Source organism: Puntigrus tetrazona, chromosome 25, assembly GCF_018831695.1.
Source record: "Puntigrus tetrazona isolate hp1 chromosome 25, ASM1883169v1, whole genome shotgun sequence".
Taxonomy (NCBI): domain Eukaryota; kingdom Metazoa; phylum Chordata; class Actinopteri; order Cypriniformes; family Cyprinidae; genus Puntigrus; species Puntigrus tetrazona.
In genome coordinates, this window is record NC_056723.1 from 6,260,106 (window position 1) to 6,404,284 (window position 144,179).

Sequence of the window (144,179 nt, forward strand, 5' to 3'; positions counted from 1 at the left end):
CAATGAGCGACCTATTTTTTTTTTTCATTTTTTCCATCTGTCAGTAGGTACGTGACACCGCTGATGGCTTTTATAGGTGCCGATTTGCAACGGCCGCTTTACTTTGAAAACGCTTTTTGAAAGCTCCGGTGTAATTGAGCTTCGGGGATCTTTCCAAAGTAGCGCCATTTAGATTCCAGGGAGTCGTTTTCAACTAGGCCTATCCGAAACTGTTGCTAATCCACTCTTTTTAATTACACATGAAATTAGGCTCTCAGACGACCGTCAGAGACCCCCGGGATGGCTGAATGGAGACTGCATGGTCAATCAACAATAGTAAGCGACTTGTTTGTTCAGAGAGAGAGTCCAATGTTGTATGTGCCACAAATAAGCAAATGTATATTTAGTGTGTATATATATATATATATATATATATATATATATATATATATATATATATATATATGTGTACATTTTCTCAAATTTAAGATACTGACCGTTTTGTAAATAAATAAATACCTTAATTTAATTGTATTAAATAAATTAATGCTTTTAATTGAAGTTTACCATTTTACTGATAATTAACCCTTTAATAAATAGATACATACAAAGATAAATACAAATGTAAATAATTTAAATAATAATAATAATAGTAATGTTTAAATAATTCATTAACCTTTCATAAATAAATTAATACAATTCCTTTAACCTATGTAGATAAAATAAAAAATATAAATATTACATATGTGTGTGTGTGTGAGTGTGTGTGTGTGTGTGTGTGTGTGTGTGTGTGTGTCACACATACACACATACAAACTTATATTTTTTAATCTACAATCAGATAATATATAATCTTCTACCAATATCAAGTTGTCAATATCAATACCTTTGTAAGTCGGCAGTAGCATACTGCACAACATACTTATTAAATATCTGATAAAATAAAGAAATCTGATAGAATAATAAATAAATAAATATTCATATTCTTTCATAGTGAGCATTTTGTTTTTGTTGTTACATATAGAGTTAAGTAAGAGGGATCTGGTATGCTGTTCATATTCAGGCCATGCATTATGACATTCCATTAGCAAAATAAAAGAATAGTGCTGCTAATACAGAAATACCATTATTGAGAGTACAAAAAAAAGACAATTAGTGTAATGGATAGGCTTGATGAAAACAAATGAGCAACACTAAGGGTACTCGATTACTCTGATGCACAACAAAAAGAAGACTACAACGAAGCTGGGGAACGACCGTAGATTGGAAAAGCTGCAAGCATCACAAATTGTACTTTGAGTTATTCTCAATCGAAAATGTGCAAAACTGCAAAAATGGATTGACCTCAACCACTTGTGATGCCAATAAATACTATTTCACATTAGTTATATTATACAGTGGCTCAAAAAAAAAAAAATAAAAAATCACATGGTATCTACTGCAAAGTGTTTTTCTCAAGACCAATTTTTGTGTTAGCTTTTATGGAAAAGTGTGCTTGTTTTATCTTTTAATGCAACTTGATTATATATAATGGGGCGACCTAACATAGACCTAAAGCTACCATCTCCACCCCCTGATCTCTGACCCCACCCACCTCCACCCCCTGGATGTCGATCCAGCCACGCCCCCTGGATCTTTTGTTCTGCAGTTAACATGCTACTGCAATACTTTGGAGGGCCACTGTAAATCTAAACAGCAGTAATATTCTAAACAACGCTTGATGCTTAATTATACACATTCATTTAGACGCTGCTAAATGAAAAAGCTTCTGTAATAATGCTATGATAGCGCAACAAAAGAAATTAACTTCTGTTTAAGCTGTAGTCCCACTATGCAAGGAAACTGTATTGTTTTGCATACTGTATAATTCAATTATTTAAAGGAGTGAAAAAAATCACGGCCGTAATACTACATATAAGCGCCGTTTAATAAAATGACAGTGAAGATATTTACATTGCTGCAGTCTTTTGAAATTTCATCAAAGAATTCTGGAAAAAGTGTATCATAGAATATTAGAATGATTTCTGAAGGATCGACACTGAAGGCGGGAGTAACGCCTACTGGAAAAACAGCATTGCCAACACATTAATAAATTACTATATATAATAAATTATTTAAATTCAAAAAAAAATTCACAATATTACTTATTTTAAATAAATGCAGCCTTGGTGAGCATAAGAAACTTATTTTGAGAAATAAACCATATATCTTACTGACCCCAAACTTTTCGACCCCAAACGATCCATTCATATCACACTACTGTATATGGGGCAAGTTGTCACACCAGGAACCTGCATTTAAATAGCAGAGTATAATGGGCAACTTGGAAATTGGAAAATTGCTTTCAAAACTGACATTGCTCTGACACGACATTTATGTTCAAATGTTTCTGTTGACTGGATGTACCGCTGACCAGAAGACAACTTCCCCATGTGACAACTTGCCCCGCTCTCCTCTAAATGGCCTCCAAGGTTTGGCCTCTAATGGTAACACTGAAGCTAGTTGGCCTGAAGGAGGAGAATCGCCATCGTTTGTAAATTGGTCAAGGTCGAGCGAATACAATAGAAGTGGGTTGATGACTCGTCTGGGAATGCCGACTAAAAATGTAGACCTCTTTTTCAGGAAAACTCTCAATTCTGCTCCTGAAGTACCCCACATCACATACTGGCTGCCTGCCTTTTCATTTATTTCGCAAACTCATTAGCAGAGGCTCCGGGATTGGGTGTCAAATAAGAGAAACACCCAAAACGGGCAACACAGGACAGGGATTGTGCCAAAAACTGGCCGAGTTACAGGAGCTGTCCAGCGTCAGACGGTGCTGAAATCTCCACAACTGCTGCACAGAACGAAATCTTTAAAGCAAACAACTAGTCAAATGCAAATAAGCGAGAAAGGACCTGTACACTTTAGAGACAAGCTTCCTGATCAGCGCACTCTGGATTTTCAGTTTAGGTGCTGGAAAAGGTTACCACTATCCCCTCTAGTGGCCTTAGAAAGTGACTGGAGACAGGGCTGTGAAAATGTCTCCCTGTTGAGCTCATACATCAGTTTGCATGCACTATTATGCAGTTTCCTTGATAGAATGCGATGGGAAAAAGTGAATCCGTCACAAAGCGCTTTAGAGTTGTCATGGCATCCCTTTGTAGGCAATTCCCAACAAAGAATCAATCATGAATTGGGTTTTTGTTCACCAAAACGTACTCTTTTGTTCTCACTGCTGCGGTGGCACTGACATTATTCAACGGGAACACAATCTGCCTCGATTTTTACACATTTGTAGCTTCAATTATTGATATTATGTAATGAAAACAGATCAAGAGTGACGGTGTGTCCAGTGTTGAACCACAAGATGGCCCATATGAGGAAAACTTTGAGAGAGAGAAGGAACTGATGTCTTAATATGTCAAAACTAATAGCTTTTGCAATTCATGTCGTTATTTGGCATCCAAAGCCGGCTGAAGACAACAACGTTAATGTTTCCTTTGCTCCAGGCGTTATTATTTAGTTGCTCAGATCAGCTGAGGGCCATTACGCAGCTCTCGTATTTATCCTAAAACCATCAGAGACCATCAAAAACACCATCATATAGCTATTACAACATTAATGTTTCTGTCTCGTTTTACTTATTCGACTTTAACCTTCTAAGAGAAGCCAAACACTGGAACATCAGCCCATAAATGAGATGTGACTTCAAAATCTCCACGCACTTGTTAATAATATAGGCTGGCATGTGACTTTAAACTCACGCAAAGCTTTTTTCTCCCTCTATCTCTCTCTCGCTCTCTTTAATAGCACAATGCACCTTTGACGAAGCTCACGAATGTGACAAAATTCCTTTTGGGATTCCTGTCTTGAATACAAAGCAGCTTCTATAAAGACTCCTCTCTGTGAAGCCAAAAAATCAGATGCATTTAAACTCAAATGTCGTGATTAACTGTCCCCAATCATGTTTTTTTTTTATACACTGATTAAGTACTTTGTGTATATGGAGTAATCTGCGTCTTTTTATTCTTGATTTGATATGGACATTCAATTGCAATCCAACAGTATGACATTTTCTATCTATTTAAGATCATTTTTAGCTACTGGCCATCATTAAAACCCTTCTAATCATCCCACACACCAACACAAAGCCCGGAGTGAGTGGGAGGCTGAGAGTTGATCTCAATGCACACATGGACTCAACATGTGATGGACACTTGTGCGCTTGACTTACATGGAGGAGATGTTCTCAAACAGGTCCGGGAGGCTGTTAGTGGTATTCCCATCGCTCACGGTGTCCTGTAGTGCCAGGAGGGGAAAGAAATTCCCTTGGTAAGACTCATTGCAAAAGATGCTCGCGGTAGAACAACGGCAGGTCGGTGGGCAGTCCAGCATGGAGCTCATATAATCTTGGAAGATGCTGAGGAGAAACAGGATCCTCCACCAGCAAACGCGGGGTGGGATGGAGAATAAATCCATGTTTTCAGGTGCTTCCCTCAATGTTTTAGCTCCTCACTAATGTTCAACGGCAACGGGTATCCGTACGGAGATGCGAGAGCGCGCGCGGGTGCGTGGATGAGAGTGAAGGTATGTCAGATCAATGAGATCGCAGTAATGTCCCCAAGAAAAGAGGGGTGAAATACTCCGTCAATGTAGAAAGGGCTCAAAAATAAGCGGTCCCAGGCTGTCCTCCTCTCCGGGCTGCATGGTACAAGCTTCACCGTCACCTCGGTGCTGTTTGTCGCGCAGTTCCAGGTTGTTGGAGCTCCGGCTTGAAGACTAGAGCGTCAGAGCGCAGTCTAGTGAGAGAAAGAGAGAGAGAGAGAGAGAGAGAGAGAGAGAGAGAGAGAGAGAGAGAGAGGGAGAGAGAGAGGGAGAGAGGTCCATGCTCCGAGCATCAAGTCCCACCTACTGGGCAGATTAAAAACTGACGCACCTGCAGAACGGCAAACGCGATCAAATCTGCCCTGGAAAATAACGCACTCTGCAACAGGCAAAAACACTGCCTCCAAACTCTAGTTATCTACCAGTGCTCTACTAAGCAGCGAGCACAATGTATAACCATTATGTAACGAATACGGACGTTTAAGATGACAAACAAAAGGTGAGGGGAAAAGTTATTAAGCTCTAGTAATTTTTTAAAACCAAAACTGTTTCTTTAAAATAAATATATATAGGGCGTAAGGACCCTGGACCACAAAACCAATCATAAGTAGCAAGGATGTGAAGAAGAACTACCTTACATGTATCAAAGCGTTTTGATTAGAAGTGTGCGTTGCTAAGAACTTCATGTGGACAGCTTTGATGGCGATTTTCTCAATATTTTTTTCCCACCCTCAGATTCCAGATTTTCAAATAATTTAATCTCAGTTGATTATTATCCTATCCAAATCACACATCAATGGAAAATGCATTTATATAGCTTTAAAGTGACGTATAAATTTTAATAACAAAAAAAAAATCAGGTTTCGTGGTCCAGGGTTAAATATAGCCTACCTAATGACTTTGAATATAACTTTATACACAACATTATGTGCAATGTTCTTTAATAATTTTAACACATTTAAATATTTATTTTAGATATGACAAAACATCTATCCATCCATCCATTTATCCATCTATCTATCTATCTATCTATCTATCTATCTATCTATCTATCTATCTATCTATCTATCTATCTATCTGTTTGCTAACAAAACGTATGACGCTTTACAAAAACAAAAGGAAAAAACATAGTTATATCTGATAACTTGACAGCATGGTTATAAGCACAAACTCCTCAAACTAAATGGGAAAAACAGCCCTTTGGGGTCACAATCATGTCCTCTTGTTCATCTGCTGTGGAATCATGTGTTTACTCAACTGTAAGCTGATCTCTGATGCTCCTGCTCTTTGAACTCTGAGTGGTTCAGAGTCAAAATGTCCTGCCAACCACGGCCTCACACAATTAATGTGTAACCACTTAGCCATTTGCCCATTTGACACTAGCAGCAAGTTCTGCTATTGGTCAAGGAGATTTTGTTGGGAGTCCGAAAGCAAGATTTATGAAGGTATCGGTTTCCTAGGCCACGCTATGTATGTCTACACTTCTATCCGCAATCTGCATGGTGTATTTGAAAATCTACCCAAAAAGGAAAAAACTACAAGCAAGCAACTGCTAGACAGACATCACAAAGTTCTTGCTGACATCCGTAGTTCTTGTCATTAGACTTTATTTGTCCAATGGGTATCTGTGATTAACCGTTTCTATAAAACAGATAAAGCCAGCTGCAAGGATGAAAGAGTTTATGTTACATTGGTCAGAGATAATAGTATGCAGTTCACCTCGGCTGATGGTAAACTCGTATCGTACTCGTAAGTATATAACATAACTTATGGAGTGAAAAAAAAACGTGTATAGATACTGCGAGCCCATAGATGTAGGTCGACATGTGATATTCGTGTGGCTTAACAAAGAAATAAACAGGCTGATCAGGACCTGTTTATGATATGAATGGTATTTATTATATTATAATAAAAGTTTACCATTTTTATTACAGGTATTATAGGCATTTTAGTCACGTGTGATGACTGTCTGTCTGAGCTATTACTGATAATAGCACAGGTTATATACAATAGAAAGAAAGAAGAAAGAAAGAAAGAAAGAAAGAAAGAAAGAAAGAAAGATTAATAAAATAACATTACATGAATAAAAATCTGCATTTATAAGAAAATTACACTTTTCCAGTAAGGGTATAAAAGAATGACATTCACAATAATATACAAGTAATCAATGACTTCAGTCCACCAGTTATTATGAAATCATATTTGGTCAAAAAGCAGCAGTTTCAGCGTTTAATTATGATATTGTTTCTTACAAACACACAGTTTTTCACCTCACAAGATGATAGCTGATGGACTGGTTTACGAGCATATTGCTGTGATGTTTTTATCAGCTATTTAGACTCTCATTCTGACGGCACCCATCCACTGCAGTGGAGAAAGTGACATAACGCTAATCTTCTGATGAAGAAACAAACTAATTTATATATTGTCTGGCCTGAGGGTGAGTACATTTTCAGCTATTTTTGGGGGGTATAACATGTATAACATGTCTTTAAATTAATGCAGAAATGTTATAATCCTTTTAGTTAAAATATTATTTAAAAATATTGGTGCATAATTCTTTTATTTATGCAATTAGTAGAACAAACACACATCCCGTTTCAGTTTTAGTGTGAATGTGTTTTATCTGTTGAGAGCACCGTGGTCTGTAACACCAGAAAGAAAAGAACCCCATCCTTCCCTTTTCACAATCTCATTTCTACAGCTCTCTCTTTCTTTTTTTCTGTGACATATTAGACATTTCTGGGTCTCCATAAACACGACAATAGAACAAATTTCTCATTAAAATTATCATATAATGAGTAATGATGACTGGCACCAGTATCTATTGTTTTTGAGAGTGTCGTAAAAAACAAAACAAAAAACTTTTACTAGACAGGAAATGTTCACACTGCGGAGAACAGAGGAGGGAATGTGTAACGACGAAAAAGGATTTTCTTTTTCACCAAATTGTATTGATTTTATTTTAAGCATTGTTAATCGCTTAATTAAAATGTTGAATATGTCATTAGCGTTAGTATTGACAGGAATTAATAAAGTACTGAACTGGCATGGAGACAAAGATTACATTTCAATTACATATTTTCATTTCAAACTGATTCAATAACACCATAACATTGTAGGGCAAGGGCATTCAGCAAGGCCTGCTATTTGCAGTTATCTCAAACTAACTTTCTCAAACCGAACAGATTCGAATCCTTTATCCATGATATTTCTTTCTTTAGTGAAATATGCTCTGAAATCAAGCAGTCAAAGAAGTTATAATCAACCAGATAGGCGACTTTTGACTTGGCGGATTATCGTGATGCTTTTAATCAGCTATCATTCTGACGGCACCCATTCGTTATAAAAGACCCATTTTAATGCTCAATTTTTCCAAATCTGTTCTGATGAATACCCAAACTCATGTAGATGGCCTGACAGTGTGCAATTTTTATAACTTTTTATGAATAAATGTTTTCTTGTCGGTCCCGTAGTATAATTTTAATAAATAAATAAGTAAATAAATACAAATAAAATGATTTGCAACGCCATATTCTCGATTATAAGCAATACTGTTTGATACAATATGTAACAGAGGTTCCCTATCCACCAAGGGATCCTTAGCCTGAAGTGTTTCAGTGTGTAAGTATTACACAAATATAGTTTAATACAGAAAAATAATGCTATTAAAAATGAAAATGATGCAATATGACCCATTTTAACGTAGCAGGCCGCTAAGACAAATGGAGGAATTGCACTATGAAAAGTACTTCAGCTACAAATAACCACAGCTAAATGCAGGCACATCAAGCCTCACTTTGTTTTCCCCACAATCGTCAGTGTGGTCACACGATAAATATTTGATGCTGAATCACTTAAGCTTCATCCTACACTAGCTTACCCCAATTTGGCCACATTCTAGTAGATGAGCAAACACGTTAAAAGCCCTGGTTAAAACAGCGAGCAATAGCACGCGTACTGGAAGCAATTTATCATTTAATACCAAAGCACTTCCCCTTCCTGCGGAAATCAACCTTGTCTAATTTACAGAGAAACATGAAGAAAATCACTCTTTGGAGATCGAAACATTCGTCTGGTTATTTCTAAACGTCGGGGTATGTAAATCATAAAAGTATTCAGAGAAAAAGCCAAATTGGGTTACCGAAGCAGTTGGTTCGTATCTAAACTTTATTTATGTACTCACTTTTATGCTGTATGGGCTTCTTCATTCGGCTTAATGGTTCTTTGGAGATTAAAAAGGTTCTTGATGTTACATTATAGATTCTTCAGATCAGCACATTGGTTCAAATATCATTCATTAGCAGAGGAAAAGCAGTTATTTGATTCCTTTAAAGCACCAGTACAAAGATGCAATGCAAATTTGACTTAACGAATCAAAATAGATTTACTAACAGGCATTCTTTCTCTTACTGTACAATACAACGAGAAAAAAAACTATTATTATTACTTTTTATTGAGCAATGACTGAAAAAACTGAAAAACAAATGTTACAGTATATTTCAAATACTATCTTCTATTTAATCAATAATGAAAACAATGTTTTTTTTCAGTAATGTGCCATGATTAATCATTAATATATGGCCAGACCACAATTAGAAATTAAATAAAAAAATTGGATTGACATTGACTTTACAAACTACAACATAAACAGTTATTTAAAGCCAGTTCTTTTATGCTAAAAAAAATCAAAAAAAGTTTTTTCTCACTTCCTCACTAACTTTTCCTCCCCGTCATATATACTAGTCTCACCTTTTCCACCCACTTACTCTGTAACTCATACATACGACACAGGCAGGTGTCTGTTTCACGTTGCTCCCCTCTGTCAAAGCACTGACCTGCCCCATCTTTCCTCATCATGAGAGATACAGAGGAACGGAGCCACAGAGCCGTGGGGTTGAAGCCTGCTTGACAGAGCGGAGGAACAGAACCATCTGTCATTCCCACTTCCTACGTGTTTCCAATGCAGGACCCCGTACATGAACCATGTGTGCACATGCAACATTTAACACCGCGAAACGCAACAACAATGGGGTTGCAGCGCGCATAAACGTGCCCTTTGATGTTATTTTAATCCATTTTCCCCTGAGATGCACCTGTGTGCTAAATGTGGGGCTAACGCGATACGCGCACACAGGTGTGAAATATTACTTAACCTTTCTGAAATAAATACGCTATTTCTCATAGGTCCGTTTATGTGGCATTCGATAAATTGCTTCCTTTTGTCAAAGGTCCAACATCAGTTTTTTTGCCCCACGGTGCTTTATATTGACAGAAAAAAGTCATTTACTTACAAGCTCAAGTCTGACAAGATTGTGATAAAAACCTTGACAATATATTTTGCCAGACAGTCTCAAGTATCTACCTTTTGAAACATAAATGTTGGAAAACCACTTGACATCATCTAGCATTAGAGCTGGAAAACGGTTAATCGCATTCAAAAAGTGAAAATGTGATATTTAGTTATATTTGCATTAATTTACTTTTACATACAAATATACACGTGCGCATTTATATAGACATAATAAATATACAAAGTATATAGTAAACATAAAGTTTAATTTTAAATGCGATGAATCATTTTGCCACCCTACTTAGCATGCACTAATTAGGCCATATTTTCTAAAAGTAGCTCTTGTGAACCTAGCACATTATTTTTAAATGTTAATTATAATTTAAATTAAAATAAATGTAAATGTGTGTATATATATATATATATATATATATATATATATAAAGTATTCCTACATTGGACTTAAGTAAGAATGGCAAACAAAAAAGCATCCAAAGAAATTGTGCACATTGAAAAAATATAAAGCCATATGATAGCACTTTGTGAGGAGCCGCAATTAAGTTAGCCAATTATTCACAAATACTCTTGCTCTACAGCTGTCATCACCGATCACTTTAAATATATAAAAATGGGCATATTCTATATCTCCTTTTAAAAAGAATCTGGGTAAATGAGGGTGAGTAAATGATGACAGTTTCGTTTGAACTGTTTCTTTAAGCTTGAAGTCGGTTGTTACCATAGACTCTAGGTTAAATCATCACAAAAAAAGGACCTTTTTAACTCGCAGCATAAATGCTAGTCTAGCTGTCGGTCAGATGTCGAGGTGTTCAACAACCCACTCAGTCACCTACACATCCCTTTTTTTGCAGACGCACCTGCCTCTTCGTGGAGGGCGAAATAATGGCTAGACTCGTATTTGTCAATTCTGCTCCTTCCTTAATTGCCTCTTCTCAATCTGCTTGTCAGGAACGTCGTTTCTCCCTCTCATCACTCACATCTGTTTGAAGTTTTCGAGATAACTGTCATCTCATTTCTGCTGTTGTTAACGTCTCTCTTCACTATAAATTGCATTCAACATCTTCGTTTCCCTCCGAGTTGAGAAAACAATAATACATTTCATATAAAATGATATCTTATTTAGACTCATGAGCGTTTAACTTCAGTCAAAACACAGAAATAGCCATCTTTCAGAACTATCATCGTTTTCTCTCTATTGATGAATATTTTACGAAAATGTACGCACCCTTCAAATCTATATGACGACTACTTTTATGGAGAATCATTCTGATTTGTGTATAGCTACCCAATCTCATAAATGATATCTTCGCGAAAACATTGCATCATATGCACGCCAAACACGTGCGCGTTATATATACGCCAAAGTGCATTTTTGCATATCGCGTTTTCATTTTTATTTGCCGTATTATTTATACGCGTGAGACCGGTCTGAAACGAATTATCCAGATGGATCTTGTGAGCTGAATCAAACGATTCTTTATATAGATTTGACTCCAAACCGTTTACTAATCAATATTTTATTTTTCTCATAAACCTTTTTGAAGGTAGAACCAAGGTAGTCAATAATTCAGTGACTAAAATGATGAGAATAAAAGATAAAAGTTTTTTTATTTATTTATATATATATATATATATATATATATATATATATATATATATATATATATATATATTACATGTTATATTTATCAAAAGTAAAGGCAATGCACTGCTCCAGCAAACTTATATTTGTTTTCCATTAGCACAGTAATTACACAATGATTGTGTAATTGTGCACTTGCAGCAGTATTTAATAGATTTATATCTCTTAAACGGATGTGTAAATAACATCTGACTCTTGGCTGTAATGCATATTGTATACAGTCAGGTCATTTCACTTAGAAGAGGCCCTGTTACCAGAGGTATCTTAGTGTACTTAATTGCTTTCATGCCTGATTGATGAGACAAGCTCTTAGTTCTGAGGTTTTATACCATTAATAATCTTCTGTCTTGAACAGTTCTTCTTTTATTTATCACACAGCGTCTGAATCAAACAGCGCGTTCATATAAGAACCAATGCAATTCACGTAAAGCACGGTGATTGAGAGCCAAAAAGTGTTTAACAGCGTAAATGACAAATGACTTAAATGTCAGTCTGCTCCACAGACAAAGCTATCGTATGGTTTTAGAAGATAGCATGTAACTACTTTTACTGTACTTTTTTTTCTGTCCAGAACGAAATAAAGCAATACAAGTTTATACTTGTATGACATGAGGGTGAGAATGACAGCATGTTTTTAATTTTAGCTCGAACCGCTTCTATTAAAGCCTTTGTGTGAGGCAAGGAACAAACCTAAAAGGGCTCACCAGCCCTAAATAAGTCCTGACAGGAAACAATCGATATCTGCCACTCGCCAACCACCTTAAGACTCATGCAACCTCTGTATCAGAATTAGAAGAGGAAAAGAGGAATATACTGAACGGTCAAACCTAGATGATATAGAATATGAGACCATAAACTAACGATGTGCAGATCGCAAGAAATCTAGTACGAAATGATTTCACAATCTGAAAGAAATTGCCTATATTTTGTAAAATATTACCTTTTTCTTACCAAGAACCTATACCCAGATTGCTCCCAAGTGCACTGAATTGCCGTAAAAGGGACGTTGCTTCTACTCAAGGACAAGCAAATTTCATTGCTGCACTGTCCTACAACCTTATATGTTGGGGCGATTTATTATACCTTGCACTTGCAAAAAAAAAAAGTAGAAAACTAGGATGGTACCTTTTCAAAAAGGTACTAATATGCACCTTTAGGGTTAGATAAGGTACAAAAGTGTGCATTTTGAAAACGTACAACCCTACTGGCAGCTTTTGTTTTATTATTAGTTCACTGAAAAATTAAAAAGTTTTTTTTTTTTTTTGCCATAACATTTTGAAGAACGTGGAAATCAGACTTCCATAGTACAGGGGTAAAATACTCTAAAAAGTCAATATGGACTAGAACATTTGCTTACCAGCATTCTTCATAAGACCTTCTTTTATGTTCAGCAGAAAAGAAAGAATTTAATAATTTTATTTTTGATTGATCTGTCCCTTAAATATAAACGTATTTGCTTGTGGATTTAATAAAACCATCCAATTCTCTTCCGCTTAAAGAAAAACTATGGTTTGGAAACTGTCGACAGTGTAGGTATGCCTTTAAACACTTTGCAATGTCTCCTAAAAACTACTGAACATTAAATCTACTGTTTTCCTCTTAAATCGGCTATAATTAATGTTTTTAATAGCATTTTCATGCTCCACTTTATATGGTCAAACAGTTTTTTTTCCCACTCCATATTAAGACATATGTAAATTACCCTGGTTTTGATTGGCTAACATCTTTGAATGTTAAAACTTACAGCATAATTTACAATGTCATTCATCAGGCTGAGCTAAAAAACCAAATAGATGGTAATAGTTGAATATGGTAGTTTGTTATAACTTGCAAATTTCTCAATGACTCATTACAGTTATGTTATAATAAATCGTCCAGGTGGACAGTAAAGGTAAACACTGTGCCGTGAAAAAGACTATGTCTACATGGCACATTGACTTCTATTTCAAGAGAGCAAGAAAATCCATTAGGTGTCCTTTAAGACACAACAGAAAAATGTTTTTCATGTTCTTTGTCTGTTCCAGACTTTTGTCCTGACATTACACCTGGAGGGCTACAAGAAAATGACCAAAACTCCAAATGATGCTGGACTTTTTGCCACAATGAGAAAGACATGGAAAAAAAGTCTCACATCAGTTCCAGCGTGAGGTCAGATGTGTGAAGGTTAGCTCATTAGTTCATAACACTCCAGTTGTAGCTGATTATGTATTCCAGGGAAGTTTGCGCTTTGCATTATGGGAAACAAACAACAGAGGGCCTCATCAAGCATATTTCTTTCTCTCTTTCAGTTTTGCTCGCGTGCTATATGGCTGTTCTGCACCTTCCGACGACACCACTCACCAACAGACTCGCATGGTTTAAGAGCTCTTATCATGTAATTAGCATTCTAAGCAGTTTATTTATTTATTTATTTATTAATAGACTTTTCATCCATTTTTTGTGAAATGAAAGTCGATGGGGTCCTTTCAGTGACTTACACTGTATACGTAAATAATCAAGGAATCAAACTGGACGGAAGAAAGTTATGACCGGTTTGAACCAACACAAAGGTCAGTAAAGAAGCGTTTTTATTCTTGGTTGAACTTAACGATAACGTCTTTCTAATAAAGCATTCGGTCCAATAGCTGAACACTGCAGTACAGAGATGTAACATTATACAGAGTAAAGCTCTCCAGAGAAGCTCAAACAACTCCGCTAACCCACACTGGCCCATTTCCTAAAGCCTGGATCAAACCACACTCTGATCTAAACTTACATGAGACCCAAAGAGCTCCATCTTGTTGGCACGTCTCTACTTTTGAAGTGAAATACACATTAATGACCTCTGTCTGGCATCACTCGCTTGTCATTCTAAAGCATCATCCACCAGACTCACGGGGGAGCCCCCTCTGCCTGCTAAATGATACATCAAGACAGTTCATCCGTCAGCATTGATTAGAAATTGATTAATCAGGAGTTGATTAGAGACAGAAGAAGGGAGGTCATTCGATTCATCATCCTAGCCTGCTAGAAATTAAGTATAATTAAGTAACAGAGGATTTAGTACTTTAAATCGCAGACAAGATAAAGGGAAACGGTCCCAATTAATGTGATCTAAAGATAACTGACCTTGCTGATTTGTTTAATATTTTGTTCAAACAATATTAATGGTTAAATCATGGACAAAAAGCATATTTTAATAATAGACGTGTGACCCTGTCCATGACACCTTGCGTAATTTAGCAGTGAATGTGAAATTATGGCTGATGTTAGAATCCATGAGAAGTAATTAGAAAGACCTGTTTGTTGTGTGGGAAAGTTTCCTTTAAAAGTAATGCATTACAATATTCGGTGCCACTTTATATTAGGTGGCCATAATTTGGTACAATGCACTTATTATGTACATACATGCTTTTACATGGTACTTATATTTTTAAAAGTACCTGTAGTTACATCTGTAATACATTTTTGTACTTTATAATTGCACTGTTGACCCCTTACACCTTAATCTACCCCTAAACCTAACCATACCACCAAATCTGTTCCTAAACATACCCATATCCAACTCTGTAGCAACAAAAGTAAAATTTTCTTATTTTTTTGGTGTAAGTACATAGTAGTTAAGGCCACATAATATAAACTGTGACCCAGTATTGTTTCACTCTCTAAAAAAATAACTAATTGCATTATTTTTTACGTAATGTTTGACATTACTTTTAAATCTGGGCAGGGCTTTTTTGTTTATTCTTATTTTACAAATGAATACCCCTCAGGCTGAGGGAAATGTAAATTAATGTGAGTAAATGGCATGAAGAATATAACAGCAGAAGAAATTTCAACACTAGTTGACAATAATAAAACTGAAACCCAGATGTGTCATTTTTAGTATGGTTGTACTGGATCATCAAATGTCAGCAGCAAAGACACTATGATATTTGTCTTATTTAACATAGTTGAATATTACATATTGTACAATATTCTCAATTTGCACTTGACTTTTTATTCATCTTTTGAGGAATACTGTTATTATAGGCTAATATTATTAGGCCTATAATTTCATCTTTCAGTTCATCTGAATGAATGTGCAGTGTGACGTACCTTTCTTTAAAATAAAATAATCAACCTGAATGTTGCTCAATACAAACTTTTTTCTGCATTTATACACAGTAAAGTGCGCACAGTAAATAGCATTTTTTTTCTGAAGGTGTTCCTTCCGCCCTGTTGTACCCTACCTCAAATGTATGACTTATAGATACAGTGCATTTAAAAGGTGTCCTCTAAAAACTCGTGACTAGGAATAAAGACTGGAGTCAAAAAAAGTGAAATGCATGCAATCAAATGACTCAGCTCGTCTTATCCGTGTAGCTCATCTCATTTAATTTCATCAAATAAGCAGCCTTGACACATTCCCCAGCTGCAGTTCAGTTGCCAGCTTATATTGTGATCTTCTTGTGCCACGACGCAAGCTATGATGGAGCATTATGTTCTTGTCCTAACGCTTCTGCCAGTGTTCCAAAATGAGCCTGCCAATTCAAGAATACCCCGACTGGTGCTCCAAATACTAATTTCCCAGGGCATTGTGGGCTCAACTCCGAATCTGTTCAACCAACCGAACCCTCCCAGATCCGGCAACCTGGGTAGCTGCTGATGTAATTGATCCATTTGTTTAGCAAAGTAAGAAAAACAATTTAACCCCGCTACTTCTGCCAAGCCAAGAGCTGTCAGTCATTTTCTTTGTTGAGTAGAAGAGGAGACAGTCACTTCAGTTGGCAAGTGAAAGTGAAAGCACAAAAAAGTCCTTCACAGACAAATTGAAAGTGGAACACATAGAGGTTCGATTTAATAGCAGTTTAATTGGACGCAGTAGCTTGCTTCACTGGCTTTTGTTCACAGGGGGTGGGGGGAAGGTGTTCAGGTGGCCTTCTTGAATCACCACTATTACCAACACCAACTCATCCCCCCAACTCACTTGAACAAATGCGTACTACATTGGGAACTCCATTAACTACATCCATTTGACTGCACAGCTAACCACCACAACAACTTTCAGAGGAATAAATGAATGTCTGAAGAACAGATCGATAGAGCAAAGGTTTGGATCCAGCGGGAAAAAGAAAAATGAGACAGGCAAAGACACACGCATACACACCGAAGGTCAACACTCTCTGAAAAACTAGTTCCTTAAAAAAAAACTGCACACAGCTGAAGAGAATTCTGGGAAAAACTTGGTTTGTGACCGACTCCCTGGCCTTCGTAGGACTGACAAAGAACAATCCCACAATGGTCTCTCAGGACATATTGATTGAGTTGGATTCAAGTGGCCTTTTTTTTCCTCACCTTCCCCCGGCTTTGAGTTTGTCTTCTCCTCTGTCCCTTTTGGTTCACCACAACAGAGCTGCCGAGGATAAAATGTAGTTATTGTTGTCCTTTTGTAGGAGTGGTGTAGAGTAGTCAAACAAGTGATCAGGAGTGTCGGTGTAGCCAGAATGAAGACAGGCAGAAATAAGGGTGTTTCTCCCAAGACCTTTTGAAGATCAGGAAAAGCTGATGGCTGAAGTGTCCACCATTAGCTGTAATGCAGACCTCACTGATGTTGGTACAAAGGTTGTGCCTTCCTCTCATTGCCTAGCTGGTGTCACGGCATAAACGTACCTGGGTGCACAAAATAAGTGCAAGAAAAGACAAAAGAAAACACAGAGACAATGACAGATCGAGAGTCAAACAGGAAGTTAAAAGCATGTGGAAAGTGGATAAGCATGCATTTTTGCAAGAAATAGTTCACATAAAAATACCAAATCCATCAACGTTTATACCCTGTTTGTCATTTTAAACTTGTATAACTTGGAAAATAAATACTAGTAAATGCTTTTCACTGTAGTCTCTAAAAGTAAAAGTAAAACTCTCAATTACTTTAAGAATATCATGTGACTTCAAAACAATATTAATATGCTGGGAGATTTGATATTTAACGAATAAAAACACATAAATATGTACCTATATCAAAGTAATAAAAATGTGCCAGGGTTTGCGCATTGAACCTGTGTTTTAGTGCCACTCAGTGGACATTTCTCTTTGAAACGTAAAAATGGTGTTGCAGAAAAAGTGCACAGAGGTATGTATTTTTATGAAACCAGGTTGCTCATTGCACTTTTTCAGAAGGTTGGGTGCTGCAAATGGACTCTGGTCATCTGAGACAGAAAGTTCAAGACAGTAATACTTTGGTGCGAATGCCTTGCTGTCTTGGATACTGAATAGAGTTGACTTTGGTTAGACTTTTATTAACCCTACAAATCAAAGATCACCAGTAAGGTTGAAGGTTTCTGGCACACGAGGTTGCAATCCTGTAAGTCCAAACTTGCACACATGCGAACGGAGTTCAGCCCGTCACAAATCTATTTTCACAACCACACAAGCCAGGATCGATGCACAGCCAGTGGAGGTTTTTGTGGAGGTGTTTTTCTCGTATGTGTGAAAAGCAAAGGGAAAACCAAGGGAGAAAAGACAAAAGGGAACACAGAGACAATGACAGATAGAGAATCAGACAGGAAGTTAAAAGCAAGTGGAAAGAGGATGAGCATGCATTTTTGATTGTGCTCGCACGTTGCAAGAAATACTTCACAGAAAAATACGAAATCCGTCATCATTTACACCCTGTTATGTCATTCCGAGCTTGTATAACTTGCGATGACATGGGGACGCCAAGCAAATGCCAATGATTTTCATTTTGGAGTGACCTGTTGCTTTAAGTGTAGTACACTTTCCAGTCAGCTCCCACCTGAATTCTTTGTTCCATCTCTGGCCACTCCAGAAATAGACTCGTTACAGCTCTCGGATCTCTAGAGAATCACAGTCCCCTCTGGTCTACGGGTCTCCAAATCAAACGCCTGTTCAGATTTGTTCAGTTCTAATGCCACGAGAGACCGAGGCGGGAGGCCGTCACGGTTACAGACGCTCAATTTCCTTCCTGTTTCTTGATCCCTAATTCACTGGTTGCATTCATCAGTTGCTTCTGCCATCAGTTATTCATTACTGGTGCCTCGGACACTATCAAGATAATTGCCCCACTCAGATCAACAGCCAACAGGGGCTCCGTGCAATATACAGAGCCTCATCCTCGAAGAGCCTCAGCTGTGCTGTTTAGCATTAGCCACGCAAGAAGGTGATGTCACCGGTGATGAGAAGTAGATGAAGGCTGTTGCTTGGGGTGTTGAGTGTCGTCCCTCAAATCTGACAACTTGGTGATTCTTTCATACACATACACACAAATTCTAGACACATTGCCGGTCCTCGACCGATAGAATGGATGGGTTCAGATATTGCTTTTTTTTTGCCATCATGGGGGCGCGTGGCAATAAATACATTGGAGTGGAAGTGCTTGACATCCACATGCCATCTGCTCAGCCATGGGCCCTGCCAGAAAGGGAATAGGGTGGCATTTCTCAAGTTGACATGCGTGCCAGTGTTTTGAAGAAGCGGCGAGGGAGCTGGTGGAGGGTATAAAAAGGAAGAAAGAATAAAAGAGAGAGAGACAGAGAGAGGGGGAAAAAATGCACTGCACCTCAGACATCTGTGATTAATTCCATCTTAAAGTGAGCGTGGACTCATGAGGAGTAAATATCATTATTCTTTGTGTGGCTTGTGGCTTTTCTGTCAAGAACTATTTGCAAAGCTGCTAATAAAAAAAAAGTGAGGAAACAAACCAGTTTAAATCAAGAATGTGTTCGGTTCTTAATACGGTAATGCACTTAAGATAACAGTTTACGCAAGACGTATTTTAATGAATGAAACATAAATCTATCAGTTCTCTGAGAACATGAATTTGTTATCAGGCCAGCTGCACAAAACCAAGGTTAATTTGGAATAAGAAGTAGTGTGTGTTGTAAGACAGTTTGCACACACGATCTACACATGGAAAGTTCGTTTCTGGTCTATCACACCAATAATATTTAATTTAAAAGACTGTATACATTTTGACTGAAGTATAATGGAAATATATGGTATGAAACTAGTCTCAAATTTACATTTACATTTAATTTACATTTAGTCATTTTGCAGACGCTTTTATCCAGCGACTTACAATTCAATTATTCATGAGAGTACAATTTACAAACTTCAATTATTCATGAACTTCATAATCATTGCAAATGCATCTTACTATCCACAACCAAATGCATGTCAGCTTGTGCCTGTGAAATTCAGAATAACATGAACATGCAGTGGTTTGTACAAATATAAACTTGTGAATACAGACGTTTTCTTATTAGTACATCACAATTTGCAACAAAGCAGATGTGCATTCGTTTGAGTCTTTGAGTCTTGTTTGATTCATTTGGATTCGGAGACTTTTTTTGTGGAGTTTTTCACACCCCGCACACAAACAACGACCAATGAATAAACCCCAGTGCTATTCATTAATGTATGCACATCTATTCATTGATTAGACACTTTCACAAATACATCTACTATCCACAAACAGCACGAATGTGCAGCATTTTCCCCCCAAATGGAGATACATTACACATTAGAAATGCAAACGTGCACAAATCATGATACTTTAATATTAAATATAACATCTGTATTCACAAATGTGTTGCCATTAAAATGAAAGTTATTCCTTTGTTGGCAAAATTGAATTATCAACAGCCATTACTCCAGTTTTATAATCTTATTATCGATATTGAAAACAGTTGTGCTACACAATATTTTTTGGAAACTAAATTTTATTCAGGATTCTTTGATGAATAGAAAGTTCAAACGGACGCAGAAATCTTTTGTAACAATGTAAATGGCTTTACTGTCACTTTTGATGAATTTCCTCTCTGGAAAAAAAGGTAATTTCTTTTTCTAAAATACAGACCCCAAACTTTTGAATGGAAGTGTACATCGTGTATATAATATATTGAAGTTTCTCATTCAGTTTTGCCTACACCCAGCTGAAAATCTCTAAAAAAAGATAAACAGTTGCTTCAGGAAGATGCAATTTAAACGTCTGTGAATAGAAAAAGGATGATGTTTATTGGCTTCTGAATCGCTGCAGTATTCTTCCTGGAGCTGTGCTTTGCTCAGCATTATGGGGAGTGGATAGGCAGAAAAAAAGCATGAACTTAATTCAGATTGACTGGATATGTTTCATAAAGATTGTGAAAACAGTGCTACCTGTGGGCAAATGCCGTTATGAACACCCAATGTGTGGCCTTTGGACTTAAAACAGCCTCACAAGTAAGAAAAATCCCATCTCGGCTGGAGTAAAACGCTTCACGGTCCGAAAGTCGACAGCTTTGGTTTGGAAATGCCTTGATGACTGTGACAAGTTACGTTTGTGTTGTAATCCGAACATTCCACCACATTAACACCATTATTCAAGGATGCATATTGGCTGCCTATCTATCTTGTGGTTTGCAGCCATGCCACGATGGCATCATACGGAGAATTAAAGAGGAATTGGCTGGTTAATCTCATCCTGTCCTATACAAATGAGTCAAACTTTGGAGAGAGATATCTAAGCCATTTGGGATTCTCCAGAGGGCAATGCCATAAAAGTGATGGCCTTGTTCCATTAAGAACAGATATAAAGACGCTAAGACGTCTTGGCCTGGAGTTGACACCGGAATCAGCCCGGCGCTATAGAGATCTTCGAGTTCTGTCACAAACACAACATGCCACTTTTATCTCTCTTCTTTATTCTGTTTAGAATTTAGCAGGCAATTAATGAACATCCTGATGAATGATTAAGCAAGTTTTTGTTGATGGTGCCAAAGTATGAAAAAACGGCATTTCTAAACAAAATTTGGGCCGGTTGTTGGTTGGTTACCTCTGTGCAACAGAGCATGGTGAATTTAGAGGACTGTGATTATATATACACTTCACAAATGTATTGAATCTTAAAGGAATAGTTCACCCAAAAATGAAAATTCTGTCATCATTCACTAGATCCAAACCTGTATGAATTTCTTTGTTCTGCTGAGCACGAAGGAAGATATTTAGAAGATTTTTTTTTTTAACCAGGCTGTTTTGGGTTACCATTGACTTCCGTAGTAGGAAAAAAATACTATGGAATTCAATTGACCAAAAACAGCCTGTTTAATAAAATTTAGTTTTTTTGGTTTTAGTTATGATTTCCGTATGTTAGCTTTTTAGAATTGGTAAAGCTTTCAATATGGTTCCGTCAAAGTATAATATTTAAGCATAAAAGAATATGCAGCAGAACCTTAAGAGAATTAATTACGGGCGAAATAAATAACTGGAAATTAAGAGCCAGGGCTCTGCTGTATTCCAATGGAGATTTTGTGACATTTACTTTATCCTATTTACTTGTGTTTTCATCACCACATGATGTCACATACTGAAACTCTTCAGCTGCTGTTTACTAGTCAAAACCACTTTCATTTTTAAAGATTAGAAATTGTGGTGGCTTATGATTTATTTGCTTAAACTTGTTGTCATTCTTATCTGACATTTCAAAATGACTTCCACAGCCCATGTTAAACTCCGCATTTGATCCCCGTGTAACACACACTCTGTTGTTTTGTGTCACATTTTTAGTATGGCTGAGAATCGCCAGAGGCCTCTTGACAACGCGATAAAATAAGATATCAATTTTAAACATTTTGCGACAGCATGCAATATGTTGTGCTGTGTTTAGGAAATTACACTTTGGCAAAAATTTCAAATTAATGTTTTCATCTGTTTTCCCGCATTAGTTATATGTGCAGAGCCTTCGGGAATTAGTACTGTCCAAGTCCAATAGCTCTCTAGAAAAATTACTAGGATATATATGTGTATTTATTACTAGGAAGTTACTAGGATATATATATATATATATATATATATATATATATATATATATATATATATATATATATATATATATATATATATATATATATATATATATGTGTGTGTGTGTGTATGTGTGTGTATATATATATATATATATATATATATATATATATATATATATATATATATATACACAGACATTCATAATTTACACACACACACATATTTAAATATTTATATATTTAAATATGCAATCACATGCATTCCTCTTTGAACAGATTGAATTTCACTGATGACCCTGAAGTTAACCACAAACATTTATTTAAATCAAATGAAAATAAAAATCACAATTTACTTCTGTTAGAAAATAAATGAATAAATAAATACAATTAGGTGGCCTCCTCAGGAAAAACTGGCCCAATTCAAAAAGGGCTTAAGATCAGGAAAAAAAAATGTAATTTTAAAATAAATAAATCGACTTGAACAAAAAATATCCCTTTCATGACAACCGATGATGATGACAATGTTAATGCGTTCGGTCTTTGTAGAACAGATCTGCTACGCTTCTGCAGCAGAGACTTTCTACTGCCAAATATCCTCAGGCTGCTGTAAGCGTATGGAAAATATTCTATACTGTATTATATATGAAACAATCCCCATATATAAAATGGAGCTGAGGGAGGTGGAGGGTCCTGAAGCACATTGCAGCTGCTACAGCAAACTCTAGCAGCTTATTTGAATACTGAGCAGAAAGGTCATTGGCTGCTGATGTGAAAAGATACCAATTAGCATAGCATAGCATTAGCATTGACGTTAACTGTGTATACACACAAACACACAACACCCTACATATCCCACTGCTCTAGTTTCCTCCATAGGGATGAAAATAAAGGGTGGATGGTTACACTTATAATCTAAACTAATACCCCTGCGTATGATTTCAAAGCACTTTTAATCAAACAAAACCTTAAACTAAGATTTGAGTAAGGGTGCGCTTTTCGGATAATAAGGTTTAATGGTAGATGTGACATTAATATGCATGCATATTATGCCACCTCAGCAAAAAGAGAGAAAGAAGCTAAATTTGGGAAATGCAAGAGGTGGGTCATTCGAGCTTCACTTTTCTTACAAGTAACCTTTAAAGTCAAATTAGCAGCATGTTCCAGCATAAAATTGCCATGGGTATCAATTTATCGAAATAAAGATTACCTATAAATATTGTTTGAATTATTAGATCTCAAAATGTTTTGAGCCAGTTTCCACCTCGCGTTGCGAACTTGTGATAAGTCTACACAAGGCAGATGTACACGGACTCATCTCTTTCACGTCTCTTTGTATTTCTCGCTAAAGAAAGGAAAGCAACAGTTGGGAGCAACAGATGGCTGAAGGAGCAAAATCTAAAGACCGCTCTGCTGGTGACGCAGTAAGGAAACTTGAGAGAGAAAAACATCCATGTGTACTGTGCAGTCATTCATCCTTATGATGCCTTCTAGTTTACTTTAAGCCCAAGATGTGCGTAGTGATGTTTACACTGGTAACGGCTAACTAGCTCAGGTTTTTGAATATGTCAATTTAATAAACAAACAAAAAAACAAAACGCTCTTAAAAATCAGTTAATCAAAAGAAAAATTCACAGGCTCGACACACTTGCCAAAGTCAATTCAAAAAGGTCATCCGACCCATACGTTTGTGAAATATTAAATACAAGTTAAAATACTTTTTTTTCCCTAGTTGAATGTATTTTAAAATGTAATTTATTCCTGCGATGACAAATATGGATTTTCAGCGTTTTTTCATATATAATAATAATATTTGAGAATGATCTTACAGTGAAGGCTGTTGACACATAAATGCATTGCATTTTAAATTGCATAAAAAAATAAAAGGACATTTTAAATTGCAACAGCATTTTTAATAATTGTAATAACTTTATTTTTAATCAAATAAATAAAGCCTTAGTCTGCATAAGACGCCTTTTAAAAGCATAAAAAAACTGACTTTGAAATAAAACGTTTTCTTTCATTGCTTTAAATATTACAATAATATCTAAAGGTTTGTTGTATTTTATGAGTGTCATTTTTTACATTAGTTTTTATTAAGCATATTTATTAACAGAATTATTTATTTGTTACTTGTTGCTTATGAACGTGAAAGAGAGACTGCGTGCTGCATAAGTATGCTACTGAGTCAGAAAGTTAAGCGATGTGATTCAACCTTTGTAAGATCCATTTCGCTCTGTCTGTTTCTCACCCTCTCCGAGTAACAGCGTGTGTGTGGCCTCGGCGTGGGCGAAAAGGATACACTCCCTCTTTATTACATTTTTCCCTGTTCCTCACGCCCGCCGAACAAAAGAATACACGTTAAAGCTGAAAGCAGTCCCACTGCCACAAACCTGCAGCCGAGTCGCCGTCTGCGAAGTGACTGAAAGAGCAAAGTGTGAATAAATTACACCTTGGAGGGTACGCCATTCTAGATTTTGTGCTTTCGGAGCAAACAGTGAGTGAATTAAATCATAGCAGGGTGGGATCGGAGTGGTGGTCACTTAATGGTCAGACAAACAAGGGCTGTTGGCTTTTTCTCAAGGAACTGGAGAGTTACTGAATTGATTTTTGCTCACTGTTCTGGCTTTGAGTTACGTATGTCCTATAGTCAATGTAGTGTAAATCGCTCTGGTTGAAGAGTGTTCGCTACAAGCCAGTTAACAACAATTAACTACACATTAGTCTGTCCATGAACTGGTTGCCTCGAATTAAGAAGTCTCAAGTATGCTTGGAGTTTGGTGGTAATAAGGTAGACCAAATGTCGAAAAATTGCAAGGTGCCTTTAAAAAAAAAAAAAAGTTAAGCAAATCATTACAAATAATACAATTTCATGGTTACAGTGTTGACATTGTAATATCAAAATAACAAAGTGTAGATTATTCAATTTGAGTAAACAATCAAATATTATCAATATATGAAAATATATTATATATATTGTTTATATTGATAATATTATTCATATCAAGTGCTGTCAAAATCGCTTTCAAAATATGAATGTGTTTACCGTGTATATAATCAAATAAATGCAGCTTTTTTATTTCAATGGGACACATAACTATCCCTAATTATCATCGAAAGAGAAAATAAATCATTGTTAAATGATTCTTATGAGTCCATAATATATGGCCGGTATAAAAAAGCATGGATTCAAAAGAAATGCCATGAGGAATAGTCAGTTTATTTATATACTCTGTGTTTACCAGTGGCATTCAACTATATATGAGGAATTCCACAGGCATCTGATTCAACACACAGTATTTTAATGCTATGTGTCAACCAATGGGGAGCGTCAATTCCCGTGTGGAAACAAAATGACAGAATAAGCCTCATATGATGGCGTGTTTGGGTATTTTTTTGCTTCTGTTTTTGCGCGCCAAAGGGCATTGAGTTGCACTCTGCCTAATGTTAAGGGTGAAATATCATCATGTCTCTCACTCGAGCCAATTCATCAATGTCAAGAATCCATTTTAGGGCACCCATAGGGACAATTTAACAGAGCTCGTGTCTTTTAACCAACCAGACGAACCTTTTTAAAACCCCAATGCCATTCTCGGGAGGGTGATGGGTGTGTCCTGGATGACTCCAACAAGGCTGGTAGAACATCTGCTGGTAATGGAGAAGATGGACCTCCACAAAGTGGGGTCAAAAGATGAAGATTACAAGCCGGGAGACGACAGCTCTCTGCGGGCCATGACGGTGGGCTCTTCGGGTGCTTTTTCCTGTCATACTGCAGATCGAAGAGAATGGTGAAGGTCTTGGCTCTGCTGACCTGCAATCAGTGCACAGACGCACAAATATATACGGCTTGAGTTTCAGTTCACAATGCCAGAAAACCTTCCTTTGTCAACATAGCTCAAAGCAACTATTACACCAGCCGAGTAAAATAGCAGTTGCAAAGAAATACATAAGCAAGAACCACTCTGATTTGCATTCAAAATATATTTTAAGGTCTGACATTATGCTTTATTACATAAATGCATACATGAGTGTTTTTCAGCGCTAAAGTGCATCTGATGCATTTTAAGAATAGCATGAGGGGTGTATAAAATATATAAATACACCCTACTTCATTGAAACAATACAAATAATTCCAAGGCAGTGATCTTATTTTTTTTTCCCCCAAGAAAAGTAAAATTGACCTTTTAAAGGAAACGCAGAAATGGGACTGGGACTGAATGTATTTTCATAAATATACATGAAAATATGAATAAAACAAATGATAAAATGAAGAGTGCCTTTGACGTCTTTGTTTTTGATATTAAAAACAATAATCGCCTTCTACTGAAAAACACTCTTCCAACATTAGGCTCCTTTTTACACTTTTTTTTCTTGTCTATACAGCAACGTTCGTGCTTTTTTTTTTATAGATTTGCCTTTTTCTTTTGCGTGCCAAGCATTTGAAGCTTGCATTTAGATCCGTGAGAGTGGGCGAACAATATTTTCATTAAACTGCTTTCTTTCAAACCTATTTTAAGAAGAAGGAAAAAAAACCTTCTGAAATGGTGCCAGTGTTTCAAAACTCTCCAAGTTATGAATACATTTATAGCATTATTTAACATTATTATTAATGCGTGCGTTCCTTTGTTCATTAAATAAAAGGTTCTAGTTCAGGGAATTACATTAATCAAAATAAGCCAGTTGGAGTCAACGCAAAGTCATAGTCTTTTATACAATAATGTAAAAGATAATTTAAACATGGGAAATTGAAATGCGGTGCCCTGATACTGTAGCTGTTACTGAATCAAATGTGAAAATAGGGGAGATCATATGAGAAAATTGAAATCATAAATATAACTGGCATCTTATTTTTTTTCAATTGCCGTCTCTAAACATAATGTATCTATTTTCATTTCACCCAGATAATAAGTATATGACAAGCTCTCATGCACATGGAAACAGTTGTAAAATAATTTACTTTTTTTATTTAATGACAGAAAAGGTTTTATCATAATAAAATAAATAATGAAATTATAAATCCTAAAGAGCACTTCTTCTGGTAATTGCATGCTGGGGATTGTCTTAAGAGAAGCTTAAAATATGATTAATTTAAAGTGTAACATATAATCCTATTTAAGCCACAAAAACATTAAAAACCAGCAAGTGGGGCCCATTGCTCAGTGGGCTGTGACAAACCTAAACCATGTTAAGCATTAAAAAATGATAAAGAAAACATTAGACATTCAGTGTGTTTCCCAAAGACCACAAGTGAAAATCCCATTCTGCATTTATTTTATACAGTTTATCTAATTATAAATTACATGATCAGAATAACAGACTGTATTTGGTTTTAAAGAGATTCACCTAAAAATTCATATTTGTCAAAAACAAACCCTCGGACGTAGATGAGTTTCGTCATAGCATCACATTTGGAGAAATTTTGCATTACTTGCTGAGTAAAGGATCATAGGTAGTGAATGGGTGCCGTCAGAATGAGGGTCTAAACAGATGATTAAAAAAACTCAAGTAATCCAAGTGACTCATCGATTAACTTCTTGTGAAGTGAAAAACAGCATGATTGCAATAAACAAATCTATCATTAAGACATTTTTAAATTCAAACTGTTGCTTTCGGTTAAAATACAAGTCCTTTGTTATTTATATTCTCACCTGATTAAGGAGAGAAATATGTTTAGATCAAATACCGTTTACAATTGAAAAAATTACAAAGCCGTTTTAAGCAAATATGTTGGTGGATTTTGAGGAAAATGGGGAATTTTTCACTGGGGGAAGCATTATTACCGATTATAAATTAAAGAAACAATGGTTTAAAAATAAAAAGGAAAGAAACGAATGGTGGATTTGTTATTTAGCTTTTCACCTTCACAAGATGGTAATTGATGAACAGGAGTCACTGTACTTCTGCAATGTTTTTATCAGCTGTTTGGACTGGTGAGCAAGTGATACAAATTCTCCAAATCCGTTCTGATGAAGAAACAAAGTCATCTACAACTTGGACGGCCGGCAGGGTGAGTGCATTTTTACTTTTATTTTGGGGTGTGCTATTCCTTTAATAAAATCGGCACTCCAGCTTCACAAGTTGGAGCACAACGTTGAAAACTGGCATATTTGAAACCAAGACAAGCACTTTACCAACGGTACAGTCCCTTTAAAGGAGAAACACACAGCTCTTTTGACCTCTAAGATCACATTCTTTCCTTTAGCCTGAAGCATCACCAACCATAAACCAATGACAACCAGAGACTCCATCCCGGCACAGTGTAGCCTGGCCTTATCTATTGAACATTAAGCATCTGCCTTTGCCCAAACCAAAGCCATTTATCCGTGCCCTATTCAATTATTTCGTTCTATCTTGAATCATAGAGGAGCCCAAAATGGGCAAAGATGTCCATTAAAGGGCTCGCTGGGTCCCACATTTGGCCTCAGAGTTGCTTCGTACTCCCTGCAATGAATAGCAATAAAACAGAAAGGCCCAGCAATTATGGGGCTTTATGACCTAGCCGAAGTGAATCATCTCAGGCCACAACAGAGACCACATCCTCTGCCACGTCCCCCAGCTAAAACATTCCCTCCTGCAACTAATGGCAGCAAATGGAGATGCACTGACAGTTAGTATGTGGTCTGATCTAATAACCGCATCACTCGGGCTGTAATGTTTCTGTTAGAGAAACATTTGCACCAAAATACAAGAAGAAAACATTGTGTTTGAGATAAATATAAAAAAATGCACTCACAATTCGAATAATAATTGTTTTTCAGGGTGACATCTGTGAAGGAACATTTGCAGGGCTCCTCCGTGCATTTGTTTCATATAGGCAACAGTACGTACAGCTAAAAAAAAATAAGAGCATGCAACTTATTTAAAAGAATAGTTCACACAAAAATGAACATTTCTGAGTTACGGAAATTATTTGGTAATATTTTTGTATTTTTGCATCTGATCTCTCACGTAAAACTAATATCCGAATCATGATGATATGCCATAATTGCTTACACCACGCATGCACATTGCCTTCGGCACGCACACACCGCCTTCTAGGAGAGCTAGAACTGCTAGGAATAGTGTGCTGCAGGCATTGTATTAAAAGGTCACACACTCTCACACACACAAACACCAGCATAGGACTCAATTAGTGTAATGCACTGGCTGGAGCAAAGGTGTTCATTCAGGTAAAAATGAGGTGTCTTACTCTCTCTGAAGTATTTACAGGCTCTCAGAGCCGAGAGAATGAAGGATGGACTTTGGATAGAAGAGATGCTGCGCTGGCTATAGTCCAACTCAATTGCGCTCGTTCATTTCCTTCCCCTCCTTCCTCTTAAAGGATTACTTCTCCCAAAAAAAGGAAAAATTTGGCATCATTTACTCACCCTCATGTCATTACAAAACCGTATGACTTTATTTCTTCTGTGGAACAGAAGAGGAGATGTTTAGAGGGAGAAAAATAAGCCTATTATTGGGTCTTTTTTCCATACAATTACAATAAATGGAGGCTCAAGCAAAAAAAAAAAAAAAAAAAAATGCAAGCATATCGTAATAGTCTGAAATAACAATCTCCTGGAGCCCTACAAAAGCTTAGAGTGAGAAATTTCATTATCTATTCCTCCGGTGAGCTGTTCGTTCAAGAGTGATCCCGGTCTTGAGCTAATGATCCGGTCAGTATAATTTTAAAGCAAGAACTAAATCAGAGGAATGAATCATTCACGCCTGTTTTGTGAATCAACTGATTTACTAAAAAGGCAATATTTTCTTTCATTCTGGAAGTTGAATTAACGTATGGGTCTGAAATCATATAACATTATTTTCTTTTTGGCGCAAACTATTTCTTCAAGGTGTGTTTAGCAAACGTCCCACACTCTTTAAGGAATCGCTAACAAGCTTTCAGATTCATCGCGGTCTTTGCTGCGCGAGATGTTGTCACGGTTTTGTTTCGTGTTGTGTTGCATTATCGTTCAGAAGTGGCAAGAGTCCCCAGTGTCTCCCGTGGTTTTTAAGTGTGGCGGTCCTGAGGGAACTGCGATGTCTGATCTGAGATGGGTTGATTTAGCACTAAGCTGATAAAGAACGATAAGGCCTATAGGGAATGATGAGTACTCTTGCTTCTTGTTGACGTAAGACTGAGGTCATTTTTTAATCTGATTTTATTCTATTATCAGTTTTGATAGTGAGAGCTGATATGACAAAGAGAGAAGCAAAACCTGAAAGGCGATTTACGCAGTGTTCATTGCTATTTGACTATTTATTTGACTATTTCCTACAGTTTGTTTGACCAAAGCTTTTTATACAACACATCAATAAGCAACATATTAAAGAAATAGTTCACCCAAAAATTTAAATTACGGCATATTTTACTCACCCTCGAGCCATCCTAGGCGTATATGACTTTCTTTTTTCTGTAGTTTCTTTTTGCCTTTCCAGTTGAAAATAGAATTGATTTAGTGAAATTATTTTGAACAAATCAGTTGAGTGAATGATTTAAAGTTTCACTTATGAAGACAGTCACTTGTTTCGTTCACGAATGAGTTCATTTAATGATTCAGTGAGTCACTTGTCGACCTATACTGGCATAACTACATACACATTAGCGAATCAAATTTGGAATATTTATTTGCAATTATTGATAAACAAAAGTCTTGTCAATTTAACAAAAGCTCCACAACACCTTACAAATCACAGAAATACAAACTAAGAATTAAATCCAAAAGAAAAGTACTTTAAGACTGCCATATTAAATCTCAACTGCCTACTACTAGAATAATAGCCTACACATTTCACATTCTAGGCCAACACACAGTCATGTCATATGGTCCAGCATGACTTGCCCCGCTGGGGTCAGCCATCCACGCCAGATAAACCATTTTTGCAGCAGACAAACATTAAGGAACAAAACACACTCCACGGTGTCCAGTCCTGGGATCTGGACCTCTCCATCCAAACGCAGCAAAAAAAAAAAAAAATCACAGAGCTCATTAAGAGACACTACACCAGCGTGGCTCCCGCTGCTTATATGTTCAGCAAGGAGAGAGATGAGGAGGGCCGCATGGTCAAAAACGCCAGCGTGTTGGCAGTTCGGACACAGCTGACAGGCCGCAGCACTACAGAAAGAAGAGATATGGAGCGTGTCTGCAGGCGTGGGTCAGTCTGATGGAGGAAGCATGGATGATATCTTTCCTCTTTTCATCAGCTGTGTTCACTCCAGCAGAGCACGCTGGACCATGTCCATGTGATAGTTTCGCCTTTCGCACCCACCACACATCGATTGTGCTGATAGAGTGGGTTTTTGAAAGAAATGTCTGCAAAGGGGACTGCAAAAACCATTCTTAAAGGAACAGTACACTCAATTCTTTTATTAAATCAAAGATGAATCATCATTAATCACGACCAAAAAAAAACAGTATAAGTGCGTATACTGTGTATATGTATTATGTATATATAAATATAACATTCTGTATATTAGGTTCATGATAAAACATTTCTATGCAATGTAAAATATAAGAATATAAATGTACATACATGTAAATATTTTCAATAATAGATAGATAGATAAACGGCTTATAAATTTATTGTTAGGCTATGTTATAACAAACATTATACACAACATCGGTTGAATACTTTATTTCTTTAACAACTTTTTTTTAAGAATAAGCCAAGAAAAAAAATAAAAGATGACACATGATCATTTATCAACTGATTGTAGACTGGTTTAATCATTTTAAGCTCGAACAGACAAATTGAGAATATGATGAATAATTTTTTTCTCATTTTAATCATAGGACATTAGCCAAGATTAATGCATTTTTTGAAATAAAGTCTCAAGCTTGCAAGGTTGTTTGGCAGCCCTCACGCTGCCTCCTCTGCATGTTTGGTAATTTGCATAGCAGCGGCAGAGTCCTTTAAACTCATCTCCAGTGAGTCTTGGCAAGGAGGCATTTCCATAATAGCATCATTGACAGGCTTGGATGGGCCACTACAGCTTTGAACTAAGACTAGTCGGCTCTAAGTGATTAACGCCTTTGAGGTATGAGACGCTTATAGGACAAACGAACCTCTTTTGGCTTGGCAAGCTTACTTTTGTGTTTAAGGTCCTGATTTCCGATTTGGGTTTACATTGTGTGGAATGGTTAAATATACAAAAAGTTATGACATTTACATTTTCAAAATGAATAAGTCATGTTGTTTAAGTGAATAAGTGTTTTCGAGCAAATCGGTTGAGTGAATGATTCAGTGTTTAATGTAAGCATTCACTCGTTTAGTTCCTGAATTAATCAGTGGTGTTCAACGAATCACTTGAAGAAATGATTCATGGGATGACTCATTTAGACAGACACACGCTCAGTGGTTAATCAGTGTGTTTTGATATAATCCTATTAATGAATGAATCACTCATTCATGAAGGTGGTCCTTGTCGCTGTCTTCTGGTGTATTTATGCAACCTGAAGAAAGCGCTAATGAAAATCCACAACATTAAGGTGGATTCTTTTACAACAATTCCAGCAAAATGCATTTTCACAGAAAAGTCATAAGCGACATATAATGTTTACTAGTCCCTTCTTTCGCAGTTCAATTACAATGGAACTAAAGCTTCATTCACCATAAAACATAGGCAATATTCGAAGTATTTTGACATATGAGTGAATTTATTTTTTAATTACTGATAATTTTCCCCTTCACTGAGCTATGACCAAATCAGTGCATGAATCGATTCGACTGATTCATGAACAGTTCGTTCAGAACGGTTTCGTAAGATTGATGGTTCTTCGAAAATGAGCTTGTGAGTCAGGCACCTGTCATTTAACCATATAACACTTGTCACGGATCTATAAAATGCTGGCTCATGTCAGAAACCATCTGGGTTCATATGCATTATCGATAATATAAGCACTTATGATAAATGATGTGCTTTTCAGCAAATTATTTTAAAGGTAATCCACTGTCCATTTATCAGCAGGTTCCTCAATAAATGTAAACCCGACATGGCACTTTAAGGTAGTTTAGTGAAGAAAAAAAAAATCTATTATTTTTGCCAGCCATGCAAACTTGGTAGACTTCAGTGAACTTGATACATTATAAATTGAGCTCACTAGTGTTATTTTTGAGTGGGAAGCTCCATTAGAGGCATATGGTTCTTGTTTGTCTGAAGTTAATGCTTGTTGGATTTCCACAGCATATTTTCATTTTCGCTGTAAGTTTCTAAATCCAACTGTGTGAGCAGAGGTGATTAATGAGATGATTATTATGGGATGAAATGAACTCTGTATTGCATTCTGAACATAAATCAAAAACAAATGGCCCAGACTTTATGGAGACACATACACACAAAGACTTGTGCAATTTCATAAAGGACTGGGTAATGGAATCATTTTATCTTGAACTTTTTGGAGGCCTAATGGTTAAAGCTGTAGTTTTGCATCATAGTGTTGTTGGTCTTATAAACATGTTTTTTTAAATCTTTTTTAATCCTGGAAAAACATTCCTGTCAAACAAGTCTACTAATATTCTGCAGCCCCGATGGAAACCATTAAAGCCAACATTAAAACCATTTACAATCTAATTTATTTTCGTAATATGGCATATTTTCAAGTGAAACAGGATGTTTATCAATAATAAAGGAGTACAGGAGTTAATTTTGTATTTCAGAAATAATTTAAATCATGAAAACCGAAGGTCAAACGCCAGAATGGAGCCAGCCAGCTGGAGTCAAGGGGCATTAAAATGTTATGGGACATCAGCCAAACAGGAAAGTTGGATCAAGATATTATATTTTCATAAAATATATTATGATGTATTATGTATTATGCCTGATGCATTTTTATATATTATTTTTAATTTCGAAATGATTTTTTAAGCAGAAATACATAATAAAACAAAAAACAGTCATTAAGTAAGTAAATTAGGTCGATTTTTATTTAATATTAAGCGAGGAAAAAAACTAAGCTTTTTTGTGCCAACTTTTCAAGTTAAGTAAGGACTTTTAAGAAGCACATTTTCAAATGATTACCCAAACAACCCTAACATATCCAGATCAAATGACTGATCCAAACTAAACTCTTGTGAAAATCAAAACTCGAGAAGTGTCCATGTATTAAAACAAATGTGTAGTCTACACGTGTCTTTAACAGATGAAATTAAACATTAGTATTCACACTCTCACCGTTCCCAGTGTCTTGATTACAACTGCAGCATTTATTTCCAACTTTATTAACAGCGTTTGCATAAAACTGAACCAAACTGGCATTACACAACACATTAAAACAGCGCCACGTAAATGCATGAGCTTATCGTTATTAATCCTGCGGCCGTTCTTGTAAACGCTGTTTCTCTTGTCCCACCTATTAGAGTCAATTAGATCCCGCAATGCAGAAGGGCTCCTGTTCATTGCTCATTAATAATGCACACAGCAAAAAAGAGAAAAGAAAGTACCTATCACATCAACGGGCTGCTGTCTGTGTGTTTAATTAATAGAACCTGCTAAGAGCCATTAACTATCCCTGTAATGGGCATTATGAGTTTCCTCTGGCCCCCTGGATAGGTCGCTAAACAGAAAGCACCTTCCATTTAGGAGCGTGTTATGACCCACCGGTGTTCACGCTCGATAAATTGTGCCAGAACTAGTCCCTCGGGTTGTTTAATGTTAAAACCCAAAGTTTACAGGGAGAAAACACACCACATGTCCACAAAGAGCAGCTGTTTGAAGAAAGCAATAACAGGGAGGCCTGAGAGGGAGATATACTTCAGAATCGAGCGATAGATAGAACAACAGATAGGATAGATAGGTTTCTGGTTATTTGAAAATAGTCAGAGTCGTTTGTAAAACCTCTATGAAGTGTAAAATCAGGTGAAAATTCACTCTGTAATCTCCATTTTCCACCCACTTGTCTTTGCCTCCCTCTAAACCAACAGCGTGTGACATAATGCACGGGAGGCGAACAGCAGTTGGGCCTTTTTCTGTACTAAAAACAGGTATTAAACACTCCAACTGCTGTTTTCTGCAAGTGGCTCTATTTACTTTAACTGTTGACTTGACAGCTCGGGGCACTGAGAGCTTTTTCCATCATCTTTTCCTCCCTGTTGAGTGACAGAACAGCATGGTGACTGTAAAGACGGAGAACTCTGGTTGAATACTTTTTTCAGCATGCCTAGGTGCTGGTTGTCAATCTTTTAAGCATTTTAATTCATTTTTTATAGAAGTTTCATTTTGCTGGGAAAGTAGCTACTATACCAACTCTACTAAAAAGACCAGTTCAAAAATACATATTAACGGTGGTTCGAGATGACCAAGATGGGTTTGTGCTGACTATAGTGATGGACCAAAAATGCTTCTCAGGCAAGGGTAGATAGATAGATAGATAGATAGATAGATAGATAGATAGATAGATAGATAGATAGATAGATAGATAGATAGATAGATAGATAGATAGATAGATAGAAAATAATAGGATAAACAAAAGATGGACAGAACAGATAGAATGATAGGCCTATACGTTTTTGAGTATTCAGTAGAGACTCACATTACTTTGCGCAGTGCTGTGGGGATCTTCTTGGAGATCCAGCTCTGGTCAGCAGGCTGCCTGAAGTCCTGCATGGATTCACCTCATGGGCAGCAAAGCCTGCTGACTTACCATTCAGACACATCACAATCACTTTCTTACAGGCCAAGTGCTAGAGACGGTCACCCACTGCTCCTGGTAGGTGGTGCCCAGCAGGGAAATGCTGTTGTTGTTTCAATCTTTGCTAACAAATTCCCTCTATTCTTCAGTCTTTTTATTCAGGCTTTCTCTTTTTCCTTATCGCTGCATAAGGAGCTTTCTGTAAGGCTCTAGGCTTGATAGCATTCACCAAGAAATTCACTGAAATGCCAGAGTAGTTCCCCTGACTGTACTTTTCTCTTGATGTTCTTATCTTCGCAGATACTTTTATCCAAAAAGACTTAAGTTTCATGCAAGGTACACATTTATCAATTCATGTATTTGCTGGGAATCAAACCCATCATGCTCTGCTGTTTGAGCTATAGGATGGCTTACAGCACTGAGGAAGTCTTGGTCTAAACAGTACTGCAAAACCAAAAATATCTGGAAAGGAGACGATGGAAAGTCTAATAAAAATTCAGCGTAAAGATATTCTTTTTTTATTCTTTTTATTTTTTAATTGACTTCCAGTGATTATTTTCATAACATCAGGAAGCATGTGGCAAGAAAAAACACCATACCGTTTAAGTTTCTTCTGAGGTGGCATGCAGTAGCTTGGCTAGGTGGTAAATTCACAAAATTAACAATAATATAAAATATTTGTTTAAAAGTAAAGAGAATATAAGAAAAAGAAATAAAACACATCAAACTAAATACGATAAAAATCAATAAAACTTCTAAAGTTCTTTTTAGTTCTCAAATTTTATCGCAATATTGCAATATCCTGATGACAGAATGCAATGCGATAATATGTTTTCTAAGCGCATTTACGCTTTGTTAAGTTGTGTGTCACGGATTGGGGTTTTGGTTCCTTGCCGCTGTCGCCTTTGGCTTGCTTAGTCAATTTGATTACACAGACCGTCTCTGCATTTAATAAAAAAATTAAGTGTTCAATCTTGTCATTACGCATTACTATCACTCTGTTCTCCGATTTGATACTGTTCAGTCCTTTGACACAATCCGTATTGTTAAAAAGCACTATATAAAAAAAATGTAACTGATTGGTGTGAACAGGGTTTTACGGTTGAACCAATGATGGCAGATGGAGCATTCAGGCACTGTTTTTCATACTTCTCTTAATCTTGACAGTGCAGATTGCTTTGGCAGTCAAGGGGACAGTCGCAAGCCTCCCGGTTTTTATCCGAAATATCTTAAATTCTGTTCTGAAGATGAGCAAAGCTTTTACGGAGAAAAAGTTTGGCGTTGAGTAATCAGCAAATGATATCTATTTAAGCTGTTTTAAGCGTATTTTAAGTGATCTGCTTCTTTAAATTCTCAAGAACGTGATAGCAGGATGGATTCTGATTGGCTGTCGATATTTGTATCGCTCATCAGCTGGAAAAAATTGTTTTGAAATTATTTCAACGATATCGTTTCTCTGTGCCTTTATCGTTATAGTTGCGGTGTGGACACTGAGAGTGATTTTTAGAACTTTATTGTTATTTTTATCATTATCATGTTCGGTAACGGGGCTTAACCTTTTAATATTTTTTGAGGAATCTGTTATTTCAGGATTCTTGGAACAGCATAAAAAGAAATCTTTCCTAAAATGTAACAATTTTAGTTTTTACAATTTAAGGGTTCCTTGCTGAATAAAAGTATTTATTCCTTTCAAAAAAAAATCCTACTGAGCCCAAAATCTGGATTACATATTACATATATATGTATGGTTAAAGTGATTGAATGAAAAGAAAACAACATGCCCTTGAAGCAAAGATGACACTATCTCAGTCGTGCACCTCCAGGGCTAATGTGACAGTCGAAGTGGATGTGAATGCTACCAGACAGCCGTCTCCAGGTATATTAGACATCCTTAGGGTGATTCCTTCCTTCATTGCCCACAGCATACGCCCAACAGTCTGTCCAGCTCACAAGCCACCAAAAGAAAAGAAATAAAACAACAAACTCCAGACAAACGCAGGAATAACGCTGCTGACAACATACTACACCCAGGTTCTCTGACAGCCAAAAAAAACCTGTACATTAGATTTCCCTTAAGAAATCTAAAGTTGGGCTTTAAGATCCCAATAATGGAAGCTGAATAAATAAAACCACTACAACACCCAAAGACAGAGACAGTCTGCACCGAGAACACATCAATTATCGATCACGCGCGCGCTGAAGACTCGCCGCAATAGCCTCTCTGCACTATAGATTTCGCCAAAATGCGATGGGATGGGTAACCTTAGGAGCCAAACAGTATTTTATCTGCTGACCCATCAGTAACACATTTTTAATGGGATTACGCCGCATCCTTCGCTATTAATTCCTACTTGGGCTGAGTTATCCTGCTTGGCTAATGCCTTTCTACCGCTAAATTCCCTGAGCATCAGCACCTTGGGCCTAATCAGCCCATTATCTTGTTCTTCTGATGACTTCACTGGATACTTTCACGGCCCTCGGGCTGCTCTTCCAGGGTGCCGGTGGTTTCAAATGTTCCTGGGCTTAGCATTTGTGGTCGTTTTATGGCTTTTCTCTGAGACGAAGACTTCATGGGAGATGTTTTGGGAGGTGGCTTCGGAGCACTGCTGTCTGGGTGCTAATGTTCCTGTGTGGGCAGTTACAAAATGGTCATGTTTCCCCTGTCACAGAAACAATTAGGGCCGTATTTATGGCGGGTGAATGGGGTGGGTTTGTAATGGACCGCTCCTGCAGAGGAAGCTCTGTATAAATCACCCGCTTGTCCAGAAGCCGCTTTGCGCTCTTCAATAAACCAAGCTCAAAGCCGCTACACCGAATGCTGCAATGCTTATTGTGAATAAGAGTTATGAGCGATTGATATCCATCAAAATTAACAGTAATATGACCGACAGGGTCAAAGAGTATAGTATAGTATTCAGAAGCTTTCTTAACTGCCCTGCGGGTTTGTATTTCATGCACACTGCAATGTTTAATTAGAAAAAAACTATTTACTATTTAAATTAGAGTTGTTAATTTATTAAAAATGGTAATTGAAATAACTGCATGATATTCTGGATAATTAATATTGCATGTATAATTTTTTTTTATTTTCCTGTCATTAAACGTAAGATTATTACATGGCAGTGTCCTCGTAAATATAATCCAAATATTTATTAATAACAGTTTTTTATTATTAATTAGTTTAATTACACTATTTTTTTATGTTTGGGGTCAGTAAGATTTCTTTATGATTTTAATAAAAGGCTCTAAAAGTATTAATCTTTTTTTATTTTTTTATTTTACTTTTTAAGTTATTTTTAAAAAAAATATATATATATTTTCATTATTCACAATTAATAGTGAATAATGAATAAATAAATAAATAAATAAATAGCATCACAAAATACTGACTAAATGTAAAGGATTTTTAATTTAAAAAAATTACTAAAAGACCAAAAACATACACAGATTAACACTGCAGTCCAAGTTCAAATCAAGTTAAAAAAAGATTAAATCTAACCACTAACACTTTACAATATAATCACATGAGTTATTGATACAGTTGTTATTTATCAATACGTTAATAAATATTCAACATTAGCTCAAACTGATTAGGTAGAAACCTAATAACTTCAGTTTCTAAAATGGATAATGTTTATTCCATACTATAGCCATTATCTCACATCTCTGAAAAACTAAAAGCAATACTTAAATGGACGTTATCAAATATATTCTCATCTAAAAAACCTTAAAACAGCATTACATGACACAAAGAGTATATGATTTATAAAATTACAATGGTCTTGGGCATCCGCCATGACACTCCCTGCGGAAGTGACACAAACAAGAGTTTTGTTATCACTAGAACATCACACTCCTATCAGCCAATCAGATTGGTGTGTGTGTGTGCGTTGCCAGGTAACTCAGCTTCCGCAATTAGTTCTGTGAATAGTAAAAGGAAATGCTTATTGGTGGGGAAAAAAAGCAGCAGGCTTTTCTGCAAAGTTGAAGTTTTCGTTTGAAATGTCATGCGATATTATAATTATTTAAATAAATAAATAAAACAAGAATAAATGCCTCGTTTCAAATCGTAATCTACGTACAACAGTTTTTATTTATTTCCCCCGAAACAACACAATGTACTATGGCGAGCGATCGGAAATTAATTTCTTGCTGCAAATTATAATTAGCAGATTGGAATATTTCATGCAAATTACAAACAAAACCGTCAACCAATGTCAAACAAGCATGAGCTGAGCCTGGTTCCCTCGGCACAGCGCCTGTTAAATAATTCACGCAAATATTTAGCTTGTTTATTTGTTAATTCTGCTTCGCCAAATGTTTTTTGTCGTAGTTGTTTTTTTTCAGCTGCAATGGAAATCGTCCTGTTCCAAATTAATAGAGTGAAGAGGAAAGCAGAGAGCGCTCCTTATCTTATGGGGCGACCCTTAAATATAATCACACACACACACACACACACACACTTGTATTTAATCAGCTATGTAATCTACTTTCAATTTCACCAGCGCACTCACTTAAAGTCTGACATGACACACACACACACACACACACACAGTCATGTACTAAAGCCGCAGTATCACCTCCTCAGCAAGCCCGATCTCTCCATCCAGGTGAAAAGGGAAGAAAAAATAAACAGCACATCTCTTCCCCTCTGAATGCGGGTTATTACTGACTGCTTCAGGCCGGTAATGAGATCACATCTGTCTGTGCTGTAGATCAACCGGACCATATTTTAGATGGTTTTCGAGGTTCCCGGGATGCATTTCGCATGCTGGTGTCAGAGCTGCCGTATCTTTTCCGTTCTATCATGCTTGTTTGCGCAGTGTGTCAGAAGCTAAAGAGAAACAGGCCTGCGGTTTGTCAGTCACGACAACCGGAATGACTGTAGTTTTCGGCTAAATGCACATCCGCATCTTTTGGGTAGGTTTTTGGCATAATTTGATTAACATTAGGCATCATTAATACTTTTTCAAAAATCTGCAAGATTGACATTAAAAAGTAATTCAACTGTAAAAATATGATAACAACATAGGTTTTATGGTTTTAAGCTAATTGTACGGTTAGATACCGTAATTTCGTTAACTGATACAATGTTAATAAACCAACCTATTAAAGTGCTGAAATCTGTTTTGTACCTTTGAAATACACTGACAGCCATAAAACGCGGGGGTGATGAGAAAGCCACATGATGAAGCAAAGCTCATCACAAGCAGCTTTAAAATATGAACATATAGAAGGTGCTCAGTGTCATTCACGCAAACATTAAACACCATAATGGTGAGACTCATTCGACTGAAATATGGATCAAACTTTACGTTTACAACATTACATGTAACATACAACCCTAATTAACAAAACTGATAAGAAAAAGACTAAGAAGAAACATAGATATTTCATAGGAATGTCAGTTTAAGTTTTTTCCCCAGTGAAATTTACCATTAGTTTTTTACAATTCTTACATTTTTTAAACATTGTATGAATGATAGTTTTAAAGCAAAAACAAGTTTAGGTTGTTTTGTGTAAAGTAATTTTTTTAAATTTGTGTAAATTTGTATACTTTTATGTTTGGTATTTATAAAAGCATATATATATAAACAAATGTACAATTATTAAAGTATTGTTCATTGTTCATGATATTAAACGATGCAACTGTAAAGTGTTACTTTATAATAAAATATTATATTTACAAAATAATTGCATAAAGTTATATACATACAGTATAACTAAACTGAAATTACAAAAATGGATTCGATTATGCAAAAGATAACAATTAATAAAGGCTGTAAAATTATTATTTATTGTCAGTTTATATTAGGTATGTAATGTATTAAATAAGACTACTGTAAAACGCATCCTAATTGTAAATTCTTTATGTATGATAATTACAATTTATTCATATACACAGTACTTAATAAAAATTATTTAAAAAAAAATCATTACTTATACACACAACCGAATATGCATTTGCACATTATGTTAGCAATAAATTAAAAATTAAACGTATTGTTTATTGTTAGTTCATGATACTAAACGCATTAGATAAAATATAATATACAAGAATGTTTTTTTTAAAGATTCTGCCAGAACAATATCTGGACGGGGGTTTTGTGTGGACCATTTTATCATCCACAATCCGCAACAAACAGAAAACTTTAGGAATACATTTTAAGAATGATTAGTTATATTTTGTGACAGCTCTCGCCAAATCCAAGCTATTGCACGGCGGTAACAATAACTGCATTTTCGCAGGAACTACTTTGGCTGTAAGAAACGCTTCAAAAGCCAGCAGTACAATGACATAAACGATTGTTTGCAGGGGTCGGCCGTTGCAAATAGGAGCGTATCGAGGGTCTGTACAGTGAGGTTTGTTCAAATCTGGTCTTAAGAGGCATACAAAAGCCTGCACACATATATCATGTTGCGTGGGGCTGCAAGAGGTAAATAATTTATCTGGAGATTTATATGGAAAGGTGAAGAAATGTCCCTCTAATGGGTTTAATATAGCCGGCTCCAGGCTTCATCCATCACTATGGGGCTGTGCTGATGCCGCGCTGATTTCTCTTTCTTTCCACTTTCTCCCTCTCTCTCTCCCGTCCTCTTTTACGGCCTCCATGATGGCCACTGTTTAACCCTGATCCAGGCAGTGCGCCGCACATCCTTTGTCTTAATTACTGTCTCCAGGGGCCTATTTTTCTCCTTTCCTACTCTTCCATCCGTAACCCGTTCCATCGCGTGTGTATCTGTTGGTTATTTTCTGAGGTTGTTTTTCTCCTTTTTCGAGCCTAGATCTCATCTTTCGTGGTCTGCATGTGATTAATCTACTGTTGGTGGTGCAGGAGGTCAGGAAGGCTTGTTGCCTCGCTAGTCGACTCGCTATCAGTGTACACAGCTCGGAATTACACAAACAATACTTGCAAATACAGAAAAACACAGAGAGAGAGAGAGAGAGAGAGAGAGAGAGAGAGAGAGAGAGAGAGAGAAATTACAGAAAATAGAACGACAGAAAGACAAATAAGATTGCAATTTCACTTTTATACAATATATACTTTCAATATAAATCACAAAAATGTACCAAAACATATGTATATAATTTGCATTTATGTCTAAATTATTAATAGTATTTTTATTTTATATATATTTTTTATATGAATCACAATAAGGACCAGATAATAATTATATTAAAATTATATAAAAAAATTAAGTAAAAAATTAAATAATTAAATAATGCTGTATAGACTTTTATACAATATACACTTCCAATATAAATCACCAAAAATAATCAAAACATATGCATAGAATTCACATTTATGTCTAATTATTAATAGTAAATGAATAATGAATTGTGAAGGACTGTAACACTGCTGAAAATTCAGCTTTGCAGCACGAGAACAAGTGACATTTTAAAATATATTCAAATATTCTAAATTGCGATAGTATTTCATAATATTACTGTTTTTACTGCATTTTATTTCAAGAAATGAAGCCTTGGTGAGCAAAAATCGTGCCCGTTTTATCAATATAAACAGCTGTTGTTGATTTCATAGTGACTTTAACAGAAAAAAATCAAGCAAGTAGTGACCCATCATGATGGCGTTGTGGAAGAATATTGTGTGTGTGTGTGTGTGTGTGTGGGAAATATGACGGCGTCAAGCTTCACACCACCTTCATAGCAGCGCCTCACTCTCTTGGAGATGAAACTGTCAATGTACCTCTGTGTAATTGCTGTGATTATGCTGTTACTGCCTCATGTAAAATTATACATCTGCGGCACGGTACATCTAGAATTTGCTGACAATTTTCAGGTGACTGAACGACTGAAGTCATTATGCACTCACTCGAGCTGAAGGAATATATTACACACATTTAGTTATTCCTCAACTCCTCTGAATGACACCTGAAATGGATTCGGGGCAATGGATCGTCTAAGCGAAATTGAACATTTGACATTGAACGTCATGCAGTAATTCAGTGTTTTCTTCTTTGTCTCCGAACAGACGACGACGGCAAGCTTGACGGGTCTCAAAAAGCGAAATGTGAAAAGCGCGTCTGCACGTTAGGGTTTATCAAATCAAAAAGACGCTCACGGCGGAGGGCCGGGGAGGGGAGGCGAAATAAAACAGGGGTATGAGGGAAAATGAATCACTGCCCGAGCTCGGTTTACTCACAGCAGATAACGTATCGCCATCTGGGGCATCGACTGTGACTCGCCATCTGCGAAGGTACAACAGGTCATGACCAGGAGTCATGGAGCCAGCAGACGGACGGAAAGACTGCGATGGGAGAGCAGTCTGTCTTTTATTACAGGGCATCGATATTGTCAGGTCTGAGTGAGACTTCACCTCAAGCTGAGATCATTTTACTATAATTATATTGGGAGATTTATGGCATTACTCGTACGTCATTTTCATGGCGCAGTTTCAAGTTCATTTTTTGCAAAAGCATTGATGCACATAACGTACATTTAAGCACAGTGCGTATATTTTTATTATATATATATATATATATATATATATATATATATATATATATATATATATATATATATATATATATATATAATACACACACATGCTTGTGTATATTTCAGAAAAACATGTTGTTTGTATATTTATTAATAATATAAATTGTATGAACATGAATACAGAAGTGTAAATGCATGCAAATGTTTTCCAAATACATGCAGCGTACATGTCTGTTTGCATATAAATAATAAATATATACAAAACGCGCGCACATATTATGCGAACAAAAACTTTTATTTTGTATGGAATTAATCGTGATTAATCATTTGACAGCACTAGATATTCAGTGTGTGTATATCAGAGGTCAATGGCAACAACTAATTATTTTAAATAAAGCAAAAATTAAGAGACAAATATTTATATATTTAGGTACCTGTCATTTTTATTAATTGTTTATATAGATTTTTTTCATTTAGTTTTAGTAATTCCAATTAAACTAAATATAAATGAGAACAATAAAAATGTTTAGATTTTTATTTTTTAAATATTTATTTTAAGGAATTAAAGTGTAGTTTTATTTGACTATAATACTTAGTTATAGTTTTAGTTATTGTAGTACATCAAGTTAAATACAATTTTTGTTGTTGTTTTTTCAGTTAACATTTATTTCAAGCTATGAAAATGTATTTCATTTCAACTAGTTCAACTAAAGTTCAACTAAATAAAAGAAATAAACATTCTGTTAACATTAATTCAAGAAATCATACTGTAGTTTTAGTTAATTATAACAAAGGAAAACCTAAAAGAAAAGTTTGAAATAGTTTGAAAGATGAAAATGTAAAATCTCATCAAACGCTCTTAAGCAATTAAAAAATATATATATGTCTTTATAGCTTGTATTTATTAAACCGAGTTATTTAAGTAAAACTAAATAAATATTTTTTGCTTTTTTTGTGAGATAACATTCATTTCAAGTAATGAAAAGGTAGTTTTAGTTATCTCTAACAACCACAAAATCTAAACAGAAAAAAGAATAATATAATAAAAAGGAAAGATTTAGATTTTGAAAGATGAAAATAGAAAATCTAATCAAAGCCTCTTGATAAATAGTGTAAACAGTTTATTTAGCCATTAATCAGAGGGAGAACAGACCACTGAGCCAAGAAGCAGCAAGATTGGCCCTTTTTTCTGCGTGTATTATTAATTCCGCTTTGCCACCGTCTTCCTAATAATGTCAGCAGGTCTTCAGAAAGTGATTCTGTGATTCAAAATTAAAATGACCGGATTGAAAGGCAGATTTTATAATGCCCCCCAACTGAAAGCCCCTGCCCTCCCGCACGGCCATGCTTCCTTTAAGGGTTCATCAGCCTTCAAAGAAGCCACTGAAATCAAGGATCCATACTTTGCCCCCATAGCTTGAGGAACAGTGTGGCACTATTAAATATTTAGCCATTCATGCAAAGTTGGTGCAGCTTTTCGCCTCATTATATGAAGCGTTATATGACAAAAAGCATACTGCATTTTGCCAATTATATGAAGCCAAGTCAGTCCAATGAGGGTTTTTCCATAAATGCATGTATTATTTCATGAACAGTTGACATAGGTTATACATTTTTGATGGGTGTAAAAACACTGTCAGAATAGATAATCAAGCTTATAAAAACAGCTTTTAATAAATCAGCTATAATATCTCAAAAAGATGACCTGTGGTACCACAACAAATGATCAAAATTATATTTTAATATATCTATAGAATTACCATTACAATAATTTCAATATAAAGTAATATTTTATTAAATAAATCAATTTTTTTTTATATTCCGCTACGGCCACATTTAATGTTTGCAAGTCATTAATTTATTATAATTCTACTTTGTAAAATATTTAAAATAATAATACATTTAAAATTATAATAAACCAACATGTTGTTAATTAAAAATGTGCGCGGTCTAAATTATTAATTGCATACATATGTATATATAAATACACACATATACAGTATATTTTATACTGTATTTACGTGTAATCATATAATTTATATACAGTATTTAGCATATTAAAAACAAAACATATTTATCTTAAATGTATGCATGCATGTGTGTGTATTAAATGCAATTGCAGAAGAAGAGGTTAATGTAATAAAAAAATTATAACTTGGTTAAAACAAAAAATGATATTATAATATTTACATTACTGATTTTAGCATAGTCTTTCAAAACAACTGCACTGTGTTAGATGGTGTAAATAATACGCTTCATAGCATAAATAATTTACTTACTATTTTGATAAAAATTTAAGAGAGATGCTTGCAATCTCTGGTGAGATCCAAAATACAAAGCATAACACTCAACAATTCTGACAATCAGACTAAATTATAGATTAAATAAACACCTGAGCAACACAAAACAGACAATATGCTATACCTTATTCATATAACAGCGCATGCTGGGAAACAGAGCTCTGGCATAGAAATGCAGACATCCTTAACATTAACATGATACTCGCGAATGCGGAGAAAATTAAAGAGAAATATGCGTGTAACAAAATCTCATCGATGCTTACGACGTTCGAAAAAGATCTCAAACGGTTACTGGCGCCTTCTCACCGAACATTTACTATTGATGATGGCAACCGTTCCCTGTAGAACCGAGCAAATACAATCCTCATGAATATTTCAAAACTATATGTGCTACCTTTTGGCCCATTAATCCATGCGGTCAAAAGAGGGGTTTATATTCCTACTGTATATTCACACAGGGGTTTACAATCCAGGAAAATTGCCACTGCTTACACACAACACTGTCGGGAGTCAGGTTTTATCCCAAGTCAATAACGCCATTTATGCAATCATCCACCGGCTGTAAATTGCATCTATTACGACTCGAAACGTATCATTTTTATTTGTACCTGCTGCATTTGTGAACCGTGCGTAAATAGAATTAGCTACAGAGTGCTAGTTAGCGTTGCTTGCCGATTTCCAGTTGCGCAATCGCTCTTATGACAGCTTAGGATTTCGAAACTTTTTTTTATTTCTGGAGCTGTCGTACGGAAATTCGAACAAAAGGGTCCGTAAATGTATAAATGAACAAAACTTAAAATAAGTCGTAATTGCTGTGAGGCTGTAATTGTTTTTTTCTGTCATTATCACGTCAGAGTTGCGTTGACGTAATAATTCAGTTCTGTGAAAAGCATGATGGGTATTCGGCGGCAAACTCTAGCGGGAAGGAGCGCCGCAAAAGAGGCCTCTTCATTTTACACGTCGCAACGCGGTATTATTTTACTAATAGTTGTAATAATGAAGGAATCAGCCAAGAGAAGGTTCTCGGCACAGAAGGCAGCATGCCATGAAATGGAGGAGCTAGCGCACATCATTCACGCCGGTGGGGAACGTATGCTTAAGATCAAAAATATTATTTACTTTGAAGTGTAATGACCCAAGGAAGGTCCACACGCCGAGGAACGAGAGGGCTCTTCTACGTTTAAGCGAGGGGTGGACGAAAGATAAATCACATCTTATTTATCTACGCTCGGCTGGTTTGGTCTTAATGATGTGATGCCTTTATAATGACAACACCTCCAGATGAGAGACTGTATGCGCCGGCTAACAACAAAGTCATTTTTGCAGCTTGTTTTCGACATGATAATATATTAAAACTTCACGAAATCTGACTATATTTCGAGAAAATCAGTATAGAGAAAAAAAATGCATTAGTGGAAAGAAACTCATTATAAAGCTGATCAGTCTGCTTCACGAGTGTTATTTTCTCCAAAACTCATAACCAAACTTTTTTGTTTCTTCTTACTGTGACCAAACAAATTAAAGCTCTATTAACCCTTCATGAAGTAGGTGCATGACAACATAGCATTTTTTAGTAATTCGACAACGACAGTATTTTTAAATATATAGATTTAAGTCAAATAGCATTATGAAATAACCATTTTTGATTGCATCTTTGTTAAGCTGATTAGACGTACAGATTAACTTTGTGAAACGGTTTTACAGAAAATATGAATGTTGTCAAAATATGAAATCCTGTGCCACAATAGAATTGCAATAATGCATTTCCATTGGCCATTTTGATTATAATTACACAGTAGCATTTAAGCATATCCAAGACAGTTATCATTTCTCTTTCTGTCTATGCCATTGAAACGTTTGGGGTTAGTAAAATGTTTTGTAAGAATTTTTTTATGTCAAGGATGCAATAAAACGTCAGTAGACATTTATAATATGAGAACTGCTTTCAAATGAATGCTGTTCTTTTGAAGCTTCTATTCATCAAAGAATCCAGGGAAAAATATTAAGCAACACAACTGTTTTTAACATTAATGATAAAAGGAAATGTTTCTTTAGCACCAAATCAGCATATTAAGGTGTGACACTGAACACTGGAGTAACGATGTTAAAGAAGGATGGAAAAGTAAGAAAAAGAGTTATCATTAGCCAAGTTTCCATCCAAAGTAGAAGCCTATATATATATATATATATATATATATATATATATATATATATATATATATATATATATTTTTTTTTATGACAGACTTTGCTCTTGCTTTTAGATGCTATGATGCTATGGAAAAAGATCGGTCAGCTGGTTAGATTTGTAAGCAAGTTTGTGGTAATTATAACACGAGTTGATATAAAAAGTGGGCAGACATTATTCAAATGTGTTACTTTGTGACGTACAGCTGTAACAGAATGAGATTCGACTCATTTACGCGATTGTGAGCCGACTATTTTATTTTTTGATAGACAATAACTTCACTTATAATACACTGTGAGCTTTGCAGATATTTTATGTTGATATTCGGCTACATGACACAATTCAGTCACTCATTACACATAAGCAGGCTGATGGAGAAACAGCTATTGTCTCAAACGACATGAACATGAACTAATGTCTTAATACCGGCTGTATTCCAAATGTATTTCATAATTTAGACATGTTTCACTTGTGGTACAAACATTTCCCAAGGTGTTTTCCACCTCGTCTCGATCGAAGATCAAAATAACTCTTGTCCAGAAAGTAGTAGAATTTATTCACTTCCATCTAGATCTACTGTACATCGCTGCAGAACAGCAACTGTTGAATACAGCAAGCGATATGTATTTGTATGTATTATGTATATGTATTCATTTAACAGCTCCTCTGCTTTCTCTACATCGAACGTGTGCATAAATAGCACACACAAAACTTGAGATGCTTTGAAGCACCACTTACTGTACAATTTAGCCGCTTGAGATTTGCTAGGTTTTGAACTAATCCGTTGCCTTTTATTTCATGGAGCCCCGAGGCAACAAATCATCGTCACTAGCCTGAAATCCACCGCAGCCCTCAGCGAGCACACATAAGCCCATGTGCTTCTCCTGATCCAGCTGGACTTTGTTTATTTAGCCGCAGGGCCGTTAGCTCGGACGTAGCGCTATTTAGCTACAAGCAAAGAAGTATGTTTCACCTTAAAAGACTTGGGGCTCAATCCGAGGAGTCATTACAGTGAAGGCAACGGTTTGAATTCCACCCGTGGCCCGTCCTGTTACTTATGCATCAAATGTCTGAAGTCAGAGTCTCTCTCTGAAGACTGATGAGGTCAAATGCTGCAGACATCAATATTCAAGTTGACTGCAAATCAAAAAGTGATTCAAAGGGCATTGCTCATTCATCTAAAAGTTCAGATTGAACTTAGAAATTGCAAGTTTCAACTTTGTTATTTATTTAATTCTTCAGATTGTGTGTAACTCCTTAATCCGAATGTGCAACTGCTTCGAACTGCTTGCAACTGATTCAAACTTTTTCAATTAATCATTTATTCAGATCTTCAGGGCTGTCTGGTATCTTCAGGGAGCTTCTCTAAGATAGTAAGCTATGAAGATGTGTTCATGTGCTGTTAACATTGTTCTGCTTAAGAAGCCCGTTTCCCCCATGGAGGGATAGCTATGTGTGATGCAATACGTGTGCCATTGAATGATGCAACTCAGGCTAGGAAATATTAATATGCTTGAGAAACTGACCAGTATTAGGATCTTTAGTAGTTCCATGTGGCGATTTGAAAAATAAAAGAGCTATGAGGGTCACATCCTTAAGGGCAGCGTTGGTAATTTGGTTCAAAAACGTTTTGGTTACGCTGGTTCACATCCCAGTAGCAATCACTTAGTGGTATAAATGTATTAATATCCATATATATCATCCATGGAAGGTGTAGGACCAGTTCCTCGATCCGAACATTAAAACCTGGCTGTCCAACCTGCCTGTCAATGTATGTATTTGTCATCCGAGCACTCGAGCAGGAATAGAAGGAATTATTAATGGAATATTATGTAGCGTAATGAGATATGAGATAATCTGACAGTGTTGCATTCAACAGCATTTCATTGTGTCACTGGTGGAGTGGCTTTGGAGAATGATTTGCAAGGAGAGTAGTATCTTAAGTTAAAATTAAAAGTTTTCAAAAGACAATACAGTAAAATTGTAAAATATTATTAGAATTTAAAATGACAGTTTTTATGTAAATATATTTTAAAAAGGATTTAGTGCAGGAAACTTTTCTTATTACTTTCCATGTTGGTAATAGTATTTTAATGGAAACTGTGATTTTATATCATTCTTTGATGAATAACATTTAAGGTTATTTATTTACAAATCTATATCATGTTATATGCTTTTTACTGTCAGATTTGATTTGATTTAACACATCCTTGCTCAATAAAAGTGTATTTGTCCTTTTCATATTTTGAGCATTATTGTATATATAAATTGTTTGTGTTTGTTGGTGTTTATAACAGATACTTATTTTGTTTTATCTAGGCTGCAAAAACTTGCTTTAAGGTTCTAAGTCGGTGTGAGACAAATCTACTGTAAAATCCTATTTTGACAGTTCTAAGAAAAAATCTAACATTTAGCAGACCTTGCCAGCTAACTTTGTATCTGTATGTGTGTGCTTTAAACCTGAAGGTGTATTAACTGAAAATGCCACGGCTGGTGCCAGTCTCCCGAGTCTTTGTGAATTGTGAATGAGAGTGAAGTGGAGGGTGACCTTGCCCTGACCACACACTGACACCGAGTCAATTAGTAGAGTGAAGTTTGTCTGCAGTCTATGGACACCCACAAACACACACGCGTTTGGCTCCCAGCTCGCCTGACCTGATGCCACATCACACACCACTTCAGACTAAAAGATAATGGGTCACAGAGGAAAACAAACACACCTTGTGTGTTCTCTTTTTATTTGAGAACTAAAATAGAGCACTAGGATGCCCGCGTTGAAGAGTCTTTTGCGCGTTGCAGGTCAGACTCAAACCTGCAAAACCCGCATGAGCACCAAAGCTCATTTATTATTAGAGTTTGTATTTCATGTAAACATGTAGTGTATACACACGGTTTGCTAAATAAAACCAAAACATAAACAATTTATCTCCCAACAAGTGCCTGGTGCTCAAAAACGTAGCACCAGTCGGCGAGCAGTCTTCTAAGTTCAAGAAAGATGACTTGTCAATATCCTCAAGTTTGTGTAACTCCAAAAGAGTCACACGCAACAGCTCGAGTGTTTATTTATTCAAGCAATGAGTCAAAGACAAACATGGCAATCCACAGAGTGCAGTCTCTGACACGTGTGATAACTCATCAAAGTCTGAGACGGAAAGGAAAGAAAAGGAGAGAGAGAAAAGACAGGAAGAATCTCCTCAGAATTCCCCATTCTTGACAAGCAGTCAAGCATTCAGTTGTCAAAGTCAAAGGAAGAGCTTGCTAATCATGTGTGATGCCCCATAATGTGTGTGTTTTCAAAGCGATGCAGCGCTGCCGATTCTGACAAGGGGGAGGGGGTTCTAATTCTGTTGTTCTTTTTATCTGGTCTTCATTGCCCTAAGACTCACATCACTCTGTGACGGCGTCTTTATCTGTCGTTACCGCCGCTTTTTTCTTTCTCTCTCATCTACCCCTCCACCCTGAAGCATATGCTCTGAGCGCTGTCTTCTAATAGAGGGATTTTTGAGCTCTTTCTTTATCATTCTTCACTTTTCCTGTTGCTCTCTCTAACTCGAGAATATACACACGTTCACTTAAGACAGCCACATATACTACATATACACCGCCAAGCTCCAGAAAGAACAAAAACTCAATAGCACAAAAGCAGTCCATATGACGAAAATCCTGTGCATCGCACAGCATTTCAAGCTCCAGTCCAGTAGGTGGCGGAATAGCAGACTAACACAGTTAATAACATGTTATGAGAGAGTGTGAGAGAGATAGCATGTGAATTGCTTCTTTGAGTCTGTGCATCTCTCAAAAGTGTTCTCTGGCATTATTAAAATTGAAAATTTACGTACGTTTTTTTCACAAACAGCACCGTTGTTACCCTGGTTACAGATAAGATCGTCAAAGCAGCGCTAGCATCATTAGCTGTTAAGGGAGAGGGAGCTGGAGAGATAAAGTATGTGCTTTCCGTACATCAATAAAATTACAATTTGTGGCAAAAACATGGAAATGATCTGCCGTTTTATCATATCGATTACTCTTTTTATTTACTTGGCCAGCGTCGTTGTGCGTTTTAGTTATTTTGCTGTAGAAATAATAGAAATCATTTAGGTGATATGGTCATGTGACGTGGTCAAGAGCTGCCTGGAACTAAGTTTGCTGTGTGTTTCCATGAAAATTAACTTTCGTGGCCAATCAGATTCAAGCCTTCAATGGCCCAATAGTAGCAAAAGATGCGTGTTCGTGAGAAACTAATTCATCATCTAGGTGTTTTTAATTTTTTAAGCTGTTGCTTCCAGAGTTCACAATCCATATATAGCTTTCTCCAGAAAAAAAGTAGCTTGACTTAGCAGAGAAAAATGCATAGATCAAGCACTGTTTAAAAGGTAAAACAGAATAACAAATATGTGGGTGGATTTTGATGTGAGGGGACGAGCTATGGGCCTTTTCACTGGAGGAAGCGATATTATTGGATATATTTTCGCCTGAAGCGACTGTTTAAAGCTAAAATGCCTTAATGATGGATTTGCTTACTACAGACCCCCAGTTACAAACCCTCATGGTGTTTCGAACCTGTATGGCTTTCCTGTTTAAATCTCATATTTAAATTCCACAAAAATAAACAGCAAGCAAGATTCGTCAAATGTTAATGCGTTTTACTGATCGCATGAACGTCAGTAAATCACATTACTGTATTCACTCAAAAGCGTTAGATAACCAATTCTGTATAAACACTGCATTACTGTACTGACATATAGATGTATCAAACAGGTCGTAGAGTTTCACATTCTGCCTTCTGGCACTTTCTGTAATCACAGAGGAAGAAGAGAATGGAAGATGACCTGATGGTTTGCTTCGCTTACCAGCACAGAGCGCTAGGCCTCATGGATGTATCTTCAGCACAGCGGGCAGCCCCTCATCTCACTGCAGAGCGGATATCTTAGTGTTGCTTTCCATCAGTGTGTGTGGCCAGTAAGCTCGTTTTAGTGGAGCCGTGGGTTTCTGCTGGGTGGAAGACGGCAGTTACAGAAGAGATATGCAAAGAAAAAGAGGCATAATCTAGGCTTTTCTTTCTCATTCTTTCATTTTGTCTTTCTTCTGTTTTTTTTAGAGGAGTAGTTCACCAAAAAATGAAAATGATGTTAATTACTCATCCTCATGTTGTTTCAAATCTCCAAGACCTTTTGTTCATTATAGATTATCGCCCTTAGTTCTTAATGCCCAACTTTATCCACATACATATAGAGTATACTTAGGGTAATATATTTATACTATAGACTATAACGTATCTCAGCTGTGTGAATTGCTTGTTTTGGCGCAAAATGCCAACTTTATTACCTGTAATCTGCTAAATATGACTATAAGGCATGAATAGACTAGGATATTGCAAGCACTAACATCTCTATAGTTGTAACAATTGGTATCAATGCAATCAAATCAATTGAAATCAACGAAAATCAAAAGCATGATTACTTAATCACTAGAAAAAACTGTTTCAAAGCACGTGTGCAAAGAGCTGCAAAACCAGGCTTCGTTTTAAAAGGTTTGATTTTCATCAAGATGACCTAGTTTTGTCTTAAGGACAAAGCGAGTATCAATTCAAATGACTTTACCTCAAAAAACAGTTGCACTGCATCTGCCCTTGAAGCTAATTTGGTTGTCGGTGGAAAGCATGTTTTGGCTGCATGGCAGGGGGTTCCTCGCAGGGGTTCTGAATGAAATTGGGAAGTTATCCAGAGCTTTGTTTTCCATAATTTTGGCGGATAAACAAATGTAATGTAATTGCTGTTTTCTTTCTCGCCTAAAACACATGCACACAGAGGCTCTCTAACACGCACCGTCTTTCCACATCCTTCAATCATCCGTATTTGTGCTGACTTTACTGCTGAAACCATCAACATGCATCCCTCTTCGGCCATAATATTAATACCACACATTAATCCAGCAGTTAAAAGGATCCTGGGAGGATTGAAGATCTCATTTTAGACAAAGCCAACTCCTGAAGCCTTATACAATTCGGTTCTGTAAAACAGAAAATGGGAATAAAACATAAATTATGCACAATGAAAGAAGTTCATCAAAAAAATGGAAATATATAACAGCTTTTGTTTAATATTTTTGCAGACAACGTGATACACTACCATTTAAAAAGTTGAGGCAAGTGAAAAGGTTCTAATCATCTAAAAAGAAAAAATATTGCAGTTTGCGCAATAACAGAAACAAACGACATTGTATAAAATATCTTAACATTAATTAATTAAAAAGTTATATTTTTATGAGATTACTGTTTTTATTGTGTACTCTCTCTCTTTCTCTCTCTCATATATATATATATATATATATATATATATATATATATATATATATATATATATATATATATATATATATATGTGTGTGTGTGTGTATATATATATATATATATATATATATATATATATATATATATATATATATATATATATATACACACACACACACGGTGTCTTCACGTTCTTCAGACTCAGATGCAAAGACTCGTTCTCAGGCCGCCTTTCCTTAACATCAAACCAGGAGCCCCTAGCTCAGTGCTGAATTATAAATTAGGCTGTCAGGCGACCCACTGTTTATGAGCTTGGGGGGTCATTTAAATTTAATTTGAAATGGGATTTCTCTTTAGGGTCTGTCTGCTCAGCAGAACAGCACCAAAATAAAAGAAAAAACACATTGCAACCCCTCAACCTACAGGTCTGGATGCTTCAGAACAAGGGAGGGGGAAAAACATCATATTGTGCAGGAAAAAAATAAGAGAGCTGTGTCACAGTGACCGGGCTATGGCAGTGTGAGTATAGTTCAGTATTCAATCTGAAAATGATGGGAAGTGAAGGAGACAAAACATTTATGTAGCTGCACTCTGGAGAAGGTCCAAAGTTTCAGATTTATTAAGGAGAAATACGGAAAGCTTTGGAAACATGTAAAAACAATGTGATCAGTTTTGAATAAAAAGTAAATGTGGAAAGTCATAAAGTGTGGTTTATAATTTGAAATAAAGCAGATAATATTGGGAAAATTATATCAAAGTTTGACATACATACTAAAAAAATGCAAACACTGAAATAAAATGTTAACACTTCCCGGTTTTTCTTAAGAATAAAATGCCTTTGGAGCAGATTAATACATCACTTGTAATGTTGAGGATGATAGATCTTGCATGTAAATGTCTCGTACTTACAAATTAGAATCAAGCTGGACACAAAACGTCTTCAAACAGCTGAACATTGTATGCAGATTATCCAGACATATGGCTTGCTCACATCTGGTCTTGTTCACATCAAGCTCATTATAGTCCATGTTTTTTTTTTCACCTAAAATGAAATAAAAATGAGAAAGAAATGTCTTTTAGCTTTGATGTCTTGTATAATGTTAAAGGAATCTTACCAATAAACTTAACAGTAAAACTTACCAATACAAATTACAGTATTTACAAACAAAAAGCATTAAACATTTACCCAAAATTACACAAAATGCATTCACAATATCCAAGATGTAGATGTTTCTTCATCTGAACATATCTAGAGAAATTTGGCAGTGCATCACTTGCTCACCAAACAGATTCTCCACAGTGAATGGGTGCCATCAGAATCAGTCCAAACAGCTGATAAAAACATAATAATCCACAACCCATAACTCCAGCTCATCGTTACCTTTATAGTTATCGTTCTTGGTGTGAACAGGCTTTTACACTGGTATCTGATCTCTGCATATTTCTCGAATGATTCAGAGAAAACAGCTCTTTCACCGGAGAAAGTAATATAGATTTTCCAGAATAAACGGTCTGAAGTTAAAATGTCTTAATAATAATCTATTTATTTCTTACAAACACGACGCTTTTCACTTCACAAAATGTTAATCGATAGATTGGAGTCGTACTTATGGATTGTGACTCTGACGGTACCCAATCACTGCTGAGGATCCTTTGAAGAGCAAGTTATGTAACGCTAGATATACGCCTAGCTAGTTATACTGAAGACATGGCACTCTGCTGAGTACAAATGATCAGGCAAAGAAAATCTCTTGAGCAGAGGTTAAAATAGAACAACATTTCGGTATAATAACAGCTCAGAATCTCCTTTTTAGACGAAATCCCTCCTACATATTCTACATGTAGCATGTCCTCCTACATGTCAGACAGTGACAAGAGCAAATAAGGTATCGCAAACTCTGAGGATGTTAGAACTGTCTGTCTGTAATCTGCAAAGATGAATCACAACAACAATGACAACTGAGAACAAGCCACAAACTGAATAGCTTCTCGTGCTTTGGGGGGTGGGAAATTAATATGTTTAAAAGACCATACGTGTAAGAAACTTCCCTTAACTGGATTCCAGAAATCTGGAAAACAAAAATTTAGCTTTTTGAAGATCTCGAAAAGGTTGCAGCTCAGAAGCCCTGCCAGCAAATCCGCCTGGAGATTTCTTGCATGTCAAATGATTGTGATGCATTTCAATAAGCACAGTGGGAAGCTTCCTTTTCATCATCCTGCCGGTGTGCCCTGATTCCCCCCGTCCGAATGCTGCATTTCTGCTGTGTTGTTCTGTGTTCTTAGTAATCATTTATCTATGCAAAGCATTTGTGCTATGAATTTTAATATTTATTCAGGTACACTGAATATAATAAGAGTTTATTGAAGTAGTCAGCATGTCCAGAGGGCTAAGAGTTTGCATAATTTATAAGATTTCACTGTTAAACTTTGTCCGAAATATTACAAACACTGTCTGATAAATATTACACACACACATATATACATATATATATATATATATATATATATCATTGATACCCCTATTATATATATGTATGCATATATATATATATATATATATATATATATATATATATATCACCTGAGACCTCTGAGACCTCTGAGACCCTTTATTCTTTTTTATTTCGACTAATAAAACATTACTTTTGAGCATCACATATGTCTAGCTTCATATCTACGGGTTAGCACAGTTGCATCAATATATCAGTTTTATATCAGTTTTGCATTTGTTAACATTGGGTAGGTTTAGGGTTGGACAAATATCAATGTAATAAAAACATGCCAGGGTTCATGTATTGAACCTGTATTTTAGCGCCACTCAGTGTACATTTCTCTTTGAAACTGGGGCAAAATATGCAGTAAGGCACGTAAAGAAGTGCACAGAGGTACATATTTCTATGAGAACAGGTTGAAATAAACTCGTAAGAAAAAAAAAATTGACTATGCATATTTCTCTACTGACTTAGACAAAACTGCTTTTTCACTGTGGGTAAAGGACTTGTATTTTAGCAAAATTGATGGAAGAAGACACAGCTTTTTGCTTTACAAGATGTTAATTGACTGCAGTAGTGTGGATTACTAGTGAATTATTGAGGTGTTTGTACTCTGACGGCACCCATTCACTGCAGAGGATCTACTGCGGAGTAAGTAATGTACAGCTAAATTGCTCCCAATCAGTTCTGATGAAGAAACAAACTCATTTACACCCTGAATGCCACCTGAGGGTGAGTACATTTACATTTTTTGTGTGATAAATGATGTTATACATGTTAGAGCATATATGATTTGTAATCCACAAAGGAAGAAAAGAAACACATGGCAGACGGTCTGTCAGGGCTGAAAGCGACAGTTCTGTCCTGCAGGCCGTGGACCTCTGAGCCACAGTTTGAAATTACCAGCAGGGAGATGCCTGCAGGACTCAACCCCTGGCCTACGGTCACCTCTGTGGCCTGCGCAGATGTCATTTACAAAGAGAAGCCTTTGTCCAAGTGCGCACTGACATGTGTGCCACAAAGTTAAAGATGTCGAACAAAACATGAGACATCTGTCAACAGTCAAAGTATCGAGGGGCCATCCAGTTCAGAAATGTGTTGGGCGGTGGAGTGAACCTTACAAGTCTGCTTTACTGGCGGATAAAAAAACGGAGGGAGAACGTGAAGTGGTAGAGCATTTGTATAAAGTCCTTTCGTAGAAACACGATTGTTGTTTTCTCCTGTTGAGAAATAAATTATTCCTAGCATTGAGAGGTCATTTTGACAGGGCTAATTATCTATTGTACCAGCAGAGGGCAACAACATTACCATCATCTGGAGAAGCATATGGAAACTACTTACTCACACACAAACGCTCCCACCGTCAAATTAACCCAGGGTGAGAACCAAGAAGGTAATACGAGCTTCCATAAATAATATTAAAATGCCTGTGCTTTGATTATCTTCACACAGCCTACTGGATTCACAAGCATAAAAAGATGTTTTATGGCTCTACATTAGAAACAAAAGAAGTGAACTGCGCTTTAGCATCTACAGAAACTAATATTCTGCCAAGTCTGCCTCTCAAAGCGAAATGCACCAATATTAGAAATACAGCAGGAGAGTCGTTATTTAATGGCCACTTTAATTAAGCATTATAAAAAATTACTGTTACTTACCTACTAGAATTCATAAATCAGAGAAAGCAGAAATATCTCTGTGTGAAAGCAACACCTGACTGTGAGAGGGCTTTTAAACGCCGAGACTAATTGACTGAGGTCAGAGGTTGGGTTATTAACGCTATTTACAGATTAAGCAATTGACTTTTAAGCAGAATGTTTTTATGGAAACATTTGCCTCAGATTAACAAGCGCGTGAATGAGTCTGGGTCAGCTGCTAAATGAAGATCTCAATTTTAAGATGCCTCCTGGAAATGTCAACACGGTGAAGGACAGCCTTATTTCGGGACAATCGAATTTCTATGACTGTACCGCTCTGAGTAATAACGGAAGAAAAATACCTCCTCTCACAAAAAAAAAAAACCTGCATTAATATCAAAGACCCGCCACAGAGAGATGTGAAATCGCTGCGGCTTTGCCGAGGAACGGTGACAAAAACTCAGTGGGGTAGATATTTAATTCCATCTCAGACCTTAGAAGTGAGAACCAACTTTCCGCTAATACGTAGAGCGTGGGAATTATTGTCAAACTTCGTTCAAATTCTCATTTTCTCGTCTCCTCCCCATCAATCCGAATGTTGGCTTTATTTGTTTGTCAGCTAACACATGCTCTCGACATTCCAGAGGAATATAGATTGGCTGCCGGCGTCAGAGCACAGGTACAGGCTTGACTGATAGCATCTATAACCACTGGCAACACATAGACTCAATTCACACTAAGAGATGGCACGACAGCAGGCTGCAGGCAAGTTATTTCTTGAGGATGAGGAGAGCGAGCCTGTGGCGCAGTAGCCAGCCGCGTCTTTAGAGACTGATGCTCCAACCCCGAGGTCTACTGGAGATATCATGCGGTGTCCATCTCATACCCAAGTCCCCTCTAAATCCACCTTGTGCATCTTGAACAAATTTTTGTATTCAGAGAAATGCATTTATTTTTGCTCGCTAAAATAGGCTAAATATTTTTGCACTACCTGTTGCTCCTTGTAATTAACCTGAAAATCAGCCATGGTTTTACTGCAAATAAAACCAAAAAACTGTGATTATTGCAGTTAAACCATGCTAACCACAAATTAACCATGGTTTTGTTCAACTCTAACCAGTTTCCTATGGTATTTGTAGTAAAACAGTGATTAACTGGTAAGAGCTATGGGTAGCTGGTAATCAACCCACCCAAAAAACTATACGATTAATACTTTTACTGTAAAAAAAAACAAAACATAGTTCATTTTCATAAGGATAGCTTCCTAGCGCTTTTATTTTTGCATTGACAGATTTGCTCTGTCAGCTAGCTGTCACCTAATGTTTTTAAGTTAGCAATTTGCTAATACTATAGCTCATTTGATATGTTAGCATGTTTTGATCAATTCTGTCCTGTTAGCAGCTCGCTAGCACATCTACTCTTGATTTATTCTTTTTCAGTTACTTAGCGGCTTGCTAGCACTTACTGTTGATTATTAGCCATGTATCTTTCAATCAGATTTTCTGTTAGCATCTTGCTAGCACTTGTATAGTTATAATTAGCTAAGTATTTTAGACCCCTTGCTCTGTCAGCAGTTTGCAAGCACTTCTGTTGTTTATTTCATGCTAGCTAGCGATTTTTCAGTCTTGCTCGGCACTGTTTGTAGATTGCTAGCACATCTGTTGTTGATTTTATGTTATCTATCAAGATTTCTGCTTTGCTTGGTTATCAGCTTGTTAGCACATCCTTCTTGACTTCATATCTCATCTTTTGTTGTTGTTGTTGTTGTGCCATGGCGTATATCAACTAAATGTTTACATTCTCAATATATACTGTAGGCCTACAAATGCAGTATTTATAGTAAAAAACTAAACGGACAGAAAATGTATTGCAGAGATGTGACGACTTTGCAAACAAACCCTTCCGACAAACTTTCACATAGCAACAAGTAATCCGCAGAGCTGAATGCCAAACGACAGATTGCTTTGACTTGGCAGGAGAGGGTTGATAGCGTAAGATTCAGATCTTCCATTTATAGAAAGAAAACCTGCATGTGATAATACAGTCTTGAGGAAGCGATAAAAAAAAAAAACACCTGTGTGCGGGGTCTATTTTGGGATTGGAGCAGTCAAGGTCATCCATGCGGAGACAAATTGTGTAGGAGGCACGGCTAACAAAGGGAATACGTTAGTGCTTTCCGCAGAGCTCGGCACACAGACAGGTGGATCTAAGAAAGAGACCTGCTGAGAGGCTGATGGGAAGAGAGCTAAAAGGCGGGAAAGAAGTCTATCAGTAACTGAGGAGGAGCCATTATACAATCCAGGCACAAAGAGCCTGCAAAACAAAAAGCTTTATGAGAGAAAAATGAGGCAGTACACTGTGAAGAGGTTAGGCTGTTTTGGCAGTTCTGTGATAGCAAACAGCGGTTAAATATGTAAAAGCGATCTTACTAGGAAAATAATAAAATAGGGAAGGAAAATACAAATCCCTTGTTTAGTTTTAACAGAGCAACGAAAAGCACTAAATAAAGTTAAGTAAAGCCACTGGCTTCTACAATTAGTGTATTTAATAAATTAGTTCATTACAGACTCGCTATATAAAGACTGTATTTTGAACGATTCATTAGAAGTCATTAAGCGAACTTGAAGCTGTTTTGTAAATCTTTGTTGCTATAAAGACTAAAAATATCTGGTTTCATGCTCAAACTTGCTCTGTGTTTGACATTTGTCTGCAGAAAAACTGAATTGCACACAGATGAATCTACATTTGAACGTACATATAAATTAACCCACCTGCCTGTGTTTAATGCTGCCTTCATGCAATGTCGTAATTCCAAGACATTGGCGACACTATCAACGGTAAAGCCCTCGTGTGCTCCTGAGCTCTTAATTACAACCGGTGAACTCAGAAAGTTCTGAGAGTTACGACTGAGTGACCAGATGTCCACGTGACCACCACCAGGTTCATCTCCCTAGTCCGACAACATGGAAAGCTACGAGTAAAAATACAATAAAATAAACTTGCAACTGAAGTCTGAAAAAAGTCTGAATTGTGAGACAAAATGTCACAGTTACATTTTTATTTTATGATTAGAATAAGAATCAAACTGAAGTGCAAGAAGGTGAGTCAGAGCTCTTAGCAGTTTACTTTTTTCTTAGAGATGTCACTTTATACGTCACAATTTAGGTTCTTCTCTCAGCATTGAGAATTCAGATGAAAAAAGTTGCTACAAAGCCAGTTGCAAAAAAACCCCAAATGTAAACTTCTGAAGAAATAGTCAAAATGAGCTACATATAAACTAAGATAACTATAACTGTGAAAAATAAACTCCAAAATACGAGAAGGTAAGTCAGAAGAGTTTATATTTCGCAACTCTGAGTTTATATCTAGTTGATCCCGACTTTATTTCCTCAAAACTATGAGTTTACGTTTTTATAATTTATTTTTTAATTTCAGAAATGTGAGGTAAAAAGTGATGATTACGTTTTTAGTTTTTATTCCATGGCAGCAACGGCCTTCCGTACGTATTTGCGGTGGTTTTATCTGAATATGATTGAATATTTAAGAAAACACCACGTTAGCCTTTTTGCGGGCATAAGATGCAGTTTGTCAAAGACAGATACCGCAAGACTCAATCACCAGATCGCATCACCTCATCTTCCAGTCTCTCGTCTCCAGTGGCCTCGTGTGACCTTGCCCGCCTCCGCCCTCTTCATCCCACTGCTGCCCTTTTGCAGTTGGAGGCCTGTGTGGCCCCATCACTCTTAGTTCTGGTCTCTCTGCCAAACGCCAGGGCTAAAAATATCTGTGCCAACAAGGCAGAGTGGGTTCAGCCCTCTAACAGGAATAGCAGAGTAGCAGTCAACTGCTGTCTGACAGAGTCGCTGGAATTGTCAGTTCGAGAGCAGCACGATGCCCTCCTTTCTCTTTCATTCTCTCCCTCTGTTTTCCTTCCATAGGTTGGACAACATCTCCATCCCCTCGAATTCACGACGCTTCAGACCAGACCGCTGCAGAGAGGGGGAGTTGTTTGGACAGAGGAACACGCAAATAAATATGCCATGCTGTTAATTTCCTGCAATTTTGACGGTGTCAAAATATGAGCACACACCAAGCACTTAACACCACCCACAAATGCTGCATTAATCACACCATGGACTTTAATCAGGGCTAATTTGACTGATTAGTTCATTAGGTTGTACTGTTAAGTACCTTGGTGAAACGTTCAAGCCAAACAAAACACAGAAAATCGGGCTTTGCGATGAGAAAACAAGCTACGGAGATATCAGGTGTGAAAATTACGCTTCAAGAGGGACTTCATTTAAGAATGCGTTTGAGAAGGTTTGCATTATTTTAGGGATAGCTGACCCAAAAATGTAAAGTTCTTCATTATATGCTCAGCACAAGGTCATTTAAAATGTATACGATTTATTTCTTTAACAAAGTCATATTAACGTTCCAATATTTTACTTAAGTGCAATTGATGGGGCTCGGCGTGGGACATTATTGTTGGCTCAAAATCCATGTTTAGTTAGCTTCAGTGTAATCCAAACAACCTCAGCCGTCAAATAAGGGTGCACTGATGAAATGAAGGAGTGTTTTCACTAAAAAAAATATATATTTTTTTACAAAGGTTAAAGAAGATTCTTATTTGTTGGCTGAGGTTGTGTGGATTACTTTGAAGCTGCCTAAGTATGGATTTTTAACCATAAATAAAAGCCCCGTTTTTGCACTATATGGAAAAAAATCCTGGAATGTTTCCCTCCAAAATCCTTCAGCTCTTCAGTCATGCACATCTCGGAAGGCCTGGGATTGAAAATAATCAACAAATTTCCATTTTTGGTGTACTATTCCTTTAACTAAATTAATTATCCAATCAGATAACTGCAAAAGAAAAATACAGGAAAAATGAAAAAAAAAAAAAAAAAAAAAAAAAAAAAAAAAAAATATATATATATATATATATATATATATATATATATATATATATATATATATATATATATATATATATAATATAACCTATAATGGCCCCAAAAAAGAGATGTGTTTGCATTGAAAAGAATGTTAATGTCTTAAATACATCACAGTGCTATTGTAGCATTTAGCATTTGGTTAAACTGTACTTTTGCGTATGATTTTACATATAGCTTTAAAATAGTTCAACTGTCAATTTGCACAAGGTTGCACAAATTATTTGAACGGACAGCCTTATTTTCATTCACATTCATTAACATGTCAGTGTATGATTATTTCAGACATTATGAATAGTGTACATTAAATCTTACTCACGCAGATAGGAAATACACGTTTCTCTTTTTCCTCTCAGCCGTGTAAAATCTCAGCAAGTCTGAGTCACTCTCTATTCTACTGTGGTCACGGCGAAACCTTCAAACGCGGCCCGAGCCCTTAGAAAGCTAACTATTGCCACCTAGCGGTGAGACGCGGAAAGGCGCAGTCAATATTCGAGCTTGTAAATAATTAACCCGATTGCGTAAACGCTAAACCGTCGCATAAAATCGCAGCACAGTTTCGCTGAAGATGTGTGATTTGCGTAAATGCTTCGGGTTTTTTTTTTTTGTTGCTTTGATCGAGCTTCAGAAAACGCTAAACAGCCTGATGTCGGCCTTCAAAGCACGCTTCGCTTCCTCAGACACAGCGGGGCAGGGCTGCTGTCGATCCACGCGGGGGCGCTGTCACTGTCGAGCTTCAAACGGGCCTCCAGACACACGTTCAACGGAGCGCTTATGTAACGTCAATGAATGGGAATTTAATTCTTTTTGTTTCGGCTTAACACATCCTAGACCGACACCACACCTCTTGAGCCTACGGGTTTTTGTTGCCTGTGTAACGGATCTCCGCACAAAGGCTCCACGACCGACTGTATTCAATTGAGTTTTATTAAACGGTCAAACAGTGGGAACCGTGGGGATTACGGTTAATGCACCTTGAGAGCCTTTGTGTAAGGCACTGTCAGGAATATTTATTTATGTGTAATTGTAGCTCCCTTCTAGCGCATTTCCAATAGACCTTGTGTCAACTGAGTAATTATTCACAATGAAGCATTTAATGCTGAATAAACTGTCTTAAGCAAGTGTTTGCAAATAATAAATATTGGCCCACACTTTATTTTAATACGCTGCACACAGAATAATGAAAAGCTAACATTATTAGCTGCTTTGTATATATATATATATATATATATATATATATATATATATATATATATATATATATATATATATATATATATACAACTTCAGTGTACAGTTAGCATTTTTATTATTATTTTTAGCAGAGCTGCAATCATGCAAGTGCGTTACTTCAACAGAAAAAACATTGTAAAGCACTATATGGTTTATAAATAGGATATACATTCAAAAAGCACGTTTTAGCTGCAAGTACCTCACACTGTTCCGTGTCCGAGGATACACTCCCAGATCTCATCCTCAAGAGAAGGCTTCCCTAAAAGTAGAGCGAGAAATCAATAACCCGAATCATTAGTCTGGTTCACGTGGGCAAATTATATAAACATTAATTGGATATGACGGAAAGAGATTGCTTTTTTAGCCATTTCCCATAAGCATTTGTCTAGTTGTAGCCTATTTGGTCAAGACGACCTGCCTCTGCTGTGTTTTTACTGTAAATACAGCTGCACGTTTAATTGAATAATATGTTAATATGTTGAACATTTAATTATAATATGTTAGTCATTATTTCTGTTGGGATTGATTTACTTTTTTTGATGTTTGGGTCCCAGAGACTGCAATGACGTTCACGTGAAAATAATACTAGTCATTTTTAAATTAAATCTTTAATCTATAATAACGTCGTCTGACCATAATCAATAACTAAACAGTCATACCCTATCATAACCGTCCCTGTGGAGTCAAAGATATTCAAGAAAAATACAATAAAAGAAATGCAAGGCCTACAGACCGAAAACGTGCTAGTGCTTTTATACTGGCACTAGTAACTTACCAATATAAAGTGTTTTTGACATTCTGCATTAAGGAGAAACAACTGTGATAAATACTGCCCTCCTCTGGCCTTAACGGAGAAAAGCATTGCAACGAAATATGTACGCGTTCTGACTGACTAGCATAAAGTGACAGGACCTTCACAAACCCATGGAAAGCCTTCTGATATGCTCTGGGGGGAAAAAACAACATTTGTTATTTAATTTCCACGTTCTTTTTAAACGCATCCGGCGTGCCTTTAATTTGAAGAACCGCGCAAGTCCGCACATGCGCGCTCGCCACATGGTGGCAGCACTGCACTAGCCATGCCGACTTAATATTTTCCACCTTTCTTTCCGGCGCAGGGGCTCACCAGGGCAAAACCCACCTGACTCGATGCCTATTAATACAGACAACGCTTCACTTTCATCCATAATGTGATTATGCCATCCCGGGGTGCAAAACGATACCCCCGACCGTAAACTGTCAATACGAATCTCTATGTGCCTATTGTACCGCCGGGCACGCGTTGTGTTCTGCGCGTCCCCCGCGGCTAAGGACAGGTCACATAAAGATTAGTCGGGTCCCCTCTCATCAGTAGGGGTCCCATCAGGAGAAATAAGCTTCTTCCAGGGAGGTGACTATTATAAACAGGTGCCTTCTTTCATTTTGTGTGTTGACACACGGTGGTCTAATTCCGCCTCTGGATCTTTAGGCACCATATTGTTTTGCCCGTTTTCTTTTCGCGCGAACCTGATGTTTTTTTTTTCGCACGCACGCACGCGCGTTTTTTTCCAAATATTAATAGGTCTTACTCATTTTGCCTCCGCCTCTGTTTCTGTCAGATATGTCTGCTGTGATAATTGGGCTCAATCAGAGATTATTCATGGCGCTCTCAGACATGACCGAGCAGCTTTGTTTGCCTTGTGCCTCTCTGACAGAACCAGCCCACACGTTCCCCTTCGAACATGCCTCTACCTCACAATGCGTACCGCTCTCATCCTTTCTGTGGCGCTTGCATGTCCTTAATTACGACCAATTAACGCGTGGACGCAAACGCAGTAAAGCATCCCACTCCTAAATGGACATACCCTGGAAAATAACATGACAAGCCCACAAAAAGCACGGCTGTGCGGCGAAATGACCCCCCCTGCATGTTCTAGTATTTATCAAAGAAAGCAATTCGCTGATATTTGCGAGTTCTCTGAGTACATCTTCTTGAAAATAATTACAGCGGTAATGACTTTTTCCCGGTAATGCTGGGAGAGAAGGGAACAGAAGCCGGAGACATGTAGGCCGATAAAATATCCGCGGCCAGGCCTCCTGGTGCGCTCCCCTCCGCAGCCGCGCTACGGTCCTATATCTACACGGCTGATAAACCATTAGCCAGAGCCGTGACTCACTCGTTGATCGTAGTGAAGAGCGCTAGCGGACAGCCTGGCCCAATACACCCAATTGTTCCCCTAATATCTGTCTAATGGCCTCCATTTAATCTAGGCAGGATGATTATTACGTATCCATCCCCCTCCCTTTTCCCCTGGCTGAACACGCAGACACACAAAGACGTAGTCCTAGCAGATGAATACATCTCGGTCATCAGTGTAAAGTAAAACATAATCAGCGCATTTCCCTCCAGTGCATGAGTATGCTAATGAGTTAGCTTCGCCGCGTAATTTTAGATTATGTTCCGATAGCTACATGCAGCGAGGGTGTTTGGAGGCTCGTCTCGGGTGCGTGTTGTGCGGTCGTTCTCCGTGGGTTTCTCCGTGGCCATCGAATGGGTTTTTGCGGGTTTGCGGGACGAAGCGAACGCAGATTATTATCCGATGTGTAATTAGATCAAATCCAGTAACCTTTATATTTCTTTTACAAAAAAAACACCACCTGACTGATCTCCCTGCTTAGCCGAGACATGGCGGTACGGTACGGTTCAAGCCTGTTCAGATAGAAAAAATAGCTAAAAACTAGCTTGAGGACAGGTTAACCAGCTAAACAACAGAAAACAGGCTGGTTTTCTCTCTCTCTCTTTTTCCAGCTGGACCAACAGCCCTTGCTTCCATCTTATGTTTTCTCCCATTTTATTCATTTCCATTCTTTTCCTCCCTGCAACATTCTGTCTGTCCTCCTTCCTTCCCCTTCCAACATTATCTTCCTCGTTTACCTTCCAAACATTATTCCTCGGTTCCTTTCCTCCTTCCTTCAAACCTCGTCTTCTATATTTTTTCTTTCCTTCCTATTTTGTATGTTCTTCCCCAAACTTGCAACTTTTATGTCTTTTATACTTTGTCTTTCTTTTCTCCTTCTGGCTTCCTTCATTTTATTTCCTTCCTCTTTTCTACTTCATCTATATTTTCTTCACATTTCTTCCTCCTTCTGACCTTCCTTCCTTTTTCTTTTCTACTTTTTTCCTTCCTTCCTATTGTCTTTTCTTTTTTCTGCTGTCTTTCCTCCTCCTTTTTTGCCTTACTATTTCTTTCCTTCATACTTTTTCTTCTTTCCTTGTGCCTTCTTCCCCTTTCTTATAGTTTTTCTTTACTCCCTTGTCTTGATAGTTTTCCTTGCCTTTTCCGTCTTTTGCAGTTTTGTCCCCTTACGGTCTTCCACCCTTCTTTTTGCTTTACTATTGTTTGCCTTCCTAACTTTCTTTCCCCTTTTCTCTATGCCGTCTTTTTTCTTCCTTCTGCCGTGCAGCTTTTTCTTTCCCTCCTATTTTCCCACTGGTTTCCTTTCTTCCCTCATACTTTTGTCTTTGTTCCTTCACTGTTGCATGCATCCTTTTCTTTCTTTCTTTGTATTGTTGACACCAAGTGTGGTACCTGAGCAGGAAATTAAGTCGGTCCTACACTCACTACAACAGCCATGGGGCTTCCTGGACATGCACTAGCGTGCAGACCTTCATTCGCAATTCACAGCCGGCTTGAAGCTCCCATACAGCTTGACAAAATCCGAGGAACAGCAAGCCCTAGTCAAATATGTTTCGTCAATATTTAGGCTTGTTCCGCTTTTTTTACCTCGACAAAAGTTTCATTTTATTGAGTGTCTTTGAGGGGTTTGCCATCTCCTTCCAGGATTTCTGAACAATCGACCCTCAAGGTGCTCATAGAAAATGAACTGCAACTCTCAATCAATATTGGTCATATGAAGGGAAAGGCTAGCATGGATGATATTAAATGTTGACAGAGTGTTCAAGACATGAGGTACAAATATTGTGCCAGCATTTGAGGATAAAAAAGCCAAAATATGATGCAGGGATGGATTTCATCTGTCCAAACAGCCCCTCTTGGTTTAAGATGCTGTTTGAGATGGGTAAATAAAACTCGCAAGAGAAACACAGACAGCTTACTACAGAAGTACCTCTGCATGCTTCAAAACTAGCAACAGCAAAAATAAATAAATAAATCATATTTTTGTGCCAGAGTATATGTTGGTAAATTTATGTCATTCGGCTCTGTCCACACTCTTTATTATTTAATTCAGAGTGACATATAAATATAATATGACATAGCAATGAAGCCCATGCAGACAAATAAGTAAACATATATCACACTAAGCATCACAACCCTCACCTAATGTGTATATATGCCAGTTCAATTGAAACTTTATGTATATAGAAAACGAAAGAAGAATTGAACCAGTGTTTCGCATATCCAAAACTATTTTTACAGGCATGTTGACTTAGCTTGACTCCACTGTTGTTTATTTGTTTAGTTAGTTGTTCATCTATAAAAATGGAAGCACACAGCAGAAGCCGTCTGTGCTATTATCCCACTTAACCATGTTTCCAGCATTTCAAAAAAATAATATCATCCAATTCATATGGGCTCATTAGCTCCAACTATGACCTTATGTGCATTTTCAAAGCAGGAACAATGAAGGTAACACTTTTATAAGTGCTCTTCACTCTGCATACTCTAACAGAGAACTATCAAATTACCTTGATTTCTTGGAGCGCAGGTCTCGGTTAGCGTACCTGACACATGTCGCGGCGCTTTATTGGGGCAGTTACCTTTCAGACATGTGCTGTGGTGTGAACAGGGAAAGGTTAGGAGGTTTCATTCAGCAGTTAAAAATAGTGGTGCCTCGGTAATGGAGGAATGATCATTTCCACCGCGCAGCAAGGTCTTCGATGGCTGCCGACGGCATTAAGGGCGTAGCAAGGATGTGAGGTACTTCAGAAGAAGCTAATCAGGCAGAATACATCTCGGTGAAAAGGTTTTGGGTTTTGAAGAAGGCTGCAAATGGAAATGGAGAGCAGGAGAACCTATTTAGAAACATAACTAAACATATATACAGGGACCAAGCTCTTGTTTTGTTAAGAGGCTGGCGAAGGTCCTATTAAGCAAAAGCGTATGTTCAGTAATCAGAAAGATGGATAGTAACGCCATACGTGAAACGTCTCCAGGAGTAAAGCATTTGTTTTCACAAATCAAGCATGAATGGCTTACTGAACATTCTTTTAAGGAGAACACAGTTTTAGCCGTAACAGTCAAAGTTGAAGGAAAGTATACATCACTGATGAAGTAATGTTTTAAACTGTCTGCTATACATGCATTGTGAGTTGGTGCTAAATGCAAATATTTCTGGTTTGGACCAGAATATGGGTGAGAAACGCTAGTTTTGATGTATGCATCTCAATGTGACTCTGTATAAATTACTTGTATGTGACACATACATGAATTCACACTCATGGGAAAACAGTGACACAACCTCCTTACGCACATGGGCCATTTTTAAACTCGGTGTCCACTAAATGATCTCAGGAGAAGGATTTAGCTTCTTTCGTTACTTCAGTTCTCAGAAATGTCTTCAAGTTAACTAAACGTGCAGTGGTAAACATTTTTTATCTTATTAAATGAAGAAATTTGGGCTAATTCTCAAATGTTGTTAAATAAAGGTACACAATGGAGGGTTTCTTTTGGTCAGAAATGAATTAACTATTATATAATTTTTTAAATATTTCAACAAAGATATATTTGCCATAAGGCTTTTTTTATGTAAGTTTGTTCAGTTCACACTGAAAACTTGCATCCACAACTATTTAAATTATTGAAAGAATCTTGATAATAAAAATGAAACTATCAAAGGGCTATCAAAAAAATTCCACTTTATATTAAGTGGACTTAAAGTATGCTGGTCTCACCGATGATACCTTCGACCCCAGTGGGTTTCAACAGTCCAAAAGATATCCAATAAAGCAAATCTATCCATAATAAAAAAGCGCCTCATATGGATCTGGCAGGGGGAATAAATGCCTTATGTAGCAAATAAATACATTTTTGAAGAAAAGAATTAGCTCTAATGAGAATATGCTAGTATCACAAGAACTAGCGTTTGTTTACAGCAAAGCAGAAACAGTTTCCTTACTTTATCAAAGTAAGGAAACTGCTCCTCTTGGCTTATATTCTCCTAAATTTTTTTGTACTTGTAATTCATGACCAATGATCCTATTTGCTCTCTCCTCTGCCCGGGCGGATATATACGAGTATAGGGCATTTCATTTAAAATATATTGCAAGAGCTCCCAACTGAAGACACATGATAACAAATGGAAATCACTTCCGTCACATGTTCCCTTCAGTAACAGATTTCTGGAAGGGCCCTTCGTGAAGGGATTTAGTTGCTCACTTTTGTTTGGAACATCCGTATAAAAGGCGTTCTCTTCCTGTAGTGGCCATTTGGGACACCTAGGATGCCTTAAGGGTGAGTAAATCATGGGGTTGTTTTCATTTTTAGGTTAACTATGCCTTTAAACCCAACCATACCCGTTATCCTAGTTCAATAGCAGCAATTCTAGTGTTCTGCAATCCAATAAGAACACAGTAATTACATAGTACCTTTTAAAACTGCATAACATTTAAGCCCATTGGTATAAAGAGGGACCAAGACAAGCAGCACAAAATTATTTTTGGTCATTATATGGCTTAAAAAAAATGGCACATAAACCACTTTTATAATGCTTGCATGGTGCTTTTTGTCATTCTGAAGCGTAATTCACATTCCTTTCAAAGAAAAGATTATATTAAGTAGTATTAGACGTCTTTAAATAATGTTCAAGCTATGAGGATGGTACTTTTTCAAAAGGTATACTTTTGTACATTATTTACCGCTAAATTGTGATTATTGGTTCTTTAAAAGGTACCTAAATGGTACATATTACTTTTCGAAAGGGTTCTGCCCTGGTGATAGACTTGTACCTTTTTCCCCTGAGAGTGTTGGAACAATATGAAAATCAGCAGCATATATGCCAAGAATAAAGAAATATGCATTGATATTCAGATGTACTTTCATATAGTGGCTTTATACAGCAATAGCTGTTGTAGAAGTACAGTGGGCTACGCATTTAATTTGGTCCATTATGCAAAGAGTAACTGCAGAATTAAATTAGGTGAATTATTGAACTAAACACGCTCGTTAGACTCATTGTCTCCTCTGAATGATGATGTGAACATCTCACTAGGGTGAAAATCAGTGTAGGTCCTCTCTATTGAATTACACAATAACACACGATGCTACACCAGAGCAAGCTCTTTCCGTTTCATATTACACTGCTGTCTAACAGGTGGCCGGCAGCCCAGTGTCGAGGTTGCCCTGAAATAAGTGTGATCTTGTAAGGCCAGGTGTGTCGAGTCACTTTATTCTAACTCAAAAACACACAGATTAAAATGTGATCTAGTCTGCCGAAGGAACGCCAGAAGGGAGAGGCTGAATTCTTCTAATGAATACATACATTTGTTGCAGATTGTTACCCATTTTTTTCAGATTACATTGGGCACCTTGTTGCCAAGACAACAGCAATTAGCAAGAACTGGGTTACCAGGCAGACAGTGGCTACAACAAAGTACACATCGTAACCATGGTAACCAGGGTCAGGCCAGCAGAGAGGGCTTGTCTTCGCATCGCATGTGGTAGGAAATGTATGCATTTTGGCCTTATATTCTCATAAAGATTGATAACGCGACATATATGCCGCAAACACTAGCATATGGTCCATGACCTCCTCTCGTAATCAACCTCCGGTTAATGTTTTACCAAAACAACTGACCAGAGTGAATTTCTGTTGCTATTTGTACTGCCCACTCACCGTTAATTCAAACATTTGAAACCTTTTACCCAGTTTGAAGCTAATAGATGAGCAACATTTTTTACAGACGGCCAAACGTGAGCATCTCCTGATCGATATACATCAGCGATGATCTGATATATGTTTTCATTCAAGTCATGCATCCTTATTTTTCAGAAAATACGTGAAAAACTGTTGTGGTTGTTTTTTATATATATATATATATATATATATATATATATATATATATATATATATATATATATATATATAAAAAATATAAACCTGCAGATTCTGGGATCAAAACTCTCTTTCTCTCTCTGGGAGGAAAAAAAAAAACATTTTTCAGAATATAGTCGTTACATATAAACTATAAAAACATAAAACTCTAAGAAAAGCCTGAAATGTAAGATACGAACTCTTGCGATTCTGATATGAAAACCGAGTTTCAGATATAAATTCATAATTTCTAGATGTTAGTCTAAAAAAAGTGATGCTTGTGTCCACAAAAGAATTTCAACGATTCAAAGTCACAATTATCTTTTTTCATTTAGTGGTAGAAATATGCAAACAAATAAGAAAATGTGTGTATTTCAGTAGCGATACAGATCTTTAAGTGGGTTGGTTTAGTGAAGTATCTCTCAGACTGATTTGAAACTCATGAACTTTTGAGCCTGCTGAACAATCCAATGAATGAGTCTGGTCTTAATAGCCATTTGTTTATGCATTGGTTTATGCTGGTTGCTCTGCACCTGTTTGATTTGCTAAAAGCACCCAGCTCCTAAGAGTCATTCATTCATGAATTGCACTGACTATACTGCTTGTGCTGTGTTTTTGTGCGCAGCCTGCAAGGACAGCTCAAGAACAAAAATAGGTTTCAATGTAAATTCACGGAACAAAATCTTTTGATCAGCCTCATTCAGTATTTGCCAATGCTGAACGGCAATGCAGAAAACAATAAGATCTTTTTTTTTTTTTTTTTTTTATAAGTGCACTGTATGGTTTTTATACACAAAGAACTAGCTGTTAAGGATCATTCATTTTCATCAATTTGAATTGTTTTCATGTGCTGCCCCCTAAACGCAAAATTTGTTTTTGATACAAATTTTATGATAGACTTTTTAAAGCCAATTTCTTTAAAACTTACAAAACAGAATAGCAACTTGTAGCTTTGCTACATGAAGGATTTGCTGACTTTTTCAAACTGGTAATTTGAGTCTTTCAACTGATTAAAAAGAACCATCTCATCGAAGTAATACATTTTTTTTTATCCCAAGAGTGATTTTTTCCAAACAGGCCCTAAAATTTGGATAAAAAAAAAAAAAAAAAAAAAAAAAAAAACTTTGGTTATACTTTATTTTAAGGTGTCATCGTTACAGTAACGGTACCAACGGGGAGTGGGGGCGGCGCCCTGGAGGCTGGTGTGAGATAGAGACGGGAAGCCTCCAAGGAAAAGCAGACAGTCCAGGGTGTCATGGTCAGGAAGATCAGGAGTCCCGTCGTCTTTACTGTCTGCACAAATGCGGTACGTGTTACAATATCTGGTTCATCTTCGGATTCTAGTGTATGCACGTCAGGGTCCAAAGGTTCAAACTGATGAGACCGTGGACTTGCATCAAAGTGTGGTGTGCAAATTAGAAGTACTTTGCTAACAATTGTCGCCCATAAATTGGTAGTAAATTCACAATTACAAAGTAGTGGAATGCTGTTAATTAAATTTTCACCAACATGTCATTTTTAACTCATGAGTCCTTTTTTTAATCTTCGTATCTCTTGTGAACACAAAGGAAGATATTTCAGGTTACAATTCCGTTATTTTAACACCCTTTTTATGCCATCTCCGCCTTTTCTCCATACCCTACCCCCACACCTTACCCCATTGAACAACGCACCTCTTTTCAGAGTTTTTCAAACCAGAGGTGTGCAAAAGCACCTCTGGAATAGGGGGGTGACCGTTTACCTACTTTGTAACCCATACTTTAACTATCATAAGGCAAACAAATAGAGGTCCTACTTTCAACTGATTAACCAACACACTTGTCTTTCTTTGCCCATATTCTCTATACTATCACAGCACTTACTTTAACCTTCTATTAAATTAATATAAAAAATGCATTAAAAAGGAAATTAAAACAGAATAGAAAGTACAGGAACGTAAACAAGGTGCAGCGATGTCTTTAGTACCTTTCTGGGCTTTGCATTGCTGTTTATGGAGGGGCAGAAAACTCCTAGATTTCATCCGAAATGTCTTACTTCGTGTTCCAAAGATAAATGAAGAAGGACTCATGAGTCATTGGAGCACATTTTACATAAAAGACCATTTCAGCCTTTCCTCACCGAAAATTGAGTGCGGATTTCAAAGGGTTACTTTCCACTACTTTGTAATTAATTGTGAATTTACTACCAATTCATGGGCGATAATTGTTTCTCCATCACTTTTTCCTCAGTGTAGTATGCATGTTTTTTTTGTTGTTGTTTTTTTTAGCTTAATAAGCAAACGGAATTGTATTTCTATTATCAGACGATATGGGTCAGTATATTCTTTTTCCTCAAAACCCACATGGTCCAAACCAGATCCCTCCCACTTTCATGTCCAGAGGCTTTCCCCAGGTGTCCAAAGGGCGTCAGAATATGTTCAATTAGCTTGTGTAACCAGAGGCAGGGCGGACACTTAATCCCACAGCACCTGCTGCCTCTTCACAGGTTAACCCCAGTCAGCCATGTCACCGACCGAGGCAGGATATCACACGTTTGCCCAGCTCAGTGGCCCTGGATTTACTTGGCCGTCTGATTGGACGTGATCTCCAAGCTGGCCGACCGGCAAGCAGCTGGACACCTAATTAGGCGGCCGAATAAACCCAGATGAAGTTTTTCAGGTGACTCGAGGCCTCTCTGCATGCTAGGTTGCTGCCATTTGTGCAGACTTAATTAACAAAAAATAAGCGCCTGATTACAAGTTTGAAGAGTCTATACTTATAAAAATGTAAAAAGTGTTACAGGGCCATCAAACACTTTCCACACGTGTCGTTTTGAGGGCTACAGGCACAGGCCAATTCAAGGTCGAAAACAATCATAAAATTAATGTAAAACTGAACAAAGATGCATTACGCTATTATTAAAAAAAGAGAAGGAAGTTTTTGAATAGGCACATATCAAAAATGCTGTTATTGGCCAAGAAAAATATACAGAAGTTCACCAAGTGACATATGTTGCCACAAAGTATGGAATCAAGAATGCAAAACATAAAATGTTAAATTACTGTTTTGGCCAACATTGTAATTAATAAAATCCATTAAAATGAAAAAAAAAGACCTCACATTTATGAAAAAAACTGTTCCAAATATTAGCATATAGAAAAGGAGTACAGGTTTTTTTTTTTTTTTTTAAATAGTCAAGTATTCCCTGCAGTGTATTTCAGTATTTCATTTTACTTGTTTACAAAACTGCTATTTTAATTTATGATTTATCTAGAAAATACATTTAAATGTAAAAGGTCTTAATTCACGACTGTTATAAAACAAAACTGATACTTTAATTAGTGAAATGAATTGCAGTTTATTAAAAAAAAATGTATAAAAAAATTCTACAAAAATATTACAATAATTAATTCTAACAATTAATAATACATAATTTCCGTATAAAAATGTATTTTGTGCGCACTACCATGAGTCAAAATTTACATTGTTTCATTTTGCTGCATGTAAAATATTGTAGATTTTTTACCTACCATTTTTATCTATCTGATCTATATAATCTTAATCCTAAACAGAAAACAAACTTGAAATCAGCGGTTCTCAAAGTCATTCAGAACTGACAGCCATTCGCAGTCATTTGAAGTTTTAAACTGCAAAATACTTCAAATAGCTCCAGCCAACTCCGAATTAGACCAGAAGGGATTGTAATTGCATATCATGAAAGACTTTGTGACAAGTAAGAGTAGAATAACACCCAGGGAGGTAGACAACTGACCTATGCAACTTTACATGCAGCAGAGCCGACCGATGCCGCTATAAAAACCCATGAAGCAAGCTGAAATGTCAAGCTACTTTAAATGCTCCTTCTAATAAGTCACAAGGTTGGAGAGTAGCACAGATTTTCAATTGATGACACACAGATATCCCATGTTTTACAAAGCGCGCCCATGATGGATGGTTCGGGTTCAGTAACACCTTTTAAACCGGAGCAATAAAGACCGCAATGAAAGACGCACTGTCTCTGTCTAACAGCGCAGGCAGCCACAACAATGACAGCTATTAAAGCCTGTGACGAGGTCGGACTGAAAGAGCGTGGCATAACATCTCTGTCGGCACCAATTTTGTTGTGGTAAATGTTTTAGTTCTTCTCTCTCTTTATCTAATTAATTCTCTCATACCCGGAGCAGTGTGGATCATTTGTGATGGGGGACAGGTCACCGCGACGTATAATAGAAACACAAAAGAAGGAAGAATGCGATGGAAAACGTTGAATAATGCAATCACAATTCACAACGTTTCACTTAATTTTCTCCTCAATCAAGTGTTCCGTATGTTTCACCTTTTCTCTCTCCCTCTCTCTCTCTCTCACACTCTCTCTCCCCTCTTTTTTTTTTTCCCATGTAGCGCAAAACTGAACTGATTGCGCGGGGAAATTATAACCCCTGTAAGATTTTTTTGTTCCATACTGCGGCAGCACCATTACAGATGAATTAAATGAGAGAGAAGCCCTACGAAGCACAGTCGACACCCTCCCACTCCCGCCCACGCCGAACCCTAGGATCACACTTTTCAATCCAGTCCGCGGCTAAAAGCATTCATTCCTGCGTTCAGGGGCCCCGCGCACAACCGCGCCTGGAGCACCTACAAGAACGCGGTCATCTTGCTGGACAGGGGAAATTTCTGTCAGTAACTAGCGGGATATCAGAGATTCGTATTCATAAAGCCTTGAGAGAATGATTACACTTACAGTAGTTGCACTTAGGGGTCCACTCAAAAAAAATGGCACTCTGCGGAACTTCAAGAAAAGAAAGCTTTTAGACTGGTGGGGGGAGATTTGACATGCTCCTTTCCCACCGAGACGGGCGACTCCAAATACGAGTCGTCTGGGACTCGCGCGTTCGATTTATTAGTTCTAATTGTATTTTGGCTTCATTATGAAGAGGGAAAAATCTTTTCCCCCTCCGTATGGAAGTTCACAAAAAACGCTGGGCGGTTTAAAGCTGTCGTAATCTCCCGTATTGAAAATTGTCCTTCAATCAGCGCTGAAGTGCCTGTTAAAACAGATGCATTTTCTTCAACCTCTGCTCTATCAACTGAACAATCGTATTCCCACAGGGAAGCCTCTCACTTAGTAAACTGGCTGTAATGAATCAATTTCAGAATTAGTTTTTGTTGTTATTATTGTGGCATTAGTGTTGCTGTGGTGTTGCGTGCTTCGAACCCACCTCCGTTTTTTGGTTAATGCCGGTCGACTATGTGGGAGCTGGCTTGGTAATGGAAGCTGAACTCTTTCATTAGGCTTTTGAGGGGAAAACTGCTAAAAGGGGGCATTAGCATATTCTATACTTTCTCTGCCGTTTAAAAATGGCAGATGACGAATGTGAGCCGAGGATATCAGTTTAAACCATCCCGAAAAAAACATCAACGATCTTTCACCTTCCACGAGAAAAGGCAGGACTGTAATATAAATAAAGCGTTTTATTTTACACATTGCTACAGAAAAACTAAATATAAAACATTTAGCGTAAATGCATAAAAGACGTCACTTTTGTAATAAATAAAACTGTGATAAAAAAAGCAAGTATAAAAAGAAAACAAAAGCAGTCTTTTGAAGCGCACGTCTCTACTCACACGCGCGTTATCATACGCATCCGTGGCGCATGTGAAAGTTGACGACGTATTCGGCGTTGGTGCGCTGCACGGAGATGGCGAACGGCTCGAAGGGATGGAAGGTGAACGCGACTAGTCTCCTGACCGCATGGTTAATGGGTCTGCCCAGCAGGCCTGCCTGGATCTTAAATTTCAGCAACCCCGAGTCCCTCGCGTAGAACCTGCAGGAGGACAGGGAAAAAGTGGCAGTTTATTAAGATGCCAACTCGCATGTCGACAGCAAGAAACCGGTGTGTTTTACAGCATAAGCGAACTGCTGTTTGGTACATCAGAGAATTGTGGTAACATTTGTCAGGGAAATTTTTGAGAGCTCTCAGGAAGTGTTTTAAAGATCGCCTGTCACGGCATGAAATTACACTTCAGTGTTTCAAGATTTAACAAGGAAAGTTGATGCAGACCTCACACTGGGTCTCATTTTTCACTATACTGAAAAAGTGGGCGTACATTCTGGCCTCTTCTGCAGATCACTGTCTTTGTCAACAATCTTTAGACACTGCATATGTCTACATTTAAGCCTGCAAGAGAATAAAACTCAGATGTGCTCTAAAAAAAAAAGGAATACATGAAAAGGCTGTTAAATAATACACCAATCCACTAAAAAAATCCACTTTTGATCTGGGTAAATCAAAGGGATTTTAAATTCTTTAAACCTAAAAAGGTACCGTATGGGATGATCTCCACAGGTCTTTGGCCGTTCCATGACAGACACCCACTTATCATCATAGCTGAAGAGGGAGAGATCCAGATATGGGCTGCTGCTGTAGGACTGAGCACTGATGGGCAGCTGCCCAAGGAGCCTCCTGACTGCCTCTGTGTGCCCTCCGTATTTGGCATTGACAATGGTGTCTTTAAATCTGGGGATAAACCAAGCAGTCCATAAATAACGCTCTCATCAAGCAACTCAAATGAATTAAAATAACAGCTATGAGTTTTTCGGATTTAAAAAAAAAATGCTTGCTGATAAGACAAATAGCTCATGTGCGGTGACAGTGATCATTCTCGAAGTATACTTTTGACTGAATGGTGATTAGATTCACTAGATTCACCGGAAGTATCAACAGTCTTGATCATTTGAAAAATATTGGCTTATCAGATCTAGTATTGTGCATCCCTAGTATTTACTAAAACAAAAAATAAGAAAAGAAAAAGAAAACAACTGGTTAGGACATAACCCCAGATTAAAATAGAAGAGAGCTTTTGTCATCTTGGGCAAGAAAATTTGTTTAGTTATAATATTTAAAAACAGTAACATGATTTTTTTAGCAATATTTAAATTAGTGCCGTCAACAATGAATAACTTTTTGTTTACACGATAATTGTGCGTGTACTGTGTATATTTATTATGAATAAACACACATACTGATATCATTTATATTTTATAAAATAAATAAATATTAAATCTATAAAAAAATATATATATACACAAGTATTTGTTTACATGGTATATATGTATATATATATATATGTGTATATATATATATATGTATATATATATGTATATATATATATATGTAGTATATATATATATATATATGGTATATATATATATATATATATATATATATATATATATATATATATATATATATATATATATATATATATATATATATATATACACACACACACACACACACACACACACACATATACCATGTAAACAAAAACTTATTTTGGATGGTTTAATAAATGCTCTTTTAAACTTGCTATTCACCAATCCCTAAAGAAATCCTGGGAAGAAAATTATCTTGGTTTCTAAAAAATATTAAGCAGCACACCCATTTTTATCAATATTATGAGAATTGCTTCTTGAGATAAATCTGCATATTATTAACATTTCTGAACGATCATGTGATAACATTTAGCTTCATAAGAATATTATACTTTTTAAATATGTTACAAAAGAAAGCAATTATTTGGAAATATTAATAAATGCAGCTATGGTAAGAATGAGACTTCTATTTTTTGTGCAGGAAAGAAATCTGTCTGCATCATTTTGAATGGATAAGGTTTTTCAAAAAGTTTCAGAACATTTATATTTTGTTCATTTTTTCCAGAACTTGCATTTGAGCCTACATAATTAGGGTTTTTAATATTAAAAGGTGTCGGCATGAGCAAGTTCCCACCCAATATGTAGAACGGCACATTTACACTGAGTCATTGTAATAGCCTTTTGTGAGACAGGCCTCCTCTGGCTCGACCATCAATTTGTGGCTTACAAATTTGGTCTATATATATATATATATATATATATATACACATATATATATATATATATCTCACCTGCGCTGCACCTGACGTGCAAAGTTGTTGCTGGAAGCGGAGCAGGGGAACTGCACAGCCTCGCTGTGGAGCGTGGCGTTCCTGAAGAGGTCGCAGAAGTTTTCGAAAAGCTCCAGAAGTTTGTCTGAAGTATTCTCAAAAACCGCAATCACTTCGGTGGTTAGCATATTGTAAACCACGAAGAAAGAGGGCTAAAAAATGAAGGGGAGAATTAAGAAGGTGGTTTAAACAATATTTTCCTTCTGGTACACCGACCATGACGCGACACAAATCCCACCTGTATAAAGATTCACAACAAAACAATAACAAGTATTACATCTTACACTACCAGAGATTAAGGGATGACGCCAGCAAGAGCATATCTGATTGAATCTCAGGTTACTCCCAGAGCTGGTGGTTTGTACCTGCGAGGGGTCGGTGACCCTCAGCGTGACCACGTCTTCGCTGGTGTACTTTATGAACAGGTGATGTTCATCCAGGAGCTGCATCTTCCACATGCGCAGCTGCCTGAGCTGATCAAAGAACTGAAAGAATCTGCGTTTGGCAGTGGCGCTGCCGTCCTGCTCCGCTCTCCTCCACAGGTACACCAGCAGACGGTGCTTTAAGGAGTTGATGGTTTTCTCCTTATACAGGCGGGAGAAACCGGGCTGGCCTTCAGCTTGGGCCTCAGAGTAAACCGCAGACAGTGTCAGCAGGTCATCCTCGTAACAAAAACGACCAATGGTGCGCACGTCAAGGAAGGTTCCTTCCGGTGTCACCTAGTTAGAAGGGATGATCAAAAATCTAGTTAAATATTTTAGTAAGTTTAATATTTTGATAAGAAGTAATTAAGGGGGAAAACCTTTTTCCATTTTTACTTTTACAAATAGTAAGAGAAATCATAAAACAAATGATTAATGAAAAAAAGTGGGGAGTTTAATTTTTGAAATTATATTATTATATATATATATATATTTATAATATATATATCTTGTATTTATATACCCTGTACATTTTATATATGGACTATTTAAAGAAATAAAATTATTTCTGTATTTCTTGTCATTTTTGTTATTTAGATATGGCCAAAAATGTAGAGAAATTCCATTTTAAACTTGTGTTACATGAGTAACATGGTCTGACAAAATCTATTTTTTATAAACAATTATGTTTAAAGAATGTCTAACATTTAAGAATATATAGGATTCTTAGAAACAAATCCTCTTAAGCATTACTATTTATGTTTATGTAACTGTAATAAGATATGGGTACAAAAGCAACATGTTTGACAAAGAAATGTATTTGATAACTGTCAAAATATTTAAAATATACATTTTATATTTTGTATATTTAAAACAGATATAAATACATTTTAGGTATATTATATAATAATTAAGAAAATCTATTTTCTTTAATTTTTGTATTAAAGAAAATATTATAATATTAATAAAATAATTGTAAAATCATTATTAAAAAAATAAGTTTCTTATATATTTGTATAGATAAGTATACATATGATTAAATAAGTTTAAGTTTGATTAAAATAATGTGTGTCAATAATACTTTAAGAAATCATTACATGTTTTTTTTTTTTTTATTTACATTTTTCCAAAATCACAAGAAATTCTGATCTGAATAACAATGTCTGACTGATTTAGTTTGTTAAATGTCAATATTTTAAGAATATATGTTATGCATTTTATATTTAAGAAAATAATAACGTCCTCTCTCTTTTTGGGCATTTTCTGACTTTTTGCTGCCTTTAAAAAAAAAAAAAAAAAAAAAAATTAGCCTTCTTTCATAAACTATAGAGAACTTACAGCAATAGTAGGACTGAGCAGAAATAAGGCACACTGTACATTATCTATAAAAAATACAACATATCAGACATAGTTCCATGGGATTTGTGTTGTACGGTGAAGTCTTACACACTCACCTGAAAGACATGTATGGTCTGTTGCTGCACAGAAAGCACTGCCAGTATATTTCTGTATAGGTACAGTCCCTGATTGTGTGACAGAATGATTTTGTCACACTTAAAGGTGCGTGTATCACACAGCCGGCCCGTGTGCAGGTCTATGATGTGCAGCGAGTAGTCCTCAAGAGGAGAGCGTGGGTTAGGTGTCACAGATTCGTTGTTTCTGTACACCTCAAAAAAGTGTGGATGCGGTTCTTCGGGCAAATAAGCAGCTGAGCCGACGATCACATAACGGCAGTCGTCAGTGAAAAGACTGCACTCTCTATTCAAGTGCTCTCCGTTGGAGGCCACGTTGGTGACGTGGAGAAGAGAAAAGAAGCGTTCAAAGAGTCTGCCTCTGATGTTCAGGGAGCGCTGGTCGTTCCCATTGGCCAGCGTTTCTCCCTCCTGACCCTGAAGCAGATCTTCAGCAGCTTGACATCCTTGATACTCATAGATTTCCAAAGACGTCTGGTCAGAAGAAAACGCAATAAAGCATCGCCCGTCAGGGGAGAACTTACGGAGGAAGCAGGGAGGCTTCTCTACATTCACCACTGTGAAGTTGGGGAACAGGTTCTGGTGGAAGCAACGCACACGATACCAATGTCCCCCGACCGGACCAGAGCAGATCCGGCGTCTTTCTAACCGGTGGACAACGTTTTGGTTTTGGATGCGTCTCGGCTTCAGGGTCGGGAAATCGTCTTCTGATGTAGTGTTGTGACGAGAAGCCATAATAACAGCTTTAACACTGCAAAAGAGAAGTTGTACAGTTAAATGCAAAACATGCAGAGCAGATCTCTCTACACAATGATTTAATATAACACCAAAAAATAAATACACAAATAGAAGGACATATTAACAGCTTTCCAACTGCGTATGAGAACATTTATATTCAACTTAATTAACGCAAAGCAGATTTTCTCACAAAATTAGTTTAAATAAAATAAAAAAAATGGGGACACTGTAAGAGCTTTCCCACTGAACAAAAAGGAATTTAAACATTATTAAAATAGCCCATTATAATCACGTGAATGTATACAATGCAGATAACAGTGGATCTTTCTACAAAATGTATTTTATGTACTGTATATAATACAAAATAAAAGAGAGGCAGCTATCATAACAGCTTTAACGCTGCAAATGAGAATTTCTCCGTACGTAAAATATTTTACATAATAAAAACAAATACACAGAAACATATATACGTGTGGAATCAGAGAAGATAGTTCTGCTTTTAAACTGCTTTTTCGTTTTTATGTTGAAAGGTTAACCATAAGCTCGTTATAAATATTAAAACCCAAATTAACTAAACATACGCAGTTATGCATAACTTACCTGCACGTCCATTTAAATACTTCTCATGATAACATTTACACAGCTTTAGCTTTCTAAACGCGCAGGCACGTCCGGGAGACAACCTACAGCCGCATGCGAACAAAACATACGAGCGAGACACTTTAAGAATGAGGTACAACGCGGTATAAAAGTTTATTTGGCAGTATAAATAAGTTTAAAGCTCCGCTCGCCCGTCTAAACGCCGGAAGTAACTAGCATTCGTCGAGCTCTGCGTATAAACAGAGGACACCAGGCTCGGAGAACGCCAGAGCGCCCCCTTCAGCAGCGGCGAAACAGCGCAACTACACCTCGGCGGTAACAACGAATGAGCGATTTAGATCGAAGAGATGATCTGTCGAATTATTAACCCGTTGAATTCTGTAGTACTGGAGGAACGTGAGATATGGGTACCAACATGGTCTTTGAGACAGTGATTTTGGTGTTTTTCCAGTCGGTCAGGCTGGGAAACTATCATACTGACCAGCATAACACCAATAGTTTAAACTCACAAACCACTTTACACTGATGGTTTTCAGTAGGAACGCGATACCTAAAATAATCTGAATTTAATTTCTTGCTCAGGGTTGGATTATGTTACAACACATCAACTGGTTAGCTGCCCCAAATTGGTCTAGGTCTAGATTTAAAGACGTTTTGAGGGACTTTCTATATGAACGTATGCATATTTGTACTGTATGTCACGAAAACGTTAACAGTCAGGAGGAGTAAATACAAATCAGTCATCAGCAGACAAAACATTTATCGTAAGCATGGCACCAGACGTCTAAAATGCATTTGGATTGAGTTTTGAGGTCTGTTGTGATGAAGACATTGACATCTCCAAAGAGCATGTCTGAAGTGTTGTAGATCCTATGGCTTTAGTTGTTCTATGATAAGTTTAGATGGACTTTATTGTTTAAGGGTTAAGCAGCAACGCTTTATAATGCTCACAGATTGTGGAAAACGAGCAATGAATGAACTGATGCACTGAATGCCTCTAGCCAAAACGTCTGTGACCTCTTATTCCCCTATTGTAAACAGAATAAAGAAACTTAAGAGCACAGACTTTAGTCTTTTTTTTTTTTTTTTTTTTTGTAATAATGTTTAGTTTTTTCCCCAGCAGCGTTATTTGAATATAGCACGAAAAATAATCTAAATTTACTTTTCAGGTAGAAGAAATGTCTTGGCCAGGGTTTGGTTGGCGAGAGGTCTAACAAAAGGGAAATTTAGAACTGATAATTAGGGACAAAGCACTTCCCATTTATGCACCCATTAGCAGAGTACACCGAAAAGGCAAAGCAGTGACAGATGAGGTCATCTCACTCTTTTGTCTTCCCTTTCTGCCATAGAAAAAAATGACGAATGCTCAAAATGCCTTTTCACTTCCACGTTTTATGGAGCATTTGGACTTTGTAAATACACTTTTAATTCCGTATTCAATAGGCAGCATGCCTGTCTTGCAGAAAATGTTTAAAATTATGATATTAACAAACCATTTTTAAATGTCAATTGGCAGGGTAGTTCCATGATGATTAGGACAGAGGTCAATAAATCTTTACAGAACACCACTAATGGAGGTGCCTTTCTGGTACAGTTTGATGGTGAGGGTTTTTTTCTTTTCTTTTCTTTTTTGAAGCAATCATTAGCTTACAATAGCTTATGATTTTTATATTTTATTTTATTTTTTTAGTTTAATCTAGCTATAATTGACCTGTCAGATGATAATAAAGTTATTTAACAAATAATATATATTAGGTTATTTAATAAATATATATATATATATATATATATATATATATATATATATATATATATATATTCACATTTTATTAACATTAATTAAAATCTTTAGCATAAAGGCTAATTCATACATACATGCATGTGTCTGTCTAAACAATATTTTAAGCTTAATCGTATGCGGTAGCTCTTTTGCGGAGCTCCAAAAAGGGAGCATGAGGTAAAGTCTAATTTGCCCAAATTCATTTAGTGTTCTTTCTCCAAAATGGATTTATGAGGGCTGAAAAATTGAAAAAGAAAAATGAATAAGAGCTACAGCACAGAAAGAAACCTGTGCGCTTGGCCTTGAGAGTATGATAATGGATTTGTACCCAATTATCCTCGACCCAAGTATGTAGAGACCCAGTTGGTAGATTATATAAGTTGTAATCTTCAGTAATGGCAGGTTGTGAGCATGAAAGGTATTCCAGAGGAAAAACATGGGAAAAGAACATTAGAGCCCTCCAAATGCTACATGCCAGCGTTTTGTGCGCACTCTCTACCCATTGGCCAAAGCGCTTCGCTTAGGGACCAAAATCATGGCAGCTATAACATTATGGTATATGCTTTGCATTTGAGATTTTTCCAAATAATGGCCTTTCATTCAGCTCTTTTCTCTTCGTCGAGGGTCATCATCTTCCCTTTTAGGTTTTGTTTTTGGTTCTACGGCCCCCACACACACACACACACTCTCCGGCAAAACGCACGAGGAAGATTCATTTCCTCTGCATCCAGAGCCCGAGTGGAAGATGAAGGGTCCTTAAGGCTGGTTTTTAGACTGATATGAGGGCCTAATGCCAGAGAAGCAAAACAAAGAGCACCAGGATATCACAAATTCTGCAGTAATGAAACTTTCACTGCCGATTCCATACTCAAAAATGGCCAGACCAGAGGAAATTCCAAGTACACTCAAACCGGTGGCATATAGCCGTAATTATAAACCTATTGCCGTAATTGGAAAAAGCAGATTTAAAAGGTTGCCTTTTGCGCAGAAGCAGCGAAGATGCTTTTTTTTTTTTACATTTCTGGAAATCTGCGTTACATAGAGGCTGTGTTTGACATTTAAAAAGAAGCTTTTACCTTCTCAATATAGTTGGTGCTCAGCAACATAATAGAATGTTGCCGTAATTGTAGCTTCCTTCAAACTTTATGTGGATTTTTTTCCACAATTTGTTTTTTTCAAGTCCCTATTCCATCTGTTTTGGACGCATTTACGTCCAATTGATTACATATTGTGACTTATATTCATGCATACTCTGTTCCTCTTCGGGCAAAATCCAGCAAGCTTAAAATTTTGCTTGTTCGCTGAAAAGAAAAATGAGATGGCAGCAATTATTTTGCAGAAAAATCAAATGGTGCATATCAGAAAGCCCATCTTGGAGCTAACAATGACGTGTTTAAAATAACGAATAATTATGAATGTATTTCCAATAGTTTCACTGTGACCAGAGTGAATCATGTAGCCTATATACAATCTGAGATCAACAGGTTGCCTATTCCTGTTTCATAAAGCACTAAGATTAACCTTAAATTTAAACTTTATTCAGCTTCATGTCGTTTTGAGTCACATTGAGAGAAAAAGGCCATTCTGGACTAAACTACGTAGATCTGCCTGCTGGCTGCTTGGTCAGTGTGTGTAAATATATTCTCCTAACACTAAACCCTCACAGATAGAAATAAAGCCGTGCGCTCCCTCATTGGCCAGGCAGAATACATGGCTGAATTCAATTGGTCGTCCTGATCAGCTGACAGGATGCTGTTGCTTAGAAACATTGTTTCCTACCAAAGCCAGCCCTTCTCTGCAGCTTTGCCAGTCCAATCAATGTGGCCACAGACTGGCAGCTTATATCTCATGCTGTATTTCAAATATGTCTACTTAATGTGTTGCTTCTTATAAACTGGTATTTTTACAATTAACTCCTCTTTCAAATGTGTCTAGTAATATTTTACAGATAACTGATGGGGTTATCGATGCACTATAATCTGTGAGGTAAACCTATACATTTTGCGAGTGAATGAGTGTCAGTGTTCACCAGTAATCGAGTTGTTTACATGCGCTATGGACTACAGACGCCATACAACACATTTCAGCCCCGTCTTTAAGTATCAGGCAAATTCTAATTCTGGTTTCCGTGGAAACCTCTCAGAGCCAAACAATGGATGAAGGGTAAAGGACAAGTGCAGGATGCCGATCTTTCTTTTGTGGATGCGTGTGTGAGCGTGCATGTAAGAAGGCTTGTGTGCGATATGCGAGCGTTTGTGTGTGCGTGTGTGTTATGGGGGAGGGAAACATTCTGGACAGGCATAGTTGGGTTCATAATGAGCGTGTACAACGTGTCATGGGACTACGTGTAAAGAGTGCTCGCATCTCCTTGTACATCAGTCCTCGGTGAGAGCCGGAGACTGCAGGGCATGCAAATCAGGAGTGATTTCAACACCCTCTACTTCATCTCCACCACGTATTCCAGGAGATTTTAAGTTTGTTTACTCCTTGTCATATTTCCCTTTAAGCAAATATACCCATGTGCACCTTTCTTATGCGTTCAGTCTTTTTTTTATATAAAAGACTATGAATGGATTGTAGGCGACAAGACCCAGTAGTGATTATTTTTGGTACACTCTTAAATGTAAAGTTTTTTTTCATTAGAATTGATAGTTCCATGAATAACTTTTAATGTCCAGGGAACCTTTCCATAAAAAGGTTCTTTATAGTGGAGAAAATATTATTTGTTTAAAAACCGCCCTCTGAAATATTCTTTAGGGAAACCAAAATGGTTATTTAATGGTATTGTTAAATAAACCCACTTCTGGCTCCTCTAATTTTAAGAGCGTTGGTTGATTCACTGTATTGTTGCATCCAACAACACCTTGAATCTGGTCAACACGGGTCCATGGTTCTATGAAGAATCTTTAACATCTATGGAACATTTCCATTCCACAAGGTCCGTTCCAGGACAAAAATGTTTTTCAGAAAATGGACCCTTCAGTAAAGTTGACTAAACTGTTTACTAAAATATTCTTTGGGAAACTCGAAATGGTTCTTCGAAACTCTATAGCTCCGTGAATAACTTTCAGGCATAGGCATGAAAATTCGGTGAATTACTCACCCGCGTGTCATTCCAAACCTACCTTCATCTTCTGAACACAAATTTATTTTTAATAAATTCTGAGATCTTTCTGACCCTCCATAGACAGCAACACAACTGACACGTTCAAGGCCCAGTAGAGTGGGACATCATTAAAATAGTTTGTGTGGCATCAGTGGTTCAACCGTAATTTTACGAAGTTATGAGAATACCTTTGTGTCATCCTATCTGTCGAAATCTTTTTCTGCTTGTAAACAAGCCGTAGTGCATCAATGTTCTACATCAGAATACCAGCTCCTGTGTCAGTAGCACCACAGGCATGTACCGTACTACTCTCCTGAACGTGCGGTGAAGCATAACATGGAAGGGAAGAAACTGTTGTGTGAAGTCTTTATTTTTGTTATCTTTGCACAAAACGCGTTCTCGTTTCACAACATTGCAGTTGTGCTGCTGTTTACGCAGGGTCAGAAAGCTCTCAGATTTCAGCAAAAATATCCTAATTTGTGAATGAAGGTCTTACGGGTTTGGAACAACAACAGGGAGAGATATTAATGAAAAAAAAATTAATGACCTAACCCGTTCACATCCATTGAACCTTTCCATTAAACAGGTTCCAATTTTTCAGAAGGTTCCCCAAGGATTCATCAGGAAGGCGGATCTCCAGGAACAGGGTTTGGAAAAGTTTGGAAAATAACCTTTTGAAAGTTCTGTTTTAAATATCTGTTTGAAGTCTGAATGGCTGTTTGAACTATGTAGTATATATTAACTATAAAGAACCTTTTTTGCAGTGAAAGGGTTCCACAGATTTTGAAGGTTCGTGAAGGAACCACAGATGCCACTAAAGAACCTATACCTTATAAAGAATGTATGGCATTGCTGCAAAAGAACCCTTTTTTGGAACATTTACTTTTACCTGTGCAGGTTGATATACCGCAACATTGCCACAACGTCACAGTCCTTGTATGTGGTCATCTGGAGTAAAGAAAAGATGGGAAAGAATCGTACCAGATGAGGGTGAAAATGTTTTAGGCGAGTGCCTTGAAATGGCTTTTGTCTTGCATTTCTGTAATTGCGGCCACTCTCCTTAGCGCTCGCTGATTGCTTCAGAGCCCTGTTTTCTTGTTTTTTTGCTTGTATGGATCTCAAATCTCAAGCTTTTACGGGGCTCCGGGGGCCAGAGTGGAAGAGCAAGTAAGACAATATCTGAAGCTTTTCAGAGAGGACACCGCTCAGTTTAGGTCAGCAGAGATGGACAAGAAGTTTGGAAAGAAATGATTTCACCATTTCATCAAAACACGCTCTTTAAAGGGAGGCAAAGAGAGGTCAAGTGCAGAAACCACACTCAGGCAGAATTACCCTCTCACCCCTTAAGAAAGCTAAGGGGGTTCTCAGCAGGGAAGCCTGAGCGCCACACCACGCCTGCGCCGAGAAAGCCGGCCATCAGTGTGCAGCGGCAATTTCTGCCACTTGGGGATCACAGGTGAAAGGAAATTGATGGGCACTTTTCTATTATTAGTGCCAGCGAAGGAAACATTAGTGTCAGAAGAACTTGTCGAGCTGCTTGTGGTTCTCTCCACCCATGTTCCCCAGAGGACTTTATACTTTTCTTGCCAGACTTTGATGTGCGGGCGCCAGATTTTGCCAAATCCCTCCCCCAAACATGAATGCTGGGAAAATAATCTTCCGCGCTGAGATCATTAGCTGATTAGCACGGTTACCTGGAAAGACTACACCTTCTGCCAGGTAATCGGGGTTTCCTCGCAGGGGCTGCCGAACAGATGCTGCTTCTCGCTAAATACAATGAATTACTTATGGGCCGCTTAGCTAAACAAGGAATCGCTCTGTACAGGTTTGCATAACACCGATACGGACATCTGTCAGTGTGACTTTTGAACCGCCTCTGCCTCGGCCTGGCAGGTAACCTGACGCTTATCACTGCGTCGTTGGGCCGTGGGGTAGATTAGGGCCACCGGCAACCATAGATCTCTTTAATGAATAATGAAAACACCCCTAGTCCTAGCTGACCCTTAAAATTGGGAGATTTCCTCCGTAACTGGCGCATATAAATTAAGAATTATGTGTGTGTATATATAAATGAATCTATAAAGTCTTATAAGGTGAAAAAAAATATATATATATATATATATATATATATATATATATATATATATATATATATATATAGTATATATATATATATATATATATATATATATATATATATATATATATATATATATATATATATATATATATATATATATATATATATAAAACTAGTCACCTCATTTGTACATTGAATCTCCATTAAAAATTTCATTATTTATTTATATATATTTTTTCCATTATTTATATTACAAATAGCCTACATAATAGTTTTGGCTACAATATTGGGCATGGGAAGCAGCTTTGTGATCTGACACTTGTTTATTATTATTTTTAAGAGAGCACTTTCATCCCTGCAACAAATTGGATCTCAAATTGTCTCCAGTTTTCCATGCATGCAGTTCGACAATTACATTGTATACCAAATGCCAATTTGCACATATTGAGATTATTGGTTTTAATTAATTGATTGCAATCTCCATGATAAATACCCTCTTAATTTGGTCCTAATTACCCACATGTCATTTGTGTGGTGTGACAGCAAAAATACAAATTAATAGTGATTAAGGAGGACACAAATCTCCAAACACTTGTGCCCTTCGGACGTGCTCTTTGTATCTCATATTTATGCTTAAGATCGAATGATGCAGCTACAGTATTGTTTACAAACCCTCTCAACAACCGTGCACTTCAAATCTGTGATCAGCGTGTGCAATAAAAGCACGAGGGATTCATGCTACACTGCTTTAAAATCCCTCCTTGCTAAATCAAATAAGCAAAATGGTACCTACACGATGGCCTCTGTCATACAAGCAGCCTTGTGGTAAAAAGGTTGAAGAAACAGTGCTGAAATACAAAAACAATCATGCAAATGTCTGATAATGTCCAGTAGAATGGCAGAGAAATGCACAAAGGCCTGACAAAACAACATGATGAACCAAACATTTCAGTCCCGGAGTACACCAGAATAGTGCTGGGAACACAATGGGGGGGACAAATAGCACATTTGTGCCTGAAAATACACCTCTTGTGGCTTTTTTCAACCAAATTATGGAAATGTAAAATGGCTGTCTGCGCTTCCTTGCAGCTGCCGTCTCCTAAGTGGATAAAATTCATGCTAAGGTAAAAACATAATTTCCCAATTTCTTTGTTGAGCATAGACAGCACTTTAATCCCATTTATTATTGTGAAGGAGATTCTGGCATTTAAAATTGGTCCATCTTATGAAGCACACAAAGGTTCGGGGCTGAAACAAGAACGTGTTAAATTTAACAGGGAAAAGAGGTGAGGAAAAATGACAAACTAAATCTTCAGAGGGGAAATGCACAGGCCTGTTGCTTTCCTTTGGACTTTAGGCAAGAAAATGCAAAGACGTAAAGGTCTCTTGTGAGGCGATGGACACACAGATCTTGTGGAATGAATCAAAGCCATTACGACTTACACCAGCCCTCCTTTAACCACAGCATAAACCCGCGTAGGTTTTGTAAACAAGCATAGACTAGCATTTAAATAAAGTCGAAGCAAGAACGGGGCACCTCCTCTGCGGACTCATCAGTGTCTTCTCCAATTGCGTAACATCTTCACTTCCTCAGCACACACTCAGGACTCACATCGATCTCACTTACTGAGGACAAACGGTCATTAGGTGTCCATTTAATGAGCTCGGAAATCAGCATCCTGGATTTGTCGCATCCTAAAAGACGAATATGAATTCAGTGCAGGCTTCAAATAAACAAATATTTAATGCCCAAAAAATCTGATTCCGATCAGTTTTACCTGAAAATCGGTGGCATTCAGCAAGCAGGGAAGATGGTTAACTTGATTTAAACTCAATTATTGATTTGGCAAAAATCTAATTAGCTTCATTTTGAGGGTAAATGTTCTTGAGCCTGGTGAAAATAATGAATAAAAAAAAAAACTAAACCTTCTTATTCCTCCACAAAAATGAAAAGTCCACTTGGTTATTGTATGCTGTTTCTTTTAAAATCAGCCCAAACTCTGTGTAAACGTGGCTGGAGGCGAAGTATGCTCCGAATTTGCAGCAAAACACATTTAAATATTAATGAATAAATAAACATTACAGTAAGTGATGCATATTATATTTGCCTAATTATACACGAACAACTAGTTCCGTTAAAAAACCCTTGAGAATGGCTCCTTGCTGCTTTTGTAATGTTTTGACAGTGTGTGCCGTATCTATTTATTCAAACAAGCAAAAAAGGACAGTATAAGAAATCACCGTGTAGTAACTTGAATTCAGTCGATAAAATGCGACAATGATAAAAATGTCTCCGTTTTGCTTTCGATATACACCTGTTTGCATGTTAACTATTTACCCAAATGCTATTCTGTGCCTTTTTACTGCTTCTAAAGCCAACAATGTGCCTCCCCTGACACTTGTAAAATGAAAAGTGCATGCCCGAAAAAAACCAACAACAAAAAACGCTACCTATTTGCTTCATGCAGGGCTGTGGTGCACCCTGACCAAAGTTAATCAAAGCCCTTCAATAGGACAGAATGCTTCACTGTGCAGTTTTAAGACACATTTGAGGTCATTACGGCGGATAGAGGCGACTCAGATGTCAAACATTCATCCTAAAACCTGATTTACTTATTTGCATGCATACAAAAGCATATGAGTTTTATACTGAAATGCAACTGACACGCAAGCCATATATACGGCGGTTTGAACGTGCGCCTTATTTAACATACATGATTTATATCATTTGATCGTTAGTACAAGCTCCAAAACCTGATCTGGGTGTGTCAGATAAGAGAGGCATTCGAAACGAGCAGGACCGGGATTGATATGACGGTAACTGTGCATGAACAAAAAAGAATACAGCCTATAAATAGCCTGCAGTGTTTTATTCAACGTGCGCACGCTGAATGCCCTTATATATTGCGGTTGTGACTAGACAAATTTAGAGATGCCAAAGAAAAGCACAATGCCAAGTGACACGCCGTGTGCATCTAAATCATGATGTGTGTAGGAGGGCGCTTTACATTACAAACATTAATTGCATGTTTTTAACCTTCGCAGTCTTCCTGGCTGCTGATGTTGTGTCATCTATTTATGGTTGTGAGCTAATCGGCATGCAAACAAACAAATATGTAATGAAATAAAGAAGTCATCAATTCTGCATAATCTTATAGACTGTAGGGGGCTGGTTGGCTGGTCTTAAATGGTCTCCCATTTTGGTCAGTATGGTTAAAAAAAATAAATAAATACTCCAAATAAAACAGATTCTTGGAGTAGGTTTTAAAAGAAGACACTATTTAAAATGTTCTACTCCAAAATTCCATGTTAAATAAATGCATTAATTGCCCTTTGTTTGTGAATTTAATTAGCAATTTTAAATCACTTTGCACCAATTGCTTATTGTAGTTTCACATTTATTTTTAATTGCTTCTTTATTAGTAGTAGTAGTAGTAGTATAGTAGTATTTTGATTATCATTGTTACAATTTCAGCTTTGTTTTTGTTATTTTTGCACATATCGTTTTTATTTTAGTTTTAACATTATTATCTGAAACAGTTATTTTTGCATTTTACTTGAGATTTATTTATTTAAACTAGATGTCAATTGAAGGTCGTTCCATTTAGCACAAACATTAAGCTATTTTTAAGGTTCAGCCTATTTGCATCTTTTATTAAAACATAAATGTAGCATGAGAAATACACAAAGCGCATAAAACACTTTTGTGCAATTTTCATATTTAATCTTAAACTTGAAAAGCTTTGACTCACCATAACGACGTGTATCAAAAGCAGAATGTAAAAAAAAAATTACTTTGTGGTTATTTTTGTGTCATACCTGGCAACAAATAAACGAACGAAAAATGTAAATATATCTGGTTTCGGCTAGTTTTTCTTCACAAAGCTCACAATTGCATATGTTTTTATATTTATTGCAGTCACCAAACACGCAAATGTACTTTTTGTTTTAATTTAATTTAACAATAGGTCCGCTATTTAACACTGCTGGTCTGCTAGCTGGTTTGGGGCACTTTTAGCCGGTCAGCTTTAACAGAACGGACCACCAAAGACCAGAAAGACCAGCCACACGGGGAAATAATCTTAACCGAGATCAAACAAGCAAACATCCTTAGGTTTACTGCTTTTGTCATTTATTTTAATTATTTTTTTAACAGCGTGGTCATTTCAAATGTAAAGAAATAGGCTGCTAAAATAAAACCGCGGATGACTTTTATTATGAACGTCGTCTCACAGCTTTTCCAGCCATGCAGTGACGTCAGTCGGATCCGCTAAATTGACAGGCCACCTGCAGGGATGCAGCAAGGCTTTAAAGGGACAGGCTTCGGATGCATGGGATGCTTTTGTTACAGCACATGGCGAGAAGAAGACGGGCTGTCATCTCCGGCGAAGCGTCCTCCGAAGCGCATCAGCAAAGACACGTAAGATATCCTTCATTTCATATCTTCCTGTAACAGAAAAAAAGAGCTTTTCGAGAGATTTTGCAAAGACGATGTCAACCAGAAACAAAGTGGTGATGATAGAGTTCATGTAAGATTTTTTAAATGATTTTTCTTTAAACATCCAACGCCCTGTAGCGATCCGAGTGATGCGTTTATTAAATTCAGAAATCTTGCTTCTTCTTTTTTTAATCGAGGTATTAGGAAGCTAGCGATCCGATTTTGTAACAAAATGTGTCTAGAATATAAACTACAAAGATCGTGATGTCGAATCCGAATGCATCTGGTGTCAGACGCATTTTTTACACACGCACACACACACGCACGCGCACACAAATGAAATATGTGTGTTGTAGGGAAAGTTCCATCAACTGTTGATGATCCTGATCAACAGGTGACAAGAGCATCAGCATGTCTTCTTGAAGTCACTTAGATGTAATTTGCGGTGGGGATTGCATGCCGAATCTCTGTGCAAAACGTGATGAACGTCTATTGTGAAGCCTGCCTATGAATGCACCCCTTTATAAATGACTTGACAGTGTTTTTCGGCTTATTTTTTCTCTATTGAAAGCCTCAGGGTCAGAAACGGCGGCATTATTCATTACTGTTAATTCTGTTCTATCTCCTATTCAATCAAAATAATCGCTCTCCCCCCAAGTCAATATGCTTTTGCAAAACTTCTATTGATTATAGGAGAGGAGCTCCTTCAAGATCCGTAATTCCCCAGCTGGTGTGTTGAGCGAATGACTACAATTAGATTTGAAGAGCTGTTTATTATAGTTATCCTTGGCAAATCCAATATCAGAGCAGTCCTCTACATCCTCATCTTTCTGCCGGTGCTAATCATATAGAGGTGGTCCTGGTGGCCTTCCCTCAACGTTTAGCTCCAATGTATTCCGATGGCAATTTAATACAATGAAGCGAAGGCTGAACTCCAGCCCTCGGGGGGGAATATGTGAATTCACACATCTCCAGGTGGGCTCGTGTGTGTGGAGTCGTTCATATCTCGTTCAGTACGAAGAAAAAAAAAAAGGCTTGCCTGAAGGGATGGTTCAGGGAAAAAATTCTAATTCAGCCATTTACTCACCCTCATGTCGTTCCATACCGAATGTGGAAGACAAAAGATGACGTTAGGGACCGACAACCTCGCTCAGCATTTGTTTTCATTGCATTTTGCTTCACTGAATATAGGCTAAAGCTGCCTCATAGAAAAAAACGAAAAACAAAAATAGATTTCGTACAACACGAGGGCGAGCAAACGATACCAGAATTATTATAGAAATTTGACCTCAACTCTGGCGGAGGTAAAAGTTTGTTGTGTATGTGCAATTTACGAGGGAAAATGATTGCACTTTGCTTCGCACAAATGGCCGTTTTCCACAAGCGGAATGTAAAAAAGGTGGGCAAAAAAAAAAAAAAAAAAAAAAGGAGGTGGATGAACTCTTGAAAACATCGAAAACAACATGCTCGATGCCCACTCACAAAAAAAAATAAAAAAAATATGCGAGGAAAAGGGCGCATATAATTAGCTTCCGCCGGATATGCGCTAGGCATCTGTGCTTCAATCAATTTCAGCACCACAGTGCTGGACAGCTCCCAGTGTCGCCGCACAGAACAAGGGAGTCAATGGCAATCATTTCCAGCAGCACGGGATCAGCCCCCGGGACAATTTAGCAAATGAATGATTTATTTGGAAGTAGATACACCAATGTTAATGCCTCCCTGAGAGAACTGCAGTTGTGACCCCCAAGAATTCCTCTTGAAAGCTTTCGGTTCCTGAATGTATTTAATTGCGCATGCATATAGATCAAGGCACTATTTAGTGGACGGTTCAGTGCAATAAAAGTGAAAACCAAATTTTATTTATGCAGTGGTGAATTTAACGCACTTTTCTGGTGATGAAGAAATGCATCGAGTTGAAATGATTATTTAAATGGGTGGAAACAAAGATGTTTTTGTGAACACAATGGAGAAAAAAAAAAAAAAAAAAAAAGATGAAGCTTTTTTTTTTCTAGATGAACATAAGTCAGACTGAGCTGTAGGCTGGTTAATCTAGTCAGAATGAATTATTTCTTGCGTGGGGCTTAGTGACAAACCTCTGAAGCACTGAACAGATGTTCTGAACCACCTGTTGGATGCTGACGCGTTCAAAGTGCATATTGTGAGATCCTTAAAAATTATTCCACCGCCGCCTCTCGATGATGCACAGATAAATCACATTCAAAGATGTTCTGTGCTATTTTGATAATCACTTTTCATTAGAAACAGAATAAATAAACGGTGTTATCTGTCAGGAAATTTAATTAGGTGTGCTGTATGTAATTATGGTTGGTCAACCTTGTGGTTCTATCTGATTTACAGACATGCATCATGCGTGTAGAAGAGACAGGGGAGTTGTAAGACCATCGGTTTAGCCAATTAGAAATGAGCTAGAGAGGAGAATCTTACACTGACCACCACCCTTCTAAGGTGACAGCTGTAAGTGCCTGTTTGATTTGTTTTTTCTTCAGAAAAAAAAGATGAGGTAAGAAACGCTGCTTGGTTTTCATCTACATTTTGAAAACTAAAAGCATCATGTCAGATCATGAACTGTAAGTTTACGTATTTGTTTTACATTTTTTGAATTAATAAAAGCATTCATGTACCAGTGGGACAGTGAGAGGTTGTACAGCACCCTTCCATTACAAAAATTAATTATGGTTTTATTAAAACCAAAAGACCACAGTTGGCACCTAGTATATTAATTTGAAGCATATAAATATTTAAATATTTTAAGTCGTAGACAAGTAGCAAAAAAAAAAAAAAAAAAAAAAAAAAAAAAAAAAATCTGTTACAGACCTGTCAACAAAACGTGTTACACTTCCCGGTCTCGCGTGCGCGGAAATATAAGCTAAAAATCTTTAGCACTCAAGTAAAGCCCGATTAAACTGAATTGAACTAGACTCCCGATCTGTAAGCTGACAAACAATCGCAGAAAAGCTCTCTGGTAGATAACAAACAGCGAAATTATCGATGATTTCTCGCTGTTTTATTGGCGCGTGGCTGCGCCTCAGAACTCATCGATCACGTGCGGTCGCTGTGGATGCGCGCGAGCAGGCGGAGGTGACAGGTTGTCTGTGAGCGTCGTGATGACACATTTACATGGAAAAACACTTCCAGAAATGGCAGCCCAAATGGTTCGGTGCATGTCGCGGTCTGTACTTCGCAAGCAAGAAAAAAAAATCGTTCAGAGCAGGTGTTCAAACAAGAGGATATGCGCAATTAATGCAATTAGATGCAGCTTGGTTACCAAAATACTGGAGTAGGTCTGAGTAAAACACAACGTGTTGACTTTTCGCGTGTAGATACACTCGCTTTGTCACCAGAGACACTAAACGGTAAACGTGGTCTTCATTGTTTTTTTTAAACAAATGTCTGTAGCCAGTGGATCCATTTAAAGGGACAGACAAAAGGTGACAAACAAACGCCTGTGTTTTTGCATTACACAGCTACAAATTCAAGTATGAGCTAACCGATATGCATATATTATACCCAAGTAGTTTAGAAACATACAATTAATCTTTGCATGTCCTGTGCGAAGAGTGCTGTTATTACAGCTAAAATGGATTGCATTAGCATTATACATTTATTTTGTTATCCTAATTTTGTGGTGGCCATATGGAAAACATTTACTTCAATGTTATACTAATACAGAAATACACTTGCTAACAGTCCACGAAAAACGTTAATGTTATATATCAAACTAAACGAGGACCTCGATTAATTTTCATTTTAGTTGATCGCAAATTACAACCAAGGCATTCGGTTTTCCTTTTAACCTCAAAGTTGTCCTGTGTATTTTTATCAGGAGCATGGTGGTCGTGGACGATAGTGATTTCTAATCGGTTAAACTGACAGTGTTACAACTCGCCTTGTGTTACAGCACTCCCCAATCCAATATCAAATAACAGCTGTGTAAATATATATAAATCCTAAGAGAGCCGCCGCTTGCTTAGCTCCCCAGCAGTAACAGGTTCCTCCCAGATAGTGTTCGAGTTCACAGCGTTGCGCATTTGAACTGTTGCTCTGAATTGGATTCGAGCTTCGGGGACCTTTTCAGGCTCGTCTTGTTTGGTGTTGATATTTCAGAGCGATATCAGACTGCCCGGGTAGCCTCGCGTAATATCGCGGAATCTACTGAAGCATCATCAAGACCTCGAGGGCCTTTTTAACGCAGCCGTTTTGGCGTCGGCCCCTAACCTTGAAGATGGCCATCCACGTACGCATTTTCCAGAGTGGGTCGGACATCAAAACGCGAGAGAATCCGCGTACGAGCGATGGCCATTTGTGGCTGCGTTTGAAGTGCGAATCAGCCAATGCCAGTGACAGTCTAGCAGTGGGGGACGTGGAGCTGTGGAGCAGCTGTCCGCTGGGGACCGGAGGCGATGGGAGGGGTCGGTGAGAGGCCGACGAGGAGCGTGCGAGGCCTTAAACCAAATCGGCTGGTACATTGTCTGCTACAGAAAGAAAGATGTATCTATTAGACTTTATACGGAAGGGGGAAGACCTTCTGTATTGATATGGAATTCATCAAATAATAAAACAATTCGAAAAAGGTTGTTTTCCCCCCCGTTGAAGTCAAATATCCTAGAGTTTTCACCCATCTTGTTGAGAATGCAAATGTTTTCCATGTCTCCAAATGGACACTTATTCATGGTCCAATGTGTCATTCGCCTCCACGGAGAGCTAAGCGCACGGATCCCAAGGGTATGTAGGCTAAGAAGCTCGGCTTTCCTCTCGGTGAGAGAGTGTCTGTTAGGCCGTGCAATTGAATTACAAAGCAGGAAGTGAGCAGGACTAAGATTGTGCACAGCAGGGTTCGGCCGCAGCGGAGGAGATGGTGCATGTACGCTGTGCAAATCAGAGCAGGTCTCGGGAGAGATATTGCGATATATCTTTTCCGTTCTAGTTTTAATTACAGATAAACATGGACCATGGAGACTTGAAATGAATGTAGAATGCGAGAGGATATGTGCATTTATCCATTATGTAACCATGACGATTTCTGTGGGTTTTTTCCAGGTTTTCACTAAACAACTGTCAGGAGAAGCGTTGAGATCATCTGTTGGTGGTGTGTGAGTATGAATTAGCGAATGCATCCTTAACATTTTAACTGCAAAATAGAGCTCAATATATTGGATTAATATTAGTTTGTATGGATAGATAGATAGATAGATAGATAGATAGATAGATAGATAGCAATAATTATTGTATTTTGTTTATTTTATATTATTGATTTATTATTGCTCACTGGAATCAGCTGAATATTACATTTCATTTTCACTGTTTTCATGTTAAATATTATTAGATATTATTTTTGCTGTCATTTAACACTCACTATTCACTAATTATTATATTGTCTGTAATATATACATGTGTATATATATACAACAATTTTTTTTTTTTTTTTTACATTTAACAAAAAATGTTCCCTTAACACAGGCAATTTTTTTAACACTAAAAATTATTTTAAAATTAACAGTAAACTTTAACTTTCAGAAAAATCTTAAAACTTTACATTAAAATGTTGTGATGCTTAAATTATTTAAATAATAAATACATATATAATAATACAATTAAATTTAATACATTTAAAATTACAAATATACTAAAATGGAATATGTGTATATATATATATATATAATATATAATATATAATATATATATATATATATATATATATAAAAAGCCAGCGGTATTTTAATATTGATCACTTATTGGTCATTGACAATAATAAATATACAAACATATAATAAATAAATACAACTATGAGCTTATCAGTATCAACCAAAATGTAATTCTCATCCTTTTTATTTGTACTCCAGCATAAATCCTGACCTGTGCTGCCTACCTAAGCCTTACCTATTGAAACAATGCATTGAACCCGTTCGTCCTGGTTGCCCTGGTTACAGCCACTTATCAAGGAGAGGTCTTAAAGATCAAACAGGTGTGGTATCCAGTTGCCGCGATCCTCCCGTTGCTATGGACCTTTGTTCGGCGGCGAGCACAGGTGCACTCCAGTGCCGCGGAGCACGGCGAGTGTACACAAAAACACGGCGGAGGGACAAAAAGCATTTCGCCTCAGCGCTGCGGTGCCATAAACTGCCCAGCGACCTATCTGAGGAAGTGGGGTGGGGGCGGAAAGGAAGGGGTTTTCAGACTAAAATTCGACATCAGAGTTGAGCCCAGCGAGGGGCCCTGACTGACGGCGAAAGCTCGAGTTCACATAGACGTATCTACTGCTCTCCCACTGCTCGCTAGCGCTCTTTGCCGTCCACCCCAGGAAACTCCCCGCTAGCAGGAGTCACCACACTTCCCCCACACAATAGCGCACGGTCACGTGGCACATATTGTCATGTTGCCGTTTTTAACACTCGTTCCCGACCGTCACTCAATTCGCGGCAGCTGTCTTCGCCACCCTCTCCATCCCTCCAGGTTCTAGCACTAGAATCTCTGTTTCGCCATCCAAGCGTTTCGATAGCAGGCAGGTGGGGCGCCGCGTCCAGGAAGCAATGCTTAAATCTCGTTGAACGCAGCCGAAATGTGTTAAATTAAATCTCTACTTATTGATTAACAAGAGTCGTGCCTGCGTATTGAATCGACGACGATGACTATAAGAGACAATCAGATTTGATTTGAGCACATCGGTCATGAGGTCATCAGACTTCATTGCGACATTCTGCAGTTTAGGAAATGGCAGAATTGATTTTCGCTGCTATAAAAACAGACTCGGATGGTTTGCCATGGATGTACAATCGAGGTAATCTGATTGCAGCTGAGGAAATCGTAACTGAATCAGGGGGTTTGCAACATTGTGTCTCTTTAAATAGACTAGGCTCTTTCCATACAGAAAGTTTTGGGTGAAATCTGAATGTGTTTTTATCTAAAAAGGGGGAGTTATCGCAGACAACGTGAAAACGGCATATACGAAGCTGCCAGTTACCTCAAACCGAAATTTTTCAGCATCCCTCTGACAGGCAGATTGGGGGGTGCGGAGCAAATTCACCACCTCCACATCTCTCCAATTTCAGCACTGTAAAATAAAAGGAAAAAACGGTAAAAGGTCGTTTTGACTGGGCTCCTGGGAGAGAGCATGTTCAGGTAATTAAGTGTAGCTTCACTCAGCCCCCTTGTCAAGGCAATTACCGTAAATCATATGCTCTTACCCGCGTTAATTACCGAGAAATCGGTCTGTACACCGCTGACTGACAACCACACTCCGGCCTGCACATATTTACAACAATAACAATTATCTGATGTACCGTTACATCTGTAACAGCTGTGGTCAAAACAGATGTTGCTTGTGAAACGTAACCAAAGCTATTTAAATTAGGGAAGAGGGGGAGAGGGCTGTGTTATTCATTTAAACATTTATTTATCATTGTTTTAAATTAAAAAAGAAAATTGCTTATCAAAACTAAAACGGTCACAGAATATTGCATTAATAATGCATTAATTATGATGTATTAATGGCCATAAATGAATTACAGATATATATTTTGTTTTTTCCCCCAAAAATTAAGAACCGTCTAGATATTTTTAAATACTTTTACTTTAATTTAAAAAAAAATAATAAAAAAAAAAAAAAAAAATATATATATATATATATATATATATATATATATATATATATATATATATATATATATATATAATTGTTATTATACTTTATATCATTTTAATATAATTTTTTACTGGAAAACTGCGTTAAAATTTAAAAAAATGCTAAATACCATTTCCCCTAGTGGACACCACTGCATAAAACATTTTTCTTTATTCCACCAAATCTTCACTATTAACTTAAGAAATTATATCTAAATTACAGGAAGTCTGTAAATTTCTCATCAACTTTTCTATTGTAGATTAGTAACAGCTGAGGAACAGTTTGCCCGTCTGCTCAGCAGCTCTCTCAGCCCCACCCAGCAGCACTCAGCAAATCAGTCAGAGATGGATTCAAGAATCTCTGCAGTGTTTCTTCCTCAAAGATAGAGAGAGAGAGGGAGACAGAGCGAGAGCGCGAGTAGGAAGTGGGAAGTCACCTCCGTCACTGTAAGCCACTCACCTAATCAGCTCAGCTCAGCGCCTGGGGAGAGAGAGGGAGAGAGAGGTAACAATTTTAAGGGGTGACTGAACAGCCACGTAAGGTGTTCCTGCTATGTTCCCTCAAAGGACGGGTTCACTGCATGTGAAGGGAATCAAATTAGGAGAGGTGGCCAGCCGAGTTGGGCGCCGCCATGACGCGTTACAGTGATCTTATTGCATTAAAGAAATACATCAGGAAGATTTTTTGACGCATAGTTGTAGTTAGTGAACTAACAAGGAAGATAACTAGCTATATGTGTTCTCTTTTCTTTTTTTTACTGAGGAGCAAGAACAGATTGCTTATTAATCGTTCGTGTTTTCATGTAAAGCTTTGCTTTAAAAAAACAGTGTTTTTGTTTTCCTAAAATCGAAAACCAATTCATATCTGAACTCTCTGGGGATTTATTAATCGCTTCAGATGGAAAAAGGTGCTTTCGTAGTTACCGGTTGAATAATTGCTTCTTCTTCTTTTTTTTCTTTTTTTTTGCAATTAGTCATTATCAGCGTTCCACATCTGCCGTGGAACATTTTCATTTAAACATCTGAATGTGAGTCGAACACGTCTCCGACAAGATTTCTAAGCTAACTGACATCATTATCTGCCGTCTCAGCTCCATAATCGGCTGCCCTAATGCATTTTTTAATTGTTTTCTTTCCCCAATACATGTTCCACACCTGAGTAGAGAAGGAAAAAAGTACCATCTATTAAATGAACATCTCGTCATCTGCCTGACCAGCTATTTCAGGTCTCTCCATTAGCGAGACACGACGAATCCATCTGACGTCCAAACTGTCATATCCCCGAGCCTATAAAGATCCCTATAACATGCTCAACAATCCAAAAAATGGAGACAATTGATTTTCGCCCTGCCAAGAATGATCGTAATAAAGTTTTACAAGCATGACGAATCCCCGAGGTTACGATCTATGCACATTCTCAAAGGAAAAAAAGAGAGTTCTCTCTCTCCATCGAATTATCTTTAGACAAATGGCGGCGACAGTATAATTGGACATTAGTCTTAATTCGCGTGTTACAGGAGCTGAATTGAATGCTCGCTCCTCTTGGCTGGACACCGAGCTCTTTTTCTCCGCACGGCACGTTCGGTGTTTCTAATTGTGCCCGGTGAAAGGCGGCCATCCTAAACTGAAGAGCATAATTTAACTGGCCTTAATAAAGGATTACTATTCAACGTAGAGCCCATTATTTTCCAGCTAGACTCCCGACCGGAGATAAATAGGAACGGTACTCTCACCTTTTTTTCTTTCTCTCACTTGCTCCCACTTCTCTGGAATCTTAAGTAAATGTATAAGTGCGCGCAGAAACGGATTCGGCTACTTAAAGAAAATGAGAGGGGACCCAAGCAAAAAAAAAGGACGCCTCGACTTTATTCAGTCGAACTGAGGAGCCTATTATGGCTAATATGTTTTTTTAATGGGAAAAACCATAGTTGATCCGAGCTAATTTCCCTTGTGCGGCTTGGGCTCTGAAAGTAATCCATCACCTCAGTATGAGGCGGCGGCGGCGAGCAGCCATGTCTCTAATGAAGCTCTCCTTCAGAGGGCTAAAGAATCGCGCTGTCAGTCTCCGCTCAATGCCATCTCCGACACAATGGCCTCCCGATTGTTGCTTTCTCTTTGTATGTGCTAACCCAAGCAGGGCCTTATACAAAATGAATGGGCCGATGTAACCCTAGCTTTGACGGTCCCCTGCCATCCCAAAACACCTGTCAGTCACGCTTTTGTTGTCGGCGCAGGTGAGTTTGACGTTGCGCGCCGTACATATTTCTGAATCTCGCGGTTCGTGTTACGTCGCACCGGGCGCTCCGTGAACGGGGAGGCTTTTCGGCTGGATTTTGTTGTTGTTGTTTTTGTTGTAGAGCCCTCCGCCCTCTGAACTGAAAGGAAATAGAGTGTTTCTTTCAGAGAGAAGGGGGCACAATCCCGCCGCTCGTGTCTTCCGAGGAAGATAGAACCAAATGCACTCAGCTGTCCTTCTTCAAATGTCACTATCAAAGGTCTAGGATGTGTGTGTGTGTGTGTGTGTGTGTGGAGAGAGGTTTTTAGCGAAATGATGTGCAAGCTATAAGAAAAGGCCAGCTCGCTGCACCTTTCCTGCCTCGCCTTTGCTGTCGCTCTCTCTTCCGTGCATTGATCTGTCATTTAAAACTGATCACTTCATTATCTCCCGAACGACGGGCGTTACGTGGGAGTCGTGAGCATGCTTAACCGAGTGCTTTCTCGTTTATGACCGGCTTTTATACCCAAGGGTAACTGCCTCGGTGGATAATGGTAATTCAGGGAACGCAGGATTGATGGGAATGGAGTTTAATGCTTGGAAACACTAACTGTGGGACAAGTTTGGAACAAAAAGGATTTTGGACCAATAAGATTTGGTGGACGGGGCTGTACAAGCACCGGCTCTCAGAAGTACTTAATTGCATAGGAATAAAGATATTAGTAGAGAATTGTAAAAATTGTACTCTGGGGTTGAAAACTAAAAGTTAACGCAAAATAATTTTTTTTTTTTTTTAAATGAATGACTCAAACAACTTGTCTTCAAACAACTTGACTAGGTGGAAAAAGGAATTGCATTAAGCTGAGAATTAACAACCAAATCAAAATGTCTTAGTAAAAATTTAAAAAAAATTTTTTTACATATTTTATTGCATATTATTATTGTTGTTTTTATTATTATTATAAAATGCAAAATACATAGCCGTATAATTTAAAATATATAAATAAATCCAATATATTCATAAATTATAATGGTAGAATACATATAATAAAGCATTTTTTTGTCTATTTTGTTTATATCTCATATATATATATTTAAATATTTTTAAATATATATATGTATATGTGTGTGTGCATACATTTTCTCTATTCGTGTATTAGGTCCAAACATAAATAGAACTGTACTTTAATTCTTCATGCTGCCTTCCTTTTTCAAAAATGCTTGCATTTCTTCTCTGTTTTTCAAAGGTTTCCACTTGTTAACCATTCGTTGTGTGATTCACACCTAAAGCTCTTTCTGGGCCCGTTATTCAAACTAGAGGCTCGCTGGCTGAATCATCTTTCATTTTGAGCCTCATCGGACTGAACACGAGGACACGAGGTTGCCACAGTAGCCTTCAGATACGGGCGACATTTTGCAGGGTGTGTGAAGTCTTCTCAATGGAAAGGGCAGGTATGCTTCAGGTAATACCACATTATGAGCTCCCATCGGTCTTGGATTTCTCCGGACTCAAGCTGGGTCTCTGGCGAGCTTTAGCTCGGGTTACTTCAGAAGCTGAAAGCACATATATAGAAGAGCTTTTAATAAATATTCATATTCATGGACAGTAAATCAATTCCTTCACCTATAAAATGCGTTGGGCATGCTTAATGGTTATATCCCAGAACATACATCCAGCATATTGAAAAAAAAGATATCGAAGTGAATATCAATACCTTCCACTGAAATTAAACCACGTTTCTCGTTTCTAAAGATACCGACTTCCCTTTCAGCAGATGTTGGTCTGAGTCGCTGTGGAAGACTAGTGATTTTGTTGTTGTTCCTTCTGCTTTCTGACAACAAGTCACAGTCTACCTCAGCGAGCAGGTCCAGTGGCTAATAACGAGTGGCTCATCAGTGACCAAATGCCTTCGTTTTCCCCTTCATTAGACAGGTAAGCAGCATCTGATTGTTAGTTGTAGCTAACGCTCATAATTAAGCGCATTTCGGAGCCGTGAACAATGCGGCTGATTAACTGGCTTTGCTTTAAAAAAAAAAAAAAAAAAAAAACCCTGTCATTTTGAATATTCAAAAAGCGCTGTTAGCCATGTCTCTTTTTTTTTTTTTTTTTGGTCCGTGTTTGTGCATCCCAAACTATGCGAATCCAATTCAGCGGAGAGTTGAATTATTTCTGTTGTTGCGAACGTAGCCCTGTAGGACGCGATTGCGCCGACCAACTTAAGGTGAATGTTTTTGTGTAGGAGGCTGATATGTTTCAAGGCCTCGAGCTCCGAGTTGATCTTTTATTCATGCAAACCTTGTTCACTTCTGATGAAGCAATTATCTCGCGAGCAAATCGCTTTTGTGTCGTCTGTTAAACGCTATGCAATCGCATCGATGTTTCTCTTGCAAACTGATTAAAAAGCTCATCCTGATACCTGTTCTGAGTCGCCTCTTTCTTCTTTCCCTACTCAAGTTTTCTCACTGCAGTTGCGTCGAAATGTAATCGTGCTTCCGCGCAAATCAGATACACTCCTGTTGCTTTATTAATCAAATCGGCCGAGGTTATTAATCTAGTCCCTCTTAATTAAGAGGCCATAGATAGGTGAATTGCAGCATTTGTAATGGTATTGTGCAGCTGATGGATACACAGACCAATAAAAGCCTTCGGTAATGGCTTCGCTGTGACTATGAATATGCATTAGCCCAGCGAACGATGAACAATGAGAGTGGGTGTTACCTTCAACTCTCACCAAACGGTGTAGGATGTTTCCATGGCGACCACCATGGCAACGCAGCGCTGAATTACTAGCCTCGGCCTTGAGAGGGGCTGTTGTCGACAATACTCGCCGCCTGCTTTTATCATGCTAAAACTATAGAGTGCTCTAGGTTATTACGACTCCATTACTTTTAGAGTAATTCATTTAATAAGATATCGGTCCTCCCCAAAAAAGCCCATTCAGGGTCAGGACGATCCAGGGATTGATCCGAATGAACTCGTTCAGTGTTATTCAAGGGGGGGGGGAATGCTTTGGAGATGGAAAGAGAGCACCATTTTCATTTGCAATGATGCTCCGTATTATGATCAAGACTTTACCTCGGTCCTTCGGCCCTGGTGACGGGTCAAAGGATTTCAATTACCACCGCACGAGCTCTCAACATCCTGATCTGCCAAGCAAAGGTTCAACAGGTTCATCAGCTTATAATTTCCCATTGCACCTAGAAGACCTTGGTTAAATATTTCAGAAAGTAAATAGCGTTTTCATTCTGCAACGTACTGTGCTGGATATAAGATGACCCTTGAAGGTTTATTTGAAATTGTTGAAGTACAAAAGGAAAAAAATCGCGTATCTTCCTTTTTGCTTTTACTTCCTTTTTACAATAATTGGATCATTGATTTTCTAATGATTGCTTTCAATTGCATTTTTATTTTAAAACACACTGCACTTGGTTATACGATGACTATTACGTTTTAATATAAATTACAAAGGGAAAAATCTATGGGATCAATTTATTTTTCTTTTTAATTGTATTTTCATTTTGAAATGCTAAAATTATGAAATCAAAAACGGGGAAAAATTATCATTTTCCCTTTTTTACTTGGCTGACTAACAGTGATGCAATCAATAATTTTTCAAAAATAAAATAAAAAAAAACTAATCATTCTTTTTGCATTAAAGCCATGTAGAAACATTTTAACAAACTGCTAATAAATTTCACAAACAATTAAGTATGAACTGGATTAAACATAATATAAATTATAAAATAATATATATATAAAAAATAGTTTTTATTTGATACTTTTTTTTTCTTTGTAGTGTGCTTTATTTGGCTTCTCTTTTATTTTACTTAACAATAAATAATGGAATCACTAATTTTACTCAAATCTAAAAATTACAGAGTGAAAGTGTGTAACACATTGGTACTTAAAATATATAATAATGCATGCATTTACAAATTTTAATTATACATAATCATTTACAATTAAGGTCAAAAGTTGTCCATGATGCTTTATAAAGGCACCTTATATAAACAAGGGTTGTTTTTTTCATGTAATCCTGTATATAAAGAAAATCCGTAATGCACTGTTTGTCTTATCAAACTAATAACTGCCATTAAAGCAGACAGGAACAGTAAGCGCAATGTAAATAATTACGAAATAATGCACGTCGTATCAAGCAATTGATTTGCACGAACAATTCTACGTAATGCGTTCAGGATCACACGTGTCGGAAATACACAGGATTAAATCTTTAGAGTCGCGAGGCGGCTTTAACGTCTCTAAAAGCCGAGAGCAGGCTTGTTTGAGAGGATGTGTCGGAAATAGCAGACTGCCTCTCGCGGTCCCCCGAGTCCCTTGTGATCACGATGGGCAGCGACTGTGCAAGAGCGCCCCCTGCTGTACACCCGGCGGCCCTGCGGCGTCCGGATCACGTCGCTCCGAGCAGAAGCCCCTTACGGACAATATGGACTTCCTCTGCGAGGCTAATTGTGATTTTATAATTAATACAATTACGAAACACCTTATTATGCTGCGATTTAACAAGATTCTAGACGTTTTTTGGACCAACGCGAAGTTGAGACTCTAAAAACTGTGCTCAGAAGTATTGAATATTTATACCGTGACACGATGCCAAGGCGACGTAAGGGAGCGATATCGCAGATAAACCCGTGCCAACTGCACTTCCTACAGGACAGCTGCCATCGGTTGAGTGCCCAGCCGTGAGTGAGCTGCCCACCATCTGATGGCTGGGACGATGACAGGAACACAGAGTGTGACTGGGAGTGATCCATAACACACACACACACACACACACACACACACACACACACACACACATATACATATACATATACATACACACACACACACGCGCATCCTCTGTCTTTCTTAGGGTTTACACCAAAACACATTGTCTGTAGTCATACACTTTAGTTCTAATACAAGTAAAGCAACTTTTACGATATCCGCCTTATTTTGAACGTGTCGCTTATAGGTATAACTAGTGTGTTTCTAGTTACAACAATACATTACAATTATGTGATAAGCATCCGTTCGCTGTTAAATGACACCACCACATCTAAGTTGCAAATGAGCGCACCAGCTTTTATGTTATAAACAAGGTAAAAAAAAACCAAACGTTTTATTAGTAGTAGTAGTAGTAGTAGTAGTAGTAGTAGTAGTAGTAGTAGTATTAAGCCTAAACTGAATTTTGTTTCGTGGTGCCCATTTCGCCCTCTTAAATGTGAACTTGGACAACAAAACGAGTCGTAAGGGGTCAACTTTTTGAAATCGAGATTTCATTGATGCACGGCTTGTTAGGATGCTGTCCGAGATACAAGTACAATAGTTGAATCATTTTTGCCATGAAAGAAAAAAACTATAATTTTGACCCATACAATGTATTGCTGGTTATTGCTATAAATATAGCCATGTGACTTAAGACTTGGTTTGTGGTCACAAATTTTTCATTTTTCATTTCAATTTTGACTTTGCACTTTTACACTTGTTTGTCGTCACCTACACTAAATTGTGTGTGTGTGTGTGTGTGTATATATATATATATATATATATATATATATATATATATATATATATATATATATATATAGCTGCTGTAGAAGAATAACAAAGTGCATAAAATGGTAAAACTAGTATGTTTAATGGTTTTACTAAATAATAAGACACAGTTTGCAATATCACAAATATTTTGCCCATAGAACCATTTCTTGTTCAGAAAAGTTCCAAGTAAACAAGACTTGCTAAATGCTAAATCTGAATAGACATAAGATGTCTTATTTCTTTTCTTACTGCACATAAGTTGTAAAATATAATTTCCTAAAGAATGTAAGCGGAACATCTGGATGGTTTTAACCATCAAACCGTTTACTGGGAAACTACTCATAGAATATGTATGACAATGTGTTTGCTGGGATTTTTTCCAGATGCATCTAAAAAGGTGCATCTGCTCTTTGAGCAATGACGTAAGACTAATAGTCCAGAGCTTCCGAATACTAAGTACCTTGTAACGAAGTATGAATTAAAAAAAAAAAAATGTTAACTGAGTCTCCAGTTATATATACCGCAGGTATATTATTTTTATTTTAAACTAATAGTGAGTATAAACATTTTATGATTTTCCTATTTCATGACACTGCAACGGTATAAAAAAAAAAGAAGGAAAAGAAAAAAAGGAAATGTGCAATTATAGCACATATGTTCCAACTAATGCAAGTGAACCACGTCGAACATACCAGAAGGTTAATGAAAAATCTGCGTGAGGGTCGAAAAACGTACCTATTAATAGCCTGTTGATTAATTTTTTATCAACAACACAAAATGTTTGTTATTTAAATCAGAAAAATTAAAATAGTGAAAAAAACCTAACTGTAAATTATAATGTAGCCTGTTATATGACTCATGTGGTGAGTTCGAGGTTATGTTGAGTAAGATAATCCAGCCTCAAACTGACCTTTATATTTTCCATCTATTGTGGAATAATATTATTAATATTCTGCTGCAATTCATACGTACTCTTATCTAACGGTCCGCTCAGTATCGAAGAGGTTAACTTTAATAAAATGAATCATTTTGCAGCACGGCTCATAGACACCTAGCGGCTAACAATGCTGAATTGTCAATATTGTTTTCACTTTCACTTACATGCTCCCTGATAGTCAGTGAGTCACTGAATATACCAGGGCTTGGGAAAACAGATCTTGTCGAGCCTAGTGATACGCCGGAAGGGAATAAACAAGCAAGTACCTTCATCGCATACTGAATCTATGGATCATTTTTATCACACGGGTCCCATTTATGTATACTGTGGCATAATAACACAAATAAAGGAAGAATAATTGTGCTTCGTGTTTTGAAGCGTCACATCACCCGTTTTCAAAGTGACACATTTCTATCAGAAGTTAAGGATAGTAGCTTGATTTAAATAATTCAATGTTGTTATGTACAATAAAATGTTGTCATGCAAATCTTCACAGTATCCACCAAACCACAACATCCGTCTCCATGGCAATATAGGTTATCTATTCTACAACACGAGTTAGTGAAATAGCTGCAAACACAGTCACAGATCTACGGAAGCCCATTTACGGACTATTATAATTCATAATTTTTACAATTATGAGAAAACTAAATTTTCTCAGGTATAAAAAAGTCATCATTTCAAAACATCAATTTAACAAGCTAGTTAGATATTACACGTTGCAATTCAGTCTTTTTTTTTTTGAATTCTGAGCAAATCACGAACTGTGAGAAAAATGTAAGAACTGTTTTTTTTTTTTAATATTGTGGAAGTCCATATAAATTGTTTATGACTCAGTCTCGACCTCTGACCATTTTGACTCATCTCGGCACTACAAGAACAACAGTATAATTTAAGGCTTCGAGGCTGAATCATCTGGCAGGCGTTGATGTACACCAACTTTCAACTCTCAACAAAATCCGCTTCGTTTTCCGAAAAGCCTGTTCGATCACTACTGCGTTAAACCAGCCTCGTATATTGTGACAACGTGCCCCGGCTGAACGTACGCATTCGCTGCAGTAAAAAAAAAAGTGACACGTTAAAAGAGATTGAGCTTTTTAGTATCCGACCCCTGAAAGGAAAAAAAAGTACAGAACGAACTAGAACCGCCACAAACAAAACCTCGGCTAAACACACGCCTCGCTGAGAGGTCAGAGCGACTCACCTCGAGCTCTTCCCCTTTTCCTCCGCGCACACGCGCCGTGACGTCAGAGGTCAGCTGACTGGTTTGTTTTGCTGGGTAAGACGGAGCGGCGACGCGCGCCCCGAATATACCGTTTCGCGTTATTAAAAACATAACAGGTCGGCATCTGTTCAGAGACAGAGAGGCAAAGAAATTAGGCAGGTCTGCCTAAAGAAAACGGCGTCTAATCTGATTCTAAACATGCCTTCGGAAAAGACGTTTAAACAAAGGAGGACGTTTGGTGAGTGCGTCGAGTTCATAATCGCTTTTCTGCTGTATTTTATTTTTTTCGATATGTGCGTTCATCTCGCGCGACGCGTTCACATAAACCTGTATATCCTGCCAAAGTTTGCGACTGTCGTTTAAATGTGCGATTACGAATAAAGCAGTGAACAAAATACCTAAACGCTGTAGTAAATTGTTTAGAAATGTAATACGCGCATCCCGTCGTATTAGGACACGAAATTAAGGCGATATGGAAAAATAAGGTCCCGCAAATAAGCCTGTGAAACTGGGTTATAAGGGTGTCGGCCGTGTGTGTTCACGCTGTATAAACATACAGGCGGATTACCGTAACACATAACATAATGACTTTCTGTTGCCTTGTTTTCTACACACCAAAACACGAATCTATGTTGCAATGTCTTTGTTTGTTTGTGGGCAGATGTTAGCGAAACGCCGCGCTGCAGGATTGGGGGATGGGACTCGTCGTTTAAGGTTGTTTGGAAGGACTCGAGTAAACAAACAACGATGCAGAATGGATATTAGTAACATTTTAATAGCGACTGGTCCGATAGCATCGACATTTTCTGGGCGGAAAATAGCATTTCTCTTAGCGATCACTGTGTTCATTTATAGGCCCTGTCTGAAAGATGAGTTATCTTTTCATAACCTTACAAATGTTTTTCATCCCTTTTCGGGTCTGAAGTGTGGTAAACATCTGATAACATAGCGAAAAGTGCCCTTTTTGTATTCATAACGTACTAGTTTTATCGATACTGTGAGAGGATATTGCATATCGGAGTTTTTGCAATAAGGCCCGCGTGGATTGATGCGAATAGGTATTAAAAACAAATGAGATATCGGCTCATGAATTACATAATTCATCTCCAGCCAGTGTTGTGTCAATCAACCCAAACGAGCTCGTCGGGTGTCTTTCTAAATTACAATATTTTTAAAAGTAAAAACTAAGTAAACAACTCGATTTCACGATGTTAGACGAATTGAAAGGAGCTGGTTCTCCTGTCGAACAAAATCGTTTTGTGAACAATGTTTTAATGGATCTATATTTTTTTCGTGATGAGGGTAAGCGATAACTATACGCGTTTATGACTTTGTTGTTTTTAAATATCGTATATAGTTCGATATATTTAGGTACAGTTAATGCATTTTTTAAATAAAACTTAAAAGAAAGGATGAACCATGTGTTCGAAACGAAACCAAAGAACACATTTTGCGGAAATGGGTGAGGTTTAGTAACGTAGGGAGACACGAGAAGGTATCAGTTGCTTAATAATAGCATTTCTCATACATCAGCAGCACGTGCTCGGCCAAGTTCACGAACCGTCACAAGACATCACGGTCCTCCCCAGACTTCCGTTTTATCTTATTCCTTGGTTTCTCCACTTCTTTAGAAACGTAGTTTGACCTACAGTATCAATGCAGTGCTTGGTTTTCTACACTTGTCGTTTAATTGTTTTACGGTTGCCGTAGATACTTTCCTGTCGTGTCATGCTGAGTCATATCTGGTACACTAAGGCCTGCCTTGTTTTGTTTGAAGTGGAACGAATGCTTGTACAACAGATAAACTAATATTACAAGCAATTTAACTGAGGCTAATGTTGAGCGTTTTCTTAAAGGGACAGTTGACCGAAAATGCATATTTAGTCAAATGTATTCAGTTTGATTTGGAACAGAACCTTTCGGTGCCCTTCCTTGTTCGGTTGAAACTGAACCGCAGGATAGAATTAACCAGTTTAACACTATTAAACCTAGTCCTTTGGGGAATTGATTGATATTTGAGACCAAACCCATATCCAGCTCAGTAAAATGTCTGTGGTTTAATGCATCCTGTATTGTGATCTGCTGTATCTAATATCCGCCTCGACTTCCTCTCTACAGAGCAGCGGGTGGAGGATGTACGGCTGATCCGGGAACAGCATCCAAGCAAGATCCCAGTAAGCAGATTATATTTGCATCTGTGGAGCTGGAGATGAAGATTAAAATTGATAACCAATTAATAAACACTTGCATATTTAGTAGACCTTTTATAATGGAGTATTATCATTATAAAATGGTCATATTTGCCCTGTTTGAGAATGCATCTCATCCATTCATCATCATAAGTAGGGTAGGATAGGATAGTTCCCTCACTCTATAATGAAATTGTCATCATTTTTCATCCTCGTGTTTCAAACCTCTTTTCAGACTTATGTGACTTCTATGATCGACATTGGGGTCCAAAACAACTTGGACCCCACTGACCTTTGTTGTATTGATTACAAAACACTCAGACATTTGTTAAACTATGCTCCGTGTTTGGAATTTGGAGCAACATGATGTTGAACAAGTTAAATGTTTTTTTGTTGAATTACGTAAAATCAGATGGCTTTTAGATCAAGGCTGTGATGCAAGCATTTAAAACATGCTCAGCTTTGTGTATTGAGCATAATGTGTTAATCTTGTGGATAACCCGAAAAGGAAGCTTGTCAATAGATCTAGTAAAACAGATAGCATATGAATGTCTGCGTTTGCATGTATGTATAGGGCCTTTATCAGCCTCTTAAAGACCAGTCAGTTGTATTGTAGCCAGGTGTCGCCTCTATTGATAATGCCTCAGGGTTACTAACCCCAATTGTTATTCAAGCTAACCAAGATAAATCGGTCAACTTCCCATCTGCTGAATAGACACAAAACACCACCCAGAGCAGATTTAAATGAGAGCGTTTAGAAAGACCTGATTTAAGACTTTTGTTTTCATTTATTCTAAAATTTAAATTAAGTGTTTTTATATTGATGCATTAGTGAAAGCATATTGATGCAAGTGGTGGTAGAAAAATATAGTAAATATTTTTAAAAATACAGTTATTAAAAAATACATGCATTTTGTTTACAAATTTGGGGTTTGTTTTTTTTAATTAATTTTTTAAAATGTATTAAAAATGACAGAAAAGACATTTATTGTGTTAAAGAGAGTTATGTTACAAATAAATGCTGTTCTTTTGAACTTTCCATTTAAAGTTTTAGTATAAATTGTTTCCACAAATGTTTAATATTAAATGTTTAAGACTCACAAATAAATAAATTAGCATATTAGCATTATTTATGAAGAATCATGGCACACTAAGGACTGGAGTAATGATGTTGAAAATTCAGCATTGTTATTATAAGAATAATTTACAAATGAAAAATGTGTCATAATAAAAAATTGTTCTTTTTAAATTTTTACTGTATTTTTAACCAAAGAAACTTTAGCATAAGAGACACCTTTAAAAAAAAAAACATACTGACACCAAATTCTTGAACAGTAGAAAACATATACTTTGTACGCTAAAATAAATATGCCTTTATGCTAATGTTTAGCTTGGTTTTGTTTCAGGTCATCATCGAGAGATACAAGGGAGAAAAGCAATTGCCAATTCTTGATAAAACTAAGTTTTTAGTTCCCGACCACGTAAACATGAGCGAACTTATTAAGATCATCAGGTAACACAAACCAAATGTTTTTTTACCGTTTGCCTTTTATTGTAGTTTCTCTTTATCATAAGTGTTTCTGAATAAAAAAATGTTTTGTTAATGCATCTCTGGTTGGTGTGCATTTCTATTAGGAGACGCCTGCAGCTCAACTCCAACCAGGCTTTCTTCCTCCTCGTCAATGGTCACAGCATGGTATCTGTGTCCACCGCGATTTCTGAGGTCTACGAACGCGAGAGAGACGAGGACGGCTTCCTGTACATGGTCTACGCTTCCCAGGAGACATTTGGAACTGCATGTCCCCAGTAAAAAAAAAAATGGCAAAACGATTGGCTTTCACTCTCGGACATTGATACAACCTACCCTGAACTCTTGTGACCTCTCCCTTGCAAATATCCCTATTCCATTTCCCATCCCTATCCAAACCGGAACCAACTGAACTTTCAGTCATTTGGCTCACCGATCCCAGCCATTATCCAAAGCTAAATCCTAACTTCCCACATCTCAGCCCTTTAACCTCAGCTCCCTCTAAATAATTAGAGTTTTAATAAAGGACGTTACAGGTTGCAGGACAGGTTATAGTTATTTGGACTAATGATTCTAGATATACTCAACATAAAGCTTGAAGGAAAGACTTCTGGGTGTAGAGATGGAAACGTCTCAATTTCTTAGTGGTTGAATTTCCGAAATGTCATTTAGTGAAACGTTAGGCGGCCAAATAGAGGTAATCCGTCAGGTTGGTTTTAGCTTGGAGGGGTCGCGTTGCCGCCAATGCACTCTGGTGACCTTTAACCCCTCCCGCTGTTCGTCAAATCTCTTTATTTGTCGAGTCGACAGCCTTTCCTCACCTGTAGGTGACTAACTGTTTTCCGCTGTTCCACTTTCCTATTAGAAGCAATTCTGTCTTTTTACCTCCCCCCCCTCAAGCTTTTTCCTAATTGGATCATGAGCGTTGAGGTTCTCGGATTTCACAAGTCAAGGTTCAAACAATGTCCTACTTGCCTTGATGAAATCTGAAGTATGAGGAAATAAACAGTAAGCGATTTATAATACAAGAAATTCTGCTTTGATTGTAGTGTGAAGCTTTAAAAAGGAAGGAAAATGTAATTATATTCAAATGGTACATGGAGCGAATGAATGTGGCTTTTAGAGATTTTGGCCCAAGTTTGACGGGGCAGCTCAACCACGGACATGAACGCTGCCCGAACGTCCTTGCTCTTTTAGGTGCACGCTTTTAGACTTTTCAATTTCATTAGAGGATTATTTATGCCTTTATAAATACATAACCATGAGCTGTTGTACTCTTTCCATCTGTATGTCTTACAGTAAACTGTACAGATAAGCTTAGATGCCTTTTCTCCCGAGCATTTAATTGCCGTTTGTCTTGCTCTTATTTAAAGAGATGTTATTTTTTGTTGTTTTGTTCTTGTAAAAAAAACAATTCATATGTGCTACTATTGTGCAATTTACAAAAGTGACTGTTTTGTTTGAATGAGAGTTTAACTTTAAAGGATTATCAGCCCATTATCGAACTAAGCTCATTTATGTATTTCTCCTGCTCAGATTTACAGCAATATCACACTTCTATTTCTGTCGATATTTTAAAAATAAAAGAGAAATATGCATCCTGTCTGGGATTTTCTTGAAAACCTCAAACTTCTTTCGACCGCAAACACTTATCAAAAACATTTTTAATATTTTTTTTTTTTTAAAAGTGTCAAAGTGATACGTTATACAAAAATTCAACAGTCAAACTTCAATAAACATTCACCTCATAATACAAAATGGCTGCGTCAGCATTGTCGTTTTAAGCCAAAAGCTTTCCTGCGATAATACTAGACATAATACATACAGCACGTAGTAAATCAGGCGACATGCATAGCCAGCGACGCAAGAGCTTTATAAACACAAATATCACCATTTGCTTTGAAATATCAAAAATGTTTGGCAATGACAACGGAATGGCATCTATTGGCTAAATGCGCCTTGTGGTGAAATCCTGACCTTTTTTAACCCTTTGGAAAAATTTTAGGCTAATGAAATTGAGAAACATTTTCACTTTGTAGTGTGACGCTGAAAACGGTTTCCTCTTGTGTTCAGTTCTCGGTTCAAAAACTCAAATTCAGAAGTTTTTTTGTACAGTTTCAAGAACACTAGTGAATTCAAAAAAGCTTTAGCGGTCTCAAGTGCATTGATTGTATAAACATTTAATCCGAGCGCCACTTGACGAAGAGAATGTAATAAAAAAATATAATTCAAAAGGTAGCAAACGTTTTCAAAAAACCCAGATATTAACAAATACGCCATGATTACAACAAACAGGAATAACACTTGATGATTAAGAAGACTTCCTGTAGTCAAAAAGCTAAAAAAAAAAGTACCTCTTGACAATGAAAACGACTTTTTGCTTTCATAGTTGTCAGTTTCTGATTGCTAGTATCTTAATCCCAATGGAGGACTTCTAGTCACACCATGAGCAAAAAGACGTGACTATAATTGCACATTATTTGGCGAACAAAATCTCCACGTTTTGTTTCCAACAATGACATGTGCAGCATGATCTGACACACTATTGGCTGCTCCACAGTGCTCAAGTGAGGCAAACAGTGTGAAGAACACAAAAAGTGAATTCTTCTTTGAACTTCCCTTTACTAAGAGCCACCGTGAAGTGATTCTTTGGCACAAGGCTTTCATTGGAAGCCGTAACTGATGGAAGTCCATCGCTTGATCCTCCTGTAAAGAGAAACTGTAATACCTTTGCTCAGAGTCTCACATCAAGGAAGGTGCAGGTCCAAACCCATTCATTCACACCATTTATTCCCCAGAGTCCTGGCTGTCTGACTGCGGGGAATATTTCAGACGAAACGTCCCTGCAAAAACAAAAAAATTGCTTGTTTCAAAATTTAAAAAAAACTTTCATGAAAACTTACATTTACTTACAAAACTTACACGTCTCTGCTATAAAGCTAAGATTTGATTTCAAAAACAGTATCATAGCTATTGATCTATTTTGTGTTAGAATTTTAAACATGTATTTAAACGTATTTTTGGGTGAACTATTACTTTAATATATTCCTTTTTATATAGCTTTTTTTTGATGGGTTTCTGTTAAAACGTTTTCAACAATAGTTGTTTTTTTTTTTAAGAAAACTAAAATGCTCATGAAGTGAAGTTCTACCGTTCATGTTCGCGTGTTTATGTGCTCATATGTTAAGGATCTGATCTGCGCCATTCATATGCACAGAAACACATATTTGAATAGTCTTTTTGCAGCTTAATATTCACAGATATTGGTTTGAGTAATGACTTCCTTTTGATTTATTCACTTCTGTGACTTTTTACGTTATACAGTAAATTCCGTTTTTGTGACCATATTCCACAATTTCGTCCACGTTTTCCACATTGTGTAAATAGTTGGGCCCTAAAAAGTGTTCTTATTAAACTAAGCGTTCTACTTAATATCAGTGCTGTTACCTTGTTGAGCAGAGTCCATTGCTGGCTGCTTGCAGTCTTGTGCTCGATGCCCACTCAGCCCACAGTTATAGCAGGACACATTCCCTGTTTTCTTATGCCCAGAGCTTCCGTTTCCCATCATTCCATGGGGCTGGTACACCCCGCCCCCTCCCCCTAGAAAACCCTGCACCGGTGGAAGCACAAGATTTTGTTGTGAGTCATGTGATAGGCCGCTGTTGTAAATGGGCGGAGCCACCAGGGGGTAAGAAAAGGGCGAGGCGGTACCGCTTCCAGTAAGGAGGGGGCTGAAATGAAGCAAAGGCCCTAAGGTGAATACAGACGTTCCTGAAAACGGATGTGGAAAGTATCCGGCGTAGCTAGCCGGAAGTGCTCCGTATGAGCCACAGTTGCCGCTACAACCGCAAGAGCTACAAACGCACAATGAGGAACTGGAGTTAGTGCTGTTTGCTTGAACTGAGGCGTAGCCGCTATTCTCAGTGGCGGCTGGGCTAGAACTGGGCGTGACTGTGGGCGTACTGTTCACGCAGTATGTGTTCCCAGGTACTGCCGCCATGGGAACGTTGCTGGCTGTTGCTATTGGAACTCCACTGACAGGTGAGAAGGTGGGTCTGCTGGAGGAACTCGATGAGGGGCAGGAGGACGGGGTGGAGAAAGGGTACGATCCTGTGCGTGGAACAGAAGAGGACACTTGTAAATGTAAGGGTGGGTGGGAAACATGATGGAGGGTGTTAGACGTGGAGGTGAGAGCAGTGCTGGTCTCCACCATGAGACCTGCAGGGGAGCGAAGAACTGCGAGGGGCCCACAGGGCCCTGACACATCCTGGTGCCCCGGAGAACCGTCAAGATTCAAGCCAGGGAAGATGTTATCAAGCCGAACACCCACGGAGACCCCAGACCCAATTGGTTTGGGACGTTCTTCTGAACAGAGAGGGGGTGGACGAAGCTTGCGGGGAGAGTTGATAACGCGGCCTGGGGAAAGGAGGGGCAAGGATGGAGGGGGCAAATTCATTTGGGAGGGACAGAGGGAGGGATCATTCTGGACTGGGAGGACTTGGGCAGTAGGACGACTGGGTCCTGTGGATACTGCAGGATTAAGGAGAAAGCATGGTCGCTCTTTCTCACCAGGATCCAAACCAGACTCTAAACCTGACAGGAGATACAGACCCAAAATGAAATTATATGCAATAATTTAATAAGTAATAATACAAAAAGATACACACACACACACACACACATATATATATATATATATATATATATATATATATATACATTTATACATTTTTATCAGATTAAAACCCCAGTTCTTGACATGTTGGGACCTTTTTTACATTTGAATAAAACCAAAACTTCAAGACTTTCAAATCACACAAGCCAATATTTTATTCTTAAATGTTTAATAAATGTTTAAAAGAGAAATTTGACTTTTATCACTAAAAGAGCAACTTTCAAATTTGATGCCTCCCACAGGTCGCAAAAAAGTTGGCATGGGGCAACAAAAGGCTAAAAAAACAAGACATTTTGAAGATTCAGCTGGGAGAACATCTATCAGCTAATTAAGTTAACATGTTTAGCTATAAAAGAGAAGCAGAGTAAAGATGGGCAGAGGCCAAAAAATGTGTAAAAAGATTGTGGAATACACACACACACACACACACACACACACACACACACACACATATATATATATACACACACACATGCATACATATATAGATCAGATAGATAGCTAGATTTAAGAATTATATATAACAATACAAAGTAAACAATAGTTACCATTTTAATTTGTATATCTTTATGAATAAATGTATTCTTTTCTATATTAATATCTAATACATTTTATCAGTGTATACTGTATGTACAATTACAATAAACTATTTAATATCCATTATAAAAATATTAATGAGAAATATTCAGTTCTTACGTCTGTGAAGGTCTTTGACCCGGTCAAAAGAAGTGTCACGTGATAACGGGGTCATTGGACTAGAAGGAGCACTGGAATAGCCTGAGGAGGAGCTGCTGTCCCGTGGAATGGGCAACGAGCTGTTCTCGACGTCTACACGTAGCTCTTAACATACACACAAACAACAGATCATAATCTCTTGCATTCACTTTAATTTCAATGCTAATAACGTAAACATATTCATTCTTATTATTTTTGAGATGTGCGTGTACAGTACCACTTCCAGTGTGTGCATGTGACAGGGGTCCGACATGACTGGAAGGGGTCACTCTGGCAACCCCACCACAGGAAACAGGAAACTGAGACACCACGTATCTTTTCTCCAGCTTCTCTCTGACAAAAAAACAAAAATAGAGGTTACTTTTTTTTAACGTACCGTTTGATGATAAACAATGACTTGACGGCGAACGTCAAAGATTTATTTTATACAACGTCATTTCCTAGCAATGACACCTAGATGGCGCTCTGTACAAAAATATCCCTGCGCCTACTGCATGCGCATCATTCTACCAGTGCGTTCATTTGAGGCTGATCATGTGTGTAGACTTTTCAGAAACAGAAGTAAAAACAACATTTTCTCTCTCTCTCTCTCTCTCTCTCTCTCTCTCTCTCTCTCTCTCTATATATATATATATATATATATATATATATATATATATATATGAGATAGACATGATTAGGCTGATTCGAGTTCTAATGTGGCCTTTCAGTTCAGAAACTTTACAAAGTGGAGTGGAAAAAACATTTTAAGTTTTAACATTTCAGCTAGTGAGAACCACGAGACCTGTGAACCAGTACAACCTTTATTGTTGTTTCCAGGCATGGAAAACCTCCCGAGGATTAGTTCCTGTTATCTGTTAAGATATCTTAGCTCCCACAGCTCTACCTGAGCAATGGAAACTTGCTAATGTGATGGAAAAAGAATCTGAATGTATTCAGAGGAAAAGTTACTTGATGATCTCAAATGCAAAACTCTAAACATTTAAATTTAAGTACATAGTAACTATTTCATTAATGATACAATAATCTGCATTAAATAAGCTGCTTTAAAAACTGTTCAAAGGTTTGGGGGTCAATGTGATACTTTTTATGTTTTTGAAGTTTCTTGCGCTCTCAAAGGCTGCACTTAACTGATCAAAAAAATATTAAAATAGTAATATTTCATATTTATTATTACAATTTAAAAAAAACTTTTCTATTAAATGTAATTTATAGCTGTGATACAAAGTTGAGTTTTCAGGATCATTATTCCCAGCTTCAGTCACATGATTCATCAAAAAAAAAATCATTCTAATATGCTGCTTTACTGCTGAATAAACATTTTTATTATTATTAATATTATTATAAACGTTGACAACAGTTGTGCTGCTTAATATTTGTGTGGAAACCGGTATAAACATTTACTTAGATTTTTAAGAATGATGAATAGGAAGTTAATTTAATGTGTCCTTGTATTCAAAGTGTTCATTCCTTTCAGGAGAAAAAAAAAGAAGGAAAACCAAAATCCAGAGCTGACCAGAGTCACTGTCATTATTTATAGCACAAAAACATTTCCAGTCTATGCAAATTAGGTTAAATATAGATTGTACCTAATCACAACGCTCTTTTACCTGGCATATTAAACGGTGAGCTATTTATACGAATGAAAAGCAGACGAGAAGCTGAATTTTATTCAAAAGAGGCATTTGAGTAGGTTCTCCATTTATCATGGCAGAAGTAATTGCATATAAACAACCCCTCAATGTTTCCAAGGTCGTTTATGGAATGACGCACTCTGATAAAATATATCGGTGTCACAATTTAAGCCCAAATCACACTCACTTCTGAAGCTCCAGCTGAGTCTTTAGTTTCTTCTTGGCCCCCTGAGTGAGGTCGTACTTGTTGAGATCCTCTTCTGTGAGAGCGAGGAACTGAGAAAGTGAATAAAAAGATCATAATTTAGATAAGCTGTAGCGGGAGAGATATGTCAGGAAGGAAATATGTATTTCTTGGCTGCAATATCCGAAAATCTGCTCCCTAAACCTCTTTTCCAATAAATTTCGTATCTTATCTTTGAGACGGCTCTCATACCAAGGGAAGGAGCCACTTGAAGTCACGTACCTCCTCCATGGTTAGCTGTTTGAAGACAGGATAGTATTTATGCAACCGTAGTTTACGAAGCCAGTCCAGGATGCCGTTCTGCTCCGGGCTGGGCTGCTGGGACTGGGCCTGGGGTGCGGGGTTTGTGAGGTGCGTCTGAGGCGGGCTGGCATCTCCCAGGGGCACGGCAGCGCCGGGGAGGATGGCCACCGCTGTCTGAGGAGGGAGAGGGGGCAGGTGGGCAGGGGAGCTCTGAGGGAGGGGTGCATGGACGCTTAAGACCGGCTGGATGCTGGCGACACCGCAAATGGGCCTGGGACAGAGTAAGAGAGGGTTTATGGATGGAGAGAAGAGAGATGTGAGAGTGCTTGCTGTGAGGGGTTGTTAAACTCACCTGCTCACCCCCCTATACTGAAGCAGACAGCCCAGATCTGCAAAACACCGAAGTGACAAAGCGTGATTCAGAAATATAGCTTAATTTGACCTGAAATTTTTTTACATCAACATATGGTAAATACAAAAATTTCTCTGGCAAAATTATACTAAGTAACTTTATAAAAGAGATTTCTACACACATTAAATGCGGGACAGGACAGTAAAATACGTTTGACAGAAAGGGGATTAACCATCTAATCAAAAACTATGAAAATGGTAATATTGTGAAATATTATTAAAGTTTAAACTATTTGTAATATATTGAAATAAAGCTTGTTTTGAAATAAAAATTTAACATAAAATTTAGGTTATTCACAAATACCAAAATAACACCCGTTAAAGAGTTTTTTTCTTCTTTAGTTCTTTAAACTGAAAGTATATTTTAATTAAACTATTTTTTTAATGATAAAAAAAAATCATGAATTGCCATGAATTATCTCATCCTCAGTTACATCTACAGTTCTCCCCATGAGCCCAATTCAAGAGTAAAGCTATAAAACCGGCATTTTGAAGCTATAAAAATGAGTTCAGTTCCAGCTCTGCTCCAGATGGACCACTTGCAGTGATGTTATTCCAAATACAGTCTATTGAGTTGTAAACAACTGTAATATTAATAATAATAGTGTCCAGAAGAATTTATTGATTGCAGAGCCCAGTCTTATTCTACTTGATAACTAAAATTACATATTGACTGAACAATACAGCTGCTAAAATTTGTCTACAATACAAATGATCAAGCAATACAAATTTTGCACTTCTTTCTATGTAAGGGGGTTTCCGTCCCTTCCCCCGCATCTAAAAATAACATCACAGACACACATCTAGTTTCTAGTGGCCTTTCGTCCTATTAATAGTGCCCCAAGATGAGGTCACTTCTGAAGCCTCCTAGCACAAGCAGGTCAAATCAAATCCCCCCTGTGCTAAAACAAACTCCCCGTTTCCCCAAGAGATGGTGCGGTCCAGAAACAAACCTCTATAGTGACGCGTGAGGGAGGAACCATTGTGAAGCAGGAATAAGGGGCTTACTTGTGCTGGCAGAGAGCTGAGGTGAAGGCGAAGTACTGAAGAAGAAACGGACTTTGTCATGTTTGAGAACTTGAGGTGAAAGAGAGGTCAAGCATCTGTGGAGAAGAACACAATTCACAAATTAACAATTTATTTATTGAATATAAAATTAATCTATTAAACAAATGTATTTTATATTCAATAAATAAATAGGTAATTTAATGTGTGTGTGTGTATTTGCTGTCAAATGATTAGTACTGTTTATTTAATATGCATATAATATATATATATATATATATATATATATATATATATATATATATATATATATATATATATACACACACATATACACACACAAACACACATATATTTTTTTCTTGCATGCGTTTGTATTCATATATACATAATAAATACACAAAGTACACACTCATATTATGTAAACAAAATAAAAACTTATTTTGAATGTGATTAATCACAATTAATTATTTGACAGCATACATAAATAAACATATATAAACACATATATACACTTATATCATCTGTATATATCTGTATTTTGCCACTATATTTTAAACTATAAATTGTAAATATTCAGTTTATAACCCAGCTCTAGTAAAAACTAAATATAAATGAGAATTTGTTCTGTTTGTGCATTTCGTGTTAGGATTTAGAAGTAGAAATACCGAGGATCCAGTTCATGAGCGGAATCAAGTCCAGGCATTTGGGGCAGAAGTTTTTCTAGACATTCTTCTGGAAAGAGCTGAGAGAGCTGAAGAGGGAGACAAAAGAGACACAATCACAGGGTTTCACGACATTACATCTCGTCAGTGCTCATCAGTGAACACATTCACTGCTTTTCAACTTCACAGCACTTGATTACTCAACACAGTCAAAGCCATTTTGACTTCATACTTCCAGCTGAAGGTGAGAAATTGAGATGAATGAAGATGTTAAAGGGCTAGTTCTCTCAAAAAATGTAATTGTGTCATTAATCACTCGCCTTCACGTTGTTACAAACCTCTTTGTTCATCTTTGGAACGCAAACTAACATATCTTTGATTGTCTGCGTAGACAAAAACGTAACTGACATGTTCAAGGTACAGACACATCGTTAATACGAGAATAATTTTTGTGGGTAAAGAAAACAAAAATAACGACTTGCAATGCAATGATGATTCTCTTTCTGGTCGAAATGTGTTGCAGTACTCTCATTGAACCACTGAGGTCACATGGACTATTTTAACAATGTCCTTACTACTTTTCTGGGCCTTGAACGTGTCAGTTGTGTTGTGCTGTCTATGCAGGGTCAGAAAGGTTTCGGATTTCATCAAAAGCATCTACATTCGTTTTCCGAAGATAAACAAACTGCTTTTTCATTTTTGGCATAACTATCTCTTTAACATTTACCACTTTAGTAGTTTACTTTTAAGCCTTTTCATCTTTACACACCAGCTCAACATTTCTCACATCCTTGAAACGCAACACGAATAACTGTCATTCACCTGGGAGATGAACTCCACCACTTCCTGAGGGCTTTTGCTGACAGTCGACAAAGTGGAGTCGGACCACAAGGCCTTCGACCGAGAGAAAAATAGGACAAACATATATCACACGCCAAGTACATTTTACATGTTGGCCGCATTTGCTCTGTAAAAATATGACACAACCATAGAAATGACTGCTTTTTATGGAGATACAATCTAGAACAACACAAATAAAAAATATACAAGAAACTTTGTTCAGATTTTTAATAAGACTCGAAACTCACCTCCAGCATGTATTCTGTTGGTTTTTCTGATTTGGGTGTAACTCCCCTTAATTCAATTCTTTCAACATACACTGCAAAAAGACAAACGCCATGAGTATAAACATCCAAATATGTTGTACTGACTTTTACAAAAATCTGTTTCTTTTATGTACTATTCATCAAAAAACCCTTAAAAAAGTATCACTGTTTTCAAAAAATATGAAGCAGCACAACTGTTTTCAACATTTTAAACATTAAGAAACATTGCTTAAGTAAAAACCAACGCAATTACATTGTTTAAGTTAATTACTGAGTATCAGCCTTTCTGAAATACTCTGAAAGTTTATTGCTCATGAAATAATATACACTATTGAAGATTTGCCCTAAAAGGCTGGATTGTTTCTCCTTTGCATTCCACACAACAAAACCCAGCTGTATTTACCACATATAACTGAATGAGTTGCGTTCACTCCCCAAGTCTTGAATAAGAATTAAGACACGTAATCTCCAAAATGTATTATGGTAGTATTATCACAGACTGTTTGGATTCTATTAGAGGAAAGGGGTATGTGAGAAAATCCTCCAGAACTTAATAACCTCTAAGACGTTTTCTGGCAGGTTGGAACTCATTTGAGCATATTTAGCTAAAAAGGAAGAACCTGAGAGGCGAGAATTTAAGCCTCCAGGCAATTCATTTCACAACACACTTTGATGGAAGAGTCTTAACTGCTATTAGATCAAGTTCTAAAGCGCGGAAATGTATGTTATATCTTTTTGATGCATTTACTTGTATTTTTGTTTAAAAGTTTGGTGTCAGTAAGATTTCTTTAAAGAAATTAATTATTTTATACAGCATTACATTGATCAAAAGCAACAACATTTGTAGTCACACAAAAGATCTTTTTTAAAATAAATACTGTCTCTTTTTTTAGTTTTTTTTTATACTTGCTAATCACCAAAGTAACCTGGTAAAGATCATGTTTTCACAAAATTATTAAGCTAAACAATTGTTTTTAACATTGACAATTTAAAAAAAAGCTTCCTGAGCTCCAAATGAACACGAGAACGATATCTGATAAATCTGCACAATACGATTACATATATAATGTAAGCCAAAACTTTTATTTTGGATGTGATAAATCATTTGACATCACCAATTTAAATAGGTAAACCATAACCATGAAAATATTTTGTAATTCTGATTTTACTGTATTTGTAAAATGCCTTGGTGAAAATAAGATACTTTTTTAAATACCATTTTTAAAAAAATATTATCAGCACAAACAGTAGTGTACGTGACATTCATATAAGTGTGCCTCAAGTGTCCAGCTGAAGTGTGTTCATTTGTGCACACACACACACACACACACACACACACGAGTGAGCAGGACACATCCGGAGTCTGCTCACCGTAAACATGGGCGAGCGTGTTAAATATACCCTGCAGAGTCAGCACTTCCTGTAGTGTGTGTGGAGAGAGAGAAAAGGCTGAATGGAATACTGTGAGCTCAGTGCATCATATCAAAAGACACTATTCTTTCATTCTTTCATTGACATAAATATAACAACAAAAAAAAACACAAGCTAAGACGAAGCAACCACTCACACCAAAACATGATCTGCAAAAAATAAAAAGTCACACAGTTTTGGAGTGACTTGATGATTTTCTTTTATAAGTGTGCACAAACATACTCTTTGACAGTCACGTCTGTTTCTTCATCTCCAGCAGGCAAGTGTGAGCTCATCTGGAATGTTCTGTAGAGGAGGAGGCCTTCAGCAAAGAGAGATGCCCGCCTGCTCCTCCCAAACCATCCGCCAAACCCCTCATTACACTGTGTGTGTGTGTGTGTGTGTGTGTGTGTGTGTGTGTGTGCACGCCGCTGAGCGAAAGTGAACCACAAACCCCGAGAGAGATTTGTGAAGTGGTTTGAGACGACATTCACGGAGTGCAGACGGACGAAGACGAATGTGTGAAGTACCAACTAGATGAGATGCAAAGATATGATGTTTCTAATTAAGATATATATATATATATATATATATATATAATATATATATATATATATATATATATATATATATATATATATATATATGATATGTACGGATGGGGACGCGCTAAAAGATTTTACTTATCTTATACGATTTTCAAAATGTGAGAGACTGCAAACACGAGGACAAAGATTTCAACGTTTGGCTCCTATAGTGTTTGGTGTGCCGCAATGTGACGAAGACGGCACACCACACACCAACAGATTTTCATCCAGTCTCGATTGTGATCATGGGAAATCTCGTAAAACCTCTCGAGACTTGAGAATAAATATGTCGTCCAGGACCCGTTGTGTAAACTCTCAAATCTTTTTGTGCTGCTCCGTTACTGAGTTTGTTATTATGCGTTGGTCTTCTGTCAGCCCGCTTTCTGATTGGATATTGTTTCGTTTCACGTGATAATCTCCAGATTTTATAATATGCTTAATCTTATAATAGAACGTGATGCTTTCTGTGATGCGTTTTCGTCTAGAAATTTTACTTTAGAGCATATGTTTATTTTTTTATACTCTATATAAGAGCCCACATCCTGTTTTAACAATACACATTGTATTATTGTTGTATTTTTTTATATTCTAATGAATAACACATACATATAAATATGATTTTATATTATTGCTGTCAAATTATTAACTGCATCCAACTAAATTAATCACATCCAAAATAAATGTTTTTGTTTGTGTGTGTACTGTATATATATATATATATATATATATATATATATATATATATATATATATATATATATATATATATATATAAATGTATTTATATATAACTTAGATTATATATTATATTTTCAAAATATATACTGCACGTATATGTGTCTATATATACATAAATATACACAGTACACGAGTATATTGTGCAAACAAAAAAAGTCTTATTTTGGACAGAACTATTTTGTATAGCAATAATAAAAATAATTATAATGATTAATGTAACATTATTATCGCTATATAACTATTGTAAAATACACATCACACTTAATAAATTATTATACTACTATAAAATACTTACAACTTACTACATATATGTTAATTTATTAATATGGAAAAATGTTTATAGGAATAAGAACTATTCTAACTAAAATTATTATTATTCAAGAACAAAACACAAACATATCTTACATTATCTTCCCCCTTCCTCTGACCTTTCACTGCAGGCATTACTGAACTCTTCACACTTCGCTCATTGCACAGAGGCATTATGGGTATACACCTGCTATCTTTCCTGTCCTCCCATGTGAGCTTTCAGCACAGGGGTCTAATAATTCATTGTTCTGCACAGGTGCGACTGAACAAGTTGTTGTCGTTCATCGGTCAGTTTTTGATTCTCTATTTTCCACCTCTCCTGTCTGAATCCTCTGAAATGATTTTCATTGATTTTCCATAGGGGGGCATCATATTGTTTGGAATGCTTCAAAGAACTATACACTATAGTTCAAAAGTTGTTTTTTTTTAAGAAATACTTTTATTCAGCAAGTATACATTACATGATCAAATAGAAAACACTTCTGGATGGTAGTAATTATCATATGTAATGATTTTAATTTAATTTTCAAAATAACATGATGGACATTTAATGTTAATGTAGTATTTTAACTTATCTGTTGAGGAAAAATCTATTACAAATATCAAAGAAGAATATAAAATATAAATGTTTTCCTAATTAATGATCTAATAATTTGTGATTTGTCACAAAACAGTGGCAGTGTTGAATTTCTTTGAATTACAGTTGAGCAATTTCCTCTTCCTGTCATTCCAATTCAAAGTAAACATCCTGTCAGGCCAATTCAAGCATCCTAAAATCACTCATGAAAAGTCATGACTCAAAAAGAGGAACTTGATATTTACTCAGAAAACTCCAGGAAGGGTTGCTGTAATACTTCTGGACTCAATAGTACCATACAAAAGAACTATATGGATGGGTTTAGTGGCGTAAATAACATCATTTCATATACCGAAACTGAACAGTATTGGGGTCTCGGTAGATTTAATTCTGTTTTTAAATCAGACGGGATGCTTAAAGTATTGTTGTTTTAGTCTAGAGAGTCTTTCATGTAGGTGCACAAGGCATGTTATTTTCTCCGAAACTGTTCTGCATCTACATATTGGAAGGCCTGAGGTAGAGCTGGAGATTAAAATAATAAAAATAATAATAAATAAATATTGAACATGATTACCATGTGTGTATTCGGTGCTATATGATCTTTGCAATTGTGTCTTATGCGTGTAAAGAACATTATTTACTTTTACACACCGGTGCTCATCAACGTTAGAACCAAAACAATGGAGCAATCAGAAGACCCCGGAGGCGGGGCAAGCATTGCAAGCTTTGGTTGGCATGGTAACTTTTGGATTTGACACAACGTGACGGAGCAAGCATTCTGGAAAAAAAAATCCTGAGTGAGTGTCTTATGGTTTTAGACGCAAAGAAGTATTCTGTGTAGTATGAATCTAGAGTAAACACTTTCATGACAGGACAAGATCACTGAGATGGTGCTCTGCTCTCTCTCTCTTAATCAGCAGAGTTCTATTTGCATTCACTTGTTAAACGTATTTTCTACTTTTCACTTAGTTGTGAAATGCAACAGAACTTTAGACGCACCCATAACAACAAAAGGCAATAGTTTATTTAACCTTTTCTGATAAGAAGTGTGCAAAATCAAGCATTTTTGACAATCGTTTCTGTCCAGTCGTTATATCGCGTGTCAGAAAAGAACAGGCCAATCAGAAGAGAGACTCACGAATAGTAATTAGACCGGCCAAAATCTACCCGTTTTTGTCAAAACTCCTGAAATAAAATGAAATAAACAATCACTAATTGTAATAAGTGTTTAATTACTCAAGGTCGTATAATATCACCCAGCCCTTGCCTGAGGATGAGTATAATTTCAGCAAAGCTTCAATACTCTGAAATACTGCTTTAAATGTACATTTATAATACTTCTCGCTGTATTTAAACACCTCTCTTACACACATTATTGAACTTTTTTTTTTAATGCACTGACACACACATTTCTTAGTCTCTATGCTCTGTATACTTCGGATGCCCTGGGGCTTGCAGTTGCCGCATACCTGATGCCAAGCCGGCTAATCCAAAGATTTCTCCCATTCTTACAGCTCTAGTTACCCACTGAGCCTCAACCTGCACATACAAACACAATGATAACTCTAAACGCAGACATATGCGCGAAAAACAGACAAGCAGGTCAGAGTAATGGACGCCTGCACATCGATTTCGACATTAACTCGACAAACAGCAAGACTCCGCAGAACTTCTGGGAATTTCAAAGGACCCGTAAAAATCTTTGTTATCATTGTGAGATCCTGTGAAGTGCCCCTCTGAAGAACAGCTGTTTCAACCATCTTTTATCTGACTCGTGTATATACAGACCTCAGATGTTTTTGCGAAGTCGCTGACCAATCGGAGAGGGGTACTTTAGATTAAAGCCAATAAATATGTCGCGTTTACATGTGTAAATAAAGCCTTGTGATTTGTTTTGCTAATGAATGCGTGTGTGTGTGTGTGTGAGGGTGTTGACGGATGGCTAAAGCTCGTGTTGAAGGCATGCGGTGAAGCCCATGAGGTAATGTAGTGGAGAAGCATTAAATTACCAGCAGACAAAACAACAGTCTGTCTCTGCTCCGTCCGACCTGCTGCGTGCAGCCCCACTGAGCGCAAAACCCTTACTGAATGCACATTTCCATTATGTTATGGTATAGACATGCAATGAATGGAGCAATTCGACTCCCATTGCAGAGGTCATAAGAATATATACACAACCGATCATATCTTTAGCTGCAGGCATCTTATTTTATCACAAGGGCTAATATATATATTTACATATTATATTATATTATATATTATCTAATTGCAATTAATCGCATCCAAAATAAATGCGTGCATATTTATTATAAATACAAATATGTATGTATTTTTAAAAATATATATATTTTGATTTATTAAATATATGTATATATATTATATAAAATATAATATAGATATACAAATGTATACACACATGTAAATATTCTTTAAATACATACTGTGTGCATTTATAAATACATACAATAATACATACATACATAATATCCACAGTACACACATATATGTTCTTTAAATTCAAAATATATTCTAATTAATTTGTCCATTTACAGTTTACAAATAATTGTTTATGCCATGTGTGTATTAGAAATTGTGTACATATATGTTTGTGTGCGCGCGCATGTATATTAGTGCTGTCAAACTATTATTCATGACTCACAATTTTAAATAATGTAAATAAATACATTTACTGATAAATAACCAGACGTTTAAAATACGAATCGCAACCATTTCGAATTGCAACCTTTTTCAATTAACTTTCTATTTCATTGAACAGCTGTCCATTAATCTAGATTAGAACATTGATTTGTTTATGTATAGAAACTTCTAAAATAACAACCAGTCAACCACACTTTAGAAAACACATAGCAGCACCCCAGCATTGTGAATGCAAGTAGTGTATTTCTCTTTGAAAATTAAAAAAAAAAAAAAATGTAGAAAAACAGTTGCTGATTATACAGGAATAAACCATTGAAATAAACAGAGAATGTGCACGACATTCTAAAATGCACGTCTTTCTTATAAATGAGCAGTTTGTGGACTCCTTAGTGTGTGAATGTGACATCTGGTGCTATTGCTGCCTGAGCCAACAGCAAGATAAAACAGGACCAAAAATACAGACTTATGCTCACAGCAGAGCGCAAGTCAAAAAATGACAGCACACGCATCCCGAGCAAAACTTGTGTGGACATGCAAGTACGGGTAAGATATAGTAGGCTGTGTCTCTAATATTCTCCTCAGGATTAAAATAGAAAACTACACAGTCTTTCACTTACGCACAAACCAAGAATTAAACCTTGGAAATCCGCCTGGCCGAGTTTTCCGTCAAACACGAGGCAAACTCTCTCATGTTCCGCTAGTTGAGAAGGCGAACTCTGGGGACTCATACAAACCCTGTATTTACAGTCTGTCCACGAGAAGACACAGAGTTCACACAGAGTACAACAGCAAATTATCAAAAATCCCATAACTAAAGCTGAAAAACCCATTAAACCTGATAAGCGCAGAGGACCGATCTTCAACCGGATATGAAACACACTGAGCGTATTTCAAGTAGAACGCCATTTGATTTTAATCAAAACAGAAAAACATGCTGCATTTCAGATAAGATGTTAAAACACCGGAATCAAATCGGGTTTTGAAAAATTATAATCACAGTAGCAAGGCAAAAGCAAACAAAACAGCAGACCATAGTCTGCCAGCAACGTAAGTTACTCAATATTATCCAAGTGTTTTTTTTTTAATATGACAGCACTCTTGTGTAATATTGCTTATTTAGTCTTTGTAGATCTCTGTGTGGGTATCGATTTAATCCAGTTTGTGCACCTGATACAGTCTTAGACCCATTGTTTCGTGTGAAGGATGCTGCTCTTGGCAAAACAAAATCCCACGCTTAATTTCTACCCGTCTAAAATAAAAATATAAAGTACGTAAATTTTCTTTCGTAGGGCTTGCCTGAAATCATTGAACTAAGTAGTGAAGACGACATGCAAACCGAAAAACATGTTTAGAAATGATGACTGATGCATTACACCTTAGTTCATGGTTTTTAAATGAATGTGGCTTTGTTTTAGATAAAACGAATTTGGCTACAAATAATTTTGTCTACACTTTTCAACAACACAGTTTTTGTTGCAATGAAAATTGTCCACTCTCATCTTCCCCCGGAACTATATATGCCAAACACTAAAATAGTGTAATCATTTTAATGTTGACAAAAAAATTTGAACAGTAAGTACAAAACATTTTGAAGTAATAAAAAAAATTATAATAATAAATAGAAAATTACAAATATTGTACTAAATTAAATTAAAAATAAATTCACAAAATGTTTAAAATTACAAAAAAAATGTAAATTACAATTTTAGAACAAATAGACAAGTCAAGCAAAAAATTACAAATGCACATAGCAAAATTAATATTAAATGTAAAATATAAATTAAATTAAATTTGAAAAACAAAGTGTTTTGTTGACCTTATATGCTATATGTAACTGTCAATTAAAAAAATAGAAGTATTGTTAATATTTTAAAATAAAATATAAAAATTATTTTAAAAACACAAAATTACAGCACTAAAATATTTCTATATTGCTCAAATATGTTCAAAACATAAAAAAATAAAATGTAAAAACTAATAGAAAATGTTATATAGAAATAAATATATAAAATAAAGAATGACAAACATACAAAGCAAAATTATAAAAAATATAATGAAATCTGTTATGAAAAGTGTTATGTTGTGCATATATGCTATATGTTATTGTTAACAAAACAGTAATTTAAATAAAGCTGTAATAATAATAATAATAATCTTTTAAACTGTTGAAAATTTGAAATATTGCATTGAAATAAATTAAATATATTAAAAATTACTGAAATATGTAAGATTTATTTAATAACAAACTTAAAAAAGTAAAAGCACATGACAAAAACTTTAAATGAAAAAGAAGAATAACATGGTTGTTCTTGGATGGACAACCAAAAACACACTTCAAGTTCAACCATTTAAGTCAAAAACTGGCTAGATCTATCAGATCCTGGATTATCACCTAAAACTAATGTCCTTCTGCAAGCTAACTGTCACCCTGATTAATTTATCCTCCTCCGCTGGAACAGACCTGAGGAGAAAGGAGACAATATCCTCCACCAGCTGTCTCACATGAATAAAAGTTTGGTTTAAAAGATTTCAGGATGTGCATTCTCTTTCCAGCTTCTGTACTAGAATGTGTCTTTTTTTTGTCAAGTTCTAGCATTAGAAATTTAGGATGACTGACCCTGTTTAGAAAATAAAGTGTGTTTGTGGATCCAAAGTTACTCACCTTTGCTGGGTTTTCCGACATGCATTTTGAGTGGCATTTCCTGGCGCAAGAGAGATGGACTTGGCAGCATGACCTCAGGACTCAAGCCTTCATCTGTCTGACCTCCCGTGACCTCGAGCTGCACGTTCTGGAAAAAAAAGGTTAAAGGTCAAATATTGTCTGAACAGGTCTGCCACTTTAAATTCTCAAGCTTGTTACAGCTTAACTGGCTGCTAATGTTTTTAACATTCACTAGCTGGGAAAACTTTATCGTTATAACTGTATCGCGTTATTCTTTAATATTGAGAGCACTTTTTAGAACTACATCTTTATGTTTATTTTAATTGCTATCTTTATACTTCTTTTCCTCGGTGTGAACAGACCTTTATTGTTTATTAGATGTAACGATCACTCTTCGAGATAAAAAAAATTGGCAATTAAGAACTGTTCTGATTTGATTGATTTCAACGTTTGAACTAAGAACATGAACTTTGTATATCGCTAAACAGTTTTTGATACTGTGTTTGATTAACATCTTGACATTCAATAAAACAAAACAACTGCTTCAGACTTGCATAAAAAAATGACTCATGAACTTTCTGGTAATAGATGACTGTTCTATAATTAGTCATCCTGGTCAACCTAGTGCACACGTGTCTTACATTATGTAATTTTTCATCACTTTAGAGTAGCACATCTAAGAATTAAATAACACATAAATTGAAATACGTTAAACTTTTTGGCTGCGAATTGTCAAACCAAAAAACCCATTCTGACTCACTAGCTAAATACTTTAGCTTCTCCTCCTAATTTTTGCTCTGAGGTTACATCTTCCAGCTCGCTAAAGCAGAGTAGGAGCAAAAAAGGCCGGTACCACATATGCTAAGCACAGCAGCTAGTAAAAGTCAGCTCTGAAACCAATTAGGACTGCCGTACAGTCCACTGCTGCCACATCCACATCCCACGCTGCCAAATCTCTGTTCCTCTCTTCCTCTCTTTGAAAAACATGCCCTTCTGTTGAAGACTCAGCTGAAGTGTGGCTCATAACACAAAGGAAATAAGTCCTTGGAAAAGTACAGCTGAGTAAATCCATTCTTAGCAGACAAAGAAGAGCGAGATGAGAAAAGTGAATCAGCCGCATTTTTAAGCACTATCTGAATAGCTGTTTTTGTGTCACTTCAAAGTGATATGGCCTTCGTTTTACATTCACAATCTGATATACAGTACTATAATTTAGGACAAAATACAACAGTCATTGGGGGGAAAAGTAGAACAATCTTTCATTCTTCCTTCAAAATATATTTTTTTGGAACAACCTGAGGGATGACAGAATGAAAAATCACAGTTTAATTTTTATTCCTGTCAAACTTACAAAAATATGGCGCCTATTTGTGCCTCTGTTAAAAGTGGGAAGTGGTCGATTTTTAAACAGCGCTATTTAAAATTTAATTCAGACAATTACAATCAAAGCATCACAAAAAAAACGCTCGAGACAAAATAGCATGTGTTTTTGTTGATGTTTAGGCTAGTGTAAAGGCCTCTTGAACAAGCGAGCAGTCGGAGCTTCCTGATGAATCACAGGAGAGTTACACAGAGGGCTGATTTAAGCATGGAGAAATGTGCTGAGCTTCACTTCATGAAAGCCAAAACCAACAAATCACTAAATAGAACCGCCTTCTCTGCCTTCACAGGGTACTTTCCCACTACACACGTTCAAGCACACGTTTCGGCAGCATGTGTGTATGTTATGAGCCCATGTCTGTACAGATAACACGATACAGTTCAATGGAGATTCAAGTCTGACAACACAAGGAATCTGCAATAAAAGGCTCCACATCATGAAGTGTTTTATCGCACTTCATCAACTTGCATTTTGGCGCAACTTTGTTTTGGATTGTGCTCAGACAAAGATTTCTGCTTGGATTGCACTTTATGTTTAAACTACGCAACAATTCTTTATGGTAGTAATTACAGAAATTGATATCAGGTACCCTCTCATCATAATCGCATTAATTGCTAAATCATGGTTACCAAAAATAAACATTAAAAAAAAAAAAAATGCAATAACGGCTGCTGAAAATTCAGCTTTGGTATCCCAATAATAAAATGGAGGTTTAAAATATATTCAAATACAAAACAGTACTTATAAATTGAATTTCATAATAATACTTCATAATATTGGTTTTATTTTAATACTTTATATTATGCTTTTTATTGTAGTTTTAATCAAATATATACAGGCGGTGAGCATAACAGGCTTCTCTCAAAAAACCTTTTAAAAACTATTTCTAATTATTTTCATTTTGACCAGTATTGTGGATGGCTAATTAGGGTGCATTTACCACTATAGGGTTTCCAATCAGATTCCACATCCAAATTGGTAAAGAGCATATTTTGCATTTTGTCTATAAAACTTCAGCACAAATTACGGAGAAAAGTGGCACGGTTCCTTTTAATGGCAGTATCCCAGTCTCACAGAAGTTGCTGTGCCATTCATAATTCCTGCATGGACGTGTCATGAACAAGAAGACAAAGCGCAATAAAATTGTTATATATATACTAGTTTTTTGGAGAGGATTGGATGACACCAACTAAGAACAAATAAATAGATATTACACAGCAGCTGTGTGCGCATCGTGTCAGCACATATGTCATTTTGACAAAATTATTCTAGAACTACAGCATAATATCAAATTCTATAATGAAAGGGTTTTGTTATTGTAAGAACAAATGTCTTGCTGGTTCTGTCACTGTTTTTTGAAAGCATGTTTGTTGACTCACCAAGCTGACATTTTTGAGTTACAACATAATTACACATTTGCAATATTACATTACACACTGGGTTTAAACAAGTGCAAGTGTGAGTCTCATGCCACAGTAAAGGCTTTGATTTGTTGAGCTCACTCCTGAACCTCCAGGAGAATATGGAACGAATTCAAAATAATAGTAAACACTCCTCAGTTGTTAATCGTGAGACTACTCGTGGCTGAATTGCTTGTCGGTGCCAGATGACCCCAGTTTATTATTGTTGCTCCAGGTGCTCCCCATAGATACTGCTGAATAAATCAGGTCTGACCTGTTTATCTTGGGGTGCATGGCCTAGTGTTTAAAGATTGAGGCTAGTAAGCAAAAGGCTGAGGGTTCAAAATCCATCAGCATTGCTGAACTGAGACACTTAACCCCAGGTTAAACTGAGGGGACAGTGCATGCTGCGTTGGATAAAAGTGTCTGTCCAAGTTGGCGCCAATATAGCCTCATGGCTATAGTCCTCTTGGCGATCCGAGTTTGAATCCCGTCCTTTGCCGATGCTGCTCCCCTCTCTCTTCACCCTCCTGTCAATTGCTGTCCGAAGCCACTCCTCCCTGAATGCATATATGCTCATAGACCAGAATACCAGAGACAACATCACTACAAATCACCTATCGCACCGTTGAAAAGTTAGTTCACCTCAAAATTACAATTCTGTCATTACTCACCCTCATATCGTTCCAAAGAATTGTTAAATCAAGTTACTTTTGTTTTATTTATGCACAAAAAGTATTTTTGTTGCTTTGCAAAACTGAAGTTGAGTCACTGATGTCACTGTTTAACAGATGTTCTTACTAAGTTTCTGGATCTGAGAACGTTACAGTTTCATTTCTGTCTATGAGATGGACAGAGCTCTCAGATTCCATCAAGAATATGTTCATTTGTGTTCCAAAGATGAACAAAGGCCTGGTGTTTGGAACAACATGAAGGCGAGCAATTAATAACAGAATTTTCATTTTGGGGTGAACTAGGCTAAGCCTAAAAAAAAATCAATTTATTACTTGTAATATTTTTGGGCTAAAGTTTTGAGAACATTAATACAGACCAGATAACTCTAAACGAAAGCTAGTGATCACTACTGCAAGAATGTTTGTTCATATCATGGTAAGAACTTTCAAAAATAGGCCTATTATACAAAGTTCTGTGCTTAGTTATGTATACATAGATGCCTTATTAGGCAATATACATAAACCAATACGCTATATTGTAGCGGTCTGACTTCACATCATTCACCAGAGTAATCAATGAATATTCAGAAGATGCAACAATCATGCACAAAATGGCTCAAAGGCTTCACAGTATGGTGAACGACGTCAAATTCACCGTTCCAACATGGCAGCCGCTTCTACAGGCCTGGAGCTGTCCAATAGGGCGTTTATATATGTCTGTGGTTCTGGAGAACAATCTCTGATAGCTGAGAACCAACCGCTTTGAAGTTGTGAAGAGGTAGTGGCAGATCTTGTATTATATTCTTGTATTATATTCTGTATTATAAAGTATATCCAAAAGAAACAGATATTGAACAAGTAGCAATGGAGCACAGGAAATTGGTTCTGTGCTTCCACATTTGTTTGGATTTTGCCATGTGGACATTGCCCTCAAAAGAGAAGACAGATTAACATTAGGGGCTGAGTTTAAGCGAAATAAATTATTGGAGAAGACCTACATACGTCATCGGAGAGAGGTCTGAGAAGATTCAGTTATGATTATGTTGATTCAGCAAGATCAAAATATAAAAAAAGAGGAAATATAAAACATTTAGAGAATAAAGTGAATTCCATTTCGGATTTAAATGCTTCTCACCTTGCAGCATGGACATCCGCCCTGGCAGGAGTTGAAGGTGGATGTTGTGACGTACGAGGAGAAGGCCGGGGTCGAGCTCACGTTTGGGAGCGCAGCGGCGCTCGCCCCGCCCCCGTGTGACGTCGACGGCGCCTCACCAACTGTCACCTGAAGGATCTCCTGGATCTGCGTCAACTCCTGCCTCAGCACCTGTTTTTGATGAAAACTAAACGCGGGGTGGTTCGAAGCCATCGTGAAGAGGAGCAAAAACTGCTCTCCCGTCTGGCCATCATTAAGCTGAAGTCCGTAGTTGTTAATGATGGTGTCTATGTGAGTGAGGGTCCGAAACAAAACTCCCGCCGCAACGCGGTTGTCCGAGCTGAGGAGCGCCAGGGAGACGAGCAGCTTGCTCCTCACGACCTCGTCCGTGATGTTGGTCAGGTTAGCGAGGTCAGCCGGGTTGTTGGCTTTGATTTCTGCGTCCCTCAGTGAGTGGTAGTCTTTTCGCGCAAGGTCTTCCAAACACGAGCCGAGGAAGCGCAGCTCAATGGGAACGCAGAGGTCCAAAAGGCCGCAGAGAAACTCAGCCCTCTGAGCCGAGCTCAACACTGAGAACCATCGGTAAACCTCCTCTCTCTGAACAAAGCATCTGTTCTCAACCATCTTAGACGGTGCTCATAACATGCAGCAGATATTAAAAAACAAAGTTCATACAGCAGTGATTGACGGCCTTTACAAACTTTACAAACTTCCAACGTAAACATCCATGGACTTATAGGTAAGTGGTCAGTCTGAGCGTACCAGAACCCCTAAAAGAAGACACACTACATAGTTTCCTTCGCGTTTTGTGTGCCTGCGATTGCATTATCTCGCCAGAGCCTATTAGGATATTTAAGAAACAAATTGTGTTTACTGTAATCCCAGACGCGCGGCGTCGCAGCCCCTCTGCCCGCCTGTGTCTCTCCTTTTTCGGCCAGCCCCCCTGCGTGATCCCCACGTCAGCCAGTTATTCAATAGACTCCAGGACGCATTATAAAACAAGAACATTTCTTTCAGATCTTCTAGTATCCGTCAGACCGATTCGTCCGGTTGAAACCACCGCAACTGCCGTACACGCGCAAAGGAAACGTCGTCGGGCAATAAACATTTTGAGTGGAGAACTCCCCAATTGTAACACTTTGACTAGTCGAATGGACGTCAGTGTACGCGTATATTCCTTCGATGGACGCTAAAGTAACGTTTTTTATGTTTTTCTTTTTAAAAACGTGACACTTTATCTGCTGCTTTATTTGCACTCACGCGAGTGAATTAATCAACGGTTTTGTCGCTCGATCATTACGCTGCCGTGAAGTCGAGTAAGGCAAGCTGAGTGTAGCTCACTGTCCCGAACTTCGTGCAAACCCCGCCCACGCTTGAATTTCATTGGACGAACGGCTTGTCAGTGATTATATTCTGCGCTGCGATTGGGCAAAGCGACATTCTTGTGTATCTCTCAAGCGCCTGCAGTCATATTTAATGTGGACTGTAAAATATTGTATGATTTAAAGCGAAAGTGTACATTAACTTAACATACGTGCGTAAATTAATTTTAAACACGAGGTAAATGTATTTGGCTGTTATAAAACAATGATTTATCGCTCTGGTGGAAGTACAGGAAACACCCTTTTGAAGTATGCTTTTTGCTAAAGGCAAATATTGGAAACCTCTGGTTTTCCCATTTTATTACGTAAACTTTCCCGAAGATGGCGCCAACTGTCCCAGGACTCAATCAGGACAAGCCTTCTAAATATTCTCACCCAATCTAAAAGATTCATATTTTCTCAAATATTTTCCTCTTTGTCATATTTGTCTAAAGAATACCAGAGTCGTTTACAAATTAAACACGCAGTTCAATTAAGCATTTACAATAGATAGGTAGATGTTAATTTCTACTGATTACTGTAATCATTACAAGTTCTATTAATGTTAATTCGTGTTAATTAACAGAAACATACGTTGTATCTAGCCTATTTACAATATGAAAAAAATAATACTAAATGGCATATTTATAAAATATACATTAACAGATTAAAACATGATGCACAAAAACTATTTATTTTTAGTTCATGACACCTATTTCAAGAACCACTTACAGAAAAGATGAGTACTGTAAGATGAGTAAACTTACGTATAACCTAATAAGTGTAAAGTGCTGGCTGCTGAAAGTGTTACTGATTATAAATAACCACTAGAGGGAGCAACTGGCCCTCACTGTGACTGAAATTTAGACATTTTTGATGCTCAAGCAAAAGTGGTGGGTGTTCAGATTTAAAGCTTTGAAAATATATGAATCCAGTGCTAGTCCAACTGGTGGGGTGCAATAAATAAGCAGACGATTTAGAACAGGCAAACTGAGGTTGGGCACGAGTACTTAAGTGTGTAGAATTAACAGCAATGATTGATGATGAAATGATTTAAAACATCACATTTAAAGAATTTCAAGCATCAAGCATGAGCATTATTAGTAATTTGGTGTTCTATAGTAATTTCAGTGGTATCTTTTGGACTAATTCAACAAAGCAAAAACTACACAAGGTCAAGCTAACAAAAACACTGGTGTGTGCTTATT

At 37.1% G+C, this 144,179-nt stretch overlaps 4 protein-coding genes and 2 long non-coding RNA genes across 12 annotated transcripts in view; 2 read left to right on the forward strand and 4 right to left on the reverse strand.

Annotated features, from left to right (window-relative positions):
* ntrk3a (neurotrophic tyrosine kinase, receptor, type 3a) overlaps positions 1-4,745 on the reverse strand; it is a 184,417-nt gene extending 179,672 nt beyond the window's left edge. For both annotated transcript variants that reach the window (XM_043228369.1, XM_043228368.1), the window contains exon 1: positions 4,196-4,745. In XM_043228369.1, the coding sequence (XP_043084304.1) occupies positions 4,196-4,440 (245 nt within the window). In that variant the 5' untranslated portion in view covers positions 4,441-4,745. The remainder of the gene's footprint in view (positions 1-4,195) is intronic.
* A 2,138-nt stretch (positions 4,746-6,883) lies between these two features.
* Positions 6,884-16,707, forward strand: LOC122330952. Its single transcript, XR_006248104.1, has 3 exons — positions 6,884-7,006; positions 13,544-13,682; positions 13,808-16,707. It is a non-coding gene; the product is annotated as an uncharacterized LOC122330952 (long non-coding RNA).
* Positions 16,708-24,343: 7,636 nt separating this feature from the next.
* Positions 24,344-84,894, reverse strand: det1 (DET1 partner of COP1 E3 ubiquitin ligase). 6 transcript variants are annotated; one of them, XR_006248100.1, is made up of 12 exons: positions 84,663-84,894; positions 83,307-84,075; positions 81,796-82,149; positions 81,392-81,582; positions 79,771-79,962; positions 79,070-79,269; positions 65,632-65,691; positions 56,028-56,160; positions 54,655-54,838; positions 54,430-54,527; positions 53,680-53,818; positions 24,344-26,087 (listed from the first exon to the last, which is right to left on the reverse strand). XR_006248100.1 is itself a non-coding variant. In XM_043228336.1 (7 exons), exons 2-6 carry the CDS (start codon positions 84,057-84,059, stop codon positions 79,080-79,082), a joined length of 1,680 nt encoding a protein of 559 aa, XP_043084271.1. In that variant the 5' UTR covers positions 84,060-84,075; positions 84,663-84,894; the 3' UTR covers positions 65,630-65,691; positions 79,070-79,079. The 6 variants fall into 6 exon arrangements, 2 of the variants coding, with proteins under 2 accessions (XP_043084271.1, XP_043084272.1); XR_006248103.1 differs by lacking the exons at positions 24,344-26,087; positions 53,680-53,818; positions 54,430-54,527; positions 54,655-54,838; positions 56,028-56,160 and adding exons at positions 62,016-62,218; positions 62,879-63,236; positions 70,192-70,417; XR_006248101.1 differs by lacking the exons at positions 24,344-26,087; positions 53,680-53,818; positions 54,430-54,527; positions 54,655-54,838; positions 56,028-56,160 and adding exons at positions 62,875-63,236; positions 70,192-70,417.
* Positions 84,895-95,649: 10,755 nt separating this feature from the next.
* LOC122330462 lies at positions 95,650-103,567 on the reverse strand. The gene is made up of 3 exons (XR_006248018.1): positions 103,272-103,567; positions 103,049-103,138; positions 95,650-96,075 (listed from the first exon to the last, which is right to left on the reverse strand). It is a non-coding gene; the product is annotated as an uncharacterized LOC122330462 (long non-coding RNA).
* A 10,111-nt stretch (positions 103,568-113,678) lies between these two features.
* Positions 113,679-118,941, forward strand: map1lc3b (microtubule-associated protein 1 light chain 3 beta). Its single transcript, XM_043228535.1, has 4 exons — positions 113,679-113,864; positions 115,745-115,800; positions 117,222-117,328; positions 117,451-118,941. The coding sequence occupies exons 1-4, from the start codon at positions 113,825-113,827 to the stop codon at positions 117,623-117,625; spliced, it is 378 nt and encodes a 125-aa protein (XP_043084470.1). The 5' UTR covers positions 113,679-113,824; the 3' UTR covers positions 117,626-118,941.
* A 49-nt stretch (positions 118,942-118,990) lies between these two features.
* zcchc14 (zinc finger, CCHC domain containing 14) overlaps positions 118,991-144,179 on the reverse strand; it is a 26,345-nt gene continuing 1,156 nt past the window's right edge. Inside the window, exons 1-13 of the mRNA XM_043228532.1 lie at positions 141,593-144,179; positions 137,003-137,129; positions 128,044-128,114; positions 127,778-127,849; positions 126,959-127,044; positions 126,294-126,388; positions 125,227-125,263; positions 124,854-125,145; positions 124,575-124,663; positions 122,971-123,086; positions 122,715-122,858; positions 120,791-121,936; positions 118,991-120,186 (exon numbers count right to left, since the gene is read on the reverse strand). The exon at positions 141,593-144,179 is cut by the window's right edge and continues 1,156 nt beyond it. Coding sequence (XP_043084467.1) covers positions 120,131-120,186; positions 120,791-121,936; positions 122,715-122,858; positions 122,971-123,086; positions 124,575-124,663; positions 124,854-125,145; positions 125,227-125,263; positions 126,294-126,388; positions 126,959-127,044; positions 127,778-127,849; positions 128,044-128,114; positions 137,003-137,129; positions 141,593-142,234 — 2,973 coding nt within the window. The 5' untranslated portion in view covers positions 142,235-144,179 and the 3' untranslated portion in view covers positions 118,991-120,130. The remainder of the gene's footprint in view (positions 120,187-120,790; positions 121,937-122,714; positions 122,859-122,970; positions 123,087-124,574; positions 124,664-124,853; positions 125,146-125,226; positions 125,264-126,293; positions 126,389-126,958; positions 127,045-127,777; positions 127,850-128,043; positions 128,115-137,002; positions 137,130-141,592) is intronic.

Coding starts and splice junctions, on each gene's coding strand:
- det1 (XM_043228336.1), bottom strand. CDS start 84,059: ATGGCTTCTCGTCACAACACTACATCAGAAGACGATTTCCCGACCCTG. Junction 82,150..83,306: donor AGACCATACATGTCTTTCAG/GTGAGTGTGTAA, acceptor CCTTCTAACTAG/GTGACACCGGAAGGAACCTT. Junction 81,583..81,795: donor GGGTCACCGACCCCTCGCAG/GTACAAACCACC, acceptor TTCATTTTTTAG/CCCTCTTTCTTCGTGGTTTA.
- map1lc3b (XM_043228535.1), top strand. CDS start 113,825: ATGCCTTCGGAAAAGACGTTTAAACAAAGGAGGACGTTTG. Junction 113,865..115,744: donor TAAACAAAGGAGGACGTTTG/GTGAGTGCGTCG, acceptor TCCTCTCTACAG/AGCAGCGGGTGGAGGATGTA. Junction 115,801..117,221: donor AGCATCCAAGCAAGATCCCA/GTAAGCAGATTA, acceptor GTTTTGTTTCAG/GTCATCATCGAGAGATACAA.